The sequence below is a fragment of the Mercenaria mercenaria genome, chromosome 2, assembly GCF_021730395.1.
Source record: "Mercenaria mercenaria strain notata chromosome 2, MADL_Memer_1, whole genome shotgun sequence".
Taxonomy (NCBI): Eukaryota; Metazoa; Mollusca; class Bivalvia; order Venerida; family Veneridae; genus Mercenaria; species Mercenaria mercenaria.
In genome coordinates, this window is record NC_069362.1 from 54,195,496 (window position 1) to 54,339,674 (window position 144,179).

Consider the following 144,179-nt stretch of genomic DNA (forward strand, 5'->3'; position numbering starts at 1 on the left):
AGTATGTGGAAATTTTCCTTCAAATCAGAAAAATAGCTTACAACCTGCAGTATATTAGGTAAAAAAGACCATTTTTGCAAGTCGCACTATTCCTTATCCCGTGTTTACCGGAGGATTTTCCATCGATTCAAATCTCATGACCAGCATTCCAGACAAACTAAAGTGCTGTTTCCAAAGGGAAAGGTACCGGTAGATAGAGAAAACAGTGGAGCAGGTTGATAGACATGTGTTATTGTCTAGATATCCTTGAAAAAGCAAAAAAGTAAGAAAAACTCACGTTTTCAGTTTTGGCCGCCATTTTTTTCCATGGTAAGGAGTAGATCGAATACCCCCCTTGAGAATGGCTGGTCCCTTCGTTGAAAAACCCTTCCGAAATCTTATAGTTTCACCAATCGGGCTGGTACCTAAAAAATTGCCCGGTGATTTTAGATTAATACACCATCTATCCTTTCCTGAAGGGGAATCTGTAAACAATTATATAGATAGGAAATTTTGTTCGGTCAAGTATACAGATTTCGACGCAGCCGTAAATATGATTCAGGATATAGGCAGAAACTGCAAACTCTTCAAAATGGACCTAAAAAATGCGTTTAGACTGTTACCTATAAGAAATGAAGATTTTGAATTGTTGGGTTTAAAATTTCAAGGTCGATATTTTGTTGACAAGGCTCTGCCATTCGGCGCAGCTGTTAGTTGTTACACATTTGAACAATTTTCAACGTTTTTGGAATTTGTTGTCAAAAGTAAAATGACATCAGGACAGCTCATACATTACCTAGACGATTTTTTGGGCGGGGATAAGACATTTTCATCATGCAGATCATCAATGGTCACTTTATGGAATGTATGAATGAGTTAAGTGTTCCGTTAGCAGATGAAAAAACAGAGGGTCCGGCCGAAGTAAGTTGAGTTGGATTCTGAAAAAATGCAGGTGCGTATCCCCGCTCAGAAAGTCGAAGAGGTGGTACAAAAAATTCAAGAAATTCTTAGTCAAAACAAGGTCACTTTAAAAGAAATGCAATCACTTATAGGGTCGCTTAATTTCTGCAGCAGAGCTATTGTCGCCGGCAGGCCTTTTTGCCGACGACTGATAAACGCTACTTGCGGTTTGTCAAAACCATACCATCATTTAAGAGTAAACAAAGGTATTAGATTAGATTTAGAAATGTGGCAGTCATTTTTTAAAATGCATAATGGTATATCGGTTTTTCACGATAGATTTTGGCTGTCAAATGATGATGTGCAATTGTTTACTGACAGTGCAGGGGGTCCTGGGTTAGACTTTGGTGCCTTTTTTCAAGGCCATTGGTGTCAAGCAAAATGACCCGAATCTTGGTGAAATGAACATCTTACTGATGACATTACAGTCTTAGAGTTATTCCCCATTCTAGTAGCAGTGGTCATTTGGGGTCATAAACTAGAAAACAAAAAGATCAAATTTAATTGTGATAACGAGGCCGTCGTTTGCATTCTGAATTCATTGACTTCTAAAGTCGGATAAGGTAATGTGTATACTCAGAGCACTGACTTTAATATGCTTGAAACTTAACATCTTATTAAGAGCAACTCACGTGCCAGGTGTGCACAACTCTATCTGTGATGCTCTGTCTCATTTCTAGGATGCCAGATTCAGGGAATTAGCTCCGGAAGCCGACAAGTATACGGCAAGGGTGCCCCAACATCTTTGGACCATCTTCAAGCCACAGCAAAGTATTTAATGCAAGGCAGTATATCTTCAAATATATTGCAGACATATAATACAGCCCTCAGTGCATTCCACACTTTTAGGTGTGATTACAAATTAGACTTAATTTGGCCAACGAACCCTCAACAGATGATTTTATTCATAACCCGCTGCTTTGAGTTAGGATTAGCATCAAAAACTATTAAAACATATGTCGCTGGCGTTAATTACTTCATAGGGCTAATGGATCGGCGATCATAACAAACAATTTCATAATCTCTAAGCTTTTAGAAAGATACAGTCGATTGAGGAAATCAGTAGATCTGAGGGCACAAAACGTATTCTGTCTATTATAATTCGAGAATTGCCAAACATAACACTTAGTTTGTATGAAACGAAACTATTTACAGCCATTTGGGTGTTAGCCTACTTTGGTCTGTTTCGGGTGAGCGAACTAGTGATGTCCTCCATTGTCAGGCCGTTCGATTGCCTTAAACTTGAAGATGTTACTGTACATGATCATTTCATAGTCGTTAGGTTACTTAAACACAGAACTATCCAGCGTAATCCCTTACAGAAGCAAGCCTCTGTGGCGTACATGCTGCGTATTTGCTGTGTATATGCCGCGAACACAGTAGTACGCCAGAGGAGTACATTTTACATACACCGCATGCCGCGTACATGCTGCGTACTATTCCGACGAGTACACAGCATGTACGCAGGAGGTCACTAGTACACTTCAAGTACGCAGCACAGACTCTGAAAATTTAAGGAGTACACTGCATGTACACAGGAGGGACTTGTACAAGAAAATAGTACACTGCATGTACACCGCAGATACTTCGAAATTTATAACACTTATATTTAGTTGCATTAAAGTTGTTTCCCCTTGATGCAGTTACGCCATTTTCTTCAGATGTTTACCAAATTACATGCTACAAAAATTGATTTATTTCATTGAAAAGTGGATGAAGAAAAGCATACTAATTTATTTGATAACATCAATCTACATTATTTTGGTAAGGGTAAATACTTATTGATGCATGTCACTTATCTTTTTTCTGTTTTTTTCTGTCCAAATGATCAGCATTTGCATAAGAAAGTTGGTGGGGTAAGGAATTTACATTATCACAGCAGTTTCGCCACAAGAGTACACAGCATGTACGCCGCAGGACTCGGGCCAGGAGTACACAGAATGTACGCCGCAGGAGTACACAGCATGTACGCCGCAGGAGTACACAGCATGTACGCCGCAGGGGTAGTACACCGCAGGCTCATTTGCATGTGAAAAGTGTATGTGCCGCGTACATGCTGCGTACTATTTCCCGCATACTAAATTCCTCCAGCGTACATCCTGTGTACTATATAGTCCACAGCATGTACGCAGCAAGTAGTACGCGGCAGAGCTCATTTGCATGTCAAAAGTGTACTACAAACGTACTATCGGTGTATGTGCGGTGTATATCCTGCGTACTATTTAAAGCCCTTGATTTCAGTACACATCATGTACGCATCATATACGCTGTATGTACACAGCAAGAGTACGCAGCAGGCCTTTTTCTTCTGTAAGGGAATGCGCCTACCATTCTGCAAATACCTGAGGAACGCGAGGCCATGCTCTGTCCGGTCAAAGCATTGGCGTAAGTTCTTAGAAGTAAGACCAAATGCAGCCAGACCTTTATTTTGTCATGCCAATGGTAAATTTGTTACTAGGTATCAATTCTCAGCACTCTTACTCAAATGTATTTCCAAAGCGGGGTTGTCTCATAATAAGTTCAGACCGCATAGCTTTCGGATAGGTAGGGCAACTGACCTGTCGGTAATGGGTCTAGCTTTAGTATATATCAGATAAGAGAATCAAATTAGTATGGTGTATATATTATTTTCACAGATATCTGAATACTGGGCGATTCAATTCCATTCTGGGCCGGCGTCCGAGCCAAAGAAAATCAGAAGATCATTGGTTGGTGGGGAATAAGGGGTATGTGTTGGAATGATTTCCGTCATTCAATTCGGTGCAATGTGTTGCTTATGAAGAGCCCGGATATTGTATTCGCCGGACAGTACAATTATATGGATTGATATTTTACAGTGTATATCATGGGGAGTTCCTGATTCTGAAATTCTAAATACTGAAGAAAAATCATGGGGAGTTCCTGATTCTGAAATTCTAAATACTGAAGAAAAAAGGAAACGTATTAATCGTTGGGGCAGACAACAGGTTAAATTTCATACCCGGTCGGACATATTATCTATGGATATTGATATTAAAACCCCGGGGGTTTTCCGTCAAGACGGAATTCACCTTCGACTCGCCTTGAACTTTATCTAAATTAGTTCGAGATTGATAGCAAAAACTTTAAAGTCCCCCCGCTATCATTATTAAAACAAATTTATATAACGGAAAACATCTATCAAGTGGCAATCATTCCGTAAATTTTGGGGAAATAAGTTCTATCAAATTTATTTGGGGGAAAAATTTCTGCTTAAACGGGGCGACAAGCATGCGCTGTGTTAGCAAAATTTTTTTAAAAATCAATTAAAGGGAGGAAAATGCGACCAAAACTTCACTTGGGCGACAAAATTTCGCCCCTCCATTGGGGGTTGAAAAGCCGCCATTTCTTAAAATTTTGATAAAAATTCAGTTTGTGCTGAAAATTTTATACACGTTAATGTTATAGTGCAAAAATGCCTGACCTTTTTTATGGAAAATTAATAGGGCACGTCTTTTTTTTTTGTCCTTTTTCAAAAAGCTGGTGAACCGCTAGGGGTTGATTATGTGAACCGCTGGTCTTTTGATTTATGTGAACCGCAGGCGTTTAGTGGTACCGCAAGGGTTTTTTTTAAATTACGAAACCCGCTGGTTGGGTGCCTTCCCTTTTGGGTTATAATCCATTGCTGGGCGTTTGCTCAATTACGGGCATTTAGCAACTGAACTGGGTTTTTGCCCATAACTACTAGCGTAACCCTAGTTGCACAGTACTTCAAAACCTTTATAGCCAAAAAATCAAACCTGCGCTTGCTTCTCGTCCTCACCCGGTCTGTGTTGTAAACCGGGGTTACCAAACACCCTGGTATCTTTCCATCGCGGCCTTTTTCTGCCATTTTAACGATTTTTTTGTACGGCAAAATCATTTATTAACTTGGCCATTTAGAAAATCGAACGTTAAAAAACTTATAATTATTAAACATTTGTTTTTTACGGTTTTTGGTTTTTTTTGCTTCTCTTAGTCATAAAAATACTTAAAAATAAAATTTTTTAAAACCAAAAATTTTTTAAGAACACCATAATACCTAAATGAAAAGATATGAAGTCACACATGCGTTGATAAAGATCGCACTTTTTCCCATTCATCTATCTTTTTGGAAATCACCCTTTTTACATTAATGGACTTTCAAAAATTGAAAATGGACAATTTCATTAAGAAATTTGTAGGGTAAGGGTTAAAATAAAATTTTTGGTAAAAGTGTAATGGGGTCCATTTTTATCCACTTCTAAAATTTCCCCTTTTTCCTATTCCCACAAAATCTTCCCTTTCCCCAACCTAGGTACATAGGGCTGGTGAGCCCGGGAGGATCGACCTCGGACTGGGAGACAGGCCCTTTTGGTGAATTCTCAGCATCTCTAAACTGGCATCCCATAGCCCAAATAACCCATCCTTCCACCCTCAAAAAACCCTAACACATGAGAAAAAAAAAATCTTGAAACATTGCAAAGCAATGAAATTCCAAAAACATAATAAAGTTTCATAATATTTTCTTTACATAAATTTTTTTGTGTCTTTTACGCAAAAAACATTTGATTGAGCTTTAAGAAAAACCTTTTACCCAGTGAAACCTTTAAAAAAAGTCAATAGGGGATAGCAAATAATAAAAATTTAAGATTTTTTGATCCCATGCATACATCCATAATTTTTTCAAACCTTTTCCCGGGGTTTTTTCCCTTTGTCCGGGACAACCAAAACCCGGGCATAGTATTCTCGTTCCCTGCAAAATACATAAAATAACAGCAGTTTTGGAGATAAAAATTTTTCCCTCGCTTAGGGAAAAATTTGCGCAAAATTTTCTAGCTTTCAAGGAGGTAAAAAGGGGAATTTACGTCTATATTCGGCACGTGAATTGGTTTTTCCCGAGGTAAATGAAATTAGAGACTTTCTACATAAGAAAATTAACCGGGCATCTATTTTGAATCCAGCTTTTTGGTACAAAATTTATACTGAAAGTTTTTTCTTCATTAATAAAATGGGTCCCAAAAAGGGAAAAAATAATCTTTGAAAAATCATAAAAATTTCGGTTGGGTCAATTTTCATGGATCGGCGCAAAAGGGATTCAAATAGTCAAAAGTTTAATTTTGAATATTTTGCAACAACTAATTTTTAAAATACAACCTTTTAAAATAATTTCATTTAAATGCCGTTATCAGCCATTTCCCAAAAAAGGGTACTTAGCTTTTACCTCCTACGCTAAAAAAAAACGAAATTTTTTGGGTATTGTTCCTATATTAAAGGGCAAAAACGTTATTGATTGCATAATTTTTTTCAATTCATAAACAGGGTCATCAAAAGCCGCTGTAAATTAATCTGGGGCATCAAAAGATCGCAGGGCCGTTCAAAAAAGATGTTGATCGGAGCTGGCTAAACAAAATGTTCCCCTCGAGGGGGATGAAATGAAATTTTCGGATAATTGGAATAAACAAGTGATACCGTGGACTGTTTTTTTGTGTTTTATTTAAATTTAAAAACAACAAATTTTTAAGACCAAAAAAATATTTTTTGGGGGGGTTTTTTTTCTGATTTTTAATTTCCACATTTCAACACTGCCGGACACCGGTAGTTGTATTTTTGGGACAATCCCGGACAATCCGGGGCGTATCATTTTACAGTGAAATGCATTTTCATCTTTTTTTATACAAACAGTTTTTTTATTATGACCAGATTTTTCACATTTAGTAAAAAACAGTGAAAAATATATTTGATATATTTCAAATTCTGTGTATCAAATGACTATTTTTGCAATTTTCACCGTTACTGTTAGTGATTACTTTTAAGACAATTATCACACAATTATCAGCTGAAATAGATAATACCCATATATATGCACATGTAAGACAGGTAAAATGTTAAGAATTATGACTGTCACACTAATATTAGGTTCACACGTTATACCTTATCAAGTGAGTGCATAACAAACAATGGTCCCTCGTGAGCTTTGACAATTTTCTGTAAATTAGTTCCAGCCCAGACAAACATGTTACCATCACTGCCACCAGAATATGTTACGTCTTCAGTTTTTCCAAAAGCTATACACAACATATCACAGTTCTTGGCGATCTTTCCAAAAGTTCCTCGGCTGGATGTAAAACCTCCACCTATATATATACAGTGTACAGATATTAATAAATGTTAAAAACTTTGAAAAAATGGCAACACTGCAAGTATGTACAACAGAAGAATATCCTAAACAGCAGTGTTTAACAAATGTATTATCAACTTAAAGCAACACATACAATTTATTCCTTATCAAATTTTGTTTTTGTTGGATTAAATATCACACCAACACAATTACAGATCATATGATGACTTCTAATGCAGGAAGACCCCAGGTAGCCCTTTGTGCATTAATTCATCATTTTCTAGCACCTGGATAAAACTATCAACCTTCTGTAAGCCAGCTTGATGGCTTCCTCACATGAAAGAATTCTATGTAACAAGAGGACCATGATGGTCCTGAATCGCTCACCTCTTCCCACATGACCCAGTTTTGAGTATGACGTTGTTTTTTTTATTATTTGACATAGTGACCTAGTTTTTGAGCTCATGTGACCCAGTTTTGAACTTGACCTAGATATTATAAAGATAAAAATTCTGACCAATTTTCATGAAGATCCATTGAAAAATATGGTCTCTAGAGAGGTCACAAGGTTTTTCCATTATTTCACCTATTGACCTAGTTTTCAAAGGTACGTGAACCTGTTTTGAACTTTACCTAGATATCATCAAGGTGAATATTCCCACTAATTTTCATGAAGATCTCATGAAAATTATGGCCTCTAGAGAGGTCACAAGGTTTTTCTATTTTTATACCTACTGGCCTAGTTTTTGACCGCACATGACCCAGTTTCGAAACTGACCTAGATATCATCAAGGTGAACATTCAGATCAATTTTCATGAAGATCCATTGAAAAATATGGCCTCTAGAAAGGTTAAAAGATTTTTCTAATTTTAGATCTACTGACCTAGCTTTTGACCACAGTTGACCCAGTTTCAAATTTGAACTAGATATCATCAAGATGAACATTCAGACCAACTTTCATACAGATCCCATGAAAAGTATGGCCTCTAGAGAGGTCACAAGGTTTTATTATTATTTGACCTACTGACCTAGTTTTTTAAGGCACGTGACCCAGTTTCAAACTTGATCTAGATATCATCAAGGTGAACATTCTGACCAATTTTCATGAAGATCCATTCAAGGGTATGGCCTCTAGAGAGGTCACAAGGTTTTTCTATTTCAAGACCTACTGACCTAGTTTTTGATCGCAGTTGACCCAGTTTCAAACTTGACCTATATATCATCAAGATAAACATTCAGACCAACTTTCATACAGATCCCATGAAAAATATGGCCTTTAGAGAGGTCACAATGTTTTTTCATTATTTGACCTACTGACCTAGTTTTTGATGGCACGTGACCCAGTTTCGAACTTGACCTAGATATTATCAAGGTGAACATTCTGACCAATTTTTATGGAGATCCATTCAAAAGTATGGCCTCTAGAGAGGTCACAAGGTTTTTCTATTTTTAGACCTACTGACCTAGTTTTTGACCGCACATGACCCTGTTTCGAACCTGACCTAGATATCATCAAGACGAACATTCAGACCAACTTTCATACAGATCCCATGAAAAATATGGCCTTTAGAGAGGTCACAAGGTTTTTCTATTATTTGACCTACTGGCCTAGTTTTTGATGGCACGTGACCCACTTTCGAAAATGACCTAGATATCATCAAGATGAACATTCAGACCAACTTTCATACAGATCCCATGAAAAATATGGCCTCTAGAGAGGTCACAAGGTTTTTCTATTATTTGACCTACTGACCTAGTTTTTGAAGGCACGTGACCCACTTTCAAACCTGACCTAGATATCATCAAGGTGAACATTCTGACCAATTTTCATGAAGATCTCATGAAATATGTGGCCTCTAGAGAGGTCACAAGGTTTTTCTATTTTTATACCTACTGACCTAGTTTTTGACGGCACGTGACCCAGTTTCGAACTTGACCTAGATATCATCAAGATGAACATTCAGACCAACTTTCATATAGATCCCATGAAAAATATGGCCTTTAGAGAGGTCACAATGTTTTTCTATTATTTGACCTACTGACCTAGTTTTTGATTGCACGTGACCCAGTTTCGAACTTGACCTAGATATCATCAAGGCGAACGTTCTGACCAATTTTCATGAAGATCTTGTGAAATATATGGCCTCTAGAGAGGTCACAAGGTTTTTCTATTTTTAGACCTACTGACCTAGTTTTTGATGGCACGTGACCCAGTTTCGAACTTGACCTAGATATCATCAAGGTGAACATTCTGACCAACTTTCATAAAGATCCCATGAAAAATGTGACCTCTAGAGTGGTCACAAGCAAAAGTTTACGGACTGACGCACGGACGGACGGACGACGTACACCGCGCAATCACAAAAGCTCACCTTGTCCTTTTGTGACAGGTGAGCTAAAAAGCCAGGTTTCTATCTTTCAGCATTGAAGGGTTCTCTCAGCAGTGAGGCCATACCAAATGGATATGTCGTTTCGTCGGAACTACCGCATCAATAATTTCATTCCCGAGAAAAAAAAAATAAAAATCATCCGCCCGCACGTACATAAAAATCTCCGAAAAAAATGGTTTTTTTCCGATTACGCGGTCTGGAATAATAACGGCAAAACAGGTTTAATCGCTGTTTACATGCGTCAAAGTGATATTGATTGGATTTCATGCGTCCGTAATACATGTAGCTGACCCAAACTCAAAAAGTCAGGAATTATGGTGTTGTTCAACATTTGTTTTAAATTTGGAGTGTCTGTGCTAGTGCCACACATGGTCTTCGATGTACCAGTAGGTAATGGAGTAGCCACGTTCTACTTTTGTTCGATACAGTAAAAAGAACGAAGCCCGACTTGTAAGACGTGCACGGGGATGCAGTTAAAAATATTTGGATTAAACATAGAAAATATTGTTAGATATAAAGTTTTCAAACCATTTGTTATCAGTTGTTTAGTTCAGTATGTTAGATCTAGACCCCAAAGCTGAGGCCGACTACTATCTTAAAAAAATGTTTGTTCACAGATCCTGACCGACCCATCACATTGTCTCGGCCCAAATCTTTTTGAACGTAACTTCTTTAGTACAGCAGTCAGATATTCTACCAAAACGCATTTAATCAATTTAAAAATTGTTTAGCTTTTCAAATAAGTAGTGTAGATATGAAAATAATTTCTAACAAAATCTGTCCTTTTGTAACCCCAATTTTGCCTGTTTGTATATTAATTGGCTGTGAATTGACTGAATGGAAGAAACTGAAAAAAAAAACACACCTCCCCAACTGTAAATTTCTAGATCAGTCAAAGCACAGCAAATAACACTTTTAAGGGTGGCCATATTGGGATCATTCTTTGTCCGTCTGTTATCATTTTTGCCTGAAATGAATCTCTACCACAAAAACATAAGCTAGCCCGATCTATTAAGAAATTATTCCAAAGAGATTCGAGCAATGTCGAAGCATCTGTATGCCCAACTCTGTTTGGTCTCACTGGTCAAGTGGTTTATTACTTCCCCTCACCTCTATGGGTTGGAGTTCCACTAGGGGCACAAAGTTGTTCATGTATCGAAGCCATCTAACTGTGTTTCAGAAGAAATGTTATTCCACACATATGCCTGTTTTGTCTCAAATATTCCTCATCCTGTGCCGTCAAATAGGCACGCCTTCAGATTAATACAGAAAAATCAAAATTAAAAATAAGACACTCATCCCTTAGTAATTATAATTACAAAATAAAAACTAGAATGTGTCTGTAGGACAAAGGGTGTGCCCCCCACTGGTACATTTGTCACAAATAAAGGGTAATAATTCAAATGTTTGCAGTCTTAATGGGGTATAGCCTCAACAAACATTTTATGCAAAGGATTCATTACTCTAGGCCCTACACTTTTTGAGCTATGAGCATCACAAACAAAAAATCCATTATTTTGGCTATTTCAAGGGCCATAACTCTGTAATTAGAGCTAAGATTCCCAAGAAAAATGCCAAGTCTGCAAAGTGACATCACAATAAAGACTCCAGCAAGGTTTCCTGAATTTACATCTAATACTTTTTGAGCTAGGCACATAATTAGGTGAAAAAGTGCATTTTTTAACTATTTCAGGGGCCATAACTTTAAAAAAAGGGGGTGGAGCCAGCCAAAAATTAGAGGTGTGCAATTTTTATATCATGATAAAGACTTATGCAAGTTTTCAACCATTTATATTAAACACTTTTTGAGCTAGGTGCGTCACAAGGTGAAAATGTACATTTTTGACTATTTCAGGGGCCATAACTCTAAAAATGGGGGGCGTACCCAAATGAAAAATAGGAGGTGCGCAAGTTCATATCATGATTAAGACTCATGCAAGGTTTCATGAATCTATATCAAATACTTTTTAAGCTAGGCGTGTCACAAGGTGAAAATGTGCATTTTTGACTATTTCAGGGACCATAACTCTGAAAATAGGGAGCGGAGCCAGATGAAAAATAGGAGGTGCGCAAACTCATATCATGATTAAGACTCATGCAAGGTTTCATGAATCTATATCAAATACTTTTTGAGCTAGGCGTGTCACAAGGTGAAAATGTGCATTTTTGACTATTTCAGGGGCCATAACTCTGAAAATAGGGAGTGGAGCCAGATGAAAAATAGGAGGTGCACAAACTCATATCATGATTAAGACTCAAGCAAGGTTTCATGAATCTATATCAAATACTTTTTGAGCTAGGCGTGTCACTAGATGAAAATTGGCTTTTTTTACTATTTCAGGGGCCATAACTCTAATTAAAGGCCTGAAGGGCCTGAGTCGGCTAATGATTGATGTACTGACAGTATAGTCTACCAGTTTCAGTTTGTTTTTAGTTTTTTTCCCCAACTAAAGAGAGATTTTGTTACAATAAATGAAATGAACATTCGGTCGATGCCTAGTAAAACTTTGATTGACATTATACAAGTATTTAAACCCAATATATTTCTCTAAAATTGAAGAGTGGTTCGCAGAAATAAAAATGTTGAAAGTACAAACTACAATTTGACAGCTGACACTAAGATACTGCCCATGACTTTATATATTTTCCAGTAAACATTTGCCTCCGGCATTGCCAAAAGAGGCAATTATCGGCTGGTATATATTCGCACATGATAAAATTTGAATATGACAATTTATAATATTAAAACAAGAGGACCATGATGGTCCTGAATCGCTCACCTGTCCCCACATGACCCAGTTTTGAACTGAGTATGACGTCGTTTTTTTCTATTATTTGACATAGTGACCTAGTATTTGAGCTCATGTGACCCAGTTCTGAACTTGACCTAGATATCGAGATAAAAATTCTGACCAAGTTTCATGAAGATCCATTGAAAAATATGGCCTCTAGAGAGGTCACAAGGTTTTTCTATTATCTGACCTAATGACCTAGTTTTTGAAGGCACTTGACCCAGTTTCAAACTTGAAATAGATACCATCAAGGTGAACATTCTCACCAATTTTCATGAAGATCTCATGAAAAGTACGGCCTCTAGAGAGGTCACAAGGTTTTTCTATTAATTGACCTAAGGACCTAGTTTTTAAAGGCACGTGACCCAGTTTCGAACTTGACCTAGATATCATCAAGGTGAACATTCTGACCAATTTTCATGAAGATCTCATGAAAAGTATGGCCTCTAGAGAGGTCACAAGGTTTTTCTATTTTTAGACCTAATGACCTAGTTTTTGACCACACGTCACCCACTTTCGAACTTGACCAAGATATCATCAAGGTGAACATTCTGACTAATTTTCAAAAAGACCATTGAAAAATAAGGCCTCTTAGAGGTCACATGGTTTTTCTACTTTTAGACCTAATGACCTAGTTTTTGACCGCATGTGACCCACTTTAAAAACTTGACCTAATATCATCAAAGTGAACATTCAGACTAACTTTCATGAAGATCCAGGGAAAAATATGGCCTCTAGAGAGGTCACAAGGTTTTTCTTTTTTTAAAGACCTAATGACCTAGTTTTGAACCGCAAGTGACCCAGTTTCGAACTTGACCTAGATATCATCAAGGTGAACATTCTGACTAATTTTCATGAAGATCCATTGAAAAATATGGCCTCTAAAGAGGTCACAAAGTTTTTCTATTTTTAGACCTACTGACCTAGTTTTTGACCGCACATGGCCCTCTTTCGAACACGGCCTAGATATCATCAAGATGAACATTCTGACCAATTTTCATGAAGATCCATAGAAAAATATGGCCTCTAGGGAGGTCACAAGGTTTTTCTATTTTTAGACCTACAGACCTAGTTTTGGACAGCACATGACCCAGTTTCGAACTTGACCTTGATATCATCAAGATAAACACTCAGACCAATTTTCATACAGATCCCATGAAAAATATGGCCTCTAGAGAGGTCACAAGGTTTTTCTATTATTTGACTTACTGACCTAGTTTTTGATGGCACGTAACCCAGTTTCGAACTTGACCTAGATATCATCAAGGTAAACATTCTGACTAATTTTCATTAAGCTCCATTGAAAAATATGGCCTCTAGAGAGGTCACAAGGTTTTTCTATTTTTAGACCTACTGACCTAGTTTTTGACCGCAGTTGACCCAGTTTCAAACTTGATCTAGATATCATCAAGATGAACATTCTGACCAACTTTCACAAAGATCCCATGAAAAATGTGACCTCTAGAGTGGTCACAAGCAAAAGTTTACGCACGGACGGACGGACGACGGACGCTGCTCGATCACAAAAGCTCACACTGTCACTTTGTGACATGTGAGCTAAAAAACAGCGCGGATTGCCACATACAATTTGTAACGGATGGACGAAAGAACTGATATTTTACTGGTATTATAATGGGCCTGGCGATAGCCTTGTCATATGTTAGGTATTGTTCAATCATATTATAAGTGATGTCAATTTAAAGTATACTTACTTTTGCGTTTAGAGATACCTGTATGTAAATGTTGCTGAGTGTCAATATATAGTGTAACCGATATTAATAAATGCAGTTCTTTTTTAGTTAAAACTATCATTTATTCTATTTCAGACTTGTTAACCCCTTAAAAATCATGTCTGTTATCCCGATGTCCATCCACTTTCAATTATCCATTTTGATTCATGTAGACAGACAGGCCCAGACTGGGCAGAAAAAATGTTTGAGCCATTTTTACGTGGTCGGTAGCAGGGTGGGTGTGTGGAGGGGAGTTTCTTTCCGCTTTAAACTGCAGTCAGATTTTGAAATGGGCATTGCTGCAGGTGGTAAAAGGGCAAAGTATCAAACTGTAAAGTGGCAATATGGGGAAGGGTGTGGGAGGATACCCCCTCCTGCAAGAAGGGTTTGGGGTATTACCACAAAGAAATTTTTGAATATGTAGACCCTTGATACAGCCTTTGGTGCGATTTTAACTGAAAATCTTCTGTTTCAATTTCTAAATATTACCTAGATTCTTTCTAGTATTACAATATCCAAAGTATGACTGTCACTTCATCTTTTTACTTTCAGATCATGCCTCAGGACTAGAATATGAGTCTGATATAGATTATATGTAGGTGTAATAAAAATAAATTCTAGAATCATTTCTGTTACAATAATATCTATCATGTATGTTACTTGAATGTTAAAATTTCATAACACAGCTCGATATTTACCCAAAATATATCCGGATACGATTACACTTTTCTCCAGTTTCAACAATATATTTTACAAATTGTGATGATACGAAGACATTTAGCAGCAATTGGCAGTATCTGACATTGAAGTTTACGGTTAAATTACCTCTTATTTAAATCTTTTTTATAACAAGAGGACCATGATGGTCCTGAATCGCTCACCTCTTCCCACATGACCCAGTTTTGAGTATGACATCGTTTTTTCTATTATTTGACATAGTGACCTAGTTTTTGAGCTCATATGACCCAGTTTTGAACTTGACCTATATAATTATCAAAATAAAAATTCTGACCAATTTTCATGAAGATCCATTGAAAAATATGGTCTCTAGGTTTTTCTATTATTTCATCTATTGACCTAGTTTTCGAAGGTACGTGACCCTGTTTTGAACTTTACCTAGATATCATCAAGGTGAATATTCTCACTAATTTTCATGAAGATCTCATGAAAAATATGGCCTCTAGAGAGGTCACAAGGTTTTTCTATTTTTATACCTACTGGCCTAGTTTTTGACCGCACATGACCCAGTTTCGAAACAGACCTAGATATTATCAAGATGAACATTCAGATCAATTTTCATGAAGATCCATTGAAAAATATGGCCTCTAGAGAGGTCAAAAGATTTTAATAATTTTTGAGAGGTCACAAGGTTTTTCTATTATTTGACCTACTTTTCTATTATTTGACATAGTGACCTAGTTTTTGACTGCAGTTGATTCAGTTTCAAACTTGACTTGCTAGATATCATCAAGATGAACATTCAGACCAACTTTCATACAGATCCCATGAAAAGTATGGCCTCTAGAGAGGTCACAAGGTTTTTTATTATTTGACCTACTGACCTACTTTTTTATGGCACGTGACCCAGTTTCAAACTTGAACTAGATAACATCAAGGTGAACATTCTGACCAATTTTTATGGAGATCCATTCATAAGTATGGCCTCTAAGAGGTCACAAGGTTTTTCTATTTTTAGACCTACTGACCTAGTTTTTGACCGCACATGACCCTGTTTCGAACTTGACCTAGATATTAAACAAGATGAACATTCAGACCAATTTTCATACAGATCCAATGAAAAATATGGCCTTTAGAGAGGTCACAAGGTTTTTCTATTATCTGACCTACTGACCTAGTTTTTGATGGCACGTGACCCACTTTCGAACTTGGTCTAGATATCATCAAGATGAACATTCAGATTAACTTTCATACAGATCCCATGAAAAATATGGCCTCTAGAGTGGTCACAAGGTTTTTTTTATTATTTGACCTACTGACCTAGTTTTTGACGCACGTGACCCACTTTCGAACTTGACCTAGATATCATCAAGGTGAACATTCTGACCAATTTTCATGAAGATGTCATGAAATATATGGCCTCTAGAGAGGTCACAAGGTTTTTCTATTTTTAGACCTACTGACCTAGTTTTTGACAGCACGTGACCCAGTTTCAAACCTGACCTAGATATCATCAAGATGAACATTCTGACCAACTTTCATACAGATCCCATGAAAAATATGGCCTTTAGAGAGGTCACAAGGTTTTTCTATTATTTGACCTACTGACCTAGTTTTTGATGGCACGTGACCGAGTTTCGAACTTGACCTAGATATCATCAAGGTGAACGTTCTGACCGATTTTCATGAAGATCTTTTGAAATATATGGCCTCTAGAGAGGTCACAAGGTTTTTCTATTTTTAGATCTACTGACCTAGTTTTTGAAGGCACGTGATCCAGTTTCGAACTTGACCTAGATATTATCAAGATGAACATTCAGATCAACTTTCATAAAGATCCCATGAAAAATGTGACCTCTAGGGTGGTCACAAGGTTTTTCTATTTTTAGACCTACTGACCTAGTTTTTGAAGGCACGTGACCCAGTTTCGAACTTGACCTAGATATCATCAAGATGAACATTCTGACCAACTTTCATAAAGATCCCATGAAAAATGTGACCTCTAGGGTGGTCACAAGGTTTTTCTATTTTCAGACCTACTGACCTAGTTTTTGACCGCACGTGACCCAGTTTTGAACTTGACCTAGATATCATCAAGATGAACATTCTGACCAACTTTCATGAAGATCCCATGAAAAATGTGACCTCTAAGTGGTCACAAGGTTTTCTATTTTTAGACCTACTGACCTAGTTTTTGACCGCACGTGACCCAGTTTCGAACTTGACCTAGATATCATCAAGATGAACATTCTGACCAACTTTCATGAAGATCCCATGAAAAATGTGACCTCTAGAGTGGTCACAAGGTTTTTCTATTTTTAGACCTACTGACCTTGTTTTTGAAGGCACGTGACCGAATTTCGAACTTGACCTAGATATCATTAAGATGAACATTCTGACCAACTTTCATAAAGATCCCATGAAAAATGTGACCTCTAGAGTGGTCACAAGGTTTTTCTATTTTTAGACCTACTGACCTAGTTTTTGACCGCACGTGACCCAGTTTCGAACTTGACCTAGATATTATCAAGATGAACATTCTGACCAACTTTCATGAAGATCCCATGAAAAATGTGACCTCTAGAGTGGTCACAAGGTTTTTCTATTTTTAGACCTACTGACCTAGTTTTTGAACGCACGTGACCCAGTTTCGAACTTGACCTAGATATCATCAAGATGAACATTCTGACCAACTTTCATGAAGATCCCATGAAAAATGTGACCTCTAGAGTGGTCACAAGGTTTTTCTATTTTTAGACCTACTGACCTAGTTTTTGACCTCACGTGACCCAGTTTCGAACTTGACCTAGATATCGTCAAGATGAACATTCTGACCAATTTTCATAAAGATCCCATGAAAAATGTGACCTCTAGAGTGGTCACAAGCAAAAAGTTTACGGACGCACGGACGCACGTACGCACGGACGGACGACGGACACTGCGCGATCACAAAAGCTCACCTTGTCACTTTGTGACAGGTGAGCTAAAAACGTTGTTTCGTTTCGTCAAAGCAGCCAAACATAGACGATCTACTTTCGATTTCAAAAACTACAAGAAAATACAATTTAATGTTTCGCCGATTTGTTTATTTCTCGAAAAATCAGAAATAAAATCATTTTTAATATCAGTAGTAACTAAACAAACCAGTAAGAGCTTCTTCTTCCGATAATTTATCCATTTACTGACTGCAAAATTCAACCCACGCAAAGTCGTAGAAGCGTTGTTATAAACAGGTCACGCGTGTTCGCCGACAAGTGTCCAGAATGTAGTTAGGATTCATCCGCGAAGTCTCGCGGAAGAATTAACGTACTGCACATATCTTATTCGGGTCATTTAAAATGAAGCTGTCATAATTAAATTTCATCGATGTGGTAAACTCTGATAAGAGACATTCAAATGCTTTCAGAGGTACCCACTCAATAAAATACTAGCAGTATGTTCTGGAACTATATTTTGTCTTTCGTTGGATGTTACGCAAGCTTTGTAAGTCTGCGCAATTCATAAAATGCACAGCGCAATAAATTTGTTATTTATGCAGTGATTTTAAAGATTATTTTTTGAAACGGATAGGGTAACAAATGGATAATTTGGCTAATAAGTTAATATGCAGTTTTTATTTGAATTTGTGAACATCATATTTGCTATTTTGTGACAAAAGGGCATAAAATTCGTCACCATAATCATATGCGCAAATGTACTACCAAATCCCGCAGAATCGTTATGCGTGATGCGTGTTTATGCTTAATGAGTTACCGCGGAAGAAAATACGTGGCTTTATTCGAGTATTGCACAATTACAAGTCATAAATATGACAGATTACATCGTATATTGGTCATAGCAAATAGGATTGATATAAATGAACTTCATTCGATCAATGAACTCTTTGAAATTAGAGACAATCTAATGGAACTACATCACTTCGCTGTGTTGTGAGGCCATTTAAGAATGAGAAATCGTGCGATAGCAAGGACTCGTCAAACGCTTGACAGCATTTGCATTTTTGACTATTTCAGTGGCCATAACTCTGAAAATAGGGGGCGGAGCCAGACGAAAAATAGGAGGTGCGCAAGTTCATATCATGATTAAGACTCCTGCAAGGTTTTATCAATTTATATCAAATACTTTTCGAGCTAGGCGCGTCACGAACTTCGGACGGACGCACGGATAAGACCAAATCTATATGCCCCCACCACTCATGGGGGGGGGGGGGGGGGGGGGGGGCACAAAAACAAAGTGATTCAGTGAGTTTAGGCAAGAATTTATTTGCAAAATCATTCATGTAGTCTCTAAAACATATAGAAAAGCTAAATACTGTGTTACCCACACTGTAAATGTTTGATTTCTGTGTTATTTCTAAAGAAATGTTAACTTCATGTATAATGATAACCGCCTCCTCAAGGGTCCAAGCTGGGAAAAAAATTATAAAAAGCCCGCTCGCTCCATGTAAAATCTACCCGCCTCTGAAAAAATCAAAATTGAGAAAAAAATAAATAAAATAAAAATTTCGCCCGCTCGCTCCTATTTTTTTAAAAAAAATTCCGAAGAACTATTAATCACTTTGGTATGGCCTGAAGGGTAATTTTGTAGTCAGTACTTTAACAGTTCAGCCACAGAGATTCCTGTACCTTGTCAAATGTTTCTTCTGATTAAAACATTATATAAAGATAATTGTTCAAAATAAACTAGAAAATGCTTTTGTAAAAAAGCGCATGTCTCCCTCAATGCAAAGTCCTATAGGCAAGAAGTCAATAGGGGTCAGGAGCAAAAGTCAAAGAGACACTGATGGTTGGCTGCAATAGGGATCATCTACTTGGCATGTCCAGTCATCCCGCTAAATTTCAACACTCTTGGCCTAGTGGTTCTCAAGTCACTGTTCAGGCTCCTGTGACCTTGACCTTTGATCAAGTGACCGCAAAATAAATAGGAGTCATCTACTCTGCATGTCCAATGATCCTATTAAGTTTCAACATTTTAGGTCAAGTGGTTCTCAAGTTATTTCCAAAAAATGATTTTACATGAACAGGCCACTGTGACCTTGACCTTTAATAGACTGACCCCAAAATCAATAGGGGTCATCTACTCTGCATGTTCAATCATCCTATGAAGTTTCAACATTCTGGGTCAAGTGGTTCTCAAGTTATTGATCGAAACTGGTTATCAATGTTCAGGCCCCTGTGACCTTGACCTTTAACAGAATGACCCCAAAAACAATAGGGGTCATGAACAATCATCCTATGAAGTTTCAACATTCTGGGTCGAGAGGTTCTCAAGTTATTGATTGGAAATGGTTTTACATGTTCAGGCCCCTGTGACCTTGACCTTTAACAGAGTAACCCCAAAATCGTTAGGGGTCATCTACTCTGCATGACCAATCATCCTATGAAGTTTCATCATTCTGGGTCAAGTGGTTCTCAAGTTACTGATCGGAAATGGTTTTCAATGTTCGGGCCCCTGTGACCTTGACCTTTAACAGAGTGACTCCAAAATCGTTAGGGGTCATCTACTATGCATGACCAATCATCATATTAAGTTTCAACATTTTGGGTCAAGTGGTTCTCAAGTTACTGACCGGAAATGGTTTTCAATGTTCAGGCCCCTGTGACCTTGACCTTTAACGGAGTGACCCCAAAATCGATAGGGGTCATCTACTATGCATGACCAATCATCCTATTAAGTTTCAACATTCTGGGTCAAGTGGTTCTCAAGTTACTGACCGGAAATGGTTTTCAATGTTCAGGCCCCTGTGACCTTGACCTTTAATGGAGTGACCCCAAAATCGATAGGGGTCATCTACTGTGCATGACCAATCAATCTATTAAGTTTCAACATTCTGGGTCAAGTGGTTCTCAAGTTACTGACCGGAAATGGTTTTCAATGTTCAGGCCCCTGTGACCTTGACCTTTAATGGAGTGACCCCAAAATCAATAGGGGTCATCTACTTTGCTTGAAAAAAATTATCATATGAAGTTTCAACATTCTGGGTCAAGTGGTTCTCTAGTTATTGATCGGAAATCATATGGTTTTCAATGTTCAGGCCCCTGTGACCTTGACCTTTGATGGAGTGACCCCAAAATCAATAGGGGTCATCTACTCTTCATGACCAATCATCCTATTAAGTTTCAACATTCTGGGTCAAGTGGTTCTCTAGTTATTGATCGGAAATGGTTTTCAATGTTCAGGCCCCTGTGACCTTGACCTTTGACGGAGTGACCCCAAAAACAATAGGGGTCGTCTACTCCAGCAGCCCTACAATCGTATGAAGTTTGAAGGTTCTAGATCAAATGGTTCTCCAGTTATTGCTCGGAAATGAAGTGTGACGTACGGACGGACAGACGGACGGAAGGAAGGACGAACAGGGCAAAAACAATATGTCTCCCCCAGAGGGGGGGGGGAGACATAAATATCAAGCTGAATAACAACTAATGAATGGACACACAGACACTTTAAGAGCTAATACAAGTCAAAAGATTTTTACCTGCCTGCATCTAGAATTTGATATGTTTCACACCGACTGTGATAAGCTTGTTAGCATCAAAAGGATTCCATTTCACAACAAATATCTTATCTTTGTGACCCCTGGAATATAACATACATGTTAAAAATCATATCTGAAAAGTAAATTAACCTGCAATCATTTTAAGCGGTGAAAAAACTCTTCAGTTTACACATTTAAATGTGACGACTGGGGGTAAAATTTTAACATTTACTTTGTATATTTGAGGAAAAATGAAATAATGCTATGCCACTGCAACCAGTGCAGACAAAGATAAGCCTGCATGTCCATGCAGGCTGATCTTTGTCTGCATTGTTCGCTATTCTGTCTGTTAATTTTCAGTGAACTCCCCTTCGAATAATAAATGGTACTACCCAATTTGAATGACAGACCAGCTAGTCCATTTTAGAAATTTAGCAGGGTAAAGGTTAAAAGAACACATGCAAGTCAGTACCCAGTATCATACAAGAAGAAGGAAATGTTAGAAAATAAGGAAATAATACATGTATGATAAAAACCTGAAAGGTTATCAAATTATGTAATTCTGATTTCAAACAGAAAATTAATCTGGCCTACATAAGATATATATGTTTCTTTTTCTTCAATATGTGAGTTTTGTAATTTTAGCCATAAATGGAAAGTGTGCATGTGCTAGCAAAAAGGGGAGTAACTATAAATGGTATAAACCTAGTAGTGGCTAGTTTCTCTCCCTTTCTCCAATCCCACACCACAATGGAATGGTTGTCATGTATAGCTTTTTACCGACACAAGTATACATAACAAAAGGGCCATGAAGGCCCTGTATCGCTCACCTGACCTATTGACCTAAAGATCATCAAGATTAACATTCTGACCAAGTTCCATTAAGATATGACCTAGTTTTTGACCCCAGATGACCCAATATCAAACTCGTCCAATACTTTATTGAGGGTAACATTCTGACCAAGTTTCATTAAGATTGGGCTAAAATTGCGACCTCTAAAGTGTTAACAAGCTTTTCCTTTGATTTGACCTGGTGACCTAGTTTTTGACCCTAGATGACCCAATATCAAATTTATCCAAGATTTAATTGAGAGTAACATTCTGACCAAGTTTCAATAAGATTGGGTCAAAATTGTGACCCCTAGAGTGTTAACAAGCTTTTCCTTTGATTTGACCTGGTGACCTAGTTTTTGACCCCAGATGACCCAATATCAAATTTGTCCAAGTCTTAATTAAGAGTAACATTCTGAGCAAGTTTCATTAAGATTGGGCCAAAATTGTGACCTCTAGAGTGTTAACAAGCTTTTCCTTTTATTTGACCTGGTGACCTAGTGTTTGATCCCAGATGACCCAATATCGAACTCGTCCTAGATTTTATTGAGGGTAACATTCTGACCAAGTTTCATTAAGATTGGGTCAAAATTGTGACCTCTAGAGTGTTAACAGTCAAATTGTTGACGGACGGACAGACGAACGACTGACAGAGGGCGGACACAGGTGATCACTAAAACCAGATTAAACTTTAATACATTTTTCAGTGTACTATAAAGACATACAGACTTCTTTGCAGTGATAAAATTCAATCTGAAATTTGGAATTTGGTATAGCTTCAATTTGGCTATATCTGTAGTACTTCAGTTTAATTATGTTCCTCTTATATTATTAAAGTGCTTTTTTTTTAGTTTGGTTCTTTTTTAGTTTTCTTTTTTGTTGGGTTAAGAATCACACCAACAAAGTTTAGATCATACAGGGACTTTTATAAATTTTAAAGTGTAATTAAGTTATCACTCGATATCATAGACAAATCTACTATCTCAACTAAAATTGTAAAGAATAAAATAAACATTCTTTTAAGAAAATATTATTTTTCAAACTCGGATCTACTCGACTGTTTATAAAGTTTATATCTAACCTGAGAAGTCAACTGCACACAAACCCCTCTCATGATGACCTTTGAGTACTGACAGATTTCAATGTCTCAGCATCCCACACATGTACTGATGGATCTCTTCCGACCTGCATAACAAAAGTTACATGGCTGTTACATGAACATAATATGTGTATACATTAGCTATACAAGAGGGCCATGATGGCCCTATATTGCTCACCTGAGTAGAGTTGCTTGCTTGAACAAATTTCTTAGCTAAAGCTTTATTTGTTTGTTTGTTTGTTTTGGGTTTAACGCCGTTTTTCAACAGTATTTCAGTCATGTAACGGCGGGCAGTTAACCTACCCAGTGTTCCTGGATTCTGTACCAGTACAAACCTGTTCTCCGCAAGTAACTGCCAACTTCACCACATGAATTATCAGAGGTGGAGGACTAATGATTTCAGACACAATGTCGTTATCAAAGTCACGAGAACATACGCCCGCCCGAGGATCGAACTCGCGACCCGCGATCCGTAACCAAGGCTTACCTATGAGCTAGGGCGGCTTAGCTAAGCTTTAGATCTAGGCCTTCTGGTTTTTTTAGCAATTATGAAGATTCCCTATGCACAATCAAGTAACCCTGGGGCTGGGTCAATTTGACCCTAGGGGGTCAAGATTTGAACAAATTTTGTAGAGGTCCATTTTGAAGATTTTTTGTACAATCAAGTAACCCCATGGAGCGGAGCCAATTTGACCCCGGGGTCATGATTTGATCAAATTTTGTAGAAGTCTATTAGGCAATGCTACATGTCAAATATCTAAGATCTAGGCCTTCTGGTTTATTTTTAGAAATTTTTTGAAGATTTTCATATGTAAAATCAAATGACCCCTGGGGCGGGGTCATGGTTTGAACAGATGTTGTAGAGGTCCATTAGGCCATGCTACATGTGATATATCTAAGCTCTAGGTCTTCTGGTTTATTTTTAGAAATTTTTTGAAGATTTTCATATGTAAAATCAAATGACCCCTGGGGCGGGGTCATGATTTGAACAGATGTTGTAGAGGTCCATTAGGCCATGCTACATGTGAAATATCTAAGCTCTAGGCCTTCTGGTTTATTTTTAGAAATTTTTTGAAGATTTTCATATGTAAAATCAAGTTACCCCGGGGTCATGATTTTAACAACTTTAGTAGAGATCCATTAGGCAATGCTACAAGTCAAATATCTAAGCTCCAGGGCTTATGCTTTTTGAGAAGAAGATTTATTAAGATTTCCCTATGTACAATCAAGTAACACCTGGGACGGGGTCAATTTTGATCCCGGGGTCATGATTTGAATAAATTTGGTAGAGGTCCACTAGGCAATGCTTCACATCAAATATCTAAGCTCTAGGGCTTCTGGTTTTTGAGAAGAAGATTTTTAAAGTTTTTCCTTTTGGTTGCCATGGCAACCAGAGTTCTCCATGGAATTCAATTCTTTGAACAATTTTGAAAGGGGGCCACCCAAGGATCATTCCTTTGAAGTTTGGTGTAATTCTGCCCTGTGGTTTTCAAGAAGAAGATTTTTTTACAAATTGTTGATGCAAGACGGACGACGGACATCAAGTGGTCACAATAACTTCGTGACAGGTGAGCTAAAAAAGCTACTATTAAATGGACATGACACTTTAAGATCATTTTAAACAAAGCTGACAATTGTAATGTTTATGATATTTCTACCATGCAAAATAAGAAATCTATATAATTTTTCAGACATCTATGGCATTCTCTCTTATAAAAAAGATAAGGTAAATCAAGGATTTCTGAACACCTTTAACAGAGTTTTACAGGAATGAATACTCAAACGTATCAAATGAAGTCTCGGCTTTGACTTAAACATATTCAAGCTTAATAAGTCCATCTACCTACTTTGCCAGTAGTTATAAGATATCTGACAGAACATATAATGTAGCTGTATGTTCTGAAGAAAACTTGAAAAAGTTCCCAATGTGACAATCTCAATCAAAACATAAAACAAGATTATGTGATTAAGAAAACACACTTTAAACAATAGCAATCTGAACAAGGCAGTCTGAAAGACAGCTAAATCCCCCGCCACTGCTATGGATAGTGAAAGGGTAAACCTTTGATTTTAGCTGTGACCTTGACCTTGAACTGACATGGCTGACTCATGAATTCTGCACAATGTCTTGATGAGGTGATCATTTGACCAAAGTTTCATGAAAATCCTTCAAGGGGTTTAGGAGATACAGAGCTGAAACCTTTGACTTTCAGTTGTGACCTTGACCTTGAGTTGACATGGCTGACTCATGAGTTCTTGATGAGGTGATCGTTTGACCCAAGTTTGATGAAAATCCTTCAAGGGGTTAAGGAGATACAGAGTGGACACCAAATGGAAGGCTCAAACCTTCGACCCTTAGCTGTGACCTTGACCTTGAGCTGGCATGGTTGACTCATAATTTCTGCACATCCTTCTGATAAGGTAATCATTTGACCCAAGTTTTATAAAATTCCTTCAAGGGGTTTAGGAGATATAGAGCGGACACAAAATGGAAGGCTCAAACCTTTGACCTTCAGTTGTGACCTTGAGCTTGAGCCGACATGGCTGACTCATAAGTTCTACACATCGCCTTGATGAGGTGATCGTTTGACCCAAGTTTGATGAAAATCCTTCAAGGGGTTTAGAAGATATAGAGCGGACACAAAATGGAAGGCTCAAACCTTTGACCTTCAGTTGTGACCTTGACCCTGAGCCAACATGGCTGACTCATAATTTCTGCACATCGCCTTGATGAGGTGATCATTTGACCCAAGTTTGATGAAAATCCTTCAAGGGGTTTAGGAGATATAGAGCGGACACAAAATGGAAGGCTCAAACTTTTGACCCTAAGTTGTGACCTTGACCTTGAGCCGGCATGACTGACTCATGGGTTCTGCACATTGTCTTGCTGAGGTGATCATTTGACCCAAGTTTTATAAAATTCCTTCAAGGGGTTTAAGAGATACAGAGCGGACACAAAATGGAAGGCTCAAACCTTTGACCTTCAGTTGTGACCTTGACCTTGAGCCGGCATGGCTGACTCATGGGTTCTGTACATTGTCTTGATGAGGTGATCATTTGACCCAAGTTTTATAAAATTCCTTCAAGGGGTTTAGGAGATATAGAGTGGACACAAAATGGCAGGCTCAAACCTTTGACCTTGAGTTGTGACCTTGACCTTAAACCGACAAGGCTGACTCATGGGTTCTGCACATCGTCTTGATGAGGTGATCATTTGACCCAAGTTTCATGAAAATCCTTCAAGGGGTTTAGGAGATATGGACCAGACACGATTTTGTTACGGACGGAGGGACGGACGGACGCAGACCATTCCTATAATCCCTCCGCCACGGCGGGGGATTAATAATTCAGCCAACCAACTTGACCAGTAGGTGTAAGATTTCTGAGAGAACATACAATACACCAGTATGTTCTAAATATACCCACTGGCTTTGCAGTGATGAGAGCTTGACAAAGTCCCCACTACACAAATCTCAATTAACAAGAAACGTGGATATTCCACGAAAACCTGGTTTTCAATTGCATCACGCCAACTGGTTCTTTAAAAAAAAAGTCATATTCTATTATACATATATTTTTTATTATAACTATGACCATATTTTTCTATTTTTAATTACCCAATGGCATTAAAATTACCTTTTTGTCACCAAAAAATACAACAAATTTTGGGATCTCTATGAAATTTGAACCACTCACATTCCACAGCACAAAAATCTATTTTTTATTTCAAATATGACCGCATTTTTCTATTTTTAGCTACACTGACCATGACCCTGATCCAAGTGACCTCAAACACATTCCCAACCTTTTGTGTTTTGACAAAAGCTATCTACAAACCAAGTATAGTGACAATAAGTGTACCCACACAAAAGATATTGAGTGGAAGCCATTTTTCTATTTTTAGTAACAGTGACCCCAAATATCATTCAAAGCTAATTTTTCAGATAAGTTTGCTGTACACAAAGTTTGTTGGCAGTAAGTAAGTCCAAACTAAAATTATGAAGCAGAAAGTTTTTGATGATCACACTGAGAAAAAAATCTACTTTTAGTAACTGTGACCTTGACCTTGACCAAATGGCATTAAAATGACTTTTTTATCACAAAAAAAGAAGAAACAATTTTTTTGGATCTCAGTAGGTTTGAACCGACGCCCTTCCATCCCACTGACTAAAAAGTAGCTTTTTGCCCAAAGCTCTAGACCACTGCGCCAACATGGAATTTTCTAAGTGTGATGATTAAATAAGTTATCCTGATCTTGAACTTGACCCCATATTATACAATCCAACCTTGGTTTTTCTATAAGCTACCTATAGGCCAAGTTTAATTTCCATACATCAATGCAAACTAAAGTTATTGTACGAAAACCAATTTTTCTATTTTTAGCAAAAGCGACCTTGACTTTGACCCAAGTGCAATCCTAATCTTTGTCTCCTTATCATCTATCTACAGGCCAAATTTGGTGTCTATTGCTTGTTCCAAATTAAAGTTACTGTGCGGAAACCGAGTTTGACTCCCGCCTGCCCGCCCGCCAATCTAATAACTGCTTTTCTATGGTTAAAAAATAAAATGTAGTATGCGCATACAAAAAGACACTTAAAACAATAGCAACCTAAACAATTCTGTCCAGAAGTTAACACATAACACCCCTGTATGTTCTAAGTACAGACACTGGCTTCGCAGTGAGGAGAGCTTGACAAATAATCTCAAACAAAACATAAAATGTGTGCATAGGAAAACACACTTTAAATGCATGATCGCAATCCGAATAATTCAATCTCAAGATCAAAGTTCATTTCAGTACACAAAACTATGCATGTGGTTCAAATTTGAAGGCTGTAGCTTGAGAAATGTGAAAGTAGGTCACTAGGTCAAAATCAAGGTCAAATTTTATTTTGGAACAAAAAACTATGCATGTGGTCCAAATTTGAAGGCTGTAGCTACAGAAATGTGAAAGTAGGTCACTAGGTCAAGATCATGGTCAACTCATGTCAAGGTTCATCTTGCAACTCAAAACTACACATGTGGTCCAAATTTGAATGATGTAAGTTATGGACATGAAGGTTCTAAGTTTTTCCCTATATAAGTCTATATGAACCGTATGACCCCTGGGGCAGGGCCCTATTTGATCATAGAGTGATAATTTGAATAAACTTGGTAGAGAACCACTAAATGATGCTACATTACAAAATATCAAAGCCATAGTCTTTGTGGTTTGGACAAGAAGATTTTAAAAGTTTTTCCCTATATAAGTCTATGTAAACCATGTGACCCCCAGGGCGGAGCCATATTTGACCCTAGGGGAATAATTTGAACAATCTTAGTAGAGGACCACTAGATAATGTTATATACAAAATATTAAAACCCTAGGCCCTGTGGTTTTGGACAAGAGGTTTTTCAAAGTTTTTTCCTATATAAGTCTATATAAACCATGTGACCCCCGGGGTGGGACCATATTTGACCCCAGGGAAATAACCTGAACAATCTTGGTAGAGGACCACTAGATTTTGCTACATACCAAATATCAAAGCCCTAGGCCCTATGGTTTTGGACAAGAAGATCAGAAACTGTTTAACTGTTCCTGGCCAATGTGACCTTGACCTTTGACCTAATGACCTCAAAATCAATAGGGGTCATCTGCTGGTCATGGCCAACCTAACTATCAATTTTCCTGACACTAGGCCCAAGCGTTCTTGAGTTATTGCCTGGAAACCATTTTACTGTTCCTGGTCATTGTGACCTTGACCTTTGACATACTGACCTCAAAATCAATAGGGGTGATCTGCTGGTCATGACCAACCTCCCTATCAGCTTTCATGATCCTAGGCCCAAGCGTTCTTAAGATATCATCCGGAAACCGTTTTACTATTCAGGGTCACTGTGACCTTGACCTTTAACATACTGATCTCAAAATCAATAGGGGTTATCAGCTGGTCATTACCAACCTCCCTATCAACTTTCATGATCCTAGGCCCAAGCGTTCTTGAGTTATCATCCGGAAACCGTTTTACTATTCAGGGTCACTGTGACCTTGATCTTTGACATACATACCTCAAAATCAATAGGGGTCATCTGCTGGTGATGACCAACCTCCCTATCAACTTTCATGATCCTAGGCCCAAACGTTCTTGAGTTATCATTCGGAAACGGATTGGTCTACATTCCGAACGACCGACCGACATCTGCAAAACAATATACCCCTCTTCTTCGAAGGGGGGCATAAATATATCATTCTGAGATTATTGTATAGATATTCAATCACTTTCTAAAGTTATTAAAATTTCTATCTTTAACTGGTCCATTTATAGGATATTTTGCATAATACTTGCAGTGTCTAGACAGCTGAGACCAGTACTTCAGTGCTTGACTTAAAGAACTTGAAGCTTTCTATATAAACAAGCAGGTCATGATGACCCTGGATCGCTCACCTGAGTAATATGATTTTTAAAGTTTTTTCCTATATAAGTCTAATACTATGTAAAACTTGGGACCCCCGGGTCGGGGCCTCTTTTCACCCCAGGGACATAATTTGAACAATCTTCATAAAGGACCATTAGATGATGTCACATGCCAAATATCAAGGCTCTACGCCTTGCGGTTTTGGACAAGGAAATTTTTAAGATTTTCCTTTCAGTTGCCATGGCAACCAGTTGTGTGGAATTCAATTCTTTGAACAATTTTGAAAGGGGGCCACCCAAGGATCAATCCTGTGAAGTTTGGTGTAAATCTGCCAAGTAGTTTTCAAGAAGATTTTTTTAGAAATTTTTAGAAATTGTTGATGGGCGCACAACCCACGACGGACGGCCACAAAAGACTAAAAAAATAAATTAGAATAAAATGTCAATTAAGTCAATAACTGTGAAAACCACAACTGACAAACTGAATTTATGTATTCTTTTACTATTTGAATCAATTTTATTTTGTTGGGTTTAAAGTCACACCAACAAACTTTTCAGCTTTTTGTGGTGGAGGATGAACCCAGGTGTCCCTCCAGTAATTTTTTTCAGGCATGAGTCAGCACTTTGGTAGAACCACCAATCTTCCCTAAGACAGCTGAATGGCATCCTCACATGAAAGAATTCTATATCCCAAGCAATGGTTTCAAACCCACAGTTGTGATGAGGCAAATGATTCAAAGTCAGCAACCGTAACCACTCGTCCTGGAAAGTCTCTTGAATAAAGTAAGATGAAAAAGAAGAGAAAATCTACAAAAGCCTACCCATGTAACAAGAAACGCGGCAATGCCACGAAACCAGGTTTTCAACACTTTTCATAAGAATAAACAAGAGTGCCAGAATGTCACAATATACGCCCGTCACAGCAAATTTCTTTACTCTAGCACCTGTATTTGCAGATGTAATTTTAATTTTGTAGTTGTTTAGTAATCATTGTAATTCTTTTGTTTTTCTAAGTCCACAAAAAAACTCCTTACCAGGTAGAGATACCTTAAAATACACCTAAAATTAGAAAGTAACAACTATGTTGTACCACAGAAAAGTGGTCTTGGTTTTTCCCTACGGTCAATTATAAAAAAGTTACAATATAAGTTATTTATAGTAACAACTAAGGGAAGTTAATCTTAAAAAAAAATACAAAAAAAAAAGAAAAAAAAATACAAAAAAAAATTGTAAGTCCACACAGAAATCCTTACCAGGTAGGGATTGGTCAAAATACACCTCAAAATTGGATGTAACATGCATGTTGTACTACAGAAAAGTGGTCTTGATTTTTCCCTACGTCTAGTAATGAAAAAGTTACAATATAAGCTATTTATAGTAACAACAAAGGGAAGTAATTCTAAAGAAGGGAACTGCGCAAGACACTTCGTCTCATGATGGTGTATAATTGTGCCAAGTTACATCAAAATCCCTCTATGCATGAAGAAGATATGCTGCGGACAAAGTTTTCATTCTTGTATCCTTTGACCTCTAAGTGTGACCTTGACCTTAGACCTAGGGACCTGGTTCTTGAGCAAGACACTCCGTCTCATGATGGTGAACAATTGTGCCAACTTTCATCAAAATCCCTCCATGCATGTAGAAGATATGCTAACCCTAACCCTAACCTAACCCTAACCCTATTTTTAGTAACAATGACCTTGACCTTGATCCCAGAAACCCCAAAATCAATCCCAAGCTACAACTTTATATAAGTTTTCTATACACCAAGTTTCATCATGATAGCTCATTCCTAAGTTAAGTTATTGACCGGAAACCCTTTTTCTATTTTAAGTAACAGTGACCTTGACCTTGACCCCAGAAACCCCAAAATCAATCCCAGCCTTTGTCTTGATATAAGCTAAATACATACCAAGTTTTATTCAAATATCTTTACCGAAACAAAAGTTATTGACCGGAAACCCTTTTTCTATTTTAAGTAACAGTGACCTTGACCTTGACCCCAGAAACCCCAAAATCAATCCCAGCCTTTGTCTTGATATAAGCTACATACATACCAAGTTTTATTCAAATATCTTTACCGAAACAAAAGTTATTGACCGGAAACACAAGTTTGACGCCGCTGCCGCCGCCCGCCCGCCCGCCCGACCGAAATCTACCCCAATCTAATAACTCAGGTTTTCGTTGAAACCTGGTTAAAAACTCCAGCACATTTTCTCTTCTTGCCGGCACCAAGTTCTTCTTTCATCAGTTTCTTCATCTTGATGACATCTTCCCGGTACACAATTCACTGGTACGACACCTGTTTTTCTTGTTCCAGATCACTGTCTAGCGCTCCTACATCACTTGGGTCAGAGTCGCTCTCTTCGCTGTTTGAGTCTACAAAGCCTGGAAAAAAAGTAATACCGCCCAATGTTATACAACTGAATTAAGACACCAGTCTACAAACTCCAGCATTTTATTTGTTGGTTTAAAACTCATTCTTGAAATTGACTAATGACATGTCTTCATTTTGAGACTGGTCTTCAAGCTAAAGTTTATAACACAAATTCCAAACAGTGCAAGTTACACCTATCTAAAGTCATCATCTGACCTTATCATTATGAAATCACAACTGGACTGCTTTTTAGAGGAGGCTGAATCAAATGATCAAATAAATTTTAGGTTCTCTTGGAAAAAATAAGAATAAATTGAATTTGCATAAACTACCGTATTTACCCCTCTTTAAGATGATCCTTCTACAAGACAGGTTCCTTTAATTACTACAATATGGGCACTATTAGACAAGGCAACACTTTAGGTCTCATTTTAAGGAGAAAAATCTTGCTATAAGGCAAATAAATATGGTAAATGAAATATAAAAGTTCAATCTTGAAATAAACATGTCACGTATTAGATGATAAAGTACACTTGCCATGTTGTGGATCGGACATATCGTTCTCTGAGTGACCCTCCGATAGAAATTTCCACCGGAACACTGCACCTCCAATTGATATCACACGTTGTTTATCATGGGAAAATCTAACACTGATGACATGGGCCGAGTGACCAACATATTTCCGAAACTTAGCACCTGAAGATATTTATTTTGATAATAATTTTAATAATCAGCAAAATGAAAATTGAACATATAAATAGAATACCCATTATGCCTTGAAATATTTCGCAAATTTCCTATTTAAAAACAGTTAGAGCGGGTTCAGGTCTGGCCGGCCGTCGGCAGTAACCTGCCACTTGGCAGAAACACTCTTTATTTATGCCGTTGTTGAGTCAATTTGCGCAAATACAGAAGTTTTCAGTCCGCCATTTTTAAAAATTTGAAAATCAAAGATATTTATGCCAAGAAGATTTTATGATTTTATGCACTGAGAAATTGCATCAGAGACTAGATTTGGTAAGATTGTTTCCAAAAGTGGACATCCTGTGAAATCAATTGAATTTGTTAGTATTTAAGGAGGTAGGTTACCTTGTTACCAGGGTAAACTCAAAATAGTTGAACCGCAGCAATTTTTTGTATTCCGTGTAATATGATGTTTAACTGCTTCAATCTCAATTTCGTTTATCTCTGACCCTTCAAGTTTTATTCAGGTTTGAAGAACATGACCCTCCAAAGGTATTTTATATTGAAAGAAGAAGGAAACTATGGATATTTAACACTTTTCATTGTATTTTAGTTTCATTGATATCCCTCATTTTTAAACAACTATGTATAACAAGAGCTGTCTGATGACAGCGCGCTCGACTATTCGAAGAATTGATTGAAGAATGGGGTCAAAATATTTCCACAGATATTCAGACAAAAGAAATAAATAGATTAGACAAACAATGTTCCTGTATTTCTTTGATTTCTTTGATTTCGATAAGTCTTGCACTAAATGACAATGTATGAACCAATTTCAAAGTCCAACAAGAGCTGTCTCCATAGGATGACACATGCCCCCGATGGCACTTTGAATGAATAGTTATGGCCGATGTTAGAGTTTAGGACCTTTGACCTACGGAGCTGGGTCTTGCGCGCGACACGTCTTACTGTGTCACACATTCATGCATAGTTATTTTAAAATCCATGCATGAATGACAAAGATATGGACTGGACACGCCCATCAATGCACTATCATGAAAAATGACCTTTAACGTCTAAGTGTGACCTTGGCCTTTGAGCTACGGACATGGGTCTTGAGTGCGACATGTCGTCTTACTGTGGTACACATTCATGCCAAGTTATTTGAAAATCCATCCATCAAAGACAAAGATATGGACCGGACACGCCCATCAATGCACTATCCTTTAACGTCTAAGTGTGACCTTGACCTTTGAGCTACGGACCTGGGTCTTGCGCGCGACACGTCATCTTACTGTGGTTCACATTCATGCCAATTTATTTGAAAATCCATCCATCGATGACAAAGATATGGACTGGACACGCCAATCAATGCACTATCCTTTAACGTTTAAGTGTGACCTTGACCTTTGAGCTACGGACCTGGGTCTTGCGCGCGACATGTCGTCTTACTGTGGTACACATTTATGCCAAGTTATTTGAAAATCCATCCATCGATGACAAAGATATGGACCGGACACGCCTATCAATGCACTATCCTTTAATGTCTAAGTGTGACCTTGACCTTTGAGCTACGGACCTGGGTCTTGCGCGCGACACGTCGTCTTACTGTGGTACACATTCATGCCAAGTTATTTGAAAATCCATCCACCGATGACAAAGATATGGACCGGACACGCCCATCAATGCACTATCTTTTAATGTCTAAGTGTGACCTTGACCTTTGAGCTACGGACCTAGGTCTTGCGCGCGACACGTCGTCTTACTGTGGTACACATTCCTACATTCCTGCCAAGTTATTTGAAAATCCATCAATCAATGACAAAGATATGGACCGGACACGAAAATTGCGGACAGACTGACAGACCGACAGACTGACAGACCGACAGACAGACGGTTCAAAAACTATATGCCTCCCTTCGGGGGCATAAAAAGGGCCATAATTCAGTCAAAATAGTTATGTACTCTTGCCTACAGATGGAAATCATAATGATAAACAAGTGTTCAAAGTTTAAAAGCCATATGTCAAATAGTTTTGACAAAACGTGGACTTGTATGAAAACAGAACCAATTTTGAAGTCCAGAAAGGGCCATAATTCAGCCAAAATAGATGACAGAGTTATGTAATCTTTCCTACAGATAGAGACTATTATACTTAACAAGTGATAAAAGTTTCAAAGCCATATGTCAAACACTTTACAAAAAATATGAACTGGTACGGAAAACTTAACCAAGATTTCTAAGTCAAAAGGGGCCATAATTCAGCCAAAATCCTTGATGGACTTATGTACTCTTGCCTATAACTGGATATGGTGATGGTAAACAGGCGTTTAAAGTTTCAAAGCTTTATCTCAAAAGACTTTATCAAAATATGAACTGGTACGAAATATTAACCAAGATTTCTAAGTCAAAAAGGGCCATAATTCAGCCAAAATCCTTGATGGACTTATGTGCTCTTGCCTATAACTGGACATGGTGATGGTAAACAAGTGTTGAAAGTTTCAAAGCTTTATCTCAAAAGACTTTGTCAAAATATGAACTGGTACGAAAAACTTAACCAAGATTTCTAAGTCGAAAGGGGCCATAATTCAGCCAAAATCCTTGATGGAGTTATGTACTCTTGCCTATAACTGGCCATGGTGATGGTAAACAAGTGTTGAAAGTTTCAAAGCTTTATCTCAAAAGACTTTGTCAAAATGTGGACTGGTACGAAAAACTTAACCAAGGTGTGACGCCGACGCCGACGCCGACGCCGTGGTGAGTAGGATAGCTCTACTTATTCTTCGAATAGTCGAGCTAAAAATGGGGTTTTCGACGGCTCCAGTGCCATTCTGTTAATGACCAACATGGAATATTTGGGTACTATTATTAGCAAAATACCAAGCACTTTACATGGCACCCTATTTTTCTTAAAGTTTAAAGTAACCGTGGCAACAGAGATGTTTAAAATAGCTTATATCTTGCTCTTTGTCGTAATTTCTTCTAAAAAAGATTTAAAACAAAATAATCTTTCTTGTTAATGTATAGAGATAGTACCTAAGTTTTTAAAATCATAGGTTTGAAGTTAAAAAGCTTTGAAATGAAGACAAATGTCCATATATTTCTCAAAAACAGAAATATAGACAATATTTTAACCAGAAGTGTGGAGTTATGAGCATTTAATATTTTCATGTTAATGAAAATTTTGTGATCAAGGAAATGTAACTCTTCTTGAACATGGAGAGCATAAACATCAAAGGGACATAATATAGTCAATATTTTCTAATTGGGTGCATTTGATTTAACATTCAACTTTGATCTGGATTGCTAAATAATGATCTATGATACTGTGTGCTAAAAATTTAGAACGTCTAGAACAGTCTATTAACAGCAAAACTATGCTTTAGCAGAATCTAAATAGTTAAGCTCTAACTGGGACTCGAACCCAGGACCTCTCACACCTAAGGCAGACACTCTACCACTTCCCTATAACAGCAGTAGCTAATAGCTATGCAGTTTAATTGCTGGATTACATTGCGTGAACTGGAACAATAATCGATGAACTCCGGATTATCGGCGTATTCGCTTTGTTACCTAACGGCAATTTTTGTGTAAAGAAAAAATATAATCTAATGCTGCCAACGTCATAATCGGTCAATACTGCCCAAATTTCTCTGACGTGTTGTTCAGAGTATGAACTTACTAACTGGTAGTACCAGTGAAATATTACTTACACTGAATCTTTTATATTTGCCCTTTTTTGCTGCTGTCGAACGGCAAAGACGGTGAGTTTTGTCCAAATATAAGTAATTATTTTACCAGTTTTGAGAGGATTTCAATTGATGGGAGATTACAATTACAAACTAAATACATTTCTGTAACACATGGAGTCATTAGCATTCACTGTCAATCAGTATCAAGACTAAGATCGACTGTCATTCATTCATTTCAAAGTTTCATAGACAGAGTCCGTTGTTTACATTTTTATCGTAACCAGTGCACTTGTAAAAATCACTTTAGTTTGAAAAATCAAAGTATGCGAAGAGCTATGGTACGGTCTCTAAAATGTAGCTTTAAAACATATTATTTCTAACGTAAGTTATATTTTCGTGCTATTTGCATTTATTCAAACAAATTCCACAGCTTAAAATACTTAAGCAGTACCCTTCGTCTAGCATTTTTCATGGAAAAATGGTTCAGTATGCTGCTATTATTCTCATGGATATTGTAGAAATGAAAATAAAAAGCCGAAGCTGTGTTCCTTAAATAGACCAGTGTCAACGCTTTTGAATTTCATACTTAGATATATAGGTCACGGGCTTCGTTTCCATGGTAACATCAATTCAATTCAAGAAACCACAATTTTCTACTGAAATCTGTACAATATTATAGCTTAGTTTTAGTATATAAGTAACAAATTATCAACGGAAACTGGAAAATAGGTATTACAAATCAAATTGCCAGAATTTTTATTTGAAAATGGCCGTAACAAGTAACCTTACACCCAACTATATTCCAAATAACATTAGTTACCATCATCCATTTTCTTACATTCCGCATAACATTTCAATATAACTAAATAAAAGAAGCAAACTATTGATTATTATTCAAAGCAAAAGACTCATAAAAAATATTTCAGCAAATAATGGCTGTTTGAAAATAGTTTAAATATAGAAAATGCACAGAATTACGTACTTTCAAAATAAAAGCTATTAATTTTGCGCGGTAACTGACACGTAACGTCATGATGTCAGTGACGTCATTTTAAGGCAACATTGTTTTGAAGCGTTTCTGCGGCAATTTATTCATTATTTATGCATTATTAAATCATAAAGCATCAGATCGGAGACAGGTTCATAATTTGTTTTCAGAAGAATGGATATACAAATACATTTAGTTTGTCGTAAACGTCGTCGTAAATCGTCACGTTAGCTTCCGGGTGGACATGCGCACATACAAATATTAAGGTAATCTACCTCCTTAATTCTGTGTTATTGGCCAAAAGGGCATGAACAGGCAGATTTCCAACTTTAATATATATCAGAATGTGATTTTCACTTGTTTGCTTGGATTACATTTCATGGATTGATGCAACCACAACACCACAACAAGAGGGTCATGGTGACCCTGGATTGCTCACCTGAGTAATATGATATACATGTTTCAAAAGCCAAATTGATGCTAAAATATTAAGAAAGTAGGTCAGTAAGTCACATTTATGGTCACTAAAGAAAGTAGTTCAGTAGGTCAAGGGCATTGTTAGGTGACCCTTATCACTTGGGGTCATCAGGTAATTATAATTAAACAGTCTAGGAAATATGATCTGATAAATTTTGAAGTATTTTTTCCTATATAATTCATATAACCAGTGGCCCCTGCGGCGGGTCCTATTTTCACCCCAGGGGCATAACTTGAACAATCTTGTTAGTGATCCACTAGGCAATGCTACATACCAAATATCAAAGGCCTAGGCCTTGGACAAGAAGATTTTTTCCCCTATATAAGTCAATGTAAAACTTGGGACCCCAAGGGCAGGGCCTCTTTTCATCCCAGGGAAATAATTTGAACAATGTTGTTAGAGAACCTCTAGGCAATGCAACATAACAAATATCAAAAGCCTAGGCCTTGCAGTTTCAGGCAAGAAGATTTTTAAAGTTTTTTCCTATATAAGTCTATGTAAAACTTGGGGACTCCCAGGGCAGGGCCTCTTTTAACCCCTGGGTAACAAATTGAACAATCTTGGTAGAGGACCACTAGGCAATGCTATATACCAAATATCAAAGGCCCGGTAGGTCTTGTGGTTTCAGTCAAGAAGATTTTTAAAGTTTCTCCTATATAAGTCTATGTAAAATTTGGGACCACCGGGGCGGGGCCTCTTTTCATCCCAGGGGTATAATTTGAACAGTTTTCATAGAGGATCACTAGATGATTTCACATGCTAAATATCAAGGCTCTATGCCTTTCAGTTTTGGACAAGAAGATTTTTTCCTATATAAGTCTACGTAAAACTTGGGACCCCCAGGGTGGGGCCTCTTTTCACTCCAGGGGCATAATTTGAATGATTTTCATAGAGGACCATTAGATGATGTCACAAGCTAAATATCAAGGCTCTTTACTTTGCAGTTTTCGACAAGAAGATTTTTAAAGTTTTTCCTTTTGGTTGCCATGGCAACCAGAGTTCTGCATGGAATTAAATTCTTTGAATTATTTTGAAAGGGGACCATTCAAGGATCATTCCTGTGAAGTTTGGTGTAATTCTGCCCAGTGATTTTTAAGAAGAAGATTTTTTTAGAAAATGTTGATGGACGACACAAGACGGACATTGAGCGGTCACAAAAGCTCACCATGAGCCTTTGGCTCAAGTGAGCTAAAAATTAGTCCTCCACAAAAGTTAATAATTTTACAGTAACAGTTTGCTGTCTGCATTTTTCCAAACACATACATGTTTTATTCTTCATATAGGCATACATCACCATTGCAAAAACATAGTACAATATCTGACAAATTTGCTTAGTGAACAAGACCTTGAAGTAACAACATTGAACACGGTTTATATAAAGTCTCTTAAAAATTAAGAACAACAAGCAAATTCGATGAATTGGTATCCCCCGCCGAAAGGGTCAGTGGTGAGGAACGGCAAAAAAATATATCCAGCAAAAAGTTAAGAATGTTACCAAGAAGCAAATAATTTCATTAGTCAAAATCAAATTAACAGAAAATGAATGGGTTTTTTTTGGGGGTGGGGGGGAGGGGTGAGGATACAAAAGTTTACATGTTATTATAAATATTGATGGAAAATTAAAAATGAGGGGGGGTTGTGACCAAGGTAAGGTGGCGACCAGGTGTAGGTACATAACTTCACATGTTTATAATAAAATCAATGTTCATGGAAAAGAATGAAAGAAGTTTAATGAAATTCTTCCAATTGGTTGGTTTGTTATGTACAGATCTGTGGATTTTTAAACAATTAAAGGGCAATAACTATATGGAAAATTGACCAATAAAAAAAGAAAATGACGGGCATCATCAAAGTATGTTGGTTCATATTTATTTCAAGTTTGATGAAATTCTACCTGCTAGTAACGAGAAATGGCTGTGGATGGATATTTTTCTGCATTTTTCATTAAATCAAGGGCAATAACTCTAAGAGAAATTGACCAATTGAAAAAAAAACTTGAAGGGCATCATCGCAGTATCTTGGTTCATGTCTATTTCAAGTTTGATGAAATTCTACCTGCTAGTTACTGAGAAATGGCTGCGGACGGACATTTTTCATTAAATCAAGGGCAATACACACTGGTTATTCGGGTACCTACTCGAGTGAGCGATACCGCCCTCGTGTGATTTATATACATGTAGGTTGTATAGGGTATATAAAAACAATGCCAACGTATGACTCATATTTAAGCATGCTGAACATTTTAAAGACAGAATCGTCCGAGGAAATACATTAATTTGCACTGGTGAAAATATCAGTCCTCAATAATATTGATATGACTATAAAATTTGAAGAAATGTAGCGAAATTCACGTTTTTTGATGTTTTGAGACGTATTTTTTGCTTTGTTCTAAGTTGAGATAACTGAATTTGCCACTCACCTTGGTGGAACTATACATACTCTACTACAAAACGTTTGGATCATGTACCTGCAAGTTCTTTTTGTTGATAAAATTTCAATTATATGCATCCTGTTGCTGTTTTTGATGGTACCTCTGTCGATGGATGAAAATAAACAAAGATACCTACCCGTTTGCACATGGGTACCGTCCTCGTTATGTCAATGAACATTTATAAAACTCCCCGCAGCGATTGCTTCCGCATACGGTACACTAAATAAACGCAATTAAAGGTAATTGCTTTGGGGATCTGGAAATAAGAACTGGAAATGTGAAACCCGACCTTTAGTAGATCTATTTGATTAGATTTTAACTTTAAAGATGTAAAGAATGGGAGTGGATCGTGTTAGCAATATTTCCCAATATTAAATCTTCCCTCACAACCACCCTCTATTCTACGCATTCTATCATCTTGCCTTCTTGAAGTTCTTCTTTTTCTCCTTCAGTCTCATTATGAAAACGAACAAATTTGTCGCACACCGAGCAAAAGTGCTTATGTTTAGACCTTTTTTTTCTTCCTGAAAGGGAAATTGGGCCCTCTCTCTCGGCATGTATTTGTTTAGGGAGATTCTTCAGCTTCATAAATCTGCCTTTATCGTATCTTGTAATATTTGCCTCTGTTCATAGGCGCACCCTCCGTTAAGATAGTGCTTATTAGGCGACTTGTTTACAAGTCCATACAATATACAGGCGCGTAGCTGCCTATACGCGAGTACGCGGCTGAATCCACATGATTCTGACAAAAAAAAAAAAAAAAAAAAAAAAAGCCAAAGTTTACACGTACTGTAGTATGTCTACTTGACTACATGCTCATATAAAACGTTCCTTGCCGTTTCTATACTAAATAGCCATTGAATGTATAATGACCCCCTCTGCAATACAAATCCCCAGAAATCGAGCTGGGGTTACGCAAGAAGTTTCCATACACCAAAATTTATAGCGGACCGGTGCCACTAACAACCTAAACAAAGTCGTCTGCACAAAAGTGACAGGAAAGTGTTTTGCAGATTTGTTTTGTCTACGTACGCCAGCATTTTCGCAGATAATTATATATTTTGAAGGTAAGTTTTAAAATAATTTTATGTCTTCATTGTCATGTCCCACTACTGTTCTTCGGAGAAACATTTGTACATGTTAAAATGTAATGTTTTTTCGTGGGACGATGTGTTGTTTATAATAACTAAATATTTTTTCATTATTTTGAAGTGTAGACCTCTACAATTATTTCATACTTATATGCATCTCAAAGCTTAATTTGCAAATGGCAAAAAATCTAAACGAAAACGGATATTCTTTAAGGTGATAGGCTGTTTGAAAAAAAAATCTACGGAAGCGCATAATGGTCTTAAATCTATAATTTAAAAAAAAGATATAATGGTCTTTATTTCGGTTGTATTTGGATAACTTCAACTAAGTCTTGTAATGTCAAGAAATATGAAGTATATACGTAATAATTTAAGTGAGGTAATTTTTATAACCTTACTGAAAGTCACAGACATTTATATCATCATACTATAAGAGTCATTTATTCACAATTTCAGGTACTTCTAGACATTGTGGTTTTGTACAAGTTTACTAACATGTCACAGAGTAGAATTGACAGTTTTTTTACTGTCCGGTCAGGAGAAACGCTATCTGACGAGTTAGAGATCAGTCAATCGAGCCTACGAAAGAAGATGAGCCAGATAAACTTTCGCGGATCTCTAACACGATGTATCCAGATCCGGCAAAGTTGTCGCGTACTTGGGACGACGCATTGAAGATTACAGTCCTAGAAAATAACAGAGAATGGGCAAAAACGTTCGAGTTCAAGTCAATGTAAGCAAAACAATATACAGGCCATTTCACTCATTTGTAAATAAATATCATAAACAATAGATAAGTATTAAAAATACTAAGATGATCATTTAATTGTTTGCTTCAGATCAATGAGGTTTGCGATAAGTTTGCTGGACATCTAAATCGCATGGCCGTTACATACGTCTATCAAATATGCAAACTGTATATGACGAAGCAGAATTATTCAACTGATGAATCTGACTCTCCCCAAATCCTTATTGTAACATGTCCATTGTAAATGTAAACAGTCAAGCATAATTTCCTAGCTCAGATATTTTTTCCATTTAAGTCCGCTAATTTTCATTAGTTGAGCGTCACTTAATTATAGTCATTTATGTAGCCTAAATAGACTATAATAATTCATAGGAAATCGGAAATATACCTTCTGGCACCTGTAGGTGGCCATGGACTCTGGTCAGTCCACGTCTGAAACGCACATTATGTACGTGACTCGCTAGTATTATCTCCCTTGTTTACGAGTTGATGATCAGTGAAAAGCAGACTGTATATGTGTTGTATGCAGGTTGATCTAAATCCATGGTGTAGGTAGGTTTATACGTGATGCGGTTGTTTGTTATCAACTTCTCATTATGATTTAATATTTCAGCCCAGAGTATGGTACCAAGCGTCAATTTTCAAATGATTGGTTAGAGAAATATGAGTGGCTACGATATTCAGTTTCTGAAAATTCCGTCTACTGCGCACCCTGTCTCCTGTTTGGATCTGCATCTTCAAAGGAAAAAACATGTATCAGCACTCCAGTATCGAAATGGTCGAACCTAGGAAAATATATCAAGAGGCATGTGGAGGACGGTTCAAGTCATCATAGCTGCTGTGCTAGAGCTGATAGTTTTATGAAGATTGTCAAAGGGAAACAAAAGAGCATTACAGCACAGTTGTCTAAAAGCCACGCAGACACAGTTGCCAGAAATCGACATGTGTTAAGATCAATAACAGAGGTAATCATTCTTTGTGGTCGTCAAAATATCCCACTTAGAAGCCATGATGACAGCAACAGTAACTTTATGGTGTTGTTGAATGACAAGGCTACTAGGGATGAAATATTGAAATCTCATTTGGCTTCAAACGCAAAAGTAACATACACATCCCCTGAAATTCAAAACGAATTGATCACTTTGTGTGGAGAACATATTGGCAACAAAATTGTGAAGCAATGCAATGATGCTGTTTGTTATTCGTTTCTTGCAGACGAGGCGACAGATGCCTCCACTATGGAACAAATCGCCATGTGTGTGAAGTATTATTCCGAGTCGGAAAATGACGTCCGTGAGGATTTCGTTGGGTTTTAAGCAGAGTCAACTACTGGAGAAGCTCCGTTCAATAAGTTCATTGAAGGCCAGAGGAATGTTGGGTTAGATATTACTAAGATGCGTGGCCAAGGTTACGATGGAGCCAGTAATATGTCGGGGTGTCATCGTGGTGTACAAGCTCGGGTACAGCAACTAGTTCCACAAGCCATGTATGTTCACTGCAAAGCTCATAGCTTGAATCTTTCCATCGTCCACGCCTGCAAAGAAGTACTTGTTAGAAACTTGCTGGACACCGTGCAGCAAATCGGTTTTGCATTCAAGTATTCTGCAAAACGTCTACTTGCATTCCAGGAAGAGCTAGGAAACGACCCTGTTGCTAGAGAAGAAATGAACAAGCAAACCCGCCTGCAGAGTCTCTGTGAGACAAGATGGGCCAGTCGTGCAGACTCACTATACACCTTTAAAGCCGCATACACCACTATAGTAAATGCCCTTCGAGGTGTTAGAGCGAGAAGGAGACTCCAAAGCGCGCAGCTATAGGTGTAGCATCCTTGAGTTCGACTTTATCGTCTCTCTGGTTGTTGTTGAGTTCGTGCTTCAGGGTGTAATGCCGCGGAATAATCTTTTACAGAAGCAAAATATCGACTTAGTTGAGGCAGCCAGGGAGAGCCAGGTTCTTATAGCAACATTCCGTGCCGAGAGAACGGACGATTCTGTGTGGGATTAGCTATACGGCAAAGCAGTGGCCATGGCCGAGGTGCAGGAAGTGGAACCTTCAAAGCCAAGAACAGCTCGACACCAACGCCACCGTGGCAACTTTCCCGCCGATTCCATCTCGGAATACTGGAAAAGGGCACTATTCTATCCGTTCGTTGACCATCTGGTTGTAGAACAGATTCAAAGCACAGTATCTGATACCAAGTCTTGTTCATGAACTGACAACTGCTCAAGAAGATGCAATATTTGATGCGTTTCATTATGACTTCAGTGGAGATCGTGAAAGCTTCAGACGTGAAGTTGCCCGCTGGAGAGTACGGTGGTCTTTGGAAGAAACAAAGCCTTCTGACATTGGTGCAACGTTAAAAGACACAAACAAAACTCTGTATCCAGACATTTTCATATGTCTGGTGGTGCTTATCACCATGCCAGTCTCAACAGCCTCGGCTGAGAGGCAGTTCAGTATCATGAGAAGGGTGAAAAACTACATGAGATCTACTGTCCACTGAACGTATGTCTGGACTAGCAATGCTGCATAGTTACAGAACTATAGACATTGACATTGAAAATATTATCATACAGTTCGCTGGCAAAAAGGACAGAAAATTAGACTTCTTTTAGACAATCTAATTATTATGAATATAATCGGGGCTTGTATTTGTTTGATAACTTGGCTCTATTTCAGAAAAAAAAATCTGCCGAGTAAAGGGTTTATTTGTTGATTTATGCTCCTTAAACTGTCTATTTTCATTAGTAAATAAAGCACCTCAGAACGCCCAGAATGCACCAGATTGCACCATTGTTTTCAAATTTTTCAGGGGGGGGGGGGGGGGGGGGGGATGCCCCCCCGCCCCCCCTACAATTTTTTTGAATCCACATCAAAACATGGCTAGCTACGCCCCTGATATATAGGCATTTACCTAGAGCATTTTATTTTCAAGGGAAATAATTGTGGTCTGACAGTATTATTTTGAAAATCACAGTTGAGATTTTTTTATGTGTGCACCGGTACAGTTTTGTGGGGAAGTGAAAGTTGCCATGGAATTTTGTCTTCTTCTAAAAACAAGGTAAGTTGACAGTTTTTGCTGAAATATATATCTGATAGCTGACACATAGGAGAATGTTTTGGTTTATATCCATCTTACAGATTTTTTTGAAAATGAAGAGAAACAGGGGGAATTCTGTAAATTTCTTCTTATATGCAAATGAGCTGAAAATGTTTTGCAATGACTAGATCAGAAGTTTATGCCTTTCCAGTAAGTTTTTCCCTACCTTTGACGATAGTTATTAACAAGAGCTGTCTGATGACAGCGCGCTCGACTATTCGAAGAATTGACTGAAGAATGGGGTCAAAATATTTCCACGGATATTCAGACAAAAGAAATAAATAGATTAGACAAACAATGTTCCTGTATTACTTTGATTTCGATAAGTCTTGCACTAAATGGCAATATATGAGCCAATTTCAAAGTCCAAAAAGGGCCATTATTCAGTCAAAATAGTTATGTAATCTTGCCTACAGATGGAAATCATAATGATAAACAAGTGTTCGAAGTTTAAAAGCCATATGTCAAATAGTTTTGACAAAACATGGACTTGTATGAAAACAGAACCAATTTCAAAATCCAAAAAGGACCATAATTCAGCCAAAATAGATGACAGAGTTATGTTCTCTTTCCTACAGATAGAGACTATTATACTAAACAAGTGATAAAAGTTTCAAAGCCATATGTCAAACACTTTACAAAAAATATGAACTGGTACGAAACACTTAACCAAGATTTCTAAGTCAAAAGGGGCCATAATTCAGCCAAAATCCTTGATGGAGTTATGTACTCTTGCCTATAACTGGACATGGTGATGGTAAACAGGTGTTGAAAGTTTCAAAGCTTTATCTCAAAAGACTTTGTCAAAATATGAACTGGTACAAAATATTAACCCAGATTTCTAAGTCAAAAAGGGCCATAATTCAGCCAAAATCCTTGATGGAGTTATGTGCTCTTGCCTATAACTGGACATGGTGATGGTAAACAAGTATTGAAAGTTTCAAAGCTTTACCTCAAAAGACTTTGTCAAAATATGAACTGGTACGAAAAACTTAACCATGATTTCTAAGTCAAAAGGGGCCATAATTCAGCTAAAATCCTTGATGGAGTTATGTACTCTTGCCTATAACTGGACATGATGATGGTAAACAGGTGTTGAAAGTTTCAAAGCTTTATCTCAAAAGACTGTCAAAATATGAACTGGTACGAAATATTAACCCAGATTTCTAAGTCAAAAAGGGCCATAATTCAGTCAAAATCTATGATGGAGTTATGTGCTCTTGCCTATAACTGGACATGGTGATGGTAAACAAGTACTGAAAGTTTCAAAGCTTTATCTCAAAAGACTTTGCCAAAATATGAACTGGTACGAAAAACTTAACCATGATTTCTAAGTCAAAAGGGGCCATAATTCAGCCAAAATCCTTGATTGAGTTATGTGCTCTTGCCTATAACTGGCCATGATGATGGTAAACAAGTGTTGAAAGTTTCAAAGCTTTATCTCAAAAGACTTTGTCAAAATGTGGACTGGTACGAAAAACTTAACCCAAGGTGTGACGCCGACGCCGACGCCGACAACGACGCCGTGGTGAGTAGGATAGCTCTACTTATTCTTCGAATAGTCGAGCTAAAAAGTATAGATATCAACCTCTTTGCTGATATTAGTACCTAAAATTTTCAGCCTGTGAATAGCTGTGGAAATTTGGGACTTCCTTTTTTTGAAGATATAAATAGATCTAAGCTATATTTAGACTAAAGTTTTTTTCAGTACAACAGCATGTAGAGAACTCTTACATACAGTCAAATATTCTTGATATTGCAAGGAAATATAATGCATTTTTCAAGTGCTTGCTGTTTCTTATGTTGAGCATACTTGATATAGGTCATTGTCAATGTCAACTATCATTATACTGACATTTGAAGTTGTTGTTTATTTCTAAATTACCTCCCTTATATATGCATTTTTCTTCATTCATTTTATTGATAATTACTTCCCTTTATGTTTAGCAAAAATTCTCAGATTGCATTTAATTAACTCCCTTTATTTAACATGAAAAATTCTCTTGTGTAATGATTATTTGTATATTTTACTTACAGTGTCTGATACATGTAGTTGCAGTCTGTCTTTGGAAGCCGTAGAAATAACAAGAAAGAGGCTGACATAGTGGTATAGTTTGTTATATATGAAGTTTATTGATGGCATTCATGTCATGATGATATCATTAAAGTACAACATACATTGATTTTCTGACAGTCATGTGTTATTACATTTGAACTGAGACTGTTTTATAATCAGGTTCATGATACTTTTTTTAATATACATTGTATACAATAGTTGCATTTTTTTCAATATTAATTGCAGCTTTATAAATTAGAACACTTCAGGTTCATGTTTGATATAGATTATTAATGATTATAATTTTAATACATATAACAATGAGTTATGAGATATTTTATTAATTTTAATATATTTAGATTAATAAATGTAAAAAGTCTGTATTAAATGCATAGGTCATCTTTTGTACAAAAATAAAGGAAAAAAATGTTGTATAATTTACATTTTCAGTTTTGGTAGTGAAAAGTTTGAGTATGTACATGTTCAGTTGTTTGACCTGTCTTACCCTGTGGCAGTCCAAGAAGATGTTACCATTATGAAAAATGCAGGAGGTATTATGCTTTTGTATGTTAAACAAAGGTCTCAAAGCATTTATATGCTGTATGGCTACATTCTTGCTCCTGAAATAACTGTACAAGACAGCTATAAGACTGACATTCCTGACAAGATGTGAACCTTCTGGACTTTGTCAGCCTGGCATAAACATTTCTTTCCTGTAGCTTTGTGTATCCCTCAATTTACTAAGTACATATCTCCATTAAAAATAATGATAATAGATATGGTTTAGTAATAAATGTGTGATAGCTTTGTAATGTCAACATTTCAAAAATAGAATGAACATGTACTTTGATAATAAATATTGAAATACAAATTTCAGTATATTGTATCAGTCAGCAAAAACATGAAGTACATTTGTATCTTTGTATTAAGATCATTAAAACAATTATATTCAAATGCTTTGACACTGATTTTATGTTGATTTCCTAGAATGTGTGTGAATTAATGTTTTACAATATTTCAGAACTTGAAGACAATGGTTAGTGCAGAAGGGACATAAAAGTTACGACAAAAGTAACAGATATAAATAAGGTAAACTATTGTGATAAAAAGACATGGCCAGTGCTGCACATCACAAAGGCAATATTTGAATTTAATTTTTTGTCACTTATGAGTTCTGTGAAGCTGATTTTGCAATATATATAAAAATGATTAGGATTAATCTTTTTTACTGTGATCTTTTTTGTCAAGACTGAATTTGTTCATTGGAATAAGATAGTTAAAGGCGGCATTGTGTCACATAAAAATATGTCTGCATAGTTGCCTAACATTAAATGTCAAATTGTAAAAAAGGAAATTCTAAATTTGGAAAATCCTTTGTTGTTTTTCTTCGTTTAGCTCAGTTGAAGGAGATGAAGTTTGAAGCAATTTTCACAGTACAACCTCTCCAGAGTAGCTCACTCTGAAGCAAAAACCTCTCTATAACAACATCATGAGAATTTCCCTAAGCTGAAATATAACTATCAAATTTACTTCTCCAGAACAACAACCTCAAAATAACTAAAATATTTGTATATCCCACAGGGTGTTGCTCTACAGAGGTTGCATTGTACTTATAATATCTATGATTTCAAATGCTTTAAGAAAAACAACACTTTCAACAAGGGGAAAAGTGAACATATATTACTCATAAGGTGAAGTTTTGGCAGTTCTCAAGTTCATTGTTTTTGCATGCTATATAAAAACACTTTAGGTAGTTTATCATTATTACATCATATACTAATCAGAGGTTGTAGGTTGTTGTTGGAGCTTTTAGGTGAGATCATAGGTGAACATCATCAGATTTATCTGTTTATTTTTTTCACCATTTTATTGAATATGTACATTGAATGTTATAAAATATGCAATCTTTTCAGACAGTCCTATTAAATAACTTGTCATTTAGTGGATCTAAGTATATGTAAAATTTAAATAAAGCAGCAAGCCAAGTAGCAACACAATCTTGCTGCTTAAAACAGGTAATTCCTTAGACAAGTTGAAATTAGACACAATGTCAATTTGTAGAGTTACATGACTTGCTGCTTGATAATATATTTCTAAGATTAGAATATCTGCAAATGTCTAAAATGATGTTATAATTGTTTTAAAAACTATCATGTTTTATTCTCTTTATGTAATAAAGTTTTACATTTGTATTTCCATAAGTGCTACAAGTGTGTTGTCATGTGAAATGGAAATTCAAGTGCAAGACAGCCATGCACCAGCTGTAAACTGAGATGGACCCATATAATAAATATGTTGACTTTTCTATGTATTATCATCTGTACAGAATGTGTTCATGACAAAACTGTATACATATATTGTTAGGCCAGAGTTTTTTTATCTTTCGTTTTACGGGAGATTTTTGAAAAATGAGCAGGGGGAGGAGGGAATAAAAATAAAAATAAAAAGCTTGAAAGTGAGCATCTCGGAAAAAAATAAAAATAAAATAGAATTTTTTAAGATTTTTTTTATTTTGATGAACTTTCGTTTCAAGTTTTGTTTACTTGCGTTTGTGTCCAATATTTAATATTGTGATGTATTGTTATGTTTTAAGACTATAAAAGCCATTTATACAGGATGAACATTGAATAAAGTTTTCATGCATGCTTGTGAATAAACTGCTTCAGGCACTGTAACTCACACTGGCAAGTCTTTAAAATTCAGAAAGCTTGTTTTACTTAATTTAAGTGGAAGACAAAAATTATTTTACCTGTTACAACAGCCACAGTAAATTTCAGTGACAGCAAGTAGAGACTAAACACGGTCTGGTATAAAGTGGCTTAATTAGTAGTGTAGTAGTTTTGGTGGTTTGGTTTGCTTGCATCTTCTGCTGTGTAACCTCTGCATTTTATACATAATATTTACTTACTGTATCTTTCACCAATATCATCTTTAATGAGCTAACTTTACAGTTTATGCCAGCTCATAATATACTGGATTTTATCAGCAAAATAAAGTATTTAATAACTTTGAATAACAGTCACAGTGTAGAGGGCAAGATTTTTTTTTCAGTGATGAAAAACGAAAGATAATCTAGCAAAAAGTAATCTGAAAATTTACCTCATTTAACTCTGTGATTTGCACCTTTTTATAATACACTTAGTGCAAGTACTGAAGTTGCTTCTGTAATTTGCACCTTTTTATACTACACTAAGTTCAAGTACTGAAGTTGCATCACTTTTTGTCAAAATATTGTCTCCAATAAAAAGTATTCTTTATTATTCTTTATACACTTATGAATTCTATCGAAGTTACAAAAGAAATGGACCATCTGTCTGAGATTTTGCCAACACTACCAGCTGCTTTATGCCAGACAGTCCCAAGCCTGTGTAAAGTGTGAGGGGTCACCATTGAAATAAAAATGTAAAAACAATCTGCTGTTACAAACATTTATTTGTTCTGCAAACAACTAATGTTTTGAATAAAATTTAATGTCAAAGCACCTTTGATATTGTATTACCTTTCTATGGCAAACTTGTAAGTTGAATCTATTGAAAACAAAATGTGAGTAAGACAATCTTTAGATAATTTAATACTTTTAATACTGTCACTTTTATGAAAGGAGTATTATGTACAATAGTATTATTTCCCGAAAAATATATATTTTGAAAAGTGTCTAAAAAATTTGGACACAATCATCGTCCATCCACCCGTGTAGAAAGAGAGAAAAAAAACGTTAAAGATTATCGGTAATTATTCAGTGATAAACTAAGTAATGTTGACCTTGTTTTCATGATCAAGAGCTAAAAGAAGTGTGTCAGTATCTTGACATCTGAAGCGGAGATCAAAGCGGTATTTTTGCTCGAGATTGTCATGGCATTACGTCACGTTTTCGCGCCATGTGACACATCACTGTCTGATCGTACCGCATCGGTTCTTAAAATTGCTGAGAAATAGAAATCAATAAAAAATTTCTTCTTTAATTTGTTATCAAAAGCGAATGTGCTATATCCCGTATAAAAGGTAAATGTCTCAAACGATAGTTACTATAGTGGATATCCTACCTCTGTGACCTATTTGCCCTCAAGGAATTTACATTATTGTTTGACAAGAAAAACTTTTAAATTGTTGGTCAAAAAATACATGTACAAAGATTCATTTAAAACTTATTAAAAACCGCAGTCACATTACATTGCTTTATTTTAAAATCGCATTTCTACTTACGTTCACGAGGTCACGTAACCTATTCTGCCGCACTAACAGAAATCTGTTTGCCAAAAATCGTCTTACTCCATGTATTGTAATCGCAGCCGCTTTTTCATTATTTAAGATTTTTTTATTCTGTTTTTTGTACTTTCTGGTCAAAAGTCTGAATTTTAAGCCCATAGTATTCATCATTTATTTACTTTTAGAAAGAAATAAGTAACTAAGATCGTGCTGTTTGAATTTTTACAAATGATTATATGAAAATTCGACCGTTTTTATAGAATTTTGCCTGCATTTCTGTCGATATCTTATTAAAATCATTATAGAATTCAAAAAGTATTATTTCTCAAGGGGTGTTGAAAACTTGAAGCGAAAATATTAAAAAATGAATGTACTACGCACGTTTTTTGTGTACGTGTCGATGTAAATTAGATGTTACGATAGGTCACACGTGCTTGTGGAATGGAAAATTACCGGCATGACGTTTTGATATCTTTATCTGTTTCCAGTCAATCCAGGTAGCGACTGAACCATCTCAAAGTTTGTTGACGTTTTGTAGATGTAATTTCTGAATTTTGGTAAAGTAAGGACGTAATAAAAAACCACTCGCCCGATCGGTCGAGTACACAGCGAGGTCCACTCATCCTACTCAGACTTAACTCACCAATGCGAGCAGGCGAGTGGAATTTTACACCCTGTTAATGCCGATAAATGTACGGCAAAACACGATATTTTGCACGCGTTAAACTCCCTTCCTGTGAAATTACGTCCAGGTGAAAATACACTAATTTTATTTTCTTTGGGGCTGTAAACAACCGACCTGCGGAAAAAATAAAATAAAACTCGGGAAAATGAATTTTAATTTTATTCCACTTTTGCAATATTTAGGACCGGCGCTCCCGTAAAACGAAATATAAAAAAACTCTGGCCTTAAATCATTTTTTATTTCCATTGCATGCATGTAAGAAGCAAGCATTTAACAATTGCATTCATAGAAGTGTTAAAATGTGATCAATCTAATTTAAAGAAACACATTTAATTGGACTTTTTAAGTTTCATAGTATTTGTGGTGGAGACTGACCCAGTCATTCAGCAACTTATACTGTCTGTGTGTCATTTCTTGTATGTTACAGTTTTCTTAATAATACATTAAATGTCAAAGTTATGGTAAGATGAACTCATTCATCACTTGTAGATTAATGTTAAAGCAGTTCAACATTTTACCATAAGTTAACTAATATTCTATTTAACCAGAGTTGTCACATATTTTCATATAAATATTTGTATAATACAGTCTAATCTAATCTACATATGATGTTCCACAATTTTTTAGTTATATTTTATGTTGATATTTTATGTTGTTTTCATGTCTCAATATATAATTACAAACATCAAACAAACTAAAGTATTTTACAATTTGGTTGGTATAAATGGTTGTTTTGTTTATATATTTTATTTTTTTTCATCCAGGAGAATAAAGAAATATACATTTCAAAATATCTCATCATTCCAGATAAGTACACTACATAATCAAGATAAAAGAAATAAGAACAAAATATGTTGGTGGAATTTTATTTTCAAAAATTTGATATACAGTCTTTGTAGTATTTACTTCTTTAGAAATGTTTGGACTGAAATGGGAATAACAACATACTTAAATTTTGTAGTCATAAGTTAATATGGAATTATTAACTTTACTTAAAAAAGATTTTATCTCACTGTTATGCCATCTGAGCTTTAATTTTTTCAACATTGTCATTGGCAACAAGGCTCAAAATTATTTGTTGGTTATACCTTGCATTCATGTGTGATAAATGCTTTTATGGTTTCTTTAATATAATTTATGCTTTTCATCTTACCATGGATTAAAAAAATATAAATTTATTGTCTGAAAAATTAAGGTAAAAATACTGACTGATTAAATTGCAATATAATCAAGCTTATTTGAGATAAAGGGAGGTAATTCCATAAAAAAATATGTTGAATGTAGATTATAAATGTAATGAAGGGAGGTAATAAAATCTTGTGAAGTTATTAGTCTTCATTTCTTTGATGAGCTAATTAATTGTTTTACATTTTGGTTTATTAACTGCAAGTATGACCTAACGTGTACCTGTCCTGAAGGAAAATAAAATAGGTTGTTTGATGTCCTTGTACTGTTAAGTTGTTCCGTTCCTGTATTTGTTTACATTCCATGTCTGAATGAAATGAAGAAACAGACTTTAATGAGGGTATCCCGGGAAAATACCTAAGTTTATTTTTATATCAGCAAATTTGATGAGATAAGTCTTTCAGGAGTTGTCTATCCTATTTCCAAAAATGCTATGGGGACTAAATTTTTTGGAGTAAATATCTCTTTTAAAAAATAACACACAGCATTTTAATATTGTATATATATTATCTGATGCACTTAGCAATATATATTTGGAGTCAAAATGTTAAAAATTCCGGTTTTAATTTTTTAGTTACAATGTCTACAATATATACTACTGTATAAGTGTCTTACAGGTGACTAACTAAAGAAACAGAAGCAGATATGGAAGTCTGGGTATCAGATTCTATCTCTTTTTAGTGTTTGTTCACACACTCCTCACAGCGGTTGTAAACGCTAAATGTACGTCTAGGAGGAAATCTGTGAGATTCAAGATTTCAAGATTTTATTTATAACTAGACCCATACAGCATCGGCATTATAATAACAACTAATTTAACAACACAAACACTAATACATAAAATAAAACAGTAGTTTTACGGTCATAATAGATCTGATACAAATATGTTGTAAGCTAAAATATAGAAGATGGTGTACATTTAGAATTAACCAGGTTGAAAACATTGTTTTAACTGACCAGCAAATAACTACCAGTGACAAAACCCTATCCCTACCTAAAACTTTGAAGTAGTTTCTGTACAAACAATGCTAACTTAAAAAGAAGAGTACTATCATTACTTTGAAACAAACGTTGAAATGGCATTACATTTAACAGTTGAAAGTCATTTGGTAAATATTTTACTCTGTCCAAATCAAAGTAAGAGTATTGCGGAATACACTGCTGAAAGTACGACCAGAATGCAGCAGATCCAAGTTGTTCTAAAGATTCTTTTACATATGAAATCCAAGAACAATAATTTACATTTTGCTGATGGTATCTATACATGAACCTGTAAAGTATACAGTTCATCTTTTCTTGTTTACCATTTAAAAATTGTACACCAGTAGTTCAATATTCTATTTCTAATAGAACATCACTTTTTCCAACACCTATTTTTCATGAAAGTTCTATCGTACTTATTAAGTTAAAGTAACGATAAAAATAAAGAGGGACTTGAATAGTTCCTAGTAAAATGCCGGTCAGTTGTGGTCTGCTACCCTAAATGGCGCTTATATGCTCCTGTCAGCACAATTAACCCCCTACTTTCGGTTTCGATCTGCAAAACTTGTATGTGAAGTGTATAAACATATCTCATCTCATTCCATGCATTATGTATTCCAGCAGTAAATAGGTGTGATTAATGCACTTGTTCTACACAAATTTTCGCACACAAAAAATGGTAAAACAAGGATCTGTTTACTACTGACTTCTTTCGACTACTCAAACGAAGCACATTTTCGACCGAATTACTGGCTTTATTCCTCAAAATGAAGCTCAACATGGGTCGATCCAAATAAACTATTTGACAAAAATCATATCATTCTGAACAATTTTAAATTTGTTTTTTTGTTGCAAATGTTTTGTACCCCATAACAACTTAAATAACAAGACAAAACGTACGGAAGTCGCAATATTCAATTGAAAATACACTTAAGAATGTATCTATGTAGATGGATCTTGAAAGCGAACTTGAAGAAATTATGTGAGAAGTTTTTCTTCGGATAGGCTGCTTCCAGTAGCTGGAGGGTATAAAAAACCAAAGTTTTATCTTCATCCTTGTTGGTCATTTCATATTATCGCTAAATTTTAGAAAAGAGATCTGCGTCAATGTAATATTCATTTCAATAACGAGGACGGTATCCGCTTGATTGACAGAAACAACGAGGATGGTACCATGGTACATCGTCAGAGGTATCTTATTTTCTAGACATTGTCTTCGAAAAAATCGATCTAATTTTACTGTGCTTCAAGTTTTTGTGAAATGAAAGCAATGACTAACAAACATAATGACTGCTTTTCATTTTTCTAACAAAAAATTCCTAATATAATCCGAAATAATACCATCAATCGTGAAAATATATACCATCGCCTTAAAATATCTTCATTTTCGCGACAAAAAACTTTTTTTTTCCCACAGTTATTCAGATCATATGAGATAGATATTTGACATGGATATAGTTAAAGTATGATCTTTCACATTTAATACTAAAACTTTTCAAATTGTCAGTAAAATACGGAATAATTACCTGTTATAGGTGTGAATTTCCTGTTCACCAACATGTACATTAATCACACGAGGGCGGTATCGCTCACACGAGTAGGTACCCGAATAACCAGTGTGCAATAACTCTGAGGGAAATTGACCAATCAAAAAAAAAAAAAAAAACTTGACGGGCATCATCGCAGTGCAGTATGTTGGTTCATGTTTATTTCAAGTTTCATGAAATTCTACCAAGTAGTTACTAAACAAGAGGACCATGATGGTCCTGAATCGCTCACCTCTTCCCACATGACCCAGTTTTGAGTATGACGTTTTTTTCTATGATTTGACATAGTGACCTAGTTTTTGAGCTAATGTGACCCAGTTTTGAACTTGACCTAGATATTATCAAGATAAAAATTCTGACCAATTTTCATGAAGATCCATTGAAAAATATGGTCTCTAGAGAGGTCACAAGGTTTTTCTATTATTTGACCTATTGACCTAGTTTTCGAAGGTATGTGACCCTGTTTTGAACTTTACCTAGATATCATCAAGGTGAACAGTCTCACTAATTTTCATGAAGATCTCGTGAAAAATATGGCCTCTAGAGAGGTCACAAGGTTTTTCTATTTTTATACCTACTGGCCTAGTTTTTGACCGCACATGACCCAGTTTCGAAACTGACCTAGATATCATCAAGGTGAACATTCAGATCAATTTTCATGAAGATCCATTGAAAAATATGGCCTCTAGAGAGGTCAAAAGATTTTTATAATTTTAGACCTACTGACCTAGTTTTTGACCGCAGTTGACCCAGTTTCAAACTTGACCTAGATATCATCAAGATGAACATTCAGACCAACTTTCATACAGATCCCATGAAAAGTATGGCCTCTAGAGAGGTCACAAGGTTTTTTTATTATTTGACCTCCTGACCTAGTTTTTGATGGCACGTGACCCAGTTTCGAACTTGACCTAGATATCATCAAGGTGAACATTCTGACTATTCTCACTAATTTTCATGAAGATCTCATGAAAAATATGGCCTCTAGAGAGGTCACAAGGTTTTTCTATTTTTATACCTACTGGCCTAGTTTTTGACCGCACATGACCCAGTTTCGAAACTGACCTAGATATCATCAAGGTGAACATACTGACCAATTTTCATGAAGATCTCATGAAATATATGGCCTCTAGAGAGGTCACAAGGTTTTTCTATTTTTAGACCTACTGACCTAGTTTTTGATCGCACGTGACCCAGTTTCAAATTTGATCTAGATATCATCAAGATGAACATTCAGACCAACTTTCATACAGATCCCATGAAAAATATGGCCTTTAGAGAGGTCACAAGGTTTTTCTATTATTTGACCTACTGACCTAGTTTTTGATGGCACGTGAGCCAGTTTCGAACTTGACCTAGATATCATCAAGGTGAACGTTCTGACCAATTTTCATGAAGATCTTGTGAAATATATGGCCTCTAGAGAGGTCACAAGGTTTTTCAATTTTAGATCTACTGACCTTGTTTTTGAAGGCACGTGACCCAGTTTCGAACTTGACCTAGAATTTACCAAGATGAACATTCTGACCTATTTTCATAAAGATCCCATGAAAAATGTGACCTCTAGAGATGTCACAAGGAAAAGTTTACGCACGGACGCACGGACGGACGACGGACACTGCGCGATCACAAAAGTTCACCTTGTCACTTCGTGACAGGTGAGCTAAAAATGGTATTAAGGCATATATTGTAGCTTTGCATATTCTGCACGTTGTGTAGATAATTGTTTACCTGGAAAGATTGGAACTATTTTTGGTTGTGTTGTTAGGATGGTCTTGAGAACTGACAAGATTTCTCAAACTGAGTATTCTTTTTGACACTGGTGGCAGCAGCCACCAAAAACTTGTCAATATTTAACATTGCTATGTTAAATTATTGATGTTGTTTGTTGTTTTGTTATCCAACGAAATTTTCAATGTTTACTGATGTTGAAATAGAACTGAATGAAGTTTTTATGTGCGCTATTTACAGAACTGTCAGGTCATGCATATAAAACAAGCAAATTCAATGAATTGGTATCCCCCGCCGAAAGGGCTTATGGTGAGGAATGGCAAAAAATATATCCGGCAAAAAGTTAAGGATGTTACTAAGAAGTCCATGCATGTCCGCATTATGGTCCAGACAAAATCGGACGGACGCATGGACAGACACATGCACATACACCAAAAGTGGTGACTATATCGAGCTGACCGCAAGCAGGCTCGACAGAAATGGACTGGTTCATCATTCAGTTTGGGCAGTATCAAATCTTACTCACAGAAATGTTCACTGAACATTTACTGGCAATAGTGAAATGTGCAGGCTGATCTTGGTCTGCAGTGGTCGCAAAGGCAAAACCACTTGCCACCAGAAGTCTAAAGGTTAACTTAAAGAGATTAAGACTTGCCAGGGAATACTGTAGTTATTCCTATTAAAAGCCAAATAAGTTCTGTAACAAAATACTTACTTTAAATTAGAGGTATACATCTGGTTGATCGATTCATAGATTCATCTTCTGCACAAGGCCAGGTGATTTCATGCTTACAGCCATTGGAAAACAACCACTCTCATCCTGAAATTATCAATAAAAAGAAAAGAAAAAGCTGCCAAAAGAATGGAAGAAACATGGCTTAAAATATTCGAAGCTAGTAGATATGAAGTTATCAAGAGGTACTGCCAAAAGTTTTATATTTAAATAGAGAAAATATCAGATTTCACAGAATTGGAAAATGGAGACACTGGCTATTAAATAAAGGAACAAAAGTTTAAATATTTTCTACTGTGATATTGGCTTACTTCAAAGAAAATTCTTTAGTTAATGAACAGATGCTATTAACTGTCACAATTTTGACCATTTCATTGATCTAAACTATTTGTCCTATGTGTGTCGGAATAAAGAATTATATTCAAGAGGAGAGTATAACAAAACTTAACCCTTAGTCATGAGTATTTTTATAATTATGAAAGTGCATGTGAACTTGTTCTGCATGAGCAGCTACACCAAGGCCTTATCATGTCCAATAAACTTATAGGTGCTTACTTTATAACATGTCTTAAAAGAAATTAGATTGAAAACAAGAAAATTGAAAAAGATATTGGACAGTACTTGGTAAAAATTCAAATGGCTTACTAAAACTATTCTGTCATATTTTGCCTATTCTGGTAAGAAAAAATACATTTTGGAAAGTCCTTGAAAAAGAAGTTCTGTCCAGTGTATATTGCATACAAGTTAAACTGGTATCAGCGATTGCGAAAAACTATGCATGTGTTCCAAATTTGAAGCCTGTACTTTCAAAAATGTGAAAGTAGGTCACTAGGTCAATAACAAGGTCAAAGTTTATTTCGGTACACAAACCTATGCATGTGGTCCAAATTTGAAGGCTGTAGCTACAGAAATGTGAAAGTACGTCACTAGGTCAAGATCAAGGTCAACTCATGTCAAGGTTCATCTTGCAACTCAAAACTACACATGTGATCCAAATTTGAATGATGTAAGTTATGGACATGAAGGTTCTAAGTTTTTCCCTATATAAGTCTATATGAACCATATGACCCCTGGGGCAGGGCCCTATTTGACCATAGAGGGATAATTTGAACAAACTTGGTAGAGAACCACTAAATGATGCTACATTACAAAATACCAAAGCCATAGTCTTTGTGGTTTGGACAAGAAGATTTTCAAAGTTTTTCCCTATATAAGTCTATGTAAACCATGTGACCCCCAGGGCGGAGCAGTATTTGATCCTAGGGGAATAATTTGAACAATCTTAGTAGAGGACCACTAGATGATGTCATATACAAAATATCAAAGCCCTAGGCCCTGTGGTTTTGGACAAGAGGTTTTTCAAAGTTTTTTCCTATATAAGTCTATATAAACCATGTGATCCCCGGGGATGGGGCCATATTTAACCCCAGGGAAATAATCTGAACAATCTTGGTAGAGGACCATTAGATTTTGCTACATACCAAATATCAAAGCCCTAGGCCCTATGGTATTGGACAAGAAGATCAGAAACCGTTTTAACTGTTCCTGGCCAATGTGACCTTGATCTTTGACATAATGACCTCAAAATCAATAGGGGTCATCTGCTGGTCATGGCCAACCTAACCCTCAATTTTCCTGACACTAGGCCCAAGCGTTCTAGAGTTATTGCCTGGAAACTATTTTACTGTTCCTGGTCACTGTGACCTTGACCTTTGACATACTGACCTCAAAATCAATAGGGGTCATCTGCTGGTCATGACCAACCTCCCTATCAACTTTCGTGACCCTAGGCCTAAGCCTTCTTGAGTTATCATCCGGAAACCGTTTTACTGTTCAGGGTCACTGTGACCTTGACCTTTAACATACTGACCTCAAAATCAATAGGGGTCATCTGCTGGTCATTACCAACCTCTCTATCAACTTTCATGATCCTAGGCCCAAGCGTTCTTGAGTTATCATCCGGAAACTGTTTTACTATTCAGGGTCACTGTGACCTTGACCTTTGACATACAGACCTCAAAATCAATAGGGGTCATCTGCTGGTGATGACCAACCTCCCTATCAACTTTCATGATCCTAGGCCCAAGCGTTCTTGAGTTATCATCCGGAAACGGATTGGTCTACATTCCGACCGACCGACCAACATCTGCAAAACAATATACCCCTCCTTCTTCGAAGGGGGGCATAATAAAGCTGCTATTGTGCAGACAAGGTCAAAATAGCTAATTTTGGCCCTTTCAGGGGCCATAACTCTGGAACCCATAATGGGATCTGGCCAGTTCAAGAAAGGAACTGTGATCTTATGGTGATACAAGTTGTGTGCAAGTTTGGTTAAAATAAAATCATAAATGAAACCACTATCGTGCAGACAAGAAATTGTTGACGGACGCACGGATGGACTGACGACGGATGATCACAAAAGCTCACCTGTCACATAGTAAAAAGTTACAATATAAGTTATTTATAGTAACAACTAAGGAAAGTTAATCTTAAAAAAAAAAAATCAATAAAAAAAATCTAAGTCCACATAAAAACCCTTACCTGAGGTAGAGATAGGTCAAAATAAACCTCAAAATTTGATGTAACATACATGTTGTACTACAGAAAAGTGGTCACGATTTTTCCCAATGACTAGTAATGAAAAAGTAAAAATATAAGCTTTTTATAGTAACAACAAAGGGAAGTAACTCTAAAGGGACCTGTGCATGACACTCTGTCTCATGATGGTGTACAATTGTGCCAAGTAACATCAAAATCCCTCCATGCATGAAGAAGAAACAAAGTCATTATTGAATTTGGCATTTGACCTCTAAATGTGACCTTGACCTTAGACCTTGGGACCTGAAGCTTGCACACAACAATCCGTCTCATGTTAGTGAACATTTTTGCCAAGTTACTTCAAAATCCCTCCATGAAACAAGAGAACCATGATGGTACTGAATTGCTCACCTATCCCCACATGACCCAGTGTTGAACTGAGTATGACGTCGTTATTTCTATTATTTGACATAGTGACCTAGTTTTTGAGCACATGTGACCTAGATATCATCAAGAAAAAAAATTCTGACCAATTTTCATGAAGATCCATTGAAAAATATGACCTCTAGAGAGGTCAAAAGGTTTTTCTATTATTTCACCTAATGACCTAGTTTTAGGAGGCACGTGACCCAAATTCAAACTTGACCTAGATATCATCAAGATGAACATTCTCACCAATTTTCATGAAGATCTCGTGAAAAATATGGCCTCCAGAGAGGTCACAAGGTTTTTCTATTTTTCGACCTACTGACCTAGATTTTGATCGCACCTGACCAAGTTACGAATTTGACCTAGATATCATCAAACTGAACATTCTCACCAATTTTCATTAAGATCCATTGAGAAATATGGCCTCTAGAGACATCACAAGGTTTTTCTATTTTTAGACCTACTGACCTAGTTTTTGACCGCACGTGACCAAGTTTCGAACTTGACATAGATATCATCAAGATGAACATTCTGACCAATTTTCATGAAGATCTCTTGAAAAATATGGCCTCTAGAGAGGTCACAATGTTTTTCTATTTTTAGATCTACTGACCTAGTTATTGACCGCACGTGACCCAGTTTCGAACTTGATCTAGATATCATCAAGCTGAACATTCTGACCAATTTTCATAAAGATCCCATGAAAAATATGGCCTCTAGAGAGGTCACAATGTTTTTCTATTTTTAGATCTACTGACCTAGTTTTTGATCCCACGTGACCCAGTTTCAAACTTGACCTAGATATCATCAAGATGAACATTCTGACCAATTTTCATGAAGTTCCATTGAGAAATATGGCCTCTAGAGAGGTCACAAGGTTTTTCTATTTTTAGACCTACTGACCTAGTTTTTGACCCCACGTGACCCAGTTTCGAACTTGACCTAGATATCACCAAGATGAACATTCTGACCAATTTTCATGAAGATCTCATGAAAAATATGGCCTCTAGAGAGGTCACAAGGTTTTTCTATTTTTAGATCTACTGACCTAGTTTTTGACCATACCTGACCCAGTTTCGAACTTGACCTAGATATCATCAAGATGAACATTCTGACCAACTTTCATAAAGATCCCATGAAAAATGTGACCTCTAGAGTGGTCACAAGCAAAAGTTTACGCACGCACGGACGGACGACAGACGCCACGCGATCACAAAAGCTCACCTTGTCACTTGGTGACAGGTGAGCTAAAAAGAAGTAATGTTCCAGACAAAGTCATTCTTGTAACTGAACTTTGGCCTCTATGTGTGACCTTGATCTTTGACCTAGGGATCAGGTTCTTGTGCAGGACACATAGTGGTGAACATTTGTGCCAAGTAATATTCAAATCCTGTTTGACATGACAAAGTTATACACAGGACAGGAAAAAAAGTCCTGCTGACCTTTGACCTCAAATTGTGACCTTGACCTTTGAGCCAGGGTCCGGGGATTTTCGCATGACACGTTGTCTCATCATGGGAAACATTTGTGCCAAGTGATATTAAAGTCCCTTAATGAATGACAGAGTTATGGACCGGACACGAAACAGACCCTGTTCATGCCATGTTAACATCTGACTGCCAAGTGTGACCTTGACCTTTGAGCTAGGGGTCTGAAAGTTGTGCATGACACATCTTATTCTTGCATGTTTCTCTGTTTCTCTGGCGTTTCCGGTGATTTTACCCATGCCGGCAAAACCCATCTGGCATCCCACATGCCAGATGACTCGTGCTGTTAATGACAACTAGTGGTTCATGCACTTAATTTCCCGCGCTCTACTACAAGAAAGTGTGCTACAAAGAAAATACTTCTACCTGTTATTTGCAAAATACGGTGTGCAAGAAAAATAATCTGCCAGAATAAAATGCTAACATGTAGACAATATGCAAGAAAAAATATAAATATCAGTCATGTGTTTACGAATCGGATAGAAATATCCGTCCCTCGGCCACCTGCGCATATGCGGTAATTCGGCAAGCCTCATTACCGCCCAATGCACAAGTGCCCTCTGGACGGATATTTCTATCCAATTTGTAAACACATGACAGATATTATTATTATGAGGTATATTAGTGCCAAATAATATTAAAATCCCTTCATGGATGGCAGAGTTATGGACCAGACAGGAAAAAAGCCCTGTTGACCTTTGACCTCCCAACTGTGACCTTGACCTTTAAGCTAAGGGTCCGGTGTATGCGCATAACAGGTTGACTCATCATTAGGAACATTTGTGGCAAGTAATATTAAAATCCCGTCATGGATGACAGTGTTATGGACTGGACACAAAATTGCGGATGGACGGAAGCGCATTCCTATAGTCCCTGAAACTGGTTTTCAACCAGTAGAGGACTAATAAATGGTATTGCCCAAATTGAATGATGGACAAATCTGTTTTAGAAAACTGTTGAATACAGTAAATTTAAAGAAGATATACTTACCAGTACTAATTGAAGATACTGAAGATCCATGCAGTAGTGGTTTAGTAGAGTGAAGGCAGAAGACATACACAGCACTTGGCACCATTTCACATCACCTTGGGAACAAAGTGTCTAGATCTCTACACAAGGACCATCATCATTTCAGTTTCCATGCATGGAAATAATGAAAGTATCTGCTCTCAAGCCTGAAATTAAATAAGCCGAAACAGGGAAAAAAAATGCAAAATTATTTTATGTTAAGTTTGCTTAAATAAGGAAAGAATTCAATATTGCAGAAGTGAGCTACATGAAAACAATTCCGACAGACTGGCCAGTCCTGGTAGAGGATGGCAAACATTCATAGAAATCTGAAAGAGAGAAAATCCTGCCCGGTCCTGGCAGGCCTTGAACCTGAAAAAAATACAAAACCTGCCCAATGTATGTTCCGTCCAAGTAAAACATGCATTAGAAGACATAGGCAGGGTATTGACCTGAAATGAATAAGAAATCCTTGCAATCTCTGATTTCCATCTCACACAACAAAGGAACAACTATCATCTAGCAACCCGCCGGCAAGGATTGCAGATCAGTCACCCCCCCACGCTTTATCTTGCGGACATATAGGCACCGGGTCCTCGATAGTCACGATAGCAGTCTTGATCAACAGTTAAGGATTCTGCAAGGCCTTGAAACATGAAAGAAATATTCTGCTGCTTCTGCATCCTCTGCAGTCTTCGGCAGACCTTGGACCTGGAAAAGATGAAATCCTGCTCACCTCATAAAGGTTGTCCTAGGCAGGTCTTGACGCTGAAAGAAAATCCTGCCGACTGTATGTATGGACGGGACATACAGTCAGTTGTCATTGGCAGGCTTTGTACCTGAAAGAAATTAAAATCCTCACAATCCCGGATTCCCATCTCTCAAAACACAGGAATAACTTTCATCTAAACACTGCCGGCACAGAATTGTAGAAAAGAAGTTACTCCAACTTAAAAATCTTGCGGGCATATAGGCACCGGATTGTCCTCGATGGTCACGCTAGCATGTCTTGATCAATAGTAAAGGGATCTGTCAGGCCTTGGCAGCTGTAACAAAATGCAACTCTGCCAATCTTTTGAAGCAGCATCTCCTCAGCAGTCTGGAAGATTGGCAGAAAAATAAAACAAAAGGAAAAAAGCTCACTCCTGTTGTCTTTAAAAGTAAAAAAAAAGTCCATACCCTATCAAACCATAAAAACATCAAGTTTAAAATTATTCAAACTGAAACTTACACCAAAATTGCTTTAAACTTCTGATTAAATTTACAAAACCTAAGTGGGTCATAATAGTGCTAGATTGCCTGACCATGCTTCACATCTAAAAGGTAATATAACTATAGTGTAACCAAGGTTTTTTGGTGGTCTAGTTTTTTACCTCAAATGGTTTAGTTTCCAACTGAACCTTCCACTTTACATAATACCTGGTGACTTTAAACACAAGATGACCAAGTTGAACATAAATTTAATTCAATTCCAAAAATAACCCAAGTTTCTATTTTGACCTTTAGACTGTTAGAAAATATCTACTATTGCGTTTACATGGGATTTCTATCCGATACCATTTTTTAAGTGTTTTTTGTTTTTTTTACCCAAGATATTCAAGCATGTATATTGACTTCATTTCTGACAGGCTTTTTGCAAGATAGGTAGAAGGTGTCTCCTCTATGGTGCTAACATGGATTTTTTACAATTGGCCTAGTATATAGCTGGTGACAAAGTAATTACACTGCACTCTGTATCTGCTTCTTTAAAAAATAATTTGATTTGGTTTCCTATTACTGGTATCGGAACAGTACCCGAACAGTAACAGTATCCGAATTCTCGTAATTTCTCCTTTCATGTTACCCTTCATAAAGGGAGTACTATATGTTTTGGAAGGCTGTTTCACAAGCAAACATCAAGTGAAATTTCGTTCATCAATGACAAGTGTTTACAGAGAAATTCTACCTTCTTTATTAAGCAATCAACTTTATGTTTTGTTTACATCTGAGGGATTCCACATGTCACGCATGTGCGGAAGACAAACCCATGTTTGTTCTATTCCAGGGAGGTAAATCCTGAGCTTATGATTTGCACTCCGTTGTAGAATTACTCTCCCTTTATAATTTAGATAAAATATTAAGGAAATTATACTGCTATGGCGTCACATGGGTATTTAGTAACAAGGTAGAGCGCTCGCTTCAAGTGTAAGAGGACATGGGTTCGAATCCCAACCTCGGCTTAAACTTTTATCTTTTTTTAATTACTTTTTTAAAATCTATATAACACAGCTTAAAGACTTAAAATCAATATAAAACTCCCATTACCGGGGGTACAATGTATACAGTAATCAAATAAACTACTGTTTACAAAGCTAGACAAATACACGATGTGAAAGGTGCTTGTCTGAAGTGTTGCATAATATGATTGTACAGGTGCTGTACAGTACCGTACGTAATGGAACGGAAGGTAGCCATACCCTGTACGATTTATGGGAAAAAGTAGTAAAGGTTAATTACATAATTTAAAATCAAAATTATAAAAGATTTTCAGTCAAAACAATTCTAAAGCTGCTTAAAAAACCATTTATCGGAAACTGGTACTGTAGATAAACCAATTAAAGTTAATTAGACTGCCCTTTCGGAGCCCCTGTTTTTGGACGCATGCGCAGATAAGGCCGGTATTGTTTACATCCTTGCAAAGAGTAAAGACTAGGGTTTAACGATTTGTAGATTACTTCTGTAAACAATTTGTATTTAAAAAGAAATATAATGAAAACCCTCATTTTTTATCGGAAACTGGTCTGAAACCAGTAATAGGACAGGAAAACAATATGTAATAACACTATCAAGACATTACTCAAGAGCCAATGACTCATGGGTTATTGGATCAATCTTGCCAATTATTGTCTTGCAACAATTTGTGTTCAAGGTCTATAACTCTGGTTTTACAAAAATGATCTTGCCAAAAACCTTATCACAAACATTCTAGGAAATGTAACATGTAACCTTGGTGAGTTTTTGAATAATTTTGTGAACTACTGAACAAAATATATACAAAATATTTTACATTATCTAATTACAAATATCTTTAGTTAAAATTTTGATTGGCTTTACAAAAAGTTGCCCATAGGATTAAATGTTGAAGAAAGTTAAGATCAACTCTTGCATTCATTCATCTCATTCACCTTGCCACTTAACTTTCCATATTATATCAACTTTAAACTTTTCAAATTTACCTAAAAAAAATATTCCTCAAACGGACTTTGCAAATGCCAATGAATTAAAAAAAAAGACACAATTCATTTCAGTAAATTTGATTCAGAAAGGAAACTAAAACCAATTAAAACCTTGATACAGCAACTTTCTATCTTACTAATTTTTTTCTTGGCCTTGTAACCCCGGTAACCTAGTCAGTATTAATGAACCCTGTTTAAATGAAATGCACCATTAACCAAAATGAATCAACTGAAGTTCATGCCTTGCTTGCTTTTTAACATCAGCCACTCAGAATAGTACAAATACTAAGAAATAGCAACCAACACTTCACTTAAGTGAACCTTGTCAAACAATGCCAGAGATACCAAGAGTGTAGAAGTCACAATATATACCCTTCAAATTAATTGATATTTTTTATAATACTCTTCTTAATAGATTTAAATTTTGCAATTTTGATTTATTCAAGGGCAGTTACTCTAGAAAACTGGTCCTGACTAACATATTATCAGAAATGACCTAGAAATATCCGGCATGCACGAGATCAAAGAACAAGAGATGTCCCTAAGACATTAATGCTCTACTATTTGAATCAGGAATATTACCCTAATTTTTAAAATACCTACAGAGTTGAATGCAAAACTTTAACCAGGATTTACTTAGTCCAAAAAAGGTGGGTGGGGGGGGGCATAATTTGGCAATTTGGCTAAAATGAATGTCACAGTTGTGGGAACTGATGCTATCATCTATTTTTATAACCCTATAATATAACCACTTGTTTCATTATTAAAATAACTCTCATACAAGTTTTAGAAAACAACCATTATGATGCAGATTTTAAAAGCTTCAAGTTTTGCTTTCTTACATTTACTAAAAAAGGATCCTATCAAACATGGAAAAATCAAACAAGCTTAATTGTTTTGAATTACTTCCTGCGATAAGCCTAAATTGTAAGTGTTACTTTAATATTAACTTGATAGGTCCCATATTTCCATAATGATTAACTTAAAATCTTCTAGTTTAAACAATTATGCAATCAGAAGTTGCTAAATACTGAAAGACTTCGGTCAAGAGCAACAGGTAGAAGACTGGAAGTTATACAGCCTGTAAGAAGAAAAGAAAGCTAGTTTGCTGTATACAACCATACAAGGTAGCAGCTTTTGCAAGCCTGATGGATGAAATATACAGCCTGGTAGCACACAGGAGAGTTAGTTAGATGTAATGTATAGACCATAATGAAATATACTACCAATAAGACCCTATAGGATAGATGAGTTTATAAGAATATATAGGGTAGGCTATAAGAAGCAAAGAATGGTAAATGCTCCCTAGAAGAAACATGGGATGGCTGGCAGTATGCAGCATCTCTCTCGGTAGCAGCTTCAGCTAGCTTGGTGGATGAAATATACAACCTGGCAGCACATGTGAGAGCTAGATGGATATAATATGGGTCCTAATGGTAGTTACAAGAAATATATACCATATTAGCATCATGGAGGGACACCATGGGATAGCTAGCTAGAGTTATATGGATATAATAGTTGTGGATATTATAGTTAGCTTGAAGACATATACCAGTACCCTAGTAGCATCATGGGGGAACACCATGGGATAGCTAGCTAGTTTGGTGGGTATCATAATGAAATAGGATAGGAAAAGAAGTTAGATGGGAAAGTTAGCTAAATGCAGATACAAGCACAGCGGACAAGCTGCATTGATAGAAAAGCAACAGAGCAGGATAAAGAAAATTGATCTTATCTTTCAGTCTTTAAATGCAGAGCTTTTTTCAAAATAGTACAATCAATAATTCATGTGATCAATAGATATTTCACTCAAATTCAACAAAATATATGAAAAACTACTTACAGGAACCAGTGCTTAAGCTTATGCTAAGGGGGCATGAGAGGTATAGCACATTTCATTACCTCTCAAAACTTATCTCATTCATACCAAGTATACTAGTAAGTTTCCACAGGATGTTCTTATACGTTTGTTTTCCAATTTTTCAGCATATTCATTTTAAAGACTTAAACTGTTGCAGTTTGATACAAAATTGACCTCTCATGTATTTTCTTTAAGTTGTAAAGTATTTTAAATCTGCACTAAAATGGTTGTTCTCATATCATAATGTTATCTTGTATCAAGACAACCTATAATGTTTAAGCTAAATTCAATCCTTTTCTGTGATTTTTCACCACATACACTAAGTCTTTTCATTAAATTTGAAGAGCAAATTCTGTAACTTATGAAATATGCATGTCTCCCAAGTTATTTGAAAATATTTCCATAAAACTACAAATTAGACCTGAAATACTGCCTATATGACCTTTACCTTGACCTTTCGAAGTGTAAACTTGACCCCAAAATGTACAACCTTGACTGGTGCAGAACGCAAACAATTTTGCTAAGCTATATAAAGATATCTAATGCACATGTAAACCTACCTATCTGACCTTTGATCTCACTATATGACCTTGATACTGAACCAACATGACTGAAAGATGGGTCTTGCAGGTCATTTCACTTTGGTAAACCATGTGCCAACTTCTTGAAAAAAAATTTAAATAGGTAAAAAGAAAAAAACAGCACACATAACAAAATGGTGCCTGTGTGGCCTTTGATCTAACCATACCACATATAGTGACCTTGACCTTGAATTGATAGGACTTAAAAACATTCCCCAATCATTATGACAAAAGTTTATGAGCAAAGCCAATCCCAGAATTTCATTAAAAGTCATACTTTTATTTTTAGCTCTAAATTTACAAGCAAAAATTGGTGAAATGTTGGTCTCTATTTCATAGTACAAATTAATCCACACTGATAAATATTGCTGAAGTGAGCAGACTAAGATGTAATATTGAGGGAAGTGAAGACCTGAACATTTGCTTTGCTTATGTCAGTGCTGGACTCGGCTATAATTTTGCTCAATGCATTTTCAGTTTTCAAAAGATGTTAAGATTTTAATTTTTCATAGATTTTCAAACAAACACTTTCACTGCAAAGACAGAAATGCTCTATCAAAACTGTTCTATATTAAAAATCCTTCAGTTGACAGGAATCTGCCTTACAAATATATGCTTTGAATTTCTATAATTATATGCTTTGAATTTCATAAAAATAAAAATCATGAAAGAAAGATGTAATTGTATCAATTTATTTTATTTATCTGTTAAATTATCAAAAAGTAGTTCTAAAGAAAAGTCTACATGACATACAAATTCAAGAATCACGCAATGTCTGTGAAATAAATACCATTCAAAATAAAGTAAGTTCTTAAAGTAAGCATTAACAAAAATATGCCTTTTCCCCTTATCATCCCCTTTGCGTAAAACTGTATACATCCTAAAATTTTAGCTATAATTACTTCCTGAATATCTAATAACAAACAAGTATAAGGTAGATAGGACAGATTTTTTTCTAACTTGTATGAAAACTATCTTGAATAAATATAGGATACATTTGTATGTGGTAAATAGGGTTGGCAGGCCAATGGTAAACAGACCATCTCTAAATCCTGAAATACAGTAGTTCAATATTAGTCTGACAGTAGCCAATATTTCTTAACCCAGTCCTATGATATTCCAAACAGCTAAGCTTCACATCAAAATTGTTTGACACTTAATCTGTTCTGACATTAATCCATAGCAAGCTATTATAACCAGCTGCAAGTATTTTTGAAAGATGATCAACACCATAAGAATGTTTGACCCAATTCAGGAGAAATGTGACTTTTTTAAATTGTGTTTATCAGCTGAAAAATGACCTGTAATACAGTTCACATCTTGACCTAGAAAAGAAAGGTGTCTTTAAATGCAGTTACATGAACCAGCAGCCATTCCACCTATTTCCCTTAAAAATTATTTTGTTCAGTGTTTTTGAAAGATTGGTGGCATCTTGGTCAAAAGTGTACTGATTATCTAGCTAACCATCTAATATTGATAACCAGCTATAAAAGCAGTTGAAAGATTAGAAATGCCTCCGAAATGAATGATATTGTCACTAAATGCAATTTAAACCTGAAGCACTTCCCCACTACTGATGTAATAATGTATGTAAAGAAATTTGACAAAAAGTATTTAATACTCTGATACCACTAGAGCCCTTTCATGTTATATGAAGAATTCAGTCCCTTTTAAATGATATTCTTGTAAGTTGTAGCCAAAAGTAAATTATTCTGACACTTTGGTTTATTCATAGATCTTTAACCAGTACCTCTTTGCCAGTTTATCTTGAGTAATTATTGACCAGAAACTGTTTTCTACTCTTAGTACCAGTGACCTGACACCAGTTGCCTTTAATACAAACTGTATAAGCTTATAAACTTGCTATACACTAAGTTTGGTGACAATATGCTGTTTAAGTAACTGTGACCTTGACTTCATTTGGCATGGAGACCCCCAGTCTTAAGCCTTTTCTCTTCAAAAGCTTTCTATCAAGTTTCATTGCAATATCTAATCCATAATTTCAAAGTTGCTACACACCTTATTAATTACTTCAATTACCACAACTGGCAGAAAACTGTATACAGTGACCCCAACTGCCTCAATGCAATCCCAAGCTAGGGCTAAACATAAGTTTAGTGAATAAATATCAATTTTAACTACCACCCAGATTGACCATGCTTGTCAGCCCAAACTTGGTAACCAGGATTTTCAAAACTGGACCATGTGATAATGATTCCATGAAATCCCTTGAAATCTTAAAAGTTATTTCTGAATGAACAATCTGGAGGAAAAGTGCCATTGTCTGTGACCTAATCCTTGAGGGACATAATTGACTCTCAAAATAGCTTCTCATTATGCTTAACTTTTGATAAAAGTTTCATTGGAATCCATTGAATAGTTTAAAAGTTTAAATATAAGTTTAAATATAGCTGAGACACAAAATAAGTATTACAGTCCTTTTAATGTGTAATACTGGTGACCTTGACATTTGATGTACTGACCTCAGACTGACTGTTTTCCATAACATAACATCATGCTGAACATTTCATTTAAATTACAGATGTTTTTGAGATACAAACAGTGCGATTATATGAGAACATGAGAGAAGTCAAAATTTGATGGTACATTATACTAAATTTGACTTGAAACTTTATGAGGAAGTGGCAAGCATAGTGCAAGGTGCATGCTGGGATGCTGAACAATGCAGGAGAACAGTGCAAGGGAAGGATACAAAGGGTAGGAAGAACATAAAGTCCCAGGTCAAAATTGTAGTATAATGAACTTAGAAAATAGTGAAACCATAAAAAGATAATGTAACAGCAGACGTACATTATGCAAAAAGCCTGCCTCCAATTTTACTAAGTTGTTGAATTTTTTTACAAAATATTATTTTTATTTAAGCTAAACAGAATAAGAGCAATATAATTAGGTTTAAATGTGCTATAAAGTGTAACCAATTCGCAAAATCTAATTATTTAGATTTAATACAGAAAAAATAATGCCAAAACAGGATACTGGTTGCAGAGAGCCAATCAATCTTCAAATTATGACAATGGCTTTTTAGATTTGGAACCCCAAAATCTGTTCCCAGTTAAGACAATGTTGTTCAAAGGAAATTAACTTGTTCAGAGCCCTACCATGCAAGTAAATGATTTCAATAGTGATATTGGTTGGCTCCGAGCCTGACATACTCTTCCCAATAAACTTAGCAAATACCAACTTGACTATTGTGTGTGTGTGTGTTCGGGTTTAACGTCTTTTTCAACAATTTTTCAGTCATATAAACGACGGTGTCTACTTGTAGCAGTGAGCACAATGCCCAACTTTATAGTGCTGCCTCACTGGAATATCACGCCATAGACACGTGGCATGATACTTCACCCAGTCACATTATACTGACACCGGGCTGACCAGTCCTAGCACTATCCCCTTAATGCTGAGCGTCAAGCGAAGAAGCTGCTAGTACCATTTTTTACGTCTTTGGTATGACGCGGCCGGGGATCGAACCCACGACCTCCCGTACTCGAAACTTGACTATTGAGAGGACATTGGTTAAGACCTGACATGGTTTTCCCAATTAACTTTTAGAGGATACTGGTTCAAATCTATTGTAAACCAAGTTGACTATTGAGAGCATACTGGTTTAGACCTGATACATTTTCCCAATTAACTTTTAGAGGATACTTGGTCAAATTTAGTGTACACCATCTTGAATTTTGAGAGGACATTGGGTAAGACCTGACATGGTTTTCCCCAATTAACTTTTAAAGTATACTGGTTCACATCTATTGTAAACCAAGTTGACTGACAGAAGAGTGGTTGAGACATGACATGGTTTTCTCAATTAACTTTTAGAGGATACTGGTTTAAATCTATTGTAAACCAAGTTGAATACTGAGAGAGTACTTGTTTAGACCTGATGTGGTTTTCCCAATTAAGTTTTGGAGGATACTAGTTCAGATCTAGTGCAAATCAAAATAACATCTAAATTTATTAAGATATTTGTTCATAACATTCAAATGTTTTTCCAAAATTAATATTTCAGAGTACACTGGTTCAGATCTATTGCAAATCAAGACAAGGACTATTGAGAGTACACTGGTTTAAAGCACTGATATGTTTTCCCCAATTAATTTATTGCGAGGATACTGGTTCATTTCTCTGGCAAATTAAAATTTTGCAATTTGCTTTCCAGATAACCCATTTCATAGTTTTCGAATGACCTGACCCAAACAAGTCAAAACTTATTTACCAACAAACTTGAGCATATAATCAGCATATACATGTGCTGTGTAAAAATATATGAGTTATGGCCCTTTTAATGGTTACCACATCCAAATGTATCAATATTAATAGTAAACCAAACCTTTTCATGTATTAAATTTCTTGACAATCTTCAAAATATATAGCCTATATAAACTACTACTTGTACATTGAAATATTAAAACAGTAAAACCATACAAATCAATGATTTCACCCTTCGTATGTGACAAATAGAATGATGGTCCATAGTGCAAAGACCTTGAACCATAACTGAATTTTAGGATATGTACAGTTTCATCTCCCCTTTGTGTGATGGCAATTTTAATGTACTAAACAGAACTCAAATTACACTGAATATATTGACAGATGGCAATGAGAAGAAATGCAATATGCAAGAACCCTAACTCTGAATTGATTATTTACAAGTTTATCTTCTCATATTTTTTACGAATTCTTATTGTGAATTCATACAATTATTTGATAAAGGTACTGATATCTAGGATGAAACTAGAATTTTCAAACCAAAAGGGCATAATATTTATTTGTTGAGACAAAAATATTATACCAATTTTAAAAAAGACTGCTCCTTGCATGTCAGTTACAGCTCAGAAAAGATCTAACATGACCTTTGACCTCTTTATTAATGAAACCTTGACCTTTGAGATAGAAACCTGCATCTTACTCAAAACACTGTTTCACTGTGGCAAACAGTTATGGCCCTGACAAGACCTTACATGAACTTTAACCCCTAAATGTGACCTTACCCTTCAAGAAATAATATGAAGACTGATCCATGCATATCAATGTTGCAGCTTGGACAAGCTGTGTTCCCTTTGATACCCTTAAGTGTGACCATAACCTTTGAATTAGGAGCCTGCTGCTTGTGCTCTATAGGCAAATAAATCTGTAAAATATAAAGAAATACTGCTCATGCATGACAAAGCTATCACCAACATGAAATTAGATAGACATAAGACCTAGCAAATAACCATAGATTTTACAGAAAACTGGTTCAAGCATAACACAACATGACCACTGCACTTTATCAGAAAAAAATTACTTATCGCCAAATCACTCTGAAGAAAATCTAGAAAAAAACAACAAATACAAGTCGAAATAAAGCAAAACTCTATTTAAACATTCTTTTTTTGAATTATTTTACCTTCCTTCCTTGCTTTGTGTTCTTTTTTTTGGTCCTTTACCAACAGTCTGCTGAATGAACATGCACTCTCAACAAGTGTCACATGATTAGCATTGGTTAGCTGTAGAATAAAGGTATACAGTAGTAAGTAAATTTACAATATGTTCTATACAAAATTAGCAATGTAACCGTCATTAATTCATAAAATATTCGTGCAAGAGTTATGCACCTTGTGCCATATGGTGTGGGTGATTTTGTGGAACAACTACTTCAAGTTTTAATCAAATCCATTTAGTAATAACTATAATATAGTGAAAATGCATCAAAATTAACCTTAATTCGAAGTAAAAGGGGACATAATTCATTAACAAGAGCTGTTGGTGGGCAGCAATACTCCAATATTCAACAACCTTGTCAATTGAATGAATACAAAAGTCAACAAGAGCTATCTGTAAGACAGCGTGCTCGACTTTTCTCAGTACTTGACTCTGAATTAGAGCTTTGCCAGTAAAAAAAACAAGAGAGCCATGATGGCCCTATACATCGCTCACCAGAGTTGATCTGGCCTACTGACCTAGTTTTTGACCCCGCATGACCAAGAGTTGACATTGACCTAAAGATCATCAAGACAATATCTGACTAAATTTCGTAAAGATTTGGTTACAACTGTGGCCTCTAGTGTTCACAAGCTTTTCCTTTGATTTGACCGGGTACCTAATTTTTGACCCCATATGACCCAGATTCGAACTTGACCTATAATTTATCATAAGAAACATTCTGACTAATTCCCATGAGTTTCAAACTTAAATTGTGGTCTCTAGAGTGTTAAAAAGAATTTCCTTTGATCTAGCCTTGTGACCTAGTTTTTGACCCCACCTGACCCAGATTCATACTTGAGCTAGAAATAATAAAGACAAACATTCTGACCCAGTTTCATAAAGATTGAGTTACAAATGTGGCCTCTAAAGTGTTCACAAGGTTTTCCTTTGATTTGACCAGGTAACCTAGTTTTTGACCTCACATGACCCAGTTTCAAACTTCACCTAGAGATCATTAAGACAAACATTCTGACCAAGTTTCCTAAAGATTGGGTCAAAAAATGTGGTCACTAGAGTGTACACAAGCTTTTTCTTTGATCTGACCTACTGACCCAGTTTTTGACCCCACATGACCCAGTTTCAAACTTGACCTAGAGATCATTAAGACAAACATTCTGACCAAGTTTCCTAAAGATTGGGTCAAAAAAGTGGCCTCTACAGTGTTCACAAGCTTTTCCTATGATTTGACCTACAGACCTAGTTTTTGACCCCACATGACCCAGTTTCGAACTTGCCCTATAATTTATCATAACCAACATTCTGACTAATTCCCATGAGTTTCAAACTTAAATTGTGGTCTCTAGAGTGTTCACAAGCTTTCCTATGATTTGACCTACTGACCTAGTTTTTGACCCCACATGACCCAGTTTCAAACTAGAGATCATCAAGACAAACATTCTGACCAAGTTTCATAAAGATTGGGTCAAAAATGTGGTCTTTAGAGTGTTCACAAGCTTTTCCTATGATTTGAGTTTTTGACCCCACATGACCCAGTTTCGAACTTGACCTAGAGATCATCAAGACAAACATTCTGACCAAGTTTCATAAAGATTGGGTCAAAAATGTGGTCTCTAGAGTGTTCACAAGGCAAATGTTGACGGACGACGCACGACGGACGTCGGACAATGATTGGTCACAATAGCTCACCTTGAGCACTTTGTGCTCTGGTGAGCTAAAAATTCCAAGTTAAAAAAAGACATAAATCTGTCAAAATCAAAGTAATGGGGATTGTTCCTGGTGTAGATTTTGATAGTTAATAACTATTTTAAGTTTCTAGTCAAAAACTTTAATAGAGATATTTGACTTTATCAAAAATTTTATCAAAAAATTCTAATTTAAAAGGGACATAATTCTATCAAAATTCAGAGTTGTAAAAATGCAAAACAGGGTTATGGAACCTGCACAGTGCTTATCAGCTCGTAACAGTGGACAAGTGTGTAAAGTTATAATCCATTTCCTTTAGTGGGTACTAAGATACCATCTTACATCTAAAAATCTAACTAAACAAGAGGGCAAAGATGGCCCTTGGTAACTCACCCGTGTTACACACCATAACAGTATAAACATGTTTTACCTAGTGATTACACAGAGACAAATATGACCAATTTTCAGTAAGATTGGACCAAAAAGTGTGGCCTCTTGAGTGTAAACAAGCATTTTCATTGATTTGACCTACTGACCTATTTTTTACCCCATGTGACTTAGATAAGATCTTGTCCAAGACTTCAATATAACAAACACTCTGACCAAAATTTATGAAGATAGAATAAAAAATGTGCCCCCTCCTTGCTCTTTCATTTGACCTGATGACCTAGTTTCTGACCCCACATAAATATTGGAGGTACCATCCATGTTGTACCACAGAAAATGGGTCTCGGGTTTTCCCTACGACCATAATAAAAGTTCCTAAATAAGCTATTTATAGTGACATAAAGAGGAAGTGATAAAAAAAATAATTGTAAGTGAACAAAAGAAGGATCCTCCAAATAAAAACAAGAGCACTGCAATGCAGAGCCATATACACACAAAACAAAGTCATATGACCTTTGACCACTAAGTGTGACCTTGATCTTGAAGTGAGCCATCCAAAACATGCACTCTGCACGTCGTTTTGATGAGGTGAACATTTGTGTCAGGTTTCTTTGAAATCCTTCATGGGGTTCAAGAGTTACAGAGCGGAAGGGAAATTGCTAACCAACAGACAGACGGACAACGAGGCGATACATAATACGTCCCTTCGGGCGTATAAAAAAGAATCAAGATCTTATGGTGACACAAGTTGTGTGCAAGTTTGGTTAAAATCAAATAAATGAAGCTGCTATTGTGCAGACAAGGTCAAAATAGCTTATTATGGCCCCATCAGAGGCAATTACTCTTCAATCCATAATGGAATGTGGCCAGTTCAAGAAAAGAACCCAGATCTTATGGTGATACAAGTTGTGTGCAAGTTTGGTTAAAATAAAATCATAAATGAAGCTGCTATTGTGCAGACAAGGTCAAAATAGCTAATTTTGGCCCTTTCAGGGACCATAACTCTGGAACCCATAATGGGATCTGGCCGGTTCAAGAAAGGAACCGAGATCTTATGGTGACACAAGTTTTGTGCAAGTTCAATTAAATTCAAATCATAAATGAAACTGCTATTGTGCAGACAAGGTCAAAATACTGTAAGTGTATTAATATTAGCGGAGTACTAATTTTTGCGCTATTAGCGGGATCGGGCATGCGCTAATTTAGGTCTAGCGCTAATATTTGACTGAAAAGAAAGGCTTTCCTAATAAAAAAAGTAGCATTTATTGTATTGAGAATACCATAATTACAATTCAACAGAACACAGAGAAATACATATTTATTGTGTAAATATGTCAGTAACTGCATTCCTAACTATTATTCTGCAGAAAGTTTTTAATAGAATAATTAAACCTCTCTGAATATTAGTGAAAAGGTGATCTATTTTTGTAAATTAAGTTGCATTATTTCATCTTCGCCATTGTCTGTAAACATCGTGTATAATACCTTCGGAGTAGATAGCCAGTTTGTCTGGTCGCACTAATTACGACCGTTACCATAACATCTTACTGCTTTGAAAACCAAGCGTGAATTTGAAAACAAACAATTATCACCATTCTGCTCTGTATACAAGTACAAATTTACAGTATACATATTAACACTGATCTAAACGAATGTAGATTCAATGTCATACTGTAGACCTATGCATGTTTATTTGCCTGCCTGGTCTATTTCATTACGAATGCCAGTCAGCCTCCAGCAATTTAGTATTGTAGAGTTTTTCGCACTCTGACGGGCAGAAATAAGCCAGTTTGCATGAACAGGCTTCATTCTTGAAAGTTCGGGTCATTCCGTATTTCATTTCAGATACCGCCAATTGGTTATTTTAGCGCTGCTGATACTGCGCTAATACAAGTATGCGCTAATAAGTTGAAACTACTCAATTTAAGGCATTTGCGCTAAAATTTAGCTGCGCTAATATAAGTACACTTACAATAGCTATTTTATTGGCCAATTATACAACAAGAGGGCCATGAAGGCCCTGTATCGCTCACCTGACCTATTGACCTAAAGATCATCAAGATTAACATTCTGACCAGGTTTCATTAAGATATGGTCATAAATGTGGTCTCTAAAGTGTTAACTAGCTTTTCCTTTGATTTAACCTGATGACCTAGTTTTTGACCCTACATGACCCAGATTTGAACTTGACTTAAAGATCATCAAGATTAACATTCTGACTAAGTTTCATGAAGATAAAGTAATAAATGTGGACAAGCTTTTCCTTTGATTTGATCCAGTGCCCTAGTTTTTGACCCCACATGACCCAAATTTGAACTTGACCTGAAGATCATCAAGATCAACATTCTGACCAAGTTTCATTAAGATATGGTCATAAATGTGGCCTCTACAGTGTAAACTAGCTTTTCCTTTGATTTGACCTGGTGACCTAGTTTTTGATCCTACATGACCCAGATTCAACCTGGACTTTGAGACCATTAAGATTAACATTCTGACCAAAATTCATGTAGATACAGTCATAAATGTGGCCTCTACAGTGTTAAAAAGCTTTTCCTTTGATTTGACCTGGTGACCTAGTTTTTGACCCCAGATGACCCAATATTGAAGTTGTCCAAGATTTTATTGAGAGTAATATTCTGACTAAGTTTCATTAAGATTGGGCCAAAATTATAACCTCTAGTGTGTTAACAAGGTTTTCTTTTGATTTGACCTGGTGACCTTGTTTTTGATCCCAGATGACCCAGTATCAAGCTTGTCTAATATTTTACTGAGAGTAATATTCTGACCAAGTTTCATTAAGATTGGGCAAAAATTGTGACCTCTAGAGTGTTAACAAGATTTTCGATTGATTTGACCTGGTGACCTAGTTTTTGACCCCAGATGACCCAATATCGAAATCGTCCAAGATTTTATTGAGGGTAATATTATGACCAAGTTTCATTAAGATTGGACCAAAATTGTGACCTCTAGAGTGTTAACAAGCTTTTCCTTTGATTTGATCTGGTGACCTAGTTTTTGACCCCAGTTGCCCCAATATCATACTTGTCTTAAGATTTTATTAAGGGTAACATTCTGACCAAGTTTCATTAAGATTGGGCCAAAATTGTGAGTGTTAACAGTCAAATTGTTGACGACGGACGACGAACACAGGGCAATCACAAAAGCTCACCTTTGAGCACACCGTGCTCAGGTGAGCTAAAAACAAATCCTGATAGTGCTTACAAGAGGTAATAAAATATTTAGGAAAAGAAGACTTCTGACACATGAGACATCTTTGCATATTCTACAATCCAAGGGAATTAATTATGCCAATAAATATTATTAAAATGGATGATTTATTTATTTTGTTGGGTTTAACATTGCACTGACACAGTTATAGGTCATATGGCGACTTTCCTGCTTTTATGGTGGAAGAAGACACCAGCTCCTCTTGTGCATTATTTCATCACAAGCGTGCACCTGGGTAGAACCACCAACCTTCTGTAACAGTAACCCAGCTGGATGGCATCCTCACATGAAGAATTCAATGCCTCGAGTGAGACTCAAACCCACGTCGATGAGGGACATGTGATTTGAAGTAAGCAATCTTAACCACTCGGCCCCAGAGGCCCCTATTTAAATGGATGAAGCATATTATTCATGCTCTATGTAAATAGCTAATGCACTGCATTGTAGCTCTCACTTTGTTGATGTAGCTAGATTGGGTTTTGTACAACAATTTTGCAACATATTTTCTGATGATAAAGCATGTAGTCTGTAAACTGCCCAAATCTGACAGCAACTATCAGAGCCAGTCTGCAGACAAGGGGTTGCATTATCAAGACTAGTATTTGTACAAATACATGTGGTAAATCCCTGTACATAACAGTAAAATTAGGCAAGTTGCATGCTTCATGTTAATCTATGTTTTAAACATCAGACTTGTTCTACACATAGTTTGATTGTGTAGCCTAAAGGATGAATTGTGTTTTTCTAGTTTTTAAATGTCAGATACTTGAAATAAAGAATGATCTTACATGTACATGCACCAGAACAAGCATGAAATTACAACCTCTGTTCTGTCTCTCAAATAAAACTACCATTGTAGCAGTTACACACAATGTCCAGTTATAAAAATGTTTTATGTTCATATTAATACAAAGAAATAGGGGCACATAGTCAAGCTTCAGACTTAGCTTTACCTCTGTCTCTTTAGGATATGTTAAGTTATCGTTTGGTCCAATTATACAACTTGGGAACTTGTTGAAGATCACTGGTTCTATTGGAACTGGAGCATTCTGTTCCTCACAATGGTCTATGTAATTCATTCCAATACAAAAAACTTTTGTCACATGATGTTATAGGAGCTAGTAACTTCACACCATCTACCTTCACAATGCAGTCAGTCTTTGCTAATAGACTGCAAAAAAGATAATTTACAAATTCATTAATGTAAGATATCTTAACAACTTTAAAGCATTTTGAATATATATGGCAAAAAATGTGCACATTTGTCTAAACATATCCATTTGTAACTCTCTATATACCTTCCTTCAATAACGTGAAATACAGAAATATTTTCAAATCAAAGCCTAGCTATAGCTACTTCACTTATTTTCCATATTTAGTGCAAGTACACTGCAAAACTTGAAACAAGGCAGTCTGAAAGACAGCTAAATCCCCCGCCACTGCTATGGATAGTGAAAGGGTAAACCTTTGATTTTAGCTGTGACCTTGACCTTGAACTGACATGGCTGACTCATGAATTCTGCACAATGTCTTGATGAGGTGATCATTTGACCAAAGTTTCATGAAAATCCTTCAAGGGGTTTAGGAGATACAGAACTGAAACCTTTGACTTTCAGTTGTGACATTGACCTTGAGTTGACATGGCTGACTCATGAGTTCTTGATGAGGTGATCATTTGACCCAAGTTTGATGAAAATCCTTCAAGGGGTTAAGGAGATACAGAGTGGACACCAAATGGAAGGCTCAAACCTTCGACCCTTAGCTGTGACCTTGACCTTGAGCTGGCATGGTTGACTCATAATTTCTGCACATCGTTCTGATGAGGTAATCATTTGACCCAAGTTTTATAAAATTCCTTCAAGGGGTTTAGGAGATATAGAGCGGACACGAAATGGAAGGCTCAAACCTTTGACCTTCAGTTGTGACCTTGAGCTTGAGCCGACATGGCTGACTCATAAGTTCTGCACATCGCCTTGATGAGGTGATCGTTTGACCCAAGTTTGATGAAAATCCTTCAAAGGGTTTAGGAGATATAGAGCGGACACAAAATGGAAGGCTCAAACCTTTGACCCTAAGTTGTGACCTTGACCTTGAGCCGGCATGACTGACTCATGGGTTCTGCACATCGTCTTGATGAAGTGATCATTTGACCCAAGTTTTATAAAATTCCTTCAAGGGGTTTAAGACATATAGAGCGGACACAAAATGGAAGGCTCAAACCTTTGACCCTAAGTTGTGACCTTGACCTTGAGCCGGCATGGCTGACTCATGGTTTCTGCACATCGTCTTGATGAAGTGATCATTTGACCCAAGTTTTATAAAATTCCTTCAAGGGGTTTAGGAGATATAGAGCGGACACAAAATGACAGGCTCAAACCTTTGACCTTGAGTTGTGACCTTGACCTTGAACTGACAAGGTTGACACATGGGTTCTGCACATCGTCTTGATAAGGTGATCATTTGACCCAAGTTTCATGAAAATCCTTCAAGGGGTTTAGGAGATATGGACCGGACACGATTTTGTTACGGACGGAAGGACGGACAGAAGGAGGGACGGACAGAAGGACGGACGCAGACCATTCCTATAATCCCTCCGCCACGGCGGGGGATTAACAAGAAGTTGAAGAAATTTAACTGAAAAGAAAAAAACCCCTAGAAATTGCTTTTGTAAAAAAGCGCATGTCTCCCCCAATGCAAAGTCCTATAGGCAAGAAGTCAATAGGGGTCAGGAGCGAAAGTCAAAGAGACACTGATGGTTGGCTGCAATAGGGATCATCTACTTAGCATGTCCAGTCATCCCGCTAAGTTTCAACACTCTTGCCCTAGTGGTTCTCATGTCAACTGTTCAGGCTCCTGTGACCTTGACCTTTCATCAAGTGACCCCAAAATTAATAGGGGTCATCTACTCTGCATGTCCAATCATCTTATTAAGTTTCAACATTCTAGGTCAAGTGGTTCTAAAGTTATTTTCCAGAAATGATTTTACATCACCAGGCCCCTGTGACCTTGACCTTTAATAGACTGACCCAAAAATAAATAGGGGTCATCTACTCTGCATGTTCAATCATCCTATGAAGTTTCAACATTCTGGGTCAAGTGGTTCTCAAGTTATTGATCGGAAATTGTTTTCCATATTCAGGCTCCTGTGACCTTGACCTTTAACAGAGTGACTCCAAAATCGATAGGGGTCATCAACTCTGCATGTTCAATCATCCTATGAAGTTTCAACATTCTGGATCAAGAGGTTCTCAAGTTATTGATCGGAAACGGTTATCATTGTTCAGGCCCCTGTGACCTTGACCTTTAATGGAGTGACCCCAAAAACAAATAGGGGTCATTTACTCTGCAGGAACAATCATCCTATGAAGTTTCAACATTCTGGGTCGAGAGGTTCTCAAGTTACTGATCGGAAATGGTTTTCCAAGTTCAGGCCCCTGTGACTTTGACCTTTATAGAATGACCCCAAAATCAATAGGGGTCATCTACTCTGCATGACAAATCATCCTATTAAGTTTCAACATTCTGGGTCAAGTGGTTCTCAAGTTACTGACCGGAAATGGTTTTCAATGTTCAGGCCCCTGTGACCTTGACCTTCAACAGAGTGACCCCAAAAACACTAGGGGTCATCTACTGTGCATGAACAATCATCCTATGAAGTTTCAACATTCTGGGTCAAGTGGTTCTCAAGTTATTGATCGGATATGGTTTTCCATGTTCAGGCTCCTGTGACCTTGACCTTCAACGAAGTGACCCCAAAATCAATAGAGGTCATCTATTGTGCATGATCAATCATCCTATGAAGTTTCAACATTCTGGGTCAAGTCATTCTCGAGTTATTGATGGGAAATGGTTTTCCATGTTCAGGCCCCTGTGACCTTGACCTTCAACGGAGTGACCCCAAAATCAATAGGAGTCATCTACTGTGCATGACCAATCATCCTATGAAGTTTCAACATTCTGGGTCAAGACGTTCTCGAGTTATTGATCGGAAATGGTTTTCCATGTTCAGGCCCGTGACCTTGACCTTTGACAGAGTGACTGCAAAAACAACAGGGGTCGTCTCCTCCAGCCCTACCAACCTATGAAGTTTGAAGGTTCTAGGTCAAATGGTTCTCCAGTTATTGCTCGGAAATGAAGTGTGACGTCCGGACGGACGGACAGGGCAAAAACAGAGGGGGTGGGGGAGACATAATTCTGACAAGGTAAAGATAATATTATGTCAAAATACACCTAAAAATTGGAGATAACATCCATGTTGTACCATAGGAAAGTGGTCTCGGTTTTTCCCTATGGCCAGTAATAAAAAAGAAGACCATGATGGTCCTGAATCGCTCACCTGTCCCAACATGACCCAGTTTTGAAATTGAACTGAGTACAACATTGTTTGCTATTATTTGACATAGCGACCTAGTTTTTGAGCTCATGTGACCCAGTTTTGAACCTGACCTAGATATCATCAAGATATTATTTTATTTTTTTTTATTATTATATCATTATTATTATTCAAAAGTATGGCCTCTAGAGAGGTCACAAGGTTTTTCTATTTTTAGACCTACTGACCTAGTTTTTGACCGCAGTTGACCCAGTTTTGAACTTGACCTAGATATCATCAAGATGAACATTCTGACCAACTTTCATAAAGATCCCATGAAAAATGTGACCTCTAGAGTGGTCACAAGCAAAAGTTTACGCACGGACGCACGCACGGACGACTGACGACGGACGCTGCGCGATCACAAAAGCTTACACTGTCACTTTGTGACATGTGAGCTTACAATAAAAACAGCTGATGTTTGACTTTGTGCTAAAATAGATTTTAGTACTTTCACCAGGCAGTGTTATTGTACAAACAGGTGATTTGAACCGCTGGGTCCTGCTGTACTTGCTGCCAACGACGTCATAAACATCATCAGCTTGCTTTGCTTTTGAGCAATTTTAATTTTTAGTAAACAGCAGACTGGTATTACTGGTACAGTAGCGAGCAGAGATAACAACTGTTACAAAGTGTAAATCAGTCAACGTATCGGACTGGGTATTAAATTTGTGAAATGTGAATCGACGCAAATATAGAAAATCGGTGACGCTGTCTGCATATAATTATGAAACTGAAAGTAAATTTTCAGAAAATCGCTCTTTGTAAACAAAACTGGCCTGATTTAGATTTTCAAGAAATTGCGTCCACTGTGATGCACAGAATTTATTTTTACGGGTCATTTCTCAGAAAAGTGACTATGACGCAGGATATGTGCGTCAGGGAAAACCCTGCCAAGTGTCTTGGTTTTAGACATTGTAATCCTATATTGAAATTGACCTAGACTATTCTGACAAAGATTTAATATGAAGATCAGACAGTAAATGTGACCTCTAGAGTGTTAACAATGTGTTTCTAAGATCTGATCTAGTGACTTAGGCTTTTACCTCAGGTAACCCAGTGTTACATTTTACTTAAATTCCATAGCAACATACATTCTGACAGTTTTATGAAAGTTAGGTAGGAAATGTGGGGATGCGGAAGGTTTCCGGGTGAGTAGGACAGCTCTCCATATACTTTGTAAAGTTGAGCTAAAAATTGTTGAAAATCAATGCCGCACAAAGCATGCCACATAGTAATGAACAGCAGACACAGGACAATCCTTGTTAAACTTTTTGCTATTCCAGTAAAAGGGAACTACACTCTGCACTGAAAAAGGCTTACACTGAAAATGGCTTAAAGTAAGACTAACGTATGATATGCTCTAAAACAGATAAATTGACTTATTTCTTAAATAAAATTTAATTTTATACAAATTCAATATTTTTTTGAAGAAGTAATATCAAAACCATAATATAAATGATACTAGTTAATGTTAATGGACTACTATTTTTAACTGAGATAAATCTGTCAATAACAAAACTGACAAAAAGGTGACACAGTAGGCCTGCCAACTAATTGCCGCTTTAACATATGAGAACAACAAAATATTGGTAAAACTGATGGACTCTACCCAATGTAAAATTATTGCATACTAAAAGCACAGAAGGGGAATTCATCAACTTAGCACAATGTGAAAATCTGTAAGGATTTTATCTTTTTACAATTGTTTACTAATGCTGAATAATAAAAGGGCAATAATTCTGTGAATAATACGGAAGCCTATTATTAGGGACATTTTGTCTTAGTTTTTATGCATAACCTTTTATGTATGACATATTATGTGTAACGTGCTATCAGTTACCTCTTACATGTTGCGTATTACCTCTTAGGTGTTATATCTTGTGTGTTACTTATCAAAAGTTAGATTTGCCTAGTTCTCAATAGGGAAACAAAACTGGCGGCCGTTAACGATTACTGCTTGTGGCACTTTACCCCTTTTGGTGATCACTAGAGCTAAAACTAGAAAAAAGCTTTAAATGACTTCTGCTATGAACACCATGATGGATCTTGATCAAACCTGGTCTGTACCACCATTATAAGGTTATTTCCAAATTTGTTTCAAAACGCGCAATGGTCCCCTTGTAGGGTCCTCTAGAGCTAAACACAGAAATACCTTTAAACATTTTTTTTTCATGAAGTCTTTTGTTGAATTTTCATCAAACGTTGTCTGTAGTTTAAACACGGGGCAGTTGATCCCTTTCTGAAGCTCTTAGAGACAGAAATAGAAATACCTTTATCCAACTTTTTGTGATGACCACTTGTTTGCATAGTAAACATATGTAGGAAAGACTACATAGGACAAGGTCTTAAGCTCAGTCATGGCGTTTTCTTTTGGCATAAAAATTAGTTACGTTTCGCATACAATTCCATATTTTGTCTAAAATGTTTGATATATAACTTCGAAACTTTGAACACTTGCTTACCATCATTGCCACACATTGCCATATAATGCAAGATGTATCCAGATCCACAAATACAGGTAGATTGTTTGTCTTATCTATATTTTTTTCTTTTTCAGAAAATCTTAATATTTTGAACCCTTACTTCCATCAATTCTTCGAATAGTCGAGTGCACTGTCAACAGACAGCTTTTGTTTCTTGTTGTTTTATGGGAGTCCTAAAATAGTTCTTGTCAGTACGTCTGTCCGAATATATGTCATGTATATCTCAAAAAGTATTTAAACTAGAGTCATCAGACCTAGGATTGTTATTAAACATGTTACGTTGTACATCTGGTATTGTGGTTTGGGTTAACAAAACCAGACCATGACTTAGTTAAAATATACTTATTGTAAAAGGAAGTCCGGGTTTGGCTGTTCCTAAAAATAGAGGATTGCTTAAACTGGTGCAAAAGGACATATGCAGCATTATGTATTTCATTACTGCCCATAAACACACTAAATAAAACCCATTTCTTATTTTCTGTCTTTTTCTGGGGTTTTTTCTTGTTTTGTTTTTTAAAGGACTAAAGTCCTTAGACATAAGATGAAGTACCTAATTCCTAATACCTTTGACATAAGATGAAATATCTAATGCCTAATACCTTAGACATAAGATGTAAGATGAAATACCTAACGCAAAATTATGTACATTTTATATATGCAAGAGCTGATAAATTAGACTTAAGTAGGAATTCGCAGTTCGCGCCACACTAAGGACTGAAGCATTCTTCCAGCGTATTTATAACTTCACCAGTATTAAAAGCTATTTAACACCTTACACCAACATTTAAAAACAAAATATATCTCACTTCGGCAGTCTAGTGTCCCTTTTTCAACTAAGAATTTCGATGAAAATATTCTAAGCCCAAGATAAATTTACATACAGTTTCCCTGAGGCAAAGGAATTGATTCAAACGTCATAGAAGTGTCCCCTAACCAAATCTGTATCATATCCAATAGTATCTTTAATTTCACAGATACAAGGAAAATAATATAATGAAATGAAAGATCTTTTCATTTTGTTAATAAGTGATTAAATCAAAGTTTTCTTCAATCTCTATATAGCATCTTGTACCTGTATGGAAATTTGAACACTATTGGTTTGAGCAGTCTTACTAGACATTCTGAGTCTTGACTATATATCTTACTACGGGAACCACACATTTCACAGCATATATTGACATCTTCTTAGCTAACTTTCTTGCCAAAATCATACAACTCAAATACTTTGGTAACAAAGTACATTAGATGAGGCTTTCCATGCAAGAAATGGTACTATAGAATAGTAATGCTGAATAATCAAAGGGCAATAACTCTGTGAAAGATCATCCAGCAATATGGGCATTTCCTACCAAATGCCTCCTAAGTCTCTGACACCAAAAGCTTAATAATGTTTAATGTGAGATCATCTGATTTCAAGGCATGAAATTTCATTGTTAACCCTAACAATAACTGCGGGTACAATAATTTGTGTAAAATAAAAGGAAGTTTCATTTGTTCATTCGAATTGAACTTTGCGGATTTGATACAATTACATAATCCATGTAAATCAACCCTGCCTCGAATATCTATGATTTTACAGTCACCTAGATCTGTGTATTTGTAGTCTGTATGACATCAAAGTCCTAAATGTACTGTCTCAAAGTATGGTTCAGGCATTCTGTTAAAAAACTGATTTTTCACAAAATTACTATAGAAATTATATCTTGTTACCATTTCCGGAGTCTTGTGTGACTGGTCAGGATCACTTGAATCATACACTTTGTTCAGGCGCTCTCTCTGAGGAAAAGTCCAGAATATCACTGCCCTTTACTTTTACTGAAAAGAAAATTGTGATTTCACTTACAACCACATGTTTAATGATTTACTGTGTCTTAAACAAAAACAAACATATACTATTAAAACTTGAAGAGTGATTAATTGGTTGATAAATTCTCACACTTCAACATACAGAAAATGTAAAACAAAAGGGCCATGATGGCCATAGATCGCTCACCAGAGTTACACCGCTTGCTTGAACAGTTTAGGTAGATGGTTATGCAAACAAAATGTCTGTGAATCATTTTTAAATAGTGCCAGTATTCTCACTGTTTGTTAGTTTTGGGGTTTGACACCATTTTCCTGTATTTCAGTTATGTGACATTGAGCAGTAAATCTAAGGCCAGAGTTTTTTTTTATTTTTCGTTTTACGGGAGCGCTGGTCCTAAATATTGCAAAAGTGGAATAAAATTAAAATTCATTTTCCCGAGTTTTATTTTATTTTTTCCGCCGGTCGGTTGTTTACAGCCCCAAAGAAAATAAAATTAGTGTATTTTCACCTGGACGTAATTTCACAGGAAGGGAGTTTAACGCGTGCAAAATATCGTGTTTTGCCGTACATTTATCGGCATTAACAGGATGTAAAATTCCACTCGCCTGCTCGCATTGGCGAGTTAAGTCTGAGTAGGACGAGTGGACCTCGCTGTGTACTCGACCAATTGGGCGAGTGGTTTTTTATTACGTCCTTACTTTACCAAAATTCAGAAATTACATCTACAAAACGTCAACAAACTTTGAGATGGTTCAGTCGCTACCTGGATTGACTGGAAACAGATAAAGATATCAAAACGTCATGCCGGTACTTTTCCATTCCACAAGCACGTGTGACGTGCATTCATTTTTTAATATTTTCGCTTCAAGTTTTCAACACCCCTTGAGAAATAATACTTTTTGAATTCTATAATGATTTTAATAAGATATCGACAGAAATGTAGGCAAAATTCTATAAAAATGGTCGAATTTTCATATAATCATTTGTAAAAATTCAAACAGCGCGATCTTAGTTACTTATTTCTTTCTAAAAGTAAATAAATGATGAATACTATGGGCTTAAAATTCAGACTTTTGACCAGAAAGTACAAACAAGAGGGTCATGATGACCCTATATCGCTCACCTGAAAAATATGCTACATGCAATATATGTAAGGTCTCTGCCTTGTGGTTCCAGAAGATTTTAAGTTTACTACTATGTATGTCTATGTGACCCCAGGGGTCATGATTTGAATAAACTTGGTAGATGAGCATGAAAAGGTTTTCTATGCAGATAAAGTTTCATTGTTATAGTTTAACAGGAGGATGTGGATCACTTGGTGAAGTTCAACTTTTGCCATGGTTTGAATCCTACAGGCCAAATAGCTAAGCCCTATTTCGAACCTATTACTGTACCGGTAAGTGTACTCATATTAGCGCATCTAAATTGTAGCGCAAATGCCTTAAATTGAGTAGTTTTGACTTATTAGCATGTACTTGTATTAACACAGTATCAGTAGCACTAAAATAACCAACTCTAAAACACCAATTTCCGATGAAATACAGAACTATATTATTATTACTATATATTGGCCCCAAACTTGACTGTTGCATCAAACTAAACAGTTCTGCCCGGGACTATATGTCCATGTTTTTTTCTTTAAAAAATATTACATAATAGAGTTTGCATATGTATTAAGTCTTTTTTAAACAAGAGGACCATGATGGTCCTGAATCACTCACCTCTTCCCACATGACCCAGTTTTGAGTATGACGTCGTTTTTTCTATTATTTGACAGTGACCTAGTTTTTGAGCTCATGTGACCCAGTTTTGAACTTGACCTAGATATATCAAGATAAAAATTCTGACCAATTTTCATGAAGATCCATTGAAAAATATGGTCTCTAGAGAGGTCACAAGGTTTTTCTATTATTTGACCTACTGACCTAGTTTTCGAAGGTACGTGAACCTGTTTTGAACTTTACCTAGATATCATCAAGGTGAACATTCTCAGTAATTTTCATGAAGATCTCATGAAAAATATGGCCTCTAGAGAGGACAAAAGGTTTTTCTATTTATACCTACTGGCCTAGTTTTTGACCGCACGTGACCCAGTTTCGAAACTGACCTAGATATCATCAAGGTGAACATTCAGATCAATTTTCATGAAGATCCATTGAAAAATATGGCCTCTAGAGAGGTCAAAAGATTTTAATAATTTTAGACCTACTGACCTAGTTTTTGACCGCAGTTGACCCAGTTTCAAACTTGACCTAGATATCATCAAGATGAATATTCAGACCAACTTTCATACAGATCCCATGAAAAATATGGCCTCTAGAGAGGTCACAAGGTTTTTTTATTATTTGACCTACTGACCTAGTTTTATAAGGCACGTGACCCAGTTTCAAAACTGACCTAGATATCATCAAGGTGAACATTCTGACCAATTTTCATGAAGATCCATTCAAGGGTATGGCCTCTAGAGAGATCACAAGGTTTTTCTATTTTAAGACCTACTGACCTAGTTTTTGATCACAGTTGACCCAGTTTCAAACTTGACCTATATATCATCAAGATAAACATTCAGACCAACTTTCATACAGATCCCATGAAAAATATGGCCTCTAGAGAGGTCACAACGTTTTTTCATTATTTGACCTACTGACCTACTTTTTGATGGCACGTGACCCACTTTCAAACTTGACCTAGATATCATCAAGATGAACATTCAGACCAACTTTCATACAGATCCCATGAAAAATATGGCCTCTAGAGAGGTCACAAGATTTTTCTATTATTTGACCTACTGACCTAGTTTTTGATGGCACGTGACCCACTTTCGAACTTAAATTAGATATCATCAAGGTGAACATTCTGACCAATTTTCATGAAGATCTCATGAAATATATGGCCACTAGAGAGGTCACAAGGTTTTTCTATTTTTAGACCTACTGACCTAGTTTTTGACCGCACCTGACCCAGTTTCAAAGATGACTTAGATATCATCAAGATGAACATTCAGATCAACTTTCATACAGATCCCATGAAAAATATGGCCTTTAGAGAGGTCACAAGGTTTTTCTATTATTTGACCTACTGACCTAGTTTTTGATGGCACGTGACCCACTTTCGAACTTGACCTAGATATCATCAAGGTGAACGTTCTGATCAATTTTCATGAAGATCTTGTGAAATATATGGCCTCTAGAGAGGTCACAAGGTTTTTCTATTTTTAGACCTACTGACCTAGTTTTTGATAGCACGTGACCCAGTTTCGAACTTGACCTAGATATCATCAAGGTAAACATTCTGACCAATTTTCATGAAGATCTTGTGAAATATATGGCCTCTAGAGAGGTCACAAGGTTTTTCTATTTTCAGACCTACTGACCTAGTTTTTGAAGGCACGTGACCCAGTTTCGAACTTGACCTAGATATCATCAAGATGAACATTCTGACCAACTTTCATAAAGGTCACATGAAAAATGTGACCTCTAGAGAGGTCACAAGCAAAAATTTACGGACGAACGGACGCACGCACGCACGGATGGACGGACGACGGACAACGCACGATCACAAAAGCTCACCTTATCACTTTGTGACAGGTGAGCTAAAAACAGAATAAAAAAATCTTAAATAATGAAAAAGCGGCTGCGATTACAATACATGGAGTAAGACGATTTTTGGCAAACAGATTTCTGTTAGTGCGGCAGAATAGGTTACGTGACCTCGTGAACGTAAGTAGAAATGCGATTTTAAAATAAAGCAATGTGATGTCACTGCGGTTTTTAATAAGTTTTAAATGAATCTTTGTACATGTATTTTTTGACCAACAATTTAAAAGTTTTTCTTGTCAAACAATAATGTAAATTCCTTGAGGGCAAATAGGTCACAGAGGTAGGATATCCACTATAGTAACTATCGTTTGAGACATTTACCTTTTATACGGGATATAGCACATTCGCTTTTGATAACAAATTAAAGAAGAAATTTTTTATTGATTTCTATTTCTAAGCAATTTTAAGAACCGATGCGGTACGATCAGACAGTGATGTGTCACATGGCGCGAAAACATGACGTAATGCCATGACAATCTCGAGCAAAAATACCGCTTTGATCTCCGCTTCAGATGTCAAGATACTGACACACTTCTTTTAGCTCTTAGAGGGGGTGTAAATTAATCATGAAAACAAGGTCAACATTACTTAGTTTATCACTGAATAATTACCGATAATCTTTAACGTTTTTTTTCTCTCTTTCTACACGGGTGGATGGACGATGATTGTGTCCAAATTTTTTTAGACACTTTTCAAAATATATATTTTTCGGGAAATAATACTATTGTACATAAATAATACTCCTTTCATAAAAGTGACAGTATTAAAAGTATTAAATTGTCTAAAGATTGTCTTACTCACATTTTGTTTTCAATAGATTCAACTTACAAATTTGCCATAGAAAGGTAATACAATATCAAAGGTGCTTTGACATTAAATTTTATTCAAAACATTAGTTGTTTGCAGAACAAATAAATGTTTGTAACAGCAGATTGTTTTTACATTTTTATTTCAATGGTGACCCCTCACACTTTACACAGGCTTGGGACTGTCTGGCATAAAGCAGCTGGTAGTGTTGGCAAAATCTCAGACAGATGGTCCATTTCTTTTGTAACTTCGATAGAATTCATAAGTGTATAAAGAATAATAAAGAATACTTTTTATTGGAGACAACATTTTGACAAAAAGTGATGCAACTTCAGTACTTGAACTTAGTGTAGTATAAAAAGGTGCAAATTACAGAAGCAACTTCAGTACTTGCACTAAGTGTATTATAAAAAGGTGCAAATCACAGAGTTAAATGAGGTAAATTTTCAGATTACTTTTTGCTAGGGATGGGAACGAATGTTCGAATATTCGAATATTCGAAAATCGGTCGAATATTCGAATATGAAAATCAAATTCGAATATTCGTAAATTATTGTATTTTTTTTTTTCAAAATAAGTTTCATTGATTTTGGGCAATATGAACCAGACATACAGAATAAAACCATGTCATGTTAGTTTATCACGTATCAAAAGATGTCCAATTAACAAGAAAATAGCAATGCATAATTGGCAGGGGCCATCGTTACTTATTAACAGTTTGCAACAGGCGTCAGTGTGTCAGATGCATGTCAAAAGATGTCCAATTAACAAGAAAATTGCAATGCATAATTACCTGGGGTCATCGCTACGGATTAACAGTTTGTATTAGGCGTAAATGTGATATCTTTTTATCTTTTGTTCATTTTTATTGGCGCCTGTTTTATGTAACAAGTTGTAGATTTTTTTTTTCGAAAACAATACCAAACTTGTAGATATTGTCGATCTTTTCACAATATTTTGTACGACGTTGCAGACCATCCGCAGAATCGGTTTTCATCCGCAATCGGCCGTATTCGAATTAAATTTTGAAGTAGTTAATAATAAAGTCAAGAAAAACGTATGACTGATGCACAAGTTCGTGTTGAAGGAGGTTTAAGTCAGCCTGATTTGCATTTTACACGACGATTTTTACACGCCGATTGAAATTTTTCAAAATGGCGGCGGTAATACAACAGCGCGTCACGTGTTTAAATGGGACGACCTGCTATTTTTAGATAAAATTGCGACGGTCTAAATTATAATCGTTTGGATTTTTTGTATCATTTTGAAGCTAAAACACTAAATTAGTTAAATATGTTCATGATTATACTGAAAGAATCGTGAAATAAAACGCTAGGATCGGCGGGCTTCGCTATGTAGGATCGGGTTACCCGAAACAAACATTTTTTTGGCCTAAGTTACGATGATCCACGCTTTAAACAAATGAATACGTTGTGTATATGCCAATCACTTAATAAGAATTTAAAGCTTCCATTAAAACTAACCGAATATTCGAATATATTCGAATATGGCAAACCGAATATTCGAATATTGATTTCAGTATTCGTTCCCATCCCTACTTTTTGCTAGATTATCTTTCGTTTTTCATCACTGAAAAAAAAATCTTGCCCTCTGCACTGTGACTGTTATTCAAAGTTATTAAATACTTTATTTTGCTGATAAAATCCAGTATATTATGAGCTGGCATAAACTGTAAAGTTAGCTCATTAAAGATGATATTGGTGAAAGATACAATAAGTAAATATTATGTATAAAAAGCAGAGGTTACACAGCAGAAGATGCAAGCAAACCAAACCACCAAAACTACTACACTACTAATTCTATTATGCCAAGTGGCCAATCAGAATTATATGAGATGAACATGTGACTGCCGGATGCTGATAAGCCTCAGTATCAATTTGGCTTTCGGACAAAGAACACACCTTGGACTTTAAATGTTAAAACGAAATCGGATAATTAAGCATTTTAATGCTACATATTTGTAAATTTTGCTGGATTTTAAATTCATTATTAACTGTACATAAACGTTTACCTAATTTAATTAGAGAGTTAAACCGGACATATTGTGTTAAACTCTGGAAATTACGTGATCGGTGAAAATTTGTCTGGATTTTAGAGACTGGAACATTTGTTAAAGCTGGTGTTTCTCAAGGACACATTATGGCCAGCGAGAGCACACAAGGTGCCATCAAATATGAGGGACAGTTTGACCCTGAACAAAACGTTGTTTATATAATAAACAACGACTATTTTGCACAAGAGCAAAACAATACAAAACATTCCTTGGTTTGTAATCAGTCAAGCGCGGAGCGCGATTCGGCAAAAAGTGACCAATCACGTGATATAAATACCGCGAAAGTAGCTCAGCCAATCACTGTGCAGGAAAACATTCTCTCCGGCGGGGACTACGCTACTCGGGAGGTAAACAAACCGAGTAAGCCAATCAAACAAGGGAACAGTTCCCGCGATGAGATCTCACCAATCAATAGCGTGGGAAAAACGAAAGACCACAGGAAAGATATTTCATCAATGAATCAACGCCTCGATTCACATGAAAAACATATGAAGGATTTTGCCGAAATACTGGCATCAATGAATGAAAAGATCAATTCGTTGGTAACGAAGAAACAACTGAAGGCAGCTGGTTCTACGGGAAACGATGCGCCACTTTCCGACTCTGAAAATGAGTCGGATGTAAGTGACGAGGAGTTAAATACGGCCGACACCGAAGACTCATTTCCGGTCGGCAATCAGTATGCGGAAGATGAAAAACTTAAAAAGTTAAAATCAATAACATTAAAAGTGGACGGTAACGAGGAACTAGGTGCACCCGTTAATGAAACGTTAGCAACAGCGGTGACGAATTCCATTAACGCAAATTATGACATTGAAAAAGGGAAAAAACGCTGTGAGGCAATAAAATACCCCGAAAATTGTCCACTGCTTGCGCCACCAAAAATTAACGAAGAAATGTGGAATGACGACGTTCTTTCCAAACCACTTAGAATGCAAGATTGTGGTTTCCAGACAACTCAACAGTATCTCGGGAAAGCGATGGTGCCATTACTTTGCATGATGGATTCGCTTCTGGAGTGCAAAACGGAACAGAGCACAGAGTGGTTCGGCCAAGCTTTTGAATGTATGGAGTTGTTAACATATGCACATAGGGACATAACAAATTTCAGAAGGAAAATGCTAAAGCCTGGACTTAAATCTGATTTCAGCAAATTTTGCCAGCCACAAACACCAGTTTCAAAAAATTTATTTGGTGACAATCTGTCAGAGAGAGTAAAAAGCATATCTGACATGAAAAAGCTTGGGAAGGACATTGCGAAACCCGACAAAAAAGTAAAAAAGAGGCACAATGAAGGACACAAGGAAGATTCAAGGAAGGGAACTGCATCCTTTCATCGGCCATCATCATACACATATGGGCCATCACAAGCAAAGCGTCCTTTCAAACAAGCAGGGAAGGATTTTTTATCCAAGCAAGGCCTGTCTCACAGACATGTGAACGGGCCGAGACCTCAAGGACAAGCCCGGAATCAAAAGAATTAGACAGTAATGTAAGTACTCATGTGTTATATGGAAAGTTGTGCAATAAATGGGAATTTTTCAAGGCAGGCAATATTTCTAACAATATTTCAGCCTGGTACAAAATAACATCCGACAAGTGGGTTTTGAACAATGTAACACATGGTTGCAAAATCGAATTCGACTGTGAGAATATCCCTGATATTGTGCGTTCACCTCCAAAAATTATTTTTTCTAAGAAAGAGGAAGAAATTATTCAAGAGCAGCTTAAAATACTTTTGCAACAGGAAGTTCTCAAAATAGTTGACCAGTCGCCAGATCAAGTTCTGTCAAACATTTTCTTAAGGCCTAAAAAAGATGGCTCTCATAGGTTAATCTTAAACTTAAAACCACTTAATCAGTTTGTGAAAAAGCATCATTTTAAAATGGAGACATTAAAACATGTTCTTACAATGATAAAACCAAATGCTTGGTTTGCAAGCATCGATCTGAGACAAGCATACTACAGTATCCCAGTTCACAAAGATTTTAGGAAATACCTCCGATTCACATTTCATGACAAATGTTTCGAGTTCCAAGTTCTCCCAAATGGACTTTCAAGCTCACCCAGGTTATTTACAAAAATGTTAAAGGCTGTTTTCTCAACACTTAGGAAAATGGGTCACACAAATGCAATATATATTGATGATAGTTTTCTGCAGTCTGATTCACAGAAAGAATGCATAAATAACATTCGTGACACACTGACATTAGTAGATGACTTAGGTTTTACGGTGCACTCGGGAAAGTCAGTAGTAGAACCAACGCAAGTTATTGCATTTGTGGGATTTTTAATAGACTCAGTTAAGATGATAGTACGACCAACACCGGAAAAATGCGAAGATATTAAGCAATGTTGCGAATCATTGATTCAGTCTAAAACATTTACAATACGTGAATTCGCTCGGGTGATAGGAAAATTAGTTGCTATTGAACCGGGTGTTCAATACGCTGGTTTACATTACAAGCAATTAGAGCTTGAACGAGACACGGCATTAAAAATAAACAAAGGAAATTTTGATTCAAAAATAACTAAGACACACGAAGGTAAACATTGTCTGCAGTGGTGGATTAGGAACATTGACTTCTCATTTAGACATATAAATCTACCCGACCCCGTGATGTATATAGAGTCTGATAGTTCAAATTTTGGGTGGGGTGCTTATGACAGGACTAATGATGTTAAAGTGTCAGGTTTATGGTCAAGCCAAGAAAAAATTCACCATATAAATTATCTCGAACTCAAAGCAGCGTTCTGCACATTACAATTTTTATGTGAAAATTGCGCAAATGCACATATTCATTTAATGTTAGACAATACTGTGGCTATCAAGTACCTCACAAAAATGGGAGGTCGAGTTAAAGAATTAAATGAACTAACTCAGGACAAGAACATGCACCATTTGGTTGTGGTGTGAAAAGAGAAGTATTATTCTTAGTGTTTTCCATATTCCGGGAGTTGAAAATGTAATGGCCGATAAACTTTCAAGATTAACTTCTAGTGACATGGAATGGTCAATTAAACAAGACGTTTTCTACAAAATGATGGGAAAATTAAATGTTACTTGTGATATAGACTTATTTGCATCAAAACTTAACAAAAAACTGCAAAAATATGCGTCATTCACACCTGATGCAAATGCTTATGCTGTCAATGCTTTCTCTCTGAATTGGAAAAAATTTAATCGTGTATATATTTTCCCTCCTTTTAGCCTGATTGCAGCAGTATTACAGAAGCTGGACAAGGAGCAGGCAACAGCAGTGTTAGTGGCACCAGTATTCACAACCCAAGTATGGTTTCCGCGACTTCTCAGGATGATATCGGGACAAAGCTATCTCCTGCCACCTGTGCGAGAAATACTGTACAACTCGAGAACTCCAGGACAAGAACATGCTCTAAGTCGAATGAGATTAGGTGTTTTCCCGATATCAGGGAAAAGCTCATTAGTGACGGCTTATCATCAGAAGTTACAGACCTAACTCTTGTCATCCTGGCAATTATCAACAGCCAAACAGTATTTGCGCGTATTACAAAAAGTGGGTGCAGTTTTGCGATTCAAGCGAAGTTGATAAATTTAATCCCAATGTAAAGGACGTACTGTTGTTTCTTACACAGTTGTATAATAATGGTTTAAAATATAGCGGCCATAATACAGCAAGATCCTAACTATCAAGTTTATTAGAAATTACCAGTGATATTCAGTTGGGAAAACACGCAAGTAAAAAGATTATTAAAGGCAATGTTCTTAAAATCACCTAGCTTGCCACGTTGCAAAAACACATGGGATGTAGAAAGGGTTCTGAAATTCATCAGCGATTTAGGGAATAATGAAAATCTAGAGTTCACAACGTTAACATACAAGTTAGTGATACTGTTAGGATTAACAACTGGCCAAAGATGCCAGACTTTATCTTTTGTAGATGTTAGAAACATTGAATTTATAAATGATGGTGTAAAAATTAGGATTGGTGATATGTTAAAGCAATCGAGCGCTAACAGGCATCTCAAGGAAATTTTCTTGAAACAGTTTAAACAAAATGAAAAATTGTGTGTTGTTGAATGCTTACGTCATTATTTGATTGTTACTAGTTCATTAAGGCAGTCTACACAACTGTTTGTAGCTTTGAAGAAACCTCATAATCCAGTTACAAAATCCACTATAGCAAGGTGGATCAAAACATTGCTAAAATTTGCAGGCATAGACATGACTATATTCAAGCCTCATAGTGTAAGAGCGGCTGCATGTAGTGCAGTTGAAGGACATATACCTATTGACACAATCTTGAAAACTGCTGGCTGGACACGAAAAAGTAATTTTAGAAAATTCTATGACAGGCCAGTAAAGTGCAATGATGAATTTGGTCATACATTATTATCTAAACTAAAGGAGAAATGAAACAATGTTAGATTACTGTGTAGTACTGTAGAAAACTTTTTTGCCATATAAGGATATCTGTAATTTACTACATGTTGTTTAGTAATACGACAAAGAGTCTTATATTTAGTAAGCGCGAAAGTCAGTTTCTCAAATTCGTGCTTGCATTCTTTACAGTTTTGTTGTCATGTTGTATATATGTACATAACAAATTAAACAAGCTTGAAACATATTTTGTTGTATTACAAGTTTGCTCTGTTATTACAGTGATTGCATGGACTCTAAAACCTCATATAATTCTGATTGGCCACTTGGCATAATTGAATTGAAAGATTAAACGAAACTTACCTGTTGAAGTTTGATCTTAATTCTGTTATGCCAAGTGGCCAGGAATTATATGCCCTCCCAATGGTCCCACCCAAGTACTTATTAAATACTACTCTCTCCATGCACTCATTGTGCTTTAAAGTCTGAGGCTTATCAGCGTCCGGCAGTCACATGTTCATCTCAAATAATTCCTGACCACTTGGCATAACAGAATTAAGATCAAACTTCAACAGGTAAGTTTCGTTTAATCTTTCAATTAAGCCACTTTATACCAGACGTGTTTAGTCTCTACTTGCTGTCACTGAAATTTACTGTGGCTGTTGTAACAGATAAAATAATTTTTGTCTTCCACTTAAATTAAGTAAAACAAGCTTTCTGAATTTTAAAGACTTGCCAGTGTGAGTTACAGTGCCTGAAGCAGTTTATTCACAAGCATGCATGAAAATTTTATTCAATGTTCATCCTGTATAAATGGCTTTTATAGTCTTAAAACATAACAATACATCACAATATTAAATATTGGACACAAACGCAAGTAAACAAAACTTGAAACGAAAGTTCATCAAAATAAAAAAAATCTTAAAAAATTCTATTTTATTTTTATTTTTTTCCGAGATGCTCACTTTCAAGCTTTTTATTTTTATTTTTATTCCCTCCTCCCCCTGCTCATTTTTCAAAAATCTCCCGTAAAACGAAAGATAAAAAAACTCTGGCCTAACCAGTGTTCCTGTTCTCTATACCAGTACAAACCTGTTCTCTGAAAGTAACTGCCAACTTCCACACATGAATCAGAGGTGAAAGACAAATGATTTAAGAAACAGCATCTTTTATCAAATCATCATGGAGAACATATGCCCCGCCCAGAGTTCAAATTCAAATTCAAATTGAGCTAAGTTCATCGTGTTTTCTAACCATTACATTGTAATACGTTTTTAGGAAATAAATACAGTTGGGTAATGTGTGTGTGTGTTGGGAGTGGGGTGTGTGTGTGTGGGGGGGGGGGGGGGGCGGTGATAAAGAAGTTGAGAAATGAAGACATTAATTTATAGAGAAAATCTTTATGAATGACAAATCTGACCTGTCAAAGAAAGTGTATATTGGTGTAAGAAATATATATAGTGCTGAACTTTCTAGGGCCAATGATGAGTACTACCAGAACAAGATTGGAGAAGCAGAAGAAATCATCAAAAAGCTATATGCTGTAACATCCGATTTACTGGAAAGGTTGAAGGACAATCCGCTCCCATTACACACAGTGCAGTATCTTTGGCAAATGACTTTCTACATACTTTGCTGATAAAATAATCAAGTTGAGAAATGATCTTGACAACATATCAACTGAAACACCCAGCAATGGTAATTCTTCCTACTCAAATCCACCTGTGATTATGAATACATTTACTGTGTTCAAACCACTTTCCGAAAACGATATTTTGAAACTTGTATACGCATCAAAATCTACAACTTGTGAACTTGATGTGCTACAGACTAAGAAATTAAAGGAGCATTTTTCACAACTTGCTCACGTTGTGACAGAAATTGTAAATCGATCACTGCTATCTGGTGTGTTCCCTGGGGAATGGAAAAGTGCTGTGATAAAACCTTTGTTGAAGAAGAAAGGTCTCCCACTTGAACTGCAAAACTATCGCCCAGTGCAGTGATCTGCCAAGAATCAAAAAATCTTGGGGACAACAACTTTTAACCATAATTATGTCAATAATATAAATCAGTAACATTACTAGAACTGAAGTATTGATTGTAGTCCAATAATTGGTATACTTATTAAATCAACCCTCCTGAAATTTGGAGTCACTTTACTTTTAGGCTTCATCCAAATTTTCTGCACAATTTGGGGTTTAATTTTGTAATGATTTTAAGTATTTGAGATGATAGGGCAGTCAACGGATCTGTTTCCATTTCACCTGCCGAGACATGGGTGGGGAACGGTAAGCAACAGTGGGTGGACGGTAACAACATCGGGGTTTCTGTGGTCTATGGAGCTGTTTATTAAGCAGCATAAAGTAAAAGGCTGTAAATCATTAGACTGAACGTTTTTCTTGTCTGCAGATACAGAAACATAGCTTAAAATTGTTCATTGTCTCTTTGCTGGCGAGTCAAAGTGACTTTTTTGCGGGAAACTCTTCAATTGAGATGCGGAAGTAAATGTGAACGATTCGTACTCAGTTCCGGTTGTTCACAGGCACATTCGTCCCCAAAATTTTCGTAACGTGACAATTGGCGCTTCTAGACCAATTTTAGCGCGACAATCGTAAATTTTACGCGACATTCTCGCAATATCGCGGCCTTGGCAGATCACTGCCTAGTGTCAAGTTAAACATTCCTCTCCAAAATTCTTGAAAAAGCTGCACTAAACCAAATCAATAAGCATATTGAAGCTAACAATCTCCTCCCAGCTTACTAAAGTGCCTATAGAAAATACCATGGGGTTGAAACAGCAATGGTCAAAACGTATACTGATTTTCTGGAAACCATAGATGAAAATCAAGTAACAATCGTGGTCATGATCGACTTGAGTGCAGCGTTCGATACCATCAATATCCCGATACTGATTCAAATCCTTCAAGATGAATTTGGTATACATTGGTATACATAGCACTCCCTTGAAATGAATAGAATCTTATCTCACGAACAGAACAATGAAAGTTTTAGTCGAACAGGCAGCATCTGACACAGAGCCACAGGGTTCTTGTGCTGGCCCTTTGATCTTTACCCTGTATACATCCAGGGACGTACCTGGGCATACGCCTATACGCCTTTGCGTACAATTCAAATTCGGCATCGTGAAAATTTAAAGGCTCAATATACTAAAAATGCAATAAAATGAAAAGCTAAAGGAGGTTAGGCGGCTATTTAAAGTTCTTCATTTGAACAATATCATCTGAATGTGTCGTTTTCGAATTATTGGACATGCTTTGTATTTTTGAATAATCGTAAATACAAAAAAAACATAAAAAGTAAGTGTTGATTTCCTAGAAGCATAGCAAACACAGCAAGAGACATAGATCGCCAAAAAGGCATGTAATAAATAAAAACACGCACGCACGCACAAATACACAAACTGACAGCGCGACCAAAACGAACGGATAAAGGAACACACTATGCACTGTCAATGAAGAGCCAGTGGCAACACAATCGAATGATACATCTATTTATATCTTTCTTCTTTCTAAGTCATATACTGCTTAAAAAGAAGCAATTTTACAGATGAAAGCTGGTCTTACTGACAGTGTTTTTCTTGTTTATCATAGTTGCAGTTTGCAGTTCTCATTATAATCATTTTTTTTCAGTGAAATCAATATTATTGTAACCAATAGCTCAAATGTAAACAAACTGGTATACACATGTGTACATTCATATTGGGCATCCCTTGGTTAAAGTTTTCTATAGAAAAAAATCCACATAGACATGTCTCACAAGAACTTAAAATGCTCAAGTGGCAAACTTAAGTAGAAACATTCGAAAACATGTAAGTGAAGCATGTATTAATGCAGTGGGAAAGATTTAGGTAAACCCTGAAACGCTTAGGAAGTTAAGTATAAGATGATCATTTAAAGTAAATTTACAATATTTTACAAGTTCGTTTTTATGTCTCAAAATAACTATCCAGCTTTTAACAGAGGACGACCCCGGATGAACTTATACCTGGATAAAGCCATGTATTGTTCACAAAGCCAGCTTAATGGCTTACTCTTATTAGAAAATAGACATCTCGTTCGGTGTTTTGAACATACAAAGATACGAGTGGATACAAGCTACATACATGTACCATTTGATCCAAATTTTATATTTGAAAATATGAACAATTACTACATATAGGTTATGTAAACATACAATTAACAGTAGTACGCAATAGTTTAAAATAAGACAAAATGCATGTCTAGCTAAAACAGTATAAATATTTAGTAATAGTACAAGAAGTCTAGCTAATGATTAACATTTAATACACGTATACTTATTGGATGTTTTAGATTTAGGGAATCATTTTGCCACAAACTCCAAGTTGCGATTCTCTGTCACAAAAGATATTCTATTGTGCACATCATAAGAGGAAGCCATCCAGCTGGCTTACGGAAGGTTGGTGGTTCTACCTAGGTGGCCGCCCATGATGAAATAATGCATGGAGGGCAAATGGAGTCTTCCTCCACCATCAAAGCTGGAAAGCTAGAAATTTCCAATATTAACATAAATCTGTATTGGTGCAAAGTTATACCCAACAAATCTATTGTGCATGCAAGTTTCTACGGCAACGACCGCTCGTTTTCTACAAACATACCAACAAAACACCATGTATGTCAATTGAACCTCGATGTACTCAATTTGGGCAGGTCAGAAAATTTTGTTTGCACAAAAACAGGACACCTGTCTCATTCTGCTGTTGAAGTTTCAAATGACATGTGCGTTTATGGTAAATCAAGAGAGCATCAAGAGAACAAAAATGATCAGCCGGTATCCAGGGTAAGAATAAAAGTTACGCTAAATATAACACTCTTGGAGTGATAATAAAGATTTTTAATGGTTGTAATTAATCTATTAATCTATATCCAAATCTGGATACCGAAAAACTATTTAGCAAATTACGCAGTTTGAATTTGCATTTTGCCAATATTAGATGTTGTTTACGTTTACTACAAAGTTTCGTTTCGTGTGAGAAAACTTGAAATATTTGTGTGGGTAGATATACATTTATCAAAAACCTGTCAAAATGTGGATGCAGATTTCATGCGTTAAATTAAACATTGAAGAAGATTTCAAAAAAGACAACAACAAAAAACTAGTTGCACATGATTCAAATATGCGATTTGTTCACATGTGTAGCAGTTGCTAAGAGTTTAGATGCAGTTACCCTAACAGACTCATGGTTAGGTCCCTTTGGCGATACACAATATGCCTGCGCATATGTAGTGTTTGTGCCAGAGTGTTCGAGCTACTGAAGAACACAATTTCCAGGGTAAAGTTACATAGGACTCTACACGAAAAATGGTTATATTCCTCAAAATATCCGAGGCTGCTCCAGTTGCAATTTTAGAAACTGTCACGAACACTGCTAGTAAGCATGAGCGGTGTGATAAACTATGAATTTAAATGATCATCTTTGAAGTATGTAGTACAAATGTGACAAACAAAATATATTAACTCTGGAATATAGCAACAGAACGCATCTCCTGCCGAAAAAGACTCAATATTTTCAAGGGGAGGCCCTAAAAACTCAATCCATCAGGAGATGGTGACCCCCTCCGTCACCTACCCCACTCGCGCAGCATCTCGCTTGGTTCGTAGCTATGCTGCTCATATCTGGCGTACAGTTCAAAACCATTCAGGTACGCCCCTGATATCAGCTCTCAACCGAATGGTGCAGAAATATCCAGCTGATCTCTATGGATACGCGGACGACCACAATATTGCTTTAAAAATTCAAGCGGGAAATTCACAAAATGAGACAACTGTTCTTCAACAACTCAACAGTTGTCTCAATGAAATCATAAAATGGATGATAACCTTCAAACTGAAAATGAATCAGTCTAAAACTGAAATAATTATGTTTGGAACCAGACAACAGTTAGCGAAATTGAACATCACAAGCGTAAACGTCGGTGGGTGTGATGTAAAATGCGTCGATCATGTCAGAGACCTGGGTGCAACTATGACCAATACACTCAACTCTGACCAAATTACTTTCAGAAAAAATGTCAGATAGCTCATGTGCAGTTACGAAACCTTAGGGCTATACGGAAACATCTTACACAAAAGTCAACTGAATCATTAGTGCATGGATTGGTACATTCTCACATTGACTTCTGCAACAGTTTATTTACAGAAATTCCAGCCTACCAAATCAATAAACTACAGCGAGTCCAAAATCATGCCACTAGAGTTGTCAAGAATGCTTCCTATGAACAACCAAGTGCCGAACTTCTGAAAGAACTACACTGGCTTCTAGTTAAAGCTAGTCATGTTCAAAGTCTTAGTAATAGTCTTCTGTGTCATCAATGGTACAGCTCCAGTATATCTGAGGGAAATGTTTGTACCTACCCGACAACAATACAGACTCCGCTCACATAGTGACACTAACTTAAACATCCTTAGACGGCGAACAAAATTAGCAGACAGATCTATGGCAGTCGTCGGTCCCAAATGGTGGAACAATCTACCTAGTTATCTGAAAAACATTCAGTCTGAAGCCAACTTTAGATCAAAACTGAAAACACATTTATTTAGGCAGTTTCATGAACAATGAGTGTAGTCTTGTTAAAATACAAAATATCAGAAGTGGTGTAAAATAGTATTTATACATGTCCAAATCCCTAAATCTAAGTCTAGAATCCTGTTCATATTTTGTATGTATATATCTTAAATGTGTGTTATGAAACTGTAAAGCACAATAGAATATTTTATAATTTTTGCACTATATAAATGCCATGTAGTTGTATACTCATTTATATAGATCTATATACTTTTCATGCAAGAAACATTTGAATAAAATAATTTTAAAATTCGGCCAGCAATTTCTGACAATAAGATTGTTGAAGTTTTGAAGTTTCCAAAATATAAATACAGGGAAGAGTTACCACATTCACTAACAGCAATGTTTATGATCAATCAGAAAGATTTTAACAATCTTGATAGAGCTCACGCAAGGACCAATTGTGTGAAATTACTTCGAAATCAGGTTTGCAGATTTTGAAAATAATTTTTAAATTTTCCATTAAATACATGTATTTTAGGAAAAAGTGGCCACTCCCTCTGGCAGCCTTTTTATTTTTTTTGATGAATCAGAGTAATTTCAACAATCTTGATACTGGGTCACAAAAGGACCATTTGAGTGAAATTATTTTACAAGGCAGTCTGAAAGACAGCTAAATCCCCTGCTACTGTTATGGATAGTGAAAGGGTAAACCTTTGACCTTGAGCTGTGACCTTGACCTTGAACTCACATGACTGACATATAAATCTTTTGCATCATCTTGATGAGGTGATCATTTGACCCAAGTTTAATGAAAATCCTTCAAGGGGTTTAGGAGATACAGAGCTCAAACCTTTGACCTTGAGTTGTGACCTTAACCTTGAGTTGACATGGATGACTCATGAGTTCTGATGTGGAAATCATTTGACCCAAGTTTCATGAAAATCCTTCAAGGGGTTTAGGAGATACAGAGCTTAAACCTTTGACTTTGAGTTGTGACCTTGACCTTGAGTTGACATGGCTGAATCATGAGTTCTTGATGTGTTAATCATTTGACCCAAGTTTAATGAAAATCCATCAAGAGGTTTAGGAGATACAGAGTGGACACAAAAGTAAAGGCTCAATCCTTTGTGACCTTGACCTTGAACCGGCACGGCTGACTCAAGAAATCTGCACATCATCTTGATGAGGTCATCATTTGACCAAGGTTTCATATGAATCTTTCAAGGGGATTAGGAGATATAGAGTGGACACAAAATGGAAGGCTCAAATCTTTGACCCCGAGTTGTGACCTTGACCTTAAGCCAACATGACTGACTCATGAGTTCTACATATTTTCTTGATAAGGTGATCATTTGACACAAGTTTCATGAAAATCCTTCAAAGGGTTTAGAAAATACAGAGCGGACACAAAATGGAAGGCTCAAACCTGTAACCCTAAGTTGTGACCTTGACCTTGAACCGGCACGACGGACACATTAGTTCTGCACATCCTCTTGATGAGGCAATCATTTGACCCAAGTTTTATAAAATTTCTTCAAGGGGTTTAGGAGATACAGAGTGGACACAAAATGGAAGGCTAAAAGCTTTGACCTTGAGTTGTGATATTGACCTTGAGCCGATATGGCTGACTCATGAGTTCTACACATTATCTTGATGAGGTGATCATCTGACCCAAGTTTCATGAAAATCCTTCAAGGGGTTAAGAGATATGGAGCAGACACCAAAGTGTTACAGATGGAAGGACGGAGGCCATTCCTATAACCTTCCACCACTTGTGGCGGGGAATTAAAAATGGGGCTAGCAGTTTCATACAAGATCACTTTTAAAGTTACCACTATATACATATACATTGTAGGACAGTAAAGACATCCCAGCAGCAGATAAACAGGAAAAATATTAACAATCTTGGTAGAGGGTCACACAAGGAATATTTGTGTGAATTTATACTAAAATCAGGCCAGCAGTTTCCTACAAGAAGTTTCCATTATATCTATACAGGAAAAGTAACCATGCCCACTGGCAACAAGGTTTTTCACGAATCAGAACAATCTGAGCACACATAGAAGAAAGCTACATTATTAAAGTACCATTTGTGTGAAGATATTTCAAAACTGGACAGCACATTACTTCTGACTAGCATTCAGTTTTCTCAAATTCAACCAATTAGTGGAGAGTTACTACAATATGCAACTGGTTATCAAACTTGGCTACAGTAATATGCCCATAACAAGACGGCCATGAAGGCCCTGTATCGCTCACCTGACCTATTGACCTAAAGATCATCAAGATTAACATTCATTAAGATATGGTCATAAATGTTGCCTCTAAAGTGTTAACTAGCTATTCTTTTGACTCCATGACCTAGTTTTTGACCCGACATGACCCAGATTTGAACTTGACCTAACGATCATCAAGTTTAACATTCTGACCAAGTTTGATGAAGATACAGTCATAAATGTGGCCTCTAGAGTGTTAACAAGCTTTTCCTTTGATTTGACCTTGTGACCTAGTTTTTGACCCCACCTGACCCAGATTTCACCTGACCTATTGACCTAAAGATCATCAAGATTAACATTCATTTAAGATATGGTCATAAATGTGGCCTCTAAAGTGTTAACTAGTTATTCTTTTGACCCAATGACCTAGTTTTTGACCCAACATGACCCAGATTTGAACTTTTCCTAAAGATCATCAAGTTTAACATTCTGACTAAGTTTGATGAAGATACAGTCATAAATGTGGCCTCTAGAGTGTTAACAAGCTTTTCCTTTGATATGACTTTATTGAGTATAACACTCTAACCAAGTTTCAGTAGGATTGAGTCAAAATTGTGACGTCTAGAGTGTTAACAAGCTTTTCCTTTGATTTGCCCTGGTGTCCTCGTTTTTGACCCCAGATGACCCAATATTGAACTTGTCCAAGACTTCATTGAGTATAACACTCTGACCAACTTTCAGTAAGATTGGGGTCAAAATTGTGACGTCTAGAGTTTTAACAAGCTTTTCCTTTGATTTGACCTGGTGACCTAGTTTTTGACCCCAGATGACCCAATATCGAACTCGTCCAAGGTTTTATTAAGGGTAACATTCTGACCATGTTTCATTAAGATTGGACCAAAAATGTGACCTCTAGAGTGTTAACAAGCTTTTCCTTTGATCTGACCTGGTGACCTAGTTTTTGACCCCAGATAATCCAATATCGAATCATCCAAGATTTTATTAAGGGTAACATTCTGACCAAGTTTCATTAAGATTAAGCCGAAAATGTGACCTCTAGTGTTAACAAGCTTTTCCTTTTATTTGACCTGGTGACCTAGTTTTTGACCCAGACGACCAAATATTAAACTCGTCCAAGATTTTATTGAGGGTAACAGTCTGACAAAGTTTCATTAAGATTGGGCCAAAATTGTGACCTCTAGAGTGTTAACAGTCAAATTGTTGACGACAGACGACGGACGGACGACGACGGACGACGGACACAGGGTGATCACAAAAGCTCACCTTTGAGCACTTTGTGCTCAGGTGAGCTAAAAATAGTGGTGTAGTTTGGTGAACAATTGTATAAACTGCTGAAACAAGAAAGCAGACACTCTCAATTTCTGTATTCTGAACTATGTCACAAGGTAAGCTTTTAAACAGGGATGTGGAATTCCTATGTCCGACTTGTCCGACTCGGAATTTTTAGACGGCGGACAAGTCAGTTTTCGCATTCTGTTTGTCTGCGGACAAGCACAAATTTTCTGGTTTGAAATGAAACAAGAGGGCCATAATGGCCCTATATCGCTCATCTGTTATCATTGCACTTAAGGACAAGAAGGTCAAAAAATCATAATCAAGATCAATCAAAAGAATCATGAGAAAATATAGTTGAAATTTTCTTAAAGGTACAGGTTTCTTTAAAATCCTTCAAGAGGTTCAAGAGTTACAGAGCGGAAGGGAAATTGCTAACCAACAGACAGACAGACACCGAGGCGATAACATATTACCTCCTTTAGGGCGTATACGGCGATACAAGTTGTGTGCAAGTTTGGTTAAAATCAAATTATAAATGAAGCTGCTATTGTGAAAACAAGGTCAAAATAGCTAATTTTGGCCCTTTCAGGAGCCATAACTCTGGGACCCATTAAGGGATCTAGCCAGTTCAAGAAAGGAACCAAGATCTTATGGTGATACAAGTTGTGTGCAAGTCTGGGTAAAATTAAATCATAAATGAAACCACCATCATGTAGACAAGAAATTGTGGATGGACGACAGACGGACGACGGGCGATCACAAAATTTCTCCCTGTCACTATGTGGAAGATGAGCTAAAAAGGAAAGAATAATTTAGAAACACTAAACAGTGCTTCAAGTTTATGGAGTTTATAAAAGAATTTGACGTACGATTTTTTTTCTCTCCAGTTTTAGGAATACCATACTACGTCTAAATTTAGCATCTCTTTCTCTGCGTTCTGACTGGTTCCCTGTCACGATCTTGTGTGATTTTTGTACATAATAACTTGGTGAATAGAAACCGGAAACGTAAACAATTATCACAAAATTTTGGACAAATTTGTTGTTACAACTTCGTTTGCCAACAAAAATGGAAGTCCACAGTCAAAACACAAAGAGTTCGCTAGTACAAGTCAGAAAGTTTCATGCTTTCTCACATGGCTTTCGCATGGTATGATGGGAAGTCTTTTAGGTATATCTGTTAAAAGTTTGACGGCCTCACAGACGAACACAAGCTAAAGTGTCGAAAGCTTGTTTTTTGAAACAGCTACAGTGTTACACTTTATTATGTTTGCTTTTGTTACCATTTGTAGATTATTGTTCTAATAAAGAATTATTTGCATGCTAAAATGTTGAAAGTTTTGACTTGTGGACAAGTAGATTTTTAAGTCTCATTTGTCCGTGGACAAGTGAAAAATATTGGGATTTCCACACCCCTGTTTTAACTGACTTTGTCCGGTAATAAAAGGGCCATGACGGCCCTAGATCGCTAACCTGAGTTTCAGAGCTAAAAAGCTAAAACAAACTAAATATTGATGAAAAATAAATCAGTCATTAGAAGCTGGTTACATAAAACAGTGTGACAGATGACAAACAGTTCAAACAATATATGCTTCTTTGATCTCTAAAACTGGGTGGAAAAAATACACAAGACAACTGCTGCAAGCTGAGGGTATTTTGAAAGATCTCTTCAGAGTGGTTATCTGCATATTTTAGCTAAAGTGGCATTTACCAGGGGCCAAGCTCCCCCATTTGAACTGGGAATATACCTTATAATGATGTCAAAGACCAAGTTTGATAAAGATCCATCAGGTGGTTTATGACAACAAGACGGCCATGATGGCCCTGTATTGCTCACCTGAGTACCATTGCTCAAAACAAGACCTTCCATAAGACAGCCAAGCTCGACTATTCGAAATATTGTCCCAGAAGCAGGAAAATATTACCCAAAATGTTAAAATATCAAAAGTTTTAAGTTCAAAAGGGGACATAATTTGACCAAAATGCATAACAGAGTTATGGGATTTGATGCTTTCAACTAGTTTTATTACCCCGAAGGCACATGTAAAGTTTCAATTCAATATCTGCATGAGTTATGGAGATAGTAACTTGCATGTAAAACATTAACCAGAACTTTCTAAGCCCAAAAGGGGGCATAATTTGCCCAAAATACATGTTAGAGTTATGGGACTTGACCAGTGAGGTTGGTAATTGATCCAGAAAAAGAAAAAATATGTTTCAAAGCTATATGCCTTCAAATGATAGCTATATGTACTTGCATGCAAAACTTTAATCAAGGTGTGATGCCAACGCCAGGGTGAGTAGAATAGCTAGACTATTCTTTGAATAATAGTCAAGCTAATGATATGATCAAGTTTTGACATATAGCACATAGGCATACACATTAAATATCATCAGGATAAACATTTTCTCATCTCATTAGATGCTGCTGAGATATATTCATTTACATAAATGAAAGGGAGGTAATTTGTCATAAATTCAGTCAAAGTTATTTACCCTGATTGTCCAAGTGCTTCTGATGGCACAAATGACATTTCAAATCAGTATCTTAATTGGTTACCGAGATACACCCATTTTAATTTGAGGAAAAGGCAGGTAATTTGACAAAAAAATCAGTCCATAGCTATCTACCCTGATTGCCTCAGTCCAACTAAAGAAAATAATAAATTTCAAATGAGTTCTATAAATATTTACAAAGATAAATCCATTTTTATTAAAATCAGGGGAGGTAATCTTGCATTGGTATATGCATGTGGAAGATACAGAGTATAAACAATATATTGGTAAAGTATTCATATCGATAAATGCTCAAAAAAGAGTTATCAAATATGACTATTTCTTACCATGAAAGACATAAATAACATTTCAAACCAATCTCATTAGAAGCTGCTAGGTGTATTCATTTAGGTAAAAAATAAAGGGAGGTAATTTGTTCCTTTGATTTGACCTGGTGACCTAGTGACCTAGTTTTTGACCTGACATGACCCAGATTTGAACTTGACCTAAAGATCAACAAGTTTAAGATTCTGATTAAGTTTCATGAAGATACAGTCATAAAAATGGCCTCTAGAGTGTTAACAAGCTTTTCCTTTGATTTGACCTGGTGACGTAGTTTTTGATCCCACCTAACCCAGATTTGAACTTGAGCTATAGATCATCAAGATTACCATTTGACCAAGATTTATTTAGATACGGTCATAAATGTGGCCTCTACAGTGTAAACTAGCTTTTCCTTTGATTTGACAGGGTGACCTAGTTTTAATCCTACCTGACCCAAATTCAAATTGGACCTTAAGATCATCATTGTCAACATTCTGACCAAGTTTCATGAAGATACAGTCATAAATGCGGCCTCTACAGTGTTAACAAAATTTTCCTTTTATTTGACCTGGTGACCTAGTTTTCGACCCGATGACCCAATGTCAAACTCGCCCAAGACTTTATTGAGGATAACACTCTAATCAAGTTTCATTAAGATTGGGCCAAAATTGTGACCTCTAGAGTGTTAACAAGCTTTTCCTTTGATTTGACCTGGTGACCTACTTTTTGACCCCAGATGACCCAATATCGAATCTGTCCAAGATTTTATTAAGGGTAACATTCTGACCAAGTTTCATTAAGATTGGGCCAAAATTGTCATCTCTAGAGTGTTAACAAGCTTTTCCTTTGATTTGATCTAGTGACCTAGTTTTTTACCCAAGATGACCCAATGTCGGACTCGTCAAAGATTTTATTGAGGGTAACATTCTGACCAAGTTTCATTAAGATTGGGTCAAAAATGTAACCTCTAGAGTGTTAACAAACTTTTCCTTTGATTTGACCTGATGACCTAGATTTTGATCCCAGATGACCCAATATCAAGCTCGTCAAAGATTTTATTGAGGGTAACATTCTGACCAAGTTTCATTAAGATTTGGCCAAAATTGTGACCTCTAGAGTGTTAACAAGCTTTTCCTTTGAATTGACCTGGTGACCTAGTTTTTGACCCCAGATGACCCAATAGCGAACTTGTCCAAGATTTTATTAAGGGTAACATTCTGACCAAGTTTCATTAAGATTCGGCCAAAAATGTGACCTCTAGAGTGTTAACAGTCAAATTGTTGACGACGGACGGACGACAAACAAGGGGCGATCACTAAAGCTCACCTTTGAGCACTTCGTGCTCAGGTGAGCTAAAAAGATGAACACATCAAAGGAGGCAATATAGGAAATACTGAAATAAAGCAAACACTTTTTGCAGATGATGCAACTTATATTAACAATGGTAATAAAGAATCGTTAGAGAGATTAACAGATGTTATAACTGATTTTGGCAATGTTTCAGGACTTACTCTTAATATAACAAAAACAATAATACTTAGAGTAGGATCATCAAAAAACTCAGATGTGAAATACGCAACAAAGAAAGATTTCATTTGGACATCAAAAAGCGCAAAAACTCTTGGTATGACATTTTAAAATGACAAGGAATCAAATATAAAATTAAACTTTGAGCCGAAATTACAAGAATTCAAAAACTGTTTAAAACAATGGCAACACCAAAAACTCACTCTTTTAGGTAAAGTGACTGTAGTAAAAACGTTTGCTCTGCCAAAACTCATATATCCCTTTACTGTCTTGCCGAATCCATCAGAAAACATTATAACAGATATTATCCGAACGGTCTTCAGTTTTATATGGGATAATAAATCTGAGAAAACTAGAGCTATCACTAAAGGTGATGAATGTACCCCCTGCATGCACTGACACAGTACATTGCAATTTGATGCACACAAGATTGCATAATTATGTGGACTGTATGTATATAGACTGTATGTATATAGTATAGTAACAAAAAACAAAGTCCCATAACTATGCAGAATATTTATCTAAAAGAACGTAACATGCACCATGCACATCTAAGGTTGGTACTGATCACCTGTGTGAAGTTTCATTAAATTGTGTGCAAGGGTTTGGAAGATTAGGCGCACAAGACTGCATATGCAGACTGAATGTACATAGTATGTTAACAGGAAACAAAGTCCCATATCTCTGCAATTTTTGTCATTGAAAGAACCTAACATGCCCCATGCACAACTACTAATGTTACTGATCACTTGAGTGAAGTTTCATCATCCGGAAACCGTTTAACCATTCAGGGTAACTGTGACCTTGACCTTTGACATACAGATCTCAAAATCAATAGGAGTCATCTGCAGGTGATGACCAACCTTCCTATTAACTTTCATGATCCTAGGCCCAAACGTTCTTGAATTATCATCTTGAAACGGACTGGTCTACATACAGACCGACAGACATCTGCAAAACAATATACCCCTCCTTCTTTGAAGAGGGGCATAATAAAATAATAAATGAAACCACTATCATGCAGACAAGAAATTGCTGACGCACAGACGGACAAAGGGTGATCACAAAAGTTCACCTTGTCACTATGTGACAGGTGAGCTAACAAGGGTGTCATGATGACCCTGGATCGCTCACCTGAGTAATATGAGCTACATGTTTCAAATGTCAAACTGATGATAAAATATTAAGAAAGTCAGTAGGTCACATTCATGGTCAATGAAATTCAGTTTTACGATTTGTGTGCAAAATATTAAGAAAGTCAGTAGGTCACATTAATGGTCAATGTAGTTCAGTTTTATGATTTGTGTGCAAAACTGTGTGTGTCATCAAAATTTCAAGGCTGTATATTAAAAAACAAGAAGTAGGTCAGTAGGTCAAGGTCACAGTCAAATGACATCATATTACTTGGGGTCATCAGGAAATTATAATTAAACAGTCTTGGAAATAGGAACAGATGATTTTTTTAAAGTATTTTTCCTATATAACTCACATAATAACTAAGTGACCCCAGGGCGGAGCCTCTTTCAACCCCAGGGGCATAATTTGAACAACTTTTGTTGAGGACTACTAGACAATGCATCATACCAAATATCAAAAGCCTAGGTCGTATGGTTTCAGACAAGAAGATTTTTAAAGCTTTTTCCTGTACAAGTCTATATAAAACTTGGGACCCCCAGGGCAGGGCCTCTTTTCACCCAAGGGGTACAATTTGAACAATTTTGGTTGAGGACCATAATACAATGCTACAAACCATATATCAAAGGTCTAAGTGTTGTGGTTTCAGACAAGAAGATTTTTAAACTTTTTTCCTATATAAGTCTATGTACAACTTCGGACTCTCGACGCAGGGCCATATTTGACCCTAGGGGGATATGTTGAACAATCTTGGTAGAAGACCACTAGATGATGCTACATACCAAATATCAAAGCTCTAGGCCATGTGGTTTTGTATAAGAAGATTTTCAAAGTTTTCCCTATATAAGTTTATATAAACCATGTGACCCCCGGGCCGGGGCCATATTTGACCCTAGGGGGATAATTTTAACAATCTTGGTTGAGGACCACTAGATGATGCTACCTACCAAATATCAAAGCCCTAGGCCATGTGGTTTTGTACAAGAAGATTTTCAAGATTTTCCCTATATGTGACGTCGTCTTTGAAAACAGGTCCAGATGCGGCATGACGTAATATCGAGAAACAACGTTTAAAGTTGCGCCAAGTTTACGCGCGCAGCTTTCTTACACATGTTTTAATTAGCAAAAGTTTGACCGTTAAAGTACGACTGCTTGTTACATGATTGATAACAGCCTACTAGAGAAAGAATATTTAGACATCAGACCTGTTAAAAAAATAGTGGGATTATGCCTGAGGCAAAATATTTCGTTCAAAATCAGTTGTTTCCCCTTCAAGGGATAAGGTCAGTAATTCGGTCGAAAAATGTGCTTCCGTGGTGTAGTCGAATGAAGTCCGTAATAAATAGATCCTAATTTTTCCATTTTTTGCGCAAATTCGTGTAGAACGAGTGCTTTAATCACCATTTTTCACTACTAGAATACATTCTGCATGAAATGAGATGGTTTTCATGTTCATACACCCCACATGGCAAGTTTTGCAGATCGAAACCCGAAGTAGGTGTTTATTGCGCGGACGAGAGCAAATATGCGCCATTTTTAGGGTAGCAGACCACAACTGACTGGCATTTCACTAGGAACTACATAACCCCCTATTTTCTTTTCATTTTTTCGTTAATTTGTGACAGAACTTTCATGAAAAATAGGTGTAGGAAAAAGTGATGTTCTCTAAAGATACGTAAAGACGATCTGAAGTTGTCGTTTTTTATATGAAACAAAGAAGGATTTGAATTACTGACCTTTAACCTTATAGGGATAAGGTCAGTAATTCGGTCGAAAAATGTGCTTCCGTGGTGTAGTCGAAAGAAATCCATAATAAATAGATCCTAATTTTTCCATTTTTTGCGCAAATTCATGTAGAACGAATGCTTTAATCACCATTTTTCACTACTAGAATACATTCTGCATGAAATGAGACGGTTTTCATGTTCATACACCCCACATGGCAAGTTTTGCAGATCGAAACCCGAAGTAGGTGTTTATTGCGCGGACGAGAGCAAATATGCGCCATTTTTAGGGTAGCAGACCACAACTGACTGGCATTTCACTAGGAACTACATAACCCCCTATTTTCTTTTCATATTTTCGTTAATTTGTGATAGAACTTTCATGAAAAATAGGTGTAGGAAAAAGTGATGTTCTCTAAAGATACGTAAAGACAATCTGAAGTTGTCGTTTTTTATATGAAACAAAGAAGGATTTGAATTACTGACCTTTAACCTCAATATGTTTCCGGTTTCGGATTTTATCAGGGAAGTGTGTGAAGTTTACTTTTGTTTATCTACCTTTTGTTCATGATGGAGGGATCTGAGATTTGGTAAGTACCGTTTATAAACAGTTGTTAATGTAGATTCTCTAATGTATTTGAAACTTTCACTGAAATAAGTCTGTCTTTTACCCGGAAGTGAATCCAAAACATACGGAGGAAATTTATGAAATTTATCTTGTGGCCACTAAACACAGATGATTTCACTATGCCTGTGTATTTAATATAAAATGGCCAGTTGGGTTATCACAAAGATTATTGAAGGCAGGCAGCTTCTTACTCAAGGTGACCAGGATTCATCAAATTATTTCATTGTCCACAGACTAGTAAGAATTATTTATGGAAAAAAACAATAATAAAAAGTCAATATACATGTAGCTATGATAATTAATAAATTTGATGCAGACTTATAGATGCCTGCCTATGTCACATGATTTCTCGAAAAGTCCCCTCTCACAGTAGTAGCCAAGGTATTTTAAAAGGAAATATGTAGATGACCGGTAACCGGACGCCTACCCTGCATTCTAGCTGTCAGGCAACACGACGACTAGCCTCTCCGCAAATGTTTTTCTAGCTGTTCGGCGATCTTTTTACATATGAATACTGTAATGAATAAATTTATTGTATCATATTTTTTTTGCATAAGTTTGAATATTCACCTGTAAGGCTTATACAATATTTTAAAATTGATTACCGGACGCCTAGAAAACCCCTATAGGATAGGATAGGCTAGGCGTCTTGTTACCGGTCGGCTAGAACACTGGCTAGGTTTCTGGCTACCGGATGTCTAGACACTTCCGTTTATAAAATGGTACATGTTTTTGCTGTGGGTCTCATAAGTCATGTTATTTCTGTCTGGTGACTACTCTCTTTCCATTATTGTTTATTCAGAATGTTTTGTAACAGGATGATTATATATGGATAGTGGGAATTTATGCCATATAATGAAAATCTTTTTATTTTTGAAATTTTTGAGCCTTGCGGTGTGTAAAACAATTTATGACCCTTTAAAAAATAGATTCATAGTATAATAACTTTTAAAGTATTTTGTGGTAAGTTAATGAAACCTTTCGAAATCACATTATTAATTTAGTAGTCAGTTTTTGATTTTTAGTGATGTTTACGGTACATGTAATATATCTTCTTTCAGATAATATTCCTTGTTCCTTTGATGGTTCATTCCACTACAGCTGGTTCATATACCCTACAACAGCCAGGAAATTGGTCTGTTTACTTTAAGATCTCAAGAAAATGTAACATATTTTGGATGTGCTTTGAGGAAACAGGTAAGTAACATGCAGCTAAAGGCTCTTATTATAATTTTAATGCAATATATTATTTATTTATACCTCTGTCTAGGTTTTGTTGGAGCCAATACAAAATAAGTCTACTTCTACACTAATGATTTGTACAATGTATGTACATGTACTATGACTATTGAATGGCTTTTAAAAACTGACAAAACTGGCATTATTGAAATTTAATTTCAACAATCTGGTTTTGAGGAGGATCAGTTGGTGTAAAGTCTTCATTACATTGGCTATTAGCCTGGGAAAAGTTTGTGGCACTCAATAAGTACATGGATAATTTGAATGCTTAACACTACATATTTTATTTTATTTATGTCTCATTCATTTACACACGTAAAAATTTACATACAACATAAAACAATTGTAAATGACCGTTCTAAATAGAACTACTGTAACAAGAGACAATATACTTATTCAAATAAGTATAGGATGTACATGTACATGTGTATAAGTTGATATCTCATTAAGTTGTAGAATAGTTCTAAATAATAGGAATTTTAATTGATTATTTGAAGTAAATCAATTAATTGTAATTTAGTTTAATTGTAATATGATTATTTTCAGATTTAATTAACCCATTCTTGACATAGACATTGTTATGTGATTGAATATTTTTACCAGTTTTATTGCACCAAGAATATGGATTAGAATGAAGACTGTAAAGGTTCCTGAGATACATGAAGATAACAGATACTTTTACAAAAGACTTTTAAATCTTTTTTCAGGAAGGCAAGTGTTTCCTCTTGTTTATGAAAGCAATTCAGTTGGTTAAGGGGCAGACAACTTGTGAGCATGGTACATCACTACCTGTATTGGTATTCCATTTTGACAATGCTGCTAGCTAGAATAGAAATAACATCTTGCTGTGGTATGGTCTGTGGAGAGTTTTACTAGGTAACAACCATTTTTGATAGCTGTTAAAACAGTGTATACTTTTAACTCTTAGGCTGCATGAGGCAGCTATGTCTGCCTTTGCAACCAGTGCAGATCAAGATCAACCTGCACATCTATGCAGTCTGATCATGATCTGCAGTGTTTGATACTTAGTCAGCAAATTTTCTATTAGAACCCCCTATAAGCTATAAATGGTACTGTCTCTATTTAAAGATGGAGTAGTCCATTTTACAAATTTAGCAGGTTAAGGTTTAACACAACAAATGCAAAAAAATGTGTTTTAGAACATCCTATTTGCAGTAACCAAAATTTACAAACAAAGAACATTTTATATACTGACAGCACTCTGTTGTCAGTCTGTTTGTCAATATTTTAGAGCATTGGTTGTAAGAATCATCTATTATCAAATAGTGATAACCCTGCTTTTATTAAATAAAGCGACTCCCAGGTTAATTGTTTAAAATAAAATGTTTTTCTTATTTGTTACAGGATATCACAGATCGACTGAATATTCAACAATGATCACAGACCATGCAAAGTTTGAATCTGACTTGCACTTTTGAATTTAGAAGAATCTGCGGAGGAGGGTGAATGCTGAGACCTTTAATAACACATGATATTGCTGACACAGTGTGTCAGTCATCAAAGAAATGTCACGGATGGACGGATAGCTCAGTGGTTTGCACACTGGCCTTCCAATCCTGAGGTCGGGGGTTCGATCCCCGGCAGCTACTCGGGAATTTTCAGAAACGCTTTTCAGTGTTTCCCACCCAGCTAGAGGTGTACTGGTGAGGAACCCAGGCAATCCTTGCGTGTATCAGTGCTATACACTGGGCACGTTAAAGAACCAGGCTGTCTATTCGCAACGAGCTAGGCTAAGTTAGCCGGACAAGCCTGTATCTGATTTCTGATCTCTCTGTGGGGGCTTTGTCTCACTCTGTCCCTCTGGTCAGATCACTCTGTGTCTGTACTAGTAGAGGATGATTTCGCGCCCTGTGTGGCTGCAGTTGCTGTAAAGTGCCTTTGAACGTGTTTATTATGAAAAGGGCGCTATATAAATCTGGTATAATAATAATAATAACAACAACACAATTGGTCAACAAAGATTTAAGTCCTGTCACATTCTACCAGTGGAGAAATATCTTATCACAATATTTTAAACTTTTGAAGAAGATAACCAAGTATTACCACTTTATCATGTCTGCAGAAACACCTGGATTGTTAGTCTTAAAAGTGACAGTCCAGTTAACTTACTAAAATCTACTCCCCCTTGCCAAATGAATATTATTGACATGGAATGACACAAGCCTGACAATGTACCTGTATGAACTCATAAGAGAATAGTATTTGTCTGAAAAGTCAAAGGATTCTGTTTGTCCCAAACCACTTGAACTGAAATTGGATTGACGAGGATTTTTCTGAGAACTGAAAAAGGAAGTGAATATAAAAGATAGAAATTGTTGTTGAATTCAAACGTTTTAATATACAACACTTTAGCCTGTTTTGCTGTTCATATAGATGTGTTTAGCTGTTAAGGTTAAACATCAAGTAAAGGTTGTAGTTTCAGTTACCTACATTAAAGTATTGGCTGGAAATAAATATTTACTTTTCACCAGAGCTTGTAGCAGTGTAACCTTCATCAAAAGTTAAGCTGTTGTGTTAATTATTAAAGTATTTTTAGAAAAAGGAATTTAGTATGTATGTTGCCATGGTAACATAATTCAAATTATATTTCATTGAAATTATGAATTTGTATTTCAATCAGGGATCTACAGTATATAATGTAATGGTAAAAGAATGTTCACTTTCTTCAGTATTGTCAGTTATAACTAGCCAGTGAAAAAACAAATTGAGGAAAGGGATGACTGAAATGTTTATTCTTACGATAACTACTTTTGTTACAGAACATGACTATTTTAAAGTTTTTATGTGAAATTTTCAGATTTCTTTCCTGAATACTTGTACTTTCAAATATTTAACTTATTAGAAATACTTTTTAAAATAAGCTCTTGTTTTTAAGTATTATTGTAGGAAAAGGGAATTAAAAACATATGTCGCCATGGTTACACAATTTTCTTAGAAAATATGGAAAAATTTTAATTAGCTGTACTTTCTAGTATTCTAGATAAGCATATTAAACAATAAACTAGAATGTGTCTGTAGGACACAGGGTGTGCCCCCCACTGATACATTTGTCACAAATAAGTGGCAATAATTCAAATGTTTGCAGTCTTAATGGGGTATAGCCTCAACAAACATTTTATGAAAAGGATTCATTATTCTATGCGCTATACTTCTTGAGCTGTGAGCATCACAAACAAAAAATCCACTATTTTGGCTATTTCAAGGGCCATAACTCAGTAATAAGAGCTAAGGTTCTCAAGAAGAATGCCAAGTGTGCAAGGTCACATCACGATAAAGACTCCAGCAAGGTTTCCTGAATTTACATCAAATACTTTTTGAGCTAGATATATAATTAGGTGAAAAAGTGCATTTTTTTACTATTTCAGGGGCCATAACTTTAAAAATAAGGGGTGAAGCCAGACAAAAAATTAGAGGTGTGCAAGTTTATATCATGATAAAGACTTATGCGAGTTTTCAACCATTTATATTAAATACTTTTTGAGCTAGGTGTGTCACAAGGTGAAAATGTACATTTTTGACTATTTCAGGGGCCATAACTCTAAAAAGAGGGGGCGGACCCAAATGAAAAATAGGAGGTGCACAAGTTCATATCATGATTAAGACTCATGCAAGGTTTCATGAATCTATATCAAATACTTTTTGAGCTAGGCATGTCAGAAGGTGAAAATGTGCATTTTTGACTACTTCAGGGACCATAACTCTGAAATTGGGGGCAGACCCAAATGAAAAATAGGAGGTGCGCATGTTCATATCATGATTAAGACTCATGCAAGGTTTCATGAATCTATATCAAATACTTTTTGAGCTAGGCATGTCACAAGGTGAAAATGTGTATTTTTGACTATTTCAGGGGCCATAACTCTGAAAATAGGGGGTGGAGCCAGATGAAAAATAGGAGGTGCGCAAATTCATATCATGATTAAGACACATGCAAGGTTTCATGAATCTAAATCAAATACTTTTTGAGCTAGGCATGTCACAAGGTGAAAATGTGCATTTTTGACTATTTCAGGGGCAATAACTCTAAAAATAGAGGGCGGAGCCAGATGAAAAATAGGAGGTGCGCAAATTCATATCATGATTAAGACTCCTGCAAGGTTTCATGAATCTATATCAAATACTTTTTCAGCTAGGCATGTCACAAGGTCAAAATGTACATTTTTGACTATTTCAGGGGCCATAACTCTGAAAATAGGGGGTGGAGCCAGACGAAAAATAGGAGGTGCGCAAGTTCATATCATGATAAAGACTCATGCAAGGTTTCATCAATTTATATCAAATACTTTTCGAGCTAGGCGCGTCACGAACTTCGGACGGACGGACGGATGGACGGACGGACGGACAGACGGACGGACGGACGCACGGATGCACGGACAAGACCAAATCTATATGCCCCCACCACTCATGGGGGGGCACAAAAATCAATAGTAATATATGTTTCATTTATTTCAAAATAGTAATTTATTACCAGCAGGTAAAAGACAAGTTAGGAAGAAACAATGACAGAAATGTCTTATTCTTATAGTTATTACTCATGTTACAAACACTGTCATAAAACAAAACATTTTAATTTTTTTAACAGAATTTTGAGATAATATTTTTTAATACATACCACTTTATAATATTCAAGTTATCTGAAACACTTTTCCAAATTTAGCTCGTTTTTAAAGTATTATTGTAGAAAACAGAATCAAATGCATATGTTGCCATGGTAACATAATTTAATAATGTTTTTATAGAAAATGTGAAGGACTTTAGCCAGCTAGATGTTTGCACTTTAAGTGAATATCTAAATATTCTTTGTAAAAGAAGATTCATTTATTTAAAAATAGCCAGTGATTACCAATAAGTGAAAACACAAACTGAAGAAACAACGACTGAAATAGTTTATTCTTGTGGTTATTTCACGTGTTACGAAATCTGTCATAAAACCAAACATTTTTTATCTTTTCACATAAAATTTTCAAATTTTACTTTTGAATACACAAACCTCTAAATATTCAACTTATAAGAAACATTATTTTAAATTAAGCTTTTATTTTTAAGTACTATTGTAGAAAAAGCAATTTATTGCATATGTTGCCATGGTAACGCAATTTGAATAATGTTTTCATAGAAAATATGAAAGATTTAAATTAGCTGTATTTTTCTGTTTTAAGTAAGCATCACAAAAATAAAATTTCATAGTAATAGAAGGTTCTTTTTTTCCAAGGTAATCATTTATTACCAACATGTAAAAGACAAGTTATGAAGAAACAATGACAAATCTATCTTATTCTTGTGGCTATTACCCATGTTACAAAAACTGTCATAAAACCAAACATTCTTAATATTTTCATGGGAAATTTTCAGTTTATTTTTGTAAATACATATGCCTTAAAATATTTTGCTTTTTAAAATCCTTATTTCAAGCGAACATGTTTTTTTTTTAAGTTTTATCATAGAAAGGGGATTTTAATATATTTGTTGCCATGGTAACACAATTTTAGAAATATTTTTATAGAAATTGTTGTAGATTTTAATTGATTATCATTTTGTGTATTAAGAAGGGATCTTATTTATATCATGCACTTGTAACAGAAGATATATTTATTTCAGAATTGTTAGCCATTACCAGTATGTGAGAAATAAACTAGAAAGAAAGGATAACTGAAATGTACTGTTTTCATTTTTAATATCTTTGTTACAAAATCTGTCATAAAATTGACAATTTTGAAGATTTTCATCTGAAATTTTCAGGATTTATTTCTGAATGAATATACTTTCTAAATATGCAAAAACCTGAAAATGTCAAAATTCCTCATCTGGACCCATTTTCTCAGTCATGGTCACATATAAGTCTATAAAAAGCATGTGACCCCCGGAGCAGGGCCATATTTGACCCTAGGGGGATATTTTGAACAATTTTGGTAGAGGACCACTACATGATGCTACACACCAGATATCAAAGCCCTAGGCCTTGTAGTTTTGGACAAGAAGATTTTTAAAGTTTTTCCTTTCGGTTGCCATGGCAACCAGAGTTCGACATGGAATTTAATTCTTTGAATAATTTTGAAAGGGGGCCACCCAAGGATCATTCCTGTGAAGTTTGGTTTAATTCTGCCAAGTGGTTTACAAGAAGAAATTTTTTTTTAGAAATTGTTGACGGACGATGCACTTATTACAACGCACAACTGACGACGGACATCAATTAGTCACAATAGCTCACCTTGTCACTTCTTAGGTGTGGTAGCCCCATAAAACTGCTCAAACATTTGAACAAGCTTGACAGAAGACCAGGAGGTTACTGAGCAAGTTTAATGCAATTTTGACCAGTAGTTTCAGATGAGAATGTCATCTGCAGTATGGGCAGACTAAAGGATGCTTGATGGTGAGCAATCACTACAGCTCACCCTCAGCACTTTGTATTCAGGAGAGCTAATAAAACTGCAGTTACAAAATATGTAAGATACTCACATCAGGCTGTTGTTGTTGTTCCTCAGTATCACTGTATACAACCAACAGTTCCATCATTAATTAGTTCTTGGCACCACATTTCTTTATCGCAAGATCCTTCTCCTGTTACTATACATCCTGAAATATATATTGTAGCATTTACAATTAATTATCTAAAACATAAATCTTCATATAATCAAAAATCCATAGTTAACAGGGTTTCAGAAATTTGTCAGTTTCTTTGTTTTAGACCAATTTTTAACTTTTAAGACAATTTTATACAATGAACAAGAGTGCCAGACTGTCACAAAATACGCTTGTCATTGAACTTGGCCTAATTCAAGGGTTATAACCCAAGACTGTCTGCAGTGATTGGCTGGTTATATAGAAATTATGGCCGCACACATTGTCAGCAAGGCTCAATTCGCAGTTTTTTAGTAATTCAAGGGCCATAATTCAAGAGTGCCTGGAGTGATTTGGCTGGTTATCAACTCTGGCTGAGATATTATGCCCACAAACATTGTCAGCAAGTTTGGTGAAGATCGGATGAAAACTGTTTGACTTAGAGAGCAGACATGATTTGGACCGCCCGCCGCAACAGGTGTTCACATAATACACCCCACTCTTTCAGAGACGGGCGTATAAAAAGTGGGGAAAAAGCAGTCTATAAAAACAAGAGCTGTCGGAGGACAGCAACGCTCGACTATTCAACAGCCTTGTCAATTGAATGATAACTAAAGTCGAAAAAGAGGCATAATTTAGTAAAAACGCAAAACAGAGTTATGGAACCTGAATAGTGCTTATCAGCTCATGACAGTGGACAAGTGTGTGAAGTTTCAATCCATTCCCATTAGTGAGTACTGAGATACCAGCTTGCATACAAAACCTTAACCAAAAATTTCTAAGTCGAAAAAGGGGCATAATTTTGTAAAAAAAAAATAGAGTTATGAAACCTGTGCAATGTAAGTAAATTTATCACAGTGAATAAGTGTGTGAAGTTTCAATCAATTCCCACAAGTGGTAACAAAATATTGAGATACCAGCTTACATACAAAACCTTAACCAAAAATTTCTAAGTCGAAAAAGGGGCATAATTTTGTAAAAAAGCAAACAAGAGCTGTCTCCATAGGATAACACATGCCCCCGATGGCACTTTGAATGAATAGTTATGGCCGATGTTAGAGTTTAGGACCTTTGACCTACGGACCTGGGTCTTGCACGCGACACGTCGTCTTACTGTGCCACACATTCATGCGTAGTTATTTTAAAATCCATGCATGAATGACAAAGATATTGACCGGACATGCCCATCATTGCACTATCATGAAATATGACCTTTAACGTCTAAGTGTGACCTTGACTTTTGAGCTACGGACCTGGGTCTTGCGCGCGACACGTCGTCTTACTGTGGTACACATTCATGCCCAATAATTTTAAAAGCCATGCATGAATGACAAAGATATGGACTGGACACGCCCATCAATGCACTATCATGAAATATGACCTTTAACGTCTAAGTGTGACCTTGACCTTTGAGCTACAGACCTGTGTCTTGCACGCGACACGTCGTCTTACTGTGCCACACATTTATGCGTAGTTACTTGAAAATCCATCCATGGATGACAAAGATATGGACCGGACACGCCCATCAATGCACTATCATGAAAAATGACCTTTAAAGTCTAAGTGTGACCTTGACCTTTGAGCTACGGACCTGGGTCTGCACGCGACATGTCATCTTACTGTGGTACACATTCATGCCAAGTTATTTGAAAATCCATCCATGGATGACAAAGATATGGACCGGACACGAAAATTGCGGACAGACCGACAGACGGTTCAAAAACTATATGCCTCCCTTCGGGGGCATAAAAAGAGTTATGGAACATGTGCAATGTAAGTTAGTTTATCACAGTGAATAAATGTGTGAAGTTTCAATACATTCCCACAAGTGGTTACAGAGATACCAGCTTACATATAAAACCTTAACCAAATCCGGATGCGGACGCCGACGCACAGGCGAGTCCAATAGCTCTACTATTCTATGAATAGTCGAGCTAAAAATGTAGAAAAACTATAAAATCAAAGTCCAAAAGGTGCCATAATTCTTGAAAAAAGCAGGATGGAGTTATGTGTCTTGCTGTACAGAGTCAGCTTTTGATGTTTAACAAGTGTTGCAAGTTTTAAAGCAACAACTTTGATAGTTTAAGAGAAAAGCCAACCTAAACACAAAACTTTACCAAGAAATCTGATTTACTAAGTCCAAAAGGGGTCATGATTCTGGCAAAAAGCAATGTAGAGTTACGGTACTTGCTGTGGAAAGTCAGCTTTTAATGGCAAATAACTGCCCTAAGTTTTAAAGCAATATCTTTGACTGATCAGGAGAAAAACTGACCTAAATGCAAAACAAAGTAGCAATCAGATATAACGCTGAAAGATTTTTGTCATTCTTTGATTACTCAAGCTGACCTAGTTATCATTTTAATGCTTACACATTTATTTCTTTACCATTTGGAACAAGAGCCATGTCAGACATGGCTAATTCCCCCGCCGGGCATATTATAATTGAAGGCTAAAGTTCCTGGCAAGTTAGTGTCTGAAAGTATTAATTTTGGGGAAAGCTTTGAAGAACCGTTTAGTTGTGGTCCGCATCAGGGGTTTTAAAGATGTGGAAGAAAAAATAAGTCAGTGGTGAGGTGGTTTACTGCTAAATTTTATTAATTTTCATGAACAGTATAGCTATGATGTTTTTCTATATGGCTACTGTAAAAAGAAGGAATGGAAAGCTAATAGGGAACAAGAGTGCCAGAATGTCACAATATACGCCCATCACAGCAAATTTCTTTACTCTAGCAGCTGTATTTGCAAATTGAATTTTAATTTTGTGGTTGTTTAGTAATAAGTCTTTTGTTTTTCTAAGTCCACAAAAAACTCCTTATCATGTAGAGATACCTTAAAATACACCTAAAATTGGATGTAGCATGCATGTTGTACTACAGAAAAGTGGTCTCGATTTTTCCCTACCACTAGTAATGAAAAAGTTACAATAAAAGCTATTTAAAGTAACAACAAAGGAAAGTAATTCTAAAGAAGGGAACTGCGCATGACACTTCATCTCATGATGGTGTATAATTGTGCCAAGTTACATCAAAATCCCTCCATGCATGAAGAAGAAATGCTTCGGACAGTCATTCTTGTATCTGACCTTTGGCCTCTAAGTGTGACCTTGACCTTAGACCTAGGGACCTGGATCTTGTGCCTGACTCTCCGTCTCGTGGTGGTGAATATTTGTGCCAAGTTATATCAAAATCCCTCTATGCATGAACAAGAAATGCTCCGGACAAGGTTTTCATTCTTGTATCCTTTGACCTCTAAGTGTGACCTTGACCTTAGACCTAGGGATCTGGTTCTTGCGCAGGACACTCTGCCTCGTGGTGGTGAACATTTGTGCCAAGATATATCAAAATCCCTCCGTGCATGAAGAAGATATGCTCCGGACAAAATTTTTTAAGAAAATATGATAAAGAGGAATAACTCAAAAAATAGGCAAGGTAGAGTTATTGTTTTTGCACACTGCACTTCCTCCTAATGTGTTCTATCAGTGTATGAAGTTTGAAGAAAATCCCTCCAGTACTTTTGGAGTTATGCTCCGGACAATTTTTTTTTAAGAAAATATGATAAAGGGGAATAACTCATAAAATAGGCAAAGCAGAGTTATTGTTCTTGCACACTGCACTTCCTGCCAATGTGTTCTATCAGTGTATGAAGTTTGAAGAAAATCCCTCCAGTACTTTTGGAGTTATGCTCCGGACAAAGATCGTTGCGGACAGACGCACGCATGCACAGAGAGCATTTCTAATATCCCCTTCGCCTTTGGCGGGGGGATAAAAATATGTGTATAAATACAGTGGGACAAGTAGACCTTATTAAAGTATAGTAGTGATTTTGATTTTGACCGATTGAATTTTCAAAATTTCAAAAACCCTGAATACAATTAATGTTGCAGGTTTACCTAGGACAAATTTGCACAAAATATACATAAATATAAATCTAACAAAAATTAAATAATGTCAAAAATCAAAAGTTTCTCCTTCTGCTTCACTTGATAAATCCCCTTACCTTATTATCAAGAAAGAATGAATACTTCTGGTTGTTCAAAACAACAGCAAGAATCTTCTCTGACATGCCTTCTGCATTCCTCCAGCCAACCATCCCTTGTGAAGCAAAACTCTATTGTTAGCAAGGTTATTTGATTTCTGTGGAAAGTTTAAAATACTCCAGTTAATCTTTTTATTACAACAATGGCATCACAGAAAAATATTTCAAAAACAAGAATGATGTCAAAGTTGTATGCCAAAAGAACTCTCGAACATTGGCAGGTGATGAAGATGCAAGTAAGGCTGGAACCCACAGAAAGGCAGGGCAAAGGATTCCAATTCACCTTTCGTTGCCATGGAAATCATAGTACTGAACAAAATCTTAAGGGCAATAACTGCAGTTACTGAAGAGATCCTGATGAAAGACATGCATGCACCCATGTCCTATAATGCTCGATATCTGTTATCTATTAAATTCCATGAAGAACTATCAATAGATTACTTTGTTATGTGGTAATTCATGGACTGTAAAATTATTAAAGGGTAATAACTCTAGTTAGTGAAGTGATCCTTACGATACTGCACATGCATCACTGCCCTTAAGTGATCTACACATGTGTAAAACTTCATGAAAATCCATCAGTAGATTACGCTGATACAGTTAAAAACATTCTTTTTTACCAGAACAAGGTGAAAATCTCTGTTTTTACTTGGTCAAGGGCGATAATATTGAATTATATATATTTATGTATACAGCGCAACCTCTGTAGAGCAACACCCTTTTGGAGATACAAATACTGACTGTTGTGTAGAGGCTGTTTTTCTGGAGAGGTAAATTTGATAGTATATTTTAGCTTAGGGAAATTTTGATGATGTAGTTACAGAGGTTTTTCCTTTAGAGGGCTGCTCAGGAGAGGTTGTACTCTATATAGATTGAATATAATCTTGAATTATAAGCATTTTCAGTCTTTTCAAGGGGAAAACCTCTGCTCTGACTGGGGCACAACTCATTACATATTCGTGCCAGTATTGTGGACCTTGTGTCATATGTGACGCACCATGACATTTTGGGTCCAAATTCGGCGTTACGTCATTTGAGAAAACATCGATTTAAGTTACGTCACAAAAAATGGTGGACGTTACCATGTTTTCGCGGCAATTAATGCATTATTGTTTTCAATAATACTCTACCTTGCCACAAGAAATAAATGAAGTGACATAAACATTTCCGTGTTTTGCAATTCCGTTTCTTTGAAATTTTAAAATGATTGATAATTTATCACCCTTTGAATAGACATGCCATTTGTAAACATCGAAGGTCGCGGAGAAAATGAAACTACCAAAAAACAGTTATCTGATGATTTATTTCGATTGTATTAAGAATGACAGTTAACGAATCTCAAGGTAAGTAAGTATTTAAACGATATGCAGTAGGGTTTAAAAATATTATCTGAGTTCGTATCGACTGTTTTGTCCGATATCTTTCCGAAAAATAGCCCGGATTTGACACTAATGACAGTGTCACTATATCGTAGACTATATATTATTTACTAAATCTGCCTGAATTAAACTTTTTTTTAATCGGTTTTGGCTCTTGTTCAGTAGAATCAGTATGGAAACAATTAGATACTATGCAAGAAGACTTTGTAACTCGGGTGCCAGACAAAAACACAATAGTCAGTCATACTGTTTAGTTACATAATTAAAGCCCTGATCATTTTATATAGCCATGCCATGAAAGTGACTGATCAGGAACAGTTGAAACACATCTATTGTCAACTTCAATTACTTATTTCTTGTAATGTCAAATCAGTCCATATATAAATTTTCAAGGCATAAATATTGTTTTTACTTGGAATGAGAGTTTTTTCCAAAGCTTTTCAAATTTTTGTTAAATCTGCATAGTACTGTTCACATGGCCATTATTTCTGGATTCCTCACCATTTTGTACTCCCTTACAGAAGAAAAAGGCCTGCTGCGTACTCTTGCTGTGTACATACAGCGTATATGATGCGTACATGATGTGTACTGAAATCAAGGGCTTTAAATAGTACGCAGGATATACACCACACATACACCGATAGTACGTTTGTAGTACACTTCTGACATGCAAATGAGCTCTGCTGCGTACTACTTGCTGCGTACATGCTGTGGACTACATAGTACACAGGATGTACGCTGGAGGAATTTAGTATGCGGGATATAGTACGCAGCATGTACGCGGCACATACACTTTTCACATGCAAATGAGCCTGCGGTGTACTACCCCTGCAGCGTACATGCTGTGTACTCCTGCGGCGTACATGCTGTGTACTCCTGCGGCGTACATTCTGTGTACTCCTGGCCAGAGTCCTGCGGCGTACATGCTGTGTACTCCTGCTGCATACATGCTGTGTACTCTTGTGGCGAAACTGCTGTGATAATGTAAATTCCTTACCCCACCAACTTTCTTATGCAAATGCTGATCATTTGGACAGAAAAAAACAGAAAAAAGATAAGTGACATGCATCAATAAGTATTTACCCTTACCAAAATAATGTAGATTGATGTTATCAAATAAATTAGTATGCTTTTCTTCATCCACTTTTCAATGAAATAAATCAATTTTTGTAGCATGTAATTTGGTAAACATCTGAAGAAAATGGCGTAACTGCATCAAGGGGAAACAACTTTAATGCAACTAAATATAAGTGTTATAAATTTCGAAGTATCAGCGGTGTACATGCAGTGTACTATTTTCTTGTACAAGTCCCTCCTGTGTACATGCAGTGTACTCCTTAAATTTTCAGAGTCTGTGCTGCGTACTTGAAGTGTACTAGTGACCTCCTGCGTACATGCTGTGTACTCGTCGAAATAGTACGCGGCATGTACGCGGCATGCGGTGTATGTAAAATGTACTCCTCTGGCGTACTACTGTGTTTGCGGCATATACACAGCAAATACGCAGCATGTACGCCACAGAGGCTTGCTTCTGTAAGGGTGAGTGTAGGAAGGATTTCTCAGAAATAGCCATGACAGAAAACTTCTAATATAGCAGAAAATATTTGTTACTGGCTAAATATAATATATTTTATTTCAAAAATTAATCATGTAAATCCATGGTTATAATTTTTGTTGCAAAACAATGTGAGTTGCTATAGTAACACAAATTAGACTTCAATTTAGATTTGTTTGAATATGTAGACAGCATGTTTCTTGTTTATATTCTGCTGATCAGACTATACTTTGCAAGAAAATCTTTTATGTGTAATCATTGCATCAGCAAAACATGTCATAACACAAATCTGCCATAAAATGGCAGAGTTTTAATGCAGGACTGGTAGGCATATCAGAAAAATATGTAATTCTCAAAGTCAAAGTATATTACATGTAATATGTTTGTTTTATTTTTTATAAATGATCATAACTGTCCATTTGTGGTGTAAAACAAATGTATACTGAACAGATGCTAAATGAATGTTCTGATTTTTTCTGGAAAATTTACAAAAAGACTGCTATTTTAAGAAAATAGTGCATTGTTGCCGTGGTAACATTAATCTGACTCGTAAATTATTTTGGATATCATCATATGTAAACAACATCTTTCTTGTTTATATGTTATATTTGTTAAGCTGTATTATGTTAGTGAATATATTTTCATATGTAATAATCATCAGCAAAGCACTATGTTATTACACAAGTCTGTATACCATAGTCATCCACGATCTATCCTTTGACATGTTCAGTAGTATGTTTTGTGATTTTTGATCAATTTTTTTCTTCTGGATCCTAATTTTTTACCCTCTATCATAAATTTTATTTTCATGGGATATGATAATAGAATCACACCACTAGAAGGCATGAAACACCAGGAGAAAAAGTATCACTGTAAAATATATGACGTAGTAACTAGTTATATAAACTACTAAGCATTTACAGCTGGTGACCTGACACCCTTAGGTCCAAACATTCTTCAATTATGTCCGGAAACCATTTTGAGCAAAAGGTCACAGTGGGTCTTTTAATTTCTGCTATTTCTTCATTGATTTTTAAGAAAGTTTTTGGAAGAAGGGATCAGTAAGAGGTAGGATGCATGTTCAGTGTTCTTCAGTCTACAGTCCTAAGCACAAGCTTTCAAATGAAGGACCAACCTTGATTTGCAAATTTTTTTTGGTCACTTTCATCCTTACTGTCACCCCTTTCATGTTGCTGTTCGTTGTCATGGTGACTTGGAGAGGAAGAGGAATCCGACATCTCCGCCTCCTTCTAAGCATCAAGTCCATTTCCCTCCATACTGACAGTGGTATCCTTTCTTATACATCTCATCAACAAAGCTGTACAGTGAAGGGATAATTCTAAAGCATCCAACATTTTCCTAGAAAATAAAAATGATCAACATCAAAAGTTGAACTGAATATCTATGGAAAAGGTGGACAACATTCATGAAATAGTTCTTCCAGAGTTCTGGACATATGATGAGGAAAGTGATGTTGAAGAACATTATTAAATTATACCAGATTTATATAGCGCCCTTTTCATGATCAACACTTTCAAAGGCACTTTACATATAGCAAACGCAGCCACACAGGGCATGAAATTCATCCTCTACTATAGTACAGACACAGAGCGATCTGACCAGTGGGACAAAGTGAGATAAGCCCCCAGAACAAACAGAGGGAAATCCATTTTAGATACAGGCCACATGAATTAGAGGTGGAGGACTAATGATTTCAGACACAATGTCGTTTATCAAATACATGGTTCATACAGAACTTTCAAAACAAAATTCAAGTACTTTTCAAGGATGTTTTCCCCATTTTCAAGGACTACAAAATCGCATTTGTCGGATTTATTTCTTTTACTCATGACAAATTCTGTCGATTTTCTACAAAATAAACACCGCAACAATAACCCGGAAATGACCTTCAATTCAGCACCGATAAAATTTCACGTTATGATAATTGCGTTTAGAGTATTAAAGCCCGTCCCAGTACCGTACCGTACTATCATTTACTCGGCGGTAAGCCCTGTCGAAGATAGGTCTGTCATTTGTTCATCTTTTTTTCGATATTTTGGTCTGATCTGTTATTTTTTCTGATTTTCTATTTGCAGAACATCAATTCAAGGACAATTTAGCAAAATGTACTCGTTTTTTTTCAAAATTCAAGTACTTTTCAAGGTGTTTTTGGCAGTTTCAAATTCAACTACTTTTCAAGTACTAGGCATCAAATTCAAGTACTTTTCAAGACCTGTGCAAACAATGAAATAGTCACGGAGAACATAAGCCATGCCAGAGGATCGAACTCATGACCCCGTGATCCGTAGACCAACACTCTACCTACTGAGCTTAGTGGGCGGGCTCCATAGTAGCTGTAAAAGTATCTGATACCATAATGGCTGTGAATGTATCTAATAACAATTGTATTTATTTATTTTGTTGGTTTAACGTTGACAACTTTCCAGCTTTGATGGTGGAGGAAGATCCCAGGTGCCTCTCTGTGCATTACTTCATCACAAGTAGGAACCCGAGTAGAACCACCGACCTTTCCTATGCTAGCTGGATGGCTTCCTCACATGAAGAATTCAATGCCCCGAGTGAGACTCAAACCCACATCGATGAGAAGCAAGTGATTTGAAGTCAGCAACCTTAACCAATCTACTACAGAGGCCCCCAAAACAATTGTAACTGTAATCAACAACTTACTTAGGTCAGTGGTTTCCAGATCAATAGTGGTAAATACTGCTACCCCAAACACTTCTGTTGGTTTGAAGTTGCCACCAAGAAATACATCCAGCAATGTCTTTATATCAGTTTCCTTTACATAGCCACTTCCTGTAAAGAAGACTGAAGATAATAAATTATGGCAATAATTTGAATAAACAACAAGAGCTGTCACTAATGGTGACAAATGCCCCCGCAGCACATTGACCTTTGACCTGGTGACCCCAAAGTCAGTAGGGGTGGTGTACTAAATAAGTACTATCAGCATGTGAAGTTTGGAGGTCCTGGGTGCAGTGATTCGCGAGTAAAGTGCCTTCATGCAAAAAGTTAATGTTGGCCCCTGTGACCTTGACCTTTGACCTGGTGACCCCAAAGTCAGTAGGGGTGGTGTACTCAATAAGTACTATCAGCATGTGAAGTTTGAAGGTCCTGGGTGCAGTGGTTTGCGAGTACAAGGCCTTCATGCAAAAAGTTAATGTTGGCCCCTGTGACCTTGACCTTTGACCTGGTGACCCCAAAGTCAGTAGGGGTGGTGTATTCAATAAGTACTATCAGCATGTGAAGTTTGAAGGTCCTGGGTGCAGTGTTTCGCAAGTAAAAGGCCTTCATGCAAAAAGTTAACATTGGCCCCTGTGACCTTGGCCTTTGACCTGGTGACCCCCAAAGTCAGTAGAGGTGGTGTACTTAATAAGTACTATCAGCATGTGAAGTTTGAAGGTCCTGGGTGCAGTGTTTCGCAAGTAAAAGGCCTTCATGCAAAAAGTTAACATTGGCCCCTGTGACCTTGGCCTTTGACCTGGTGACCCCCAAAGTCAGTAGAGGTGGTGTACTTAATAAGTACTATCAGCAAGTGAAGTTTGAAGGTCCTGGGTGCAGTGGTTCGCGAGTAAAGTGCCTTCATGCAAAAAGTTAACGTTGTGACGAACGAACGGACTAACTAACTAACGAACGGACGGACAGTTGAAAACTAATATGCCTCCCTTCGGGGGCATAAAAACTAAATAACTTTAATAAATACAAGAGGTGTTTGTAAAAATGCTCCCATGATGGCCTGTCATAGGTGTGTTATATTGACAACCATTGGCCATCTACACTTATTAACTCAGAATTGTTTTCACCCTCAAAACCATCATTCTTTGATGTTTCACTCTATAAGACGAAGCACTCAGAAAAACTGTTCTCAGTTTCAAATCCACCCGATCTCAAGGAGCCATCTACTGAATACAGGCAAATATCCTTAAATATCTGACCTCTACAGTCCTAAGTCTTATCCATTTACTGATTCAGTTTAAAGATCAATGTAACCTTGACCTTTGACCTACACAGCACCCAAAATATTAGAGATCATCTTCTGGATGCAGACAATTACCCTATATAGTTTGATCACAGTAGGCCCAAGCCTTCCCTAATTATAAAGAGGAAAACATTTTCAGTAAGAAATTCACTGCTGACCTCAAGAAAAACAGGGATCATCTATTGACCACTGACCACAGACAATCATCCCATAAAGTTTGTTTACTGCATATTATATATTCCCCCTTATATGCCATCACATATGATGGTTACGTAAATATTCTTAAAAAGGTTGTCTCTCTTTCAAAATGAATGTCATTTGTAAAGGAAATACAAGATCACTGCCTGTCTCGCCCACAGGAGCTTTGACTCATGAAATAGGTGCAAAATTCAAATCAATTAAATTCAGAGAAGTTATTTAAAGGTATATGTAACTTAATCTCTAGTGGCCCTAAAAGGGACCCCGTATGTATAAAATTGGCAGAGGACTTTATAACAATGCTGCAGACAAAATCTGATGAAGATCCTTTGGGCTGTTCCTGAGAAGAAGTCTTTTACAGGTTTTTTCTATTTTAGCTCTAGTGGCTTAATCCGAACAAACCTAGGAGAGGACATTATAATGATGCTACAGTCCAAGTTTGATGAAGATCTATCAAGCAGTTTATAAGAAGAAGTCTTTAAGAGGTATTTCTAATTTTGGCACTAGCAGCCCTTATTCACAGGGGCCAAGTGCCCCTATTCGCAAGGGCACACCCAAACATAAAGGGGGTGGGTGTTGGAGGTGGTGTGCATCCCACTGGTGGGAGAAAATTTTTGAAATATTGAGTTTATTTCGTGCAGTCTGGCTGCTTTTAAGGGTGGTACTTTGACAAAAATATTATACACACATTTATAATACTGCAAATGAATTTCTCGGATTTTCATTGGTTAACATGCACGTTATATAAAACTGTATACCCCGTGAGCGAAATTCCCATTCAGCGGGCCCCGGAAAGTGAATATCGATTTTGATTGGCCGTTGCACAAGGCCATTTTTCAGTTTACATTAGAAACAAAATGGCAGACGTCTCTCAATTTGAAAATTAATTCAATAATTACCCTTCTTCGAGATGGTTTCAACTCAATCGTGGAGTTATTTTGTACCTTAAATAAAGTTTATTTTCTGGACAGATTGTCATTTTCTAGTTATCCATAGGAGACAAAGCAGTACGAGTCATGTTTTTCTTGCCAATAATGGCAATATTCACCAATTGATTTTAAAATGCACTGAAGTTTGTGTACAACGGGAACTTAAATGACTGGTCACTGCAGATAAGTCTGTTTAGTCTGCATAAACTTATTAAATAAACAAAATGAATTACTCTCATTACACATTCAAATAACTAAATGGTATCACTTCATAAATTTATTTCTAATAAACAATTACAATACAGTCTGATAGCTGAGTAAGCAAACTTCATTGGAGTAAAAAACATTGACAACATGAAATTTTTTTTAAAAAAATGAATACAACAGCAAAAAATTGGGTAGAATGCACTCTAGCGGTCCCCGGAAGTTTACAATGCACATGTGCACAAAGTAGGGGTTGTGGGGTAAAGCGTAGTCAAACCAGCACTTGCCGCGAGTTTAGTCCAACAAATTTGACACAATCCTAGGAAATATTGAGGTAATTTTTTTCGTATGGGCAATATCCCCACTCGCGTCAAACACTCAAAAGACCAAATTAGAGCAATTTCTGATGAAATTTTCATCACTATCGACGCTTTGCATGCTATAGGTTCAAATGCCGATTAGGCCTATGTCATGAATTGGCCATAAATTCAAATAAAACTTATATCGAAAGTGGATTCAATTCCTCAATGATTTATGTAAAAATTATCAAATAATATCCAAAATTACAAATTTTCTGGTGATTTAAACCTATGTATGTACTGTACACGATTAACGTTTACCATGTTTACATGCCAATATGCGCAAATGATAAAACGAATAATTTTACATGACTGTTATTCCATTATTTTGGTCCTTCAAAGTTTTGACATTTAGATTGCCCCGTCAAAAATTTAAACAACCTGAAGGTCGAATTATTTTGACTAGCCAAGAGGTGTATTCTAGTGCTCGGCGTAAATGTTGTAAATTTCAAATAAATCAATAATAAAAAATAATAATCAATTTTACGGTAAGTTCAAACAACATTAACAATAATCATCATTACCGGTATCATTTACAACCGTGTCATAATAATGATAAATGTTTTAAGATATATCATTAACTTAATGTAGTACACACGGAATGACAACCAATTTCCGTGTGATTATATATCGTCAGGAAATTCGGCATTTTTCCGACTTAAATATCTGTATAGAATCACTCAACATGAAAATAAGCCCGGCATCTGATACACGGCAGCCTAAATGTGTTTAAATTCTGAAATTCGGAATAAAAGTTCCTACTACCTCAACTCAAGAATTTTAGAATGATGTGCAACATTTGAAAAGTAAAGAAATTACAAACCGACAAGTGAAACTGAAGCTTGAAAACATCAATACCTGAATTACATACTCATATTTATACTCTTCCAAGTGGCATGAGCGAATTACATACATCAACATTTTTCCATACAGTAAAAATTGTCTTAAGTAGCCAGCCAAGGGAGTTAAAAAAAGTGGCTGTTTACAACAGGCGGCTGCCTTATGTAGGTAATTTATATAATAAATGACCATTTTAGAAAATGAAAACAGGCTGCTTAAGACAGGTTGGCTGCTAATTAGAGGTGACCGCTTAAGCAGGTTTTACTGTACTGACATGCAATTTTCGTATTGAGTCGTGACTTCATTTGTAACATCACTGTTTCGATCTTTTCACATCAAAATTTTCAATTTTACTTTGGTTAAAGAACTTATTTATTTCCTCTACCAGAATAATTCTAAGATTAGATCTAGACAAGCTTACTGTCTCTAAATGGCTACTTTTTAGTTTCTGACTTTTGCAGCCATCACAGTTGGACCGTCACAATATAAAACAAACTGTATACGTTGGATTAGTTCAACTAAGATTAGATCTATTTGTATGTAATGAAAATAAGCTTTGCATCCAGAAATATGAATTTGTTCTTTCTCAGAATAATATTGCGCGAAACCAGGCTCTGCTGCAGAAATTATGCATATTTTTCGACAAAAATCTGATCATAAAGTCAAAGCAATAAATATATTTGATTACAATACTTAGTATTAGTAATGACTTAACAGGGCTTTTGTCATATGACACAGTTAATTTGACATTACTGTCCTGTAAGTGACTTCATGAAATACATTTATTAAATCCAAAATCTGACCGGCTGTAGTTGAAATACCGAAGACAAGAGTTTTTAACACGGTGTAATTTATGATACTATTATTGTCCTACTGGTCATAATGTATGCTCGTTGTCAGTGTTTATGTTGCATCTTGGGAAAAATGTTCCATTCCTTATGTGTGAAAGGTGCCATATTCTCGGTGTCAGGGCTTATTAAGTAGCGTCTTGGGAAAAATGTTCCATTCAATATGTGTGAAAGGTGCCATATTTCTGTGAACAGGTTATTCTTTGGCAGTGATTGGCCAGAATGTATCATCATCATTGGCTTATACATACCTGCAATTAAATGTAAGAAGAATATTTAATTTCAAAGACCACACAAAGTGTATTTTTCCAAAATTACTTTTAAATGCAACTGAAGTGCATAGATATTCTAAACAAGAGCTGTCCGTAAGACAGCCAAGCTCGACTATTCGAAATATTGTCACAGAAGCAGGAAATTATTACCCAAAATGTTAAATATCAAAAGAGTTTTAAGTTCGAAAGGGGACATAATTTGACTAAAATACATATCAGAGTTATGGGACTTGATGTTATCAACTAGTTTTATAACCCGAAGAAACATGTTAAGTTTCAATTCAATATTTGCATTAGTTTTGGGGATAGTAACTTGCATGTTAAACTTTAACCAGAATTTTCTAAGTCCAAAAGGGGGCATAATTTGCTCAAAATACATGTTAAGAGTTATGGAACTTGACCCAGTGAGGTTGGTAATTGACCTTGAAAAAGAATAAATAAGTTTCAAAGCTATATGCCTTTTGGTAATAGCTGTATGTACTTGCACGCAAAACTTTAACCAGGATTTTCTAAGTCCAAAAGGGGGCATAATTTGCCCAAAATACATGTCAGAGTTATGGGACTTGGTGCTATCAACTAGTTTTATAACCCCGAAGACATATGTGAAGTTTCAATTTAATATCTGTAGTAGTTTTGGAGATAGTTACTTGCATGTAAAACTTTAACCAGAATTTTCTAAGTCCAAAAGGGGGTATAATTTGCCCAAAATACGTGTCAGAGTTATGGGACTTGACCCAGTGAGGTAGGTAATTGACCTAGAAAAAGAAAAAATAAGTTTCAAATCTATATGCCTTTTAGTAATAGCTGTATGTACTTGCACGCAAAACTTTAACCAGAATTTTCTAAGTCCAAAAGGGGGCATAATTTGGCCAAAATACATGTCAGAGTTATGGGGCTTGACCCAGTGAGGAAGGTAATTGATCTAGAAAAAGAAAAAATAAGTTTCAAATCTATATGCCTTTTAGTAATAGCTGTATGTACTTGCACGCAAAACTTTAACCAGAATTTTCTAAGTCCAAAAGGGGCATAATTTGGCCAAAATGAAGGTCAGAGTTATGGGACTTGGTGCTATCAACTAGTTTTATAACCCCAAAGACACATGTGAAGTTTCAATTCAATATCTGCATTAGTTTTGGAGATAGTAACTTGCATGTAAAACTTTAACCAGAATTTTCTAAGTCCAAAAGGGGGCATAATTTGCTCAAAATACATGTCAGAGTTATGGGACTTGACCCAGTGAGGTAGGTAATTGATCTAGAAAAAGAAAAAATAAGTTTCAAATCTATATGCCTTTTAGTAATAGCTGTATGTACTTGCACGCAAAACTTTAACCAGAATTTTCTAAGTCCAAAAGGGGGCATAATTTGGCCAAAATGAAGGTCAGAGTTATGGGACTTGGTGCTATCAACTAGTTTTATAACCCCGAAGACACATGTGAAGTTTCAATTCAATATCTGCATTAGTTTTGGAGATAGTAACTTGCATGTAAAACTTTAACCAAAATTTTCTAAGTCCAAAAGGGGGTATAATTTGCTCAAAATACATGTCAGAGTTATGGGACTTGACCCAGAGAGGTAGGTAATTGACCTAGAAAAAGAATAAATAAGTTTCAAAGCTATATGCCTTTAAATGATAGCTGTATGTACTTGCATGCAAAAACTTAACCAAGGTGTGACGCCGACGCCGACGCCGACGCCAGGGTGAGTAGAATAGCTAGACTATTCTTCGAATAGTCGAGCTAAAAATTAATCAAATTTTAGAGGGATAGGTATCAACCTTTAGTTAAATTTGAACCTTGTATTTGTCAAATTTTCTTGACATAACATTTTAACAATAACAGCACAAATGGTAGGCTTTTAATCAATGACAGAAATTTTTGAGCAGCACCATTTTTACACAAATATTGGTTAGACGAACGAATCACATTATTACCTAAATCAATTTTAATTATAGTAACATATTTTAACAGAATAAAACAAAAATCATCAATAAATTTATCGGACGGCTAGAAAACCCCTATAGGTCAGACTAAAAAAAACCTATAGGTCAGGCTATGTGTCTGGTTACTGGATGGCTAGAACACTGGCTAAACTTCCAATTAACGGACCGCTACTAGACACTGCTCTTTATTTATAGTTATTTTTTAATGTTAGTTATAAACATAATTTATCGGGTGTTTTCATTTAAATATTAGGTATGAATAGCTATGTTTATATTCGGGTGTTATCATTTAAATATTAGCTGTGAATTATTATATATAGCTATTGACCACTCAAAGGAATATTTTAAATCATAATGCCATATTCTGAAATACCTACATTTCTCTTATGATTCCTGGATTCTGTTTCTGAAATTACTTCTCGTTCAATGCAGCCACAGCAAGTTGAATAACATCATCTGATTGCACTTAGATGATCTGACATCTAACATTTGATTTTTTCTCCAGATTTCCACATTATATGCACAACCTCATATACTCATCTACTTCCGTGTTCATGTTAAAAGTACACGTGACCCGAGGCTGAACAGCTGAGATTCAACGAATATGCAAGTTTTACTTCAGTTATCATTTACTACAGAAGTACAGTCCAAGTTCTTACTCGAGAAACTCGAAACTAGCACAAAAATTTACTAAAACATTTATAATTCCATTTGTATGTCCAATTTCTTCCGCAACCAAAAAATGCAAACCCACCGTTATCTTTGTATGTTTCCGCGTCTCTTACGGAAACGTACGAAAAATCAAGGTGCAGAATGAGGCACCTAGTGGGAATTGAAAACAAAAGGGTCATGATGACCCTGGATCGCTCACCAGACTTATATGAGCTACATGTTTCAAATGTCAAACTGATGATTTTTAGAAATTTTTTGGAAGATTTTCCTATGTACAATCAAGTAACCCCTGGGGCGGGGCCAAATTTTACCCCGAGGGTCATGATTTGAACAAAGTTTGTAGCAGTCTACTAGGCAATGTTACATATCAAATATCTAAGATCTAGGCCTTCTGGTTTATTTTTAGCAAATTTATGAAGGTTTCCCTATGTACAATCAAGTAACCCCTGGGGCTGGGTCAATTTGACCCTTGGGGGTCAAGATTTGAACAACTTTGTAGAGGTCCCTTAGGCAATGCTTCATGTCAAATATCTAAGCTCTAGGCCTTCTGTTGTTGTTTTTTTAGAAAATTTTGAAGATTTTTCTATGTACAATCAAGTAACCCCATGGGGCGGGGTCAATTTGACCCTGGGGGTCATGATTTGAACAAATTTTGTAGAAGTCTACTAGGAAATGCCACATGTCAAATATCTAAGATCTAGGCCTTCTGGTTTATTTTTAGAAATTTTTTGAAGATTTTCCTATGTAAAATCAAGTGACCCCTGGGGCGGGGTCAATTTTGACCCCGGGGTTCATGATTTGAACAAATTTTGTAGAGGTCCACTAGGCAATGCTATATGTCAAATATCTAAGCTCTAGAACTTCGGGTTTATTTTTAGAAATTTTTTGAAGATTTTCCTATGTAAAATCAAGTGACCCCTGGGGCGGGGTCATGATTTGAACAAATTTTGTAGAGGTCCACTAGGCAATGCTACATGTCAAATATCTAAGCTCTAGGCCTTCGGGTTTATTTTTAGAAAATTTTTGAAGATTTTCCTATGTAAAATCAAGTGACCCCTGGGGCGGGGTCAATTTTGACCCCGGGGGTCATGATTTGAACAAATTTTGTAGAGGTCCACTAGGCAATGCTACATGTCAAATATCTAAGCTCTAGGCCTTCGGGTTTATTTTTAGAAAATTTTGAAGATTTTTCTATGTACAATCAAGAAACCCCATGGGGCGGGGTCAATTTTGACTCGGGGGTCATGATTTGAACTAATTTTGTACAAGTCTACTAGGCCATGCTACAAGTCAAATATCTAAGATCTAGGCCTTCTGGCTTATTTTTAGAAATTTTTTGAAGATTTTCCTATGTAAAATCAATGTCTACACAGCCAAGTGACCCCTGGGGCGGGGACAATTTTGACCCCGGGGGTCATGATTTGAATAAATTTTGTAGAGGTCCACTTGGCAATGCTACATGTCAATTATCTAAGCTCTAGGCCTTCTGGTTTATTTTTAGAAAATTTTTTAATATTTTCCCTGGGGCGGGGTCAATTTTGACCCCGTGGTCATGATTTGAACAACTTTAGTACAGGTCCATTAGGCAATGCTACATGTCAAATATCTAAGCTCTAGGCTTCTGGTTTTTGAGAAGAAGATTTTTTAAGATTTTCCAATGTAAAATCAAGTGACCCCTGGGGCGGGGTCAATTTTGACCCCGGGGTCATGATTTGAACAAATTTGGTATAG

The 144,179-nt window shown here is 36.4% G+C and overlaps 2 protein-coding genes and 4 long non-coding RNA genes across 6 annotated transcripts; 4 read left to right on the top strand and 2 right to left on the bottom strand.

Moving 5' to 3' along the window:
- Nucleotides 1-6,854: 6,854 nt before the first annotated feature.
- LOC128555134 (uncharacterized) lies at nt 6,855-31,810 on the bottom strand. The gene is made up of 4 exons (XR_008369816.1): nt 31,619-31,810; nt 23,015-23,118; nt 21,103-21,203; nt 6,855-7,052 (listed from the first exon to the last, which is right to left on the bottom strand). It is a non-coding gene; the product is annotated as an uncharacterized LOC128555134 (long non-coding RNA).
- Nucleotides 31,811-32,359: 549 nt separating this feature from the next.
- LOC128555137 (uncharacterized) lies at nt 32,360-74,507 on the bottom strand. Its single transcript, XR_008369819.1, has 4 exons — nt 74,269-74,507; nt 63,585-63,769; nt 58,123-58,227; nt 32,360-32,500 (listed from the first exon to the last, which is right to left on the bottom strand). It is a non-coding gene; the product is annotated as an uncharacterized LOC128555137 (long non-coding RNA).
- On the top strand, nt 44,860-49,308 carry LOC128555135 (uncharacterized). The gene is made up of 5 exons (XR_008369817.1): nt 44,860-44,977; nt 47,054-47,123; nt 47,523-47,623; nt 48,094-48,161; nt 49,275-49,308. It is a non-coding gene; the product is annotated as an uncharacterized LOC128555135 (long non-coding RNA).
- A 22,525-nt stretch (nt 74,508-97,032) lies between the features above and the next one.
- On the top strand, nt 97,033-98,064 carry LOC128549340 (uncharacterized). The gene has a single exon (XM_053525944.1). It carries the CDS (start codon nt 97,033-97,035, stop codon nt 98,062-98,064), a length of 1,032 nt encoding a protein of 343 aa, XP_053381919.1.
- Nucleotides 98,065-98,363: 299 nt separating this feature from the next.
- On the top strand, nt 98,364-99,670 carry LOC123545546 (uncharacterized). Its single transcript, XM_045331878.2, has one exon. It carries the CDS (start codon nt 98,887-98,889, stop codon nt 99,541-99,543), a length of 657 nt encoding a protein of 218 aa, XP_045187813.2. The 5' UTR covers nt 98,364-98,886; the 3' UTR covers nt 99,544-99,670.
- Nucleotides 99,671-118,298: 18,628 nt separating this feature from the next.
- Nucleotides 118,299-121,125, top strand: LOC128555136 (uncharacterized). Its single transcript, XR_008369818.1, has 3 exons — nt 118,299-118,595; nt 119,345-119,513; nt 120,003-121,125. It is a non-coding gene; the product is annotated as an uncharacterized LOC128555136 (long non-coding RNA).
- The last annotated feature ends 23,054 nt before the right edge of the window (nt 121,126-144,179 follow it).

Bases quoted from the DNA above. Each gene is read 5' to 3' on its own strand.
- LOC128549340 (XM_053525944.1), top strand. From the start codon at position 97,033: ATGGAGACATTAAAACATGTTCTTACAATGATAAAACCAAATGCTTGG.
- LOC123545546 (XM_045331878.2), top strand. From the start codon at position 98,887: ATGTTCTTAAAATCACCTAGCTTGCCACGTTGCAAAAACACATGGGAT.